The sequence below is a fragment of the Oryctolagus cuniculus genome, chromosome 8 (assembly GCF_964237555.1).
Source record: "Oryctolagus cuniculus chromosome 8, mOryCun1.1, whole genome shotgun sequence".
In the NCBI taxonomy this organism is placed as follows: Eukaryota; Metazoa; Chordata; class Mammalia; order Lagomorpha; family Leporidae; genus Oryctolagus; species Oryctolagus cuniculus.
The window spans coordinates 19422736-19566914 of NC_091439.1; the positions used below are offsets into that span (position 1 = coordinate 19422736).

A 144179-nucleotide genomic window follows, 5' to 3' on the forward strand; every position below is an offset into this window, starting at 1 on the left:
GAAATGAACCAGTAGAGGGGAGTCTCTCCTCCGCCTGCCTCTGAAATAAATGAGCAGAAATTTAACAAATAAATCTCATTTGATTTTTGAGGATTTGATTTTCTTTCCATGTGCAAAGATAAAGTGATATCTAAAATAGTGATAACATGCTAATTATGGTGATTCTAGATTGTAAGATTTTGAATGACTTTTTTGCTTCTTTGTTTTTATACATGGATATTTGTGTATGCCACTTATTTTTCAAAAATCTAAAAGACATCATGTGATTTTTTAAGGTAAATAAAAGGAAAAAATCAGGAAAATGTGGAAGCAATTTTTTTCTCAAGGATGCTGGAAACTTGGGGAAAAGTAACTTCAGAGGAGGAGGAATATCTTTTTTCTGAAAAAAGGAGGGGTGAGATAAAAAGATAATTGCAGAGATTTAAAAAATAAATTTCTCATACAGGATAGCTAGGGCTTCACACCAGATGTTCAGATGATCACCATCATTCTGAAAAGAAAGGGATGAAGTCACTTCTGGTGGAACCATCCTTTCCTATGAAACATGGAGTCCAGGTTTGGAGGCAATTGAACTTTCTGAGCCAAGCATTAACTGCGTGTGTCAGTTTTCTGACTGAATTATTCCCTGTCTAGATTAAAATACAGTTAATCAAAAAGTGGGGATGAAAATACAAGTGGCTGGGAACCTGGAGACAAGAAATGGGACGAATAACAAAAATTTTAGTAACAGTGGTGTCTGCTGCTCCTTACAGAACGCATGCAACGCACCAAGCACAAAGGCAAATATTTGCTATCTCGCATTCCTTCATTCGGTGCTCAGAATCAGTGACTTTTAGAGATGTTCAGAAATGCGCCTATAGTCACACAGCTACCCAACAGCAGAAGTGAGATCTGAACCCCGCCTACCTGACAAAGACAGATCAAACCTGTTTTCTAAATAAGAAATTTGATGTATCCATCCTTCATATGTTGAGCCCTTCAAATAGAAATCTACCTTTTATCAGTACTAGCCACCTTATTGAGAATCTGTTTTCTTCGCTATGTTAAAAGAACATATTCAAATGCCCTCCAAGTGTTCTTCACAGGATGAAAATTGAGTTTCCTCTATCTTGCTTCTTGCCTCTTATATTACTTTCATTTTCGCAAACTCAATTTCTTCCCAAATCATTGGAATGGCACCTTTGAGCCCAGCCTGGATAAAGTATCCATCTTTATCTCCTTCTGTTTGGTAATGGGACACCCAGATGCGGATCCAAAGACTTCAGTCTCAGTGCTGACACATTTCTCTCTTTGTCCTTGGCTAATCTTTTTGCTCCCATGTCTTTATATGTATAAAGACATCAGTGAGAATTACATTTTAGAACACTCAAGGCCCAGTAAATTTATTTCTAAATTTCCAATATTAAATAATATTTAAACTAGATATTAGGTCTGTGACAAAACAGTGAATAGAAGTGTCAAGTATTAGCATTTTTATTGCTTTGAGAAAAGGTAAATATATTTATACATATTGAAATAACCCAAATGCCTATGAATAACTCACTAGCCTCTAAAAATTCTCAAGGATTCCCCCAAAGGCAGGCATGCTCACTGTTCAGCCTGGAATATTGGCTAAAGGCATTGAAATTAAAGATCCAAAGAGTATTGGTCCTTATTAATATCCTTGTATTTTCTCAATTGCCATCTACATTTTTATTGGGTCTGATTTTTTTTTTTTTTTTTTTAGATACTGGACTGGAACCTATGGCTACAATCCCAACTCATCTACAATCCAGCAAATTCAAAAGGCTTTGGAAGCTCTAACTTTTCTTTAGATTCATGTTTATGGAAAAACAGCAGACAAACGTGCTCATTGGTACCCATCCTGTCGTCAAGGCCAATGGATCTGAAAGTTGGACACAGAGCAAGACCAATTCGGTTTCTTGAAAATAAAACACTAGTACTCTAATGTGATAATTTAGTTCTTTTGTAAGATCAGAGCTCTTCCCATACTTTGGCTTCTGATCTTCATCTTGTTTACTAAAGAATAATTGTAGGTTATTCTTAGGCAAATTTTCTTAAATGTGAAAGAGAAAAATTTAACTCTTCCAGGTCTTACTATAGTAAGTAGAGAGTGTGTCTGCCTATGGATATGGGATGAGAATAACACAGCTATTTCTTTTCTTCCATTCAGAGAATACATTGACCTATCCTCTCCTGTTCAGAGATTATACACTTTCCCCTCTCCTCTGACATTCTTGGGTTCATAGATGTGTCTGAAAAGCCTGACTTGAAGGTGAGTGAAGGGACAAGCGCTATGGCATAGCGGGTAAAGCTGACACCTGCAATGCTTGCATCTCATATGGGTGCCGGTTCGAGTCCAGCTATTCCACTTCAAATTCAGTTCCCTGCTAATGGCTTGAGAAAAGCAGCAAAGGATGGTCCAAGCACTTGGGCCCCTGACATCCATATGGGAGACCTAGAAGAAGCTCCTGGCTCCTGGCTTCAGCCCAGCCCAGCCCTGGCCATTGTGGCCATCTGGGGAGTAAACCAGAGGATTAGCATTATCTCTTTCTCTCTCTCTAACTTTCAAATAAACAAATAATTTTTATTTTTGACAGGCAGAGTGGATAGTGAGAGAGAGACAGAGAGAAAGGTCTTCCTTTTGCTGTTGGTTCACCCTCCAATGGCCGCCGCGGCAAGCGCGCTGCGGCCGGCGCACGGCGCTGATTTGAAGCCAGGAGCCAGGTGCTTCTCCTGGTCTCCCATGGGGTGCAGGGCCCAAGGACTTGGGCCATCCTCCACTGCACTCCCTGGCCACAGCAGAGAGCTGGCCTGGAAGAGGGGCAACCGGGACAGAATCCCGCACCCCAACTGGGACTAGAACCCGGTGTGCCGGCACCACTAGGCGGAGGATTAGCCTATTGAGCCGCGGCGCCGGCCAACAAATAATTTTTTAAGGTGAGTGAAAAAGCCCACTTGGGAAATTGGTGACATGTTGGCAAATTGAATCATGGGTAATTCTTCCTCCCCTGTTCAATAATCACAGTTCTCAGGGGAAAGGGTGTAATTACTTCTGATAAGAGTATGTGTTGAGGGGCTGGCACTGTGGCATTTCTGGTAAAGCCACCACCTGAAGTGCCGGCATTCCATATGGGTGCTGATTTGAGTCCTGGCTCCTCTACTTCTGATCATGCTCCCTGCTAATGACCTGGGAAAGCAGAAGATGCTCCAAGTGTTTGGGCCCCTGCACCCATGTGTGAGACCTGGAAGAAGCTCCTGGCTTCTGGCTTCAGAACAGCCCAGCTCCGGCCATTGCGGCCATGTGGGGAATAAATCAGCAACTGAAGATCTCTCTCTCCTTCTCTCTCTTTCTCTCTCTCTGACTTCACCTCCCTGTAATTCTACCTTGCAAATAAAAAATAAATCTTAAAAAAAAAAGGACTACATGTTTAAACATGCTCTTTTCTTCAAGATAAGTTGGACCGTGTGAGTTGGAACTTTGAGGGGTTTTTCTGCTCCCGATGATAGCCGGTGGGTTCTGTGTGCTGTCTGTGCTGTGAGCATGCTATTGACCCACACAGCAAAGGCAGCGAGAGTGAAGAGAATCCCTGTCTGAACTCAGGCAGCAGGAGCTAGCTGGTACTGGAAAAGAGCCCTTGGCTGGGTGTAAGAAATGATGGCCTACAGCATGAACCTAGGGTGACTGCTCTATCAATCCCTATCTGTTTGAAATGGAGTCAATTTGCATAACTCTTGAGTCTTCGTTTTTATATCTATAAAACATGGGGATTAAACTAAGTTCCTGTCACATAGGAATATAGAAGTTCTGTGAAGTATGAACGATTTCTGGGTTTTGCATTTTGTTTTGTTTTTCTCTCTTCAGAATCTGCCATCCTTCAAAGCCCAGGGGCAGCTGGCTGAAGCAGAACTGACAAATCTGCTGGCCTTTGCTTCCACCTTCAAACAAGGAGCAGTAGATTTCCTGAGCCCCATAGGAATCCAGGCTCTCCCAAATCGCATCAAACTAAAGAGCATGGAAAATAGATACTTGGCAAACAAGACAAACTTGATTGTATTCGATGGAGTTTATTCAAATGTAGTGTTTCTTGTGCATTTGGAAGTGGCATCTAAACTCCTTTTCATTTTCTTTGCTCCTGCAAAAGATTGAAGACTGTTAACATCTTGGAAAATGTTACAATGGTTGCTTTTAAAAATGGATTTTATCTTTATAACTTCTGTTAGAAATCTTGGCATCCTGGAATATTAGAATTCACATATTGCTTCCTTCTGCCTCCAAGATGCAAAATTTTTTCCTTGTAGCAAAAGGCTCTCACCTCCTGTTACTACGACTGGAGATTGGATCAGGTGATCTTTCATGTTTCAGTATGTGACATGGGTGTCCCAAGTGGCAGCTTAAGCCATTTGCCACAATTCCTACCCCAGAGTTCTATGATTTCTTATGATCTCAAAAGGTTTTTGTTTGTTGGATACCAGTCCCTTATCAAATATGATTTTTCTAGTTTTATAGTAAGTCTTAAAGTTTGGTAGTGTTAGTTCTCAGATATTCTTCCTCTCTTCCAATATTGCAAATGCTATAATGGTTTTTTTTTTTGCCTCTTCTTATAAAATTTCAGAATCAAGTAGTCAATATCTACAAAATAGTTTGCCAATGTTTGGGTTGGGATCGCATTGAATCGATGGATTGAGTTCAGAAGAAGTCTTAGCAATGAGTCTTTGTATTAATGAACACGAACTATTTCTGCATGTGTTTAGATATTCAATTTCTTAAATAAGAGTTTTGTAGTTTTCCTCAATAGATCGTGTATATATATATATATATATATATAGTTAGATTTATATCTGGGTATTTTGTTTTCTTGTTGTTAATGTAAGTGGTAATGCATTTCTATTTCAAATTCCAATTTTTTATTGCTTGTATGTAGGAAAGCAACTGACCTTTGACTTTTATATATTAACCTAATATTGTATAAATGTGGTACAATTGCTTATCTGCTCCAATTTGTTTTTTTTTTTTTTTAACCCAATCAGTTCTTGGAAATTTTCTACATAGCCAATCACATGATCTGCAAACACAGCAGTTTTTTTCCTGCTTTCTCAATCTGTGTACCTTTTGTTTCCTGCTCTTGTCTTACCATGCTTCCTGGGACTTCTGCTATGATCCTGAACAGGAGAGGGACATCTTTGTCTTGATCCAGTGTTAGGGAGAAATCGTCCACGTGTGATGACAACAGTGTTTTTTTTGGTAGATTTTCTTTATCATGTTGAGGAAGTGCCATGTATTCTTGGTTTGCTGAGAAGTTTTATCTTGAATGGGTGTTTATTTTGTCTTGTTTTTAATATCAATTGATACAATCATGATTTTTCTTCTTTAGCCTGTTGATTTGATCAGTTGCATGAATTGATTAGCAAATGTTGTACCAACTTTGCATACTAGGAATAAATCTCAGTTTCTTATAGAATATAATTCTTTTTATACATTGTTGGATATAGTTCACTAATATTTTGTTGATAATTTTTGCATCTATGTTCATAAGAGATATTAGCAGTCTTCCCTACTTAAATCCTTATCTGTTTTGGCATTAGGATAATACTGACTTCATAGAATGAGCTAAAAGTATTACTTTCACTTCCATTTTCTGCAAAAGACTATAGATATTGGTATAATTTCTTCCTTAAATATTTGGTAGAATTCACCAGTAAAGCTATCTAGGGCTGATTTTTTTTTCCAAAAATTTCTATAGTAGATGTAGACTGTGATGGTTAATTTTATCTGTCTACTTGGCTGGGCCAGGGGATGCCCAGATATTTGGTCAAACATTATTCTGGGTGTTTCTGGGAGGGTATGTTTTGATGAGACTGACATTTAAATTTGTGAACTATGAGTAAAGCAGATTGCCTGCCATAATGTAGGCAGGCCATATCCAATTAATTCGAGGCCTGAGGGAACAAGAAGTCTGGCTTCCTCTAACCAAGAGAGAATTCTCCAGCAGGCAGCTGTCAGATTTCCTCTGCAATATTGAATCATCCGGGTCCTGTAACAGACAGCCTTTAGACCAGAACTGCAGTATCAGCTCCCCTGGGTCCCCAGCCTGCCAGATCCCCTTGCAAGCTTTGGGCTTGTCAACCTCCATAACTGTGTAAGCCAATTCCTTGTAATAAATCTCTCTCTCTCCCCCTACACACACACACACACACACACACTTATTGGTTCAGTGTCTCTGAAGAACCTTAAGATATAGGCCTATTCAGAATATTTGTTTCTTCCTATATAAGTTTCAATAGTTGCTGTCTTTCATAGAATTGGTTAATTAGTTGTTAAGAGTATATCTTGGCCGGCGCCGTGGCTCACTAGGCTAATCCTCCACCTGCGGTGCTAGCACACTGGGTTCTAGTCCTGGTTGGGGTGCTGGATTCTGTCCCGGCCGCTCCTCTTCCAGTCCATCTCTCTGCTGTGGCCAGGGAGTGCAGTGGAGGATGGCCCAAGTCCTTGGGCCCTGCACCTGCATGGGAGACCAGGAGAAGCACCTGACTCCCAGCTTCGGATCAGCACGGTGCGCCGGCCGCAGCATGCTGGCTGAAGCAGCCATTGGAGGGTGAACCAACGGCAAAGGAAGACCTTTCTCTCTGTCTCTCTCTCTCTCTCTCTCTCTCACTGTCCACTCTGCCTGTCAAAAAAAAAAAAAAAAAGAGTATGTCTTAATTATCATTTTAATATCTGTGAGATTAGTAGCTATGACTACTTTCATGTTTTTATTTTAGTGATTTGTTCTTTTTCTCAGCTTGGCTAGAAGTTTATCAATTTCACTGATTTTTTAAAAGAAATAGTTTTTGTTTTCGTTGATTTCTCTACTGAATTCCTCAATTCCTGATTTAAATTTTATTATTTCTTTTCTTCTACTTGCTTTGCACTTCAGTGGCTCTTCTTTTTCTAGTTTCCTGAGGTAAAAGCTTAGAGTATGATGTTAGATTTTTTTTCCCTAATATATGCACTCAATACTATTAATTTCCCTCTAATTATTGCTTTTGCTGCATCCCACAATTTTTTATAAGATGTATTTTTATTTTCAAGTAATGCCAAATATTTTAAATTTTCTTCTTAGACTCCTTTGATCCACATGTTACTTAGAAGTGTATAATCTCTAAATGTTTGGAGGATAGTCCATCTCTCTTACTTATTTTTGGTTTGATTCCATTGTGGTCTAACAAGATGTTTTGTATGATTTCTATTCACTTAAATTTATTTAGATGTATTTTATGGTCCAGAAGGTGGTCTATGTTAGTGAATGCTTTCTGTAAGCCACCAGTTCAATTTCAATTAAAATAGATTCAGAGTGAATTACAGATTTAATGAGGTAAACGGAAGTTGAAACAGGATTCTGTAAAGATCAACAGCACAAAGGATGCTGTCATTTTAGGTAACCACAATGCATAAAATGACTTCTAAACTTGGCATACAACATACACTTGTCAACCCAATCATATGAATAGTCTTTTTAAACATATTTACTTATATGAAAGGCAGAGTTAGAGGGGATTGGAGAGAGAAAAAAGTAGGGAGAGAGAGAGAGAATGAATCTTCTATTGGCTTCTTCACTTTCCAAATGACTGCAATGGCTGGGGCTGGGCCAGACCAAAGCCACGAGCCAGGAACCCCATCCAGATCTCCCATGTGGATAGCAGTGGCCCAAGCACTGGGGCCATCTTTAATTGCTTTCCCAGGCCCATTAGCAGGGAACTGGATCATAAGTGAAGCAGTTGGGACTTGAATCGGTGCTCACATGGGATTGGATTGCCAGCATTGCAGGTGGTAGCTTATCCTGCTGTGTCTCAACACCATCCCCTTGAGCAGTCTGTTGAAATATTGCTCATTCAAATTTTTCTTAGCTGAATTGTTGTCTGACTCAGTGACCTTAAGAGAAGAAGAAACTGTGCCCTTTATCCTTTAAAATTTTTATTAATATGTAATAATTATACATATCTATAGGGTATAACGTAATATTTCAACACATGTATACAGTGTGTGTTGATCAAAGAAATACCATGTCGATCTCTTTCTCACTACTTTATGTTCTGAGCCTTCAAGCTCCTCTTTTCTATTTCTTCATAAAATATACAATGAGTTATTGTAAGCTAGTGTATAACACTAGACTTCTTCCTTCTATCTACCTGTATTTTGGTACCTGTTATCCAATCCCCTTCCCCAGCTTTCCCAGCCTCCAGTAAAGACTGTAATAAACTCTGTTTATGTCCTGAGGTAGCATCATCCAGCTATACCTAATACTACACAGTGCCGTTATTATGCCCTAAGCGATGAAAATTAAATGCCATGTTTCACCTTGAGCTCAACATGTACACACTACAAAAGCAAAACTAGGGGCTGGCGCCATTGCTCATTTGGTTAATCCTCCGCCTGCAGTGCCGGCATCCCATATGAGTGCTGGGTTCTAGTCCCGGTTGCTCCTCTTCCAGTCCAGCTCTCTGCTGTGGCCCTGGAAGGCAGTGGAGGATGGCCCAAGTGCTTGGGCGCCTGCACCCGTGTCGGAGACCAGGAGGAAGCACCTGGCTCCTGGCTTCGGATCAGCGTATCTCTGGCCATGGCGGCCATTTGGGGGGGGGGGGGTGAATCAACGGAAGGAAGACCTTTCTCTCTCTCTCTCTCTTTCACTGTCTAACTCTATCTGTCAAAATAAAAAAAAAAAAAAAGAAAGAAGAGCAAAACGAAACACAAGGGCTGACACTTCACTAAAGGAACAATCTTGTTTTTTGTTATTTTGTTTACTTTTTGATTGACAGCATCAACTAGTAATTGTCCAGTATATGAGCATTACCTCTAATCACACGTGCAATGATAGTTCTACCACAAGGATGATACAAGCGACGATCAATGTTCAGTGGAAGCATGGGTTACAGGTGGCCAGCCTTCTCTAGGACTTCTTACTCCTACTGCGTCTTGGTCTTTTAGGAAGAGAACATTCTTGCAGGAATAATCCAAGCTCTGGCCTCATTTGTGGCAGGGTCCACTTCCAGCAGGCTTGGCTGGCTGTCTTGGCTGGGCCTTTTTATCTCAAAGTCTCTGAGCAGACTGGCTTGGGTCCTCACCCACGCAGACTCTGTGCTGGGAAACAGAGTTTAATCCTTAGAATGGGTCCAGTCACAGATTCCAGAAAATGGACTCAATATCTATTTGCAAACTTTTTTAAAATGTGGATCCCATTCTGTAGGATTTTCAGCACTGCTTCTTGCAGCTGTTCCTGAGTGGAAGGGCACCAGACACACACAATTCTCTCCTTCATCTCTGCCAAACGCCCTCCTTTTCCCATCATCTTAAAGAAGAAACTCGAAGCTGCTCCTGGGATAGGAACGATAAACACGACACAGCTAATACTGCCCTGGGGATCTGCAGATTGGCAGGTGCCGATCTGCAGCTCGGCACCTGCAGTGGAAGTCTCTCAGCCCTGTGGCTGACTGACAAGGGACAGTCTGGCCAGGATGAGAGGCCATGGATCACCTTGACCCTGGCCCTCCTCCCAATTCCAGCATCGAGAAGGCTTAAAGTCTTTCCCAAAGGAATTTTTTTCCTTGAGAGCCAAGACATTAAGGACGTTCTTTGGGATGAGAAACTAAGTAAACTGAGGTAGGTCAACTGGGATGGAGGGAATATGTCATTTATGAAGTAAAGATCAAGATGGGGCAAACAGGTGGTACGCAAGCTAAGATGTTGCTTGAATACCCACATCCCTTGCCAGAGTCACTGGATGGAACCAGCAGATAGATCTCTCTCTCTCTCTCTCTCTCTGCCTTTCAAATAAATGGATACATCTTTTAAAAAAAATGTTGTGGGAGAACAGAGGTTGACCTGATTGGAGCAAGAGAAAAAAACACGAAAAGGGAGACTAAAGAGCAGTGGTGTTGGCAGCACGATGCTTTCCTGGGAAGCTTTCTGGGAGCTGCCCTACTTATTCCAGGAGCTCCACTGCATGGGAACTTCCTCTCATGGAACCTTCTGGAATACGGCCACAAGATACCCTGTCCCAGGTACGTTGCAGAGAATCCGTGAACGCAGCAGCAGCAGAAGGGTCTCTGGAGGCGAGTTTGCTCCATAGGCAGGTAGGAAACCCTACAACTTCCTTACACAGGTGCTGGGATTAGCCTGGCTCCTCTGGAATCGAACTGGGTCATTTCTCGGGTCAGCCTGGGGGACTTCTGCGGCTGAGGCCTGAAGGGGGCGCTGTTAGGCCCTGCGATGGTCCCCAGACTTCAGTGGTTTCCCATTGAGGCCACCACCTACTTTTACTTTGCCTGGCACCCAGCAGCCACGTGCAGCCTCCCCTGTAGCATGCCGCCTGGGGGAGCCCAACCTGTGGCCTCTGCTCTCGCAGGCACTGGGGCAAACTGGCACTGGTTCTGTGGCTCACCACCCTGTCGGGCTCCCTCCCCATTCTCTCTCACACAGGTGTTTTGCCTACAAAACAAGAACCCAATGGTATTAAGTAGAACAAAAAAAAAATACTAAAAGGAATAAGTAGTAAGTTGTTTCTCAACAGGACAAGGGCTGATCAAGTCACTGTTTCTCATAGTGTACATTTCACTTCAACAGGTTTCCTTTTAGGTGCTCAGTTAGTTGTCACCGATCAGGAGAACATATGATATTTGTCCCTTTGGGACTGGCTTATTTCACTCAGCATGATGTTTTCCAGATTCCTCCATTTTGTTGCAAATGACCGGATTTCATTTTTTTTTACTGCTGTACAGTATTCTTTTTTTTTTTTTTTTTTTTTTTTTTTACAGGCAGAGTGGACAGTGAGAGAGAGAGACAGAGAGAAAGGTCTTCCTTTTGCCGTTGGTTCACCCTCCAATGGCCGCCGTGGCCGGCGCGCTGCGGCCAGCGCACGGCGCTGATTCGATGGCAGGAGCCAGGAGCCAGGAGCCAGGTGCTTCCTCCTGATCTCCCATGCAGGTGCAGGACCCAAGCACTTGGGCCATCCTCCACTGCACTCCCTGGCCATAGCAGAGAGCTGGCCTGGAAGAGGGGCAACCGGGACAGAATCCGGCACCCCAACCGGGACTAGAATCCGGTGTGTCGGCGCCACTAGGCGGAGGATTAGCCTAGTGAGCCGCGGCGCCGTCCTGCTGTATAGTATTCTATAGAGTACATATCCCATAATTTCTTTATCCAGTCTACTGTTGACCTACTTTGTAATAAAGAAGCCTGAACAAAGTGTTAGTGTAAAAAATAACACAAATAGTAGAACCTCTGCTAAGGTAAGTGTTGGGAAAAGACTTCAGGTGGAAATCTGAGCTGTCTTTCCTGTCAGTGTACACCTGGGGACATGATCTGGTCACCACCTTGCAGTCCCATGACAACCAATGGAAGGAAGACCTTTCTCTCTGTCTCTCTCTCTCACTGTCCATAACTCCTGAAGGTGACACTCTTGAATGTGGCTGTGAGGCCGTGGGCTGCCCTTGTGTGTAAGGACAGGACAGTGTTTGGAGAGCTGGCATGGTGACAGTCCACGCTGGCGTCCTCCGATCTCAGGGACTAAGGGACACGACACACTGTCACTTGATTTGTAGACCGCAGTCTTGCTCGTGGTGGCCGGTGCGTCTTCATTACGAGTGACTGCTGGTGCGGTAGTGGTTGACTTCAGCCTTCAGTATGTTCCTTTCTAGATTTCTCAGGATTCAGTTAGACCCCCAGTCGTAAAGGCTTTACAAGCCGGATATACTCGCCAGTGCTGCTGACACAGGCAAAGTGCAGAAAAGCTTCTGCCAACAGAAGAAAGGCTGGCGTGGTGACGGGGCGGGCCCAAGGGCTGCAAGCAGTGTCCATACTACTCTCTTGTGGCTTCTTACTTCAGAATGCAGTAATCCTTCCAGCGGTCTTTGCAGAGTATTAGCTGTGTAGGAGGCACAGGAACTTGTGGTTGTCTCATTCCAGGAACGCACAGTGAATTCACTTAGAGATGATCATCTGGCCAAATCTACTAATTTCCATTGCTCCTGGCGAGAGTCTGCGGGCAAGGCGGGGGTAGTCCTTTCCACGCTGCCCTTAGCCCAGTAGACGCGCCTACAGCACGAGCCGGCCACCATCTCCTGGTCAGCTGTCCCTACTCGGAGGCCTTTGGTGTTCAGCGCATAGAGGCTGCTGTTCTGGGAAGCAGGTGGAGCTGCTGCTTCAGGGACTTTGCCTCCGACCTGAAATAAGGTGCATGCAGTAAAGATGGAATAATAACGTGAGAAGAATAAAGGGGGTCAGTGAATGGCTCTGTGTTTGAAGAATGCATCTCACCAGGTAACAGTGAATCTGGGGGCCGGCGCCGTGGCTCACTTGGTTAATCCTCCGCCTTGCGGTACCAGCATCCCATATGGGCGCCGGGTTCTAGTCCCGGTTGCTCCACTTCCAGGCCAGCTCTCTGCTGTGGCCAGGGAGGGCAGTGGAGGATGGCCCAAGTGCTTGGGCACCTGCACCCGCATGGGAGACCAGGAAGAAGCACCTGGCTCCTGGCTTTGGGTCAGCACAGGGCTGGCCGTAGCAGCCATTTGGGGGTTGAACCAATGGAAGGAAGACCTTTCTCTCTCTCTCTGTCTCTCTCACTGTCTATAACTCTACCTGTCAAAAAAAAAAAAAAAAAAAAAAAAAAAAAAAAAAAAAAAGCAGTGAATCTGTGGCCCATGATGCTAGGAAAGAAAAAAATGTAAGTCTCTTTTTGACAATACCGTGGTAATACAATGACTAATACATTCTTGAAGAGCTGCTGGCATTGTGGTACAGTGGGTTAAGCTACTGCCTGCATCCCATATCAAGCACCTGTTCGAGTCCCAGCTGCTCCACTTCCCATCCAGCTCCCTGCTCATGCACCTGGAAAAGCAGCAGAAGATGGCTGGAGTGCTTGGGTCCCTGACACACTTATGGAAGGCTCAGGTGGAGCTCTGGGCTCCTGGCTTTGGCCTGGCCCTGTCCTGGTAGTTGTGGTCACATGGAATGGGAGGGCTGGCTTATGAGGACTGGAGTTGGCTCTTCCCTTCGTCCAAATTGGTGGGACCCTGGCAAAACACTTTCCCTGGAAGGCAGGACTTGTTAAAAAGAACAGAATACTGGGCGTATTTTACAAATGGCTTCAGTCCTCCTCACACAGACAGCTGATAGAGCCCCTGAGGAGAACTTGATGGGGCTCCTGAAAATAAAACCCGTGGAAGCGTGGGCCCTTTGCCCACACCTAGCCTCCGACAACTGGTTTAAGGCTTTCCTGTCCCAGTGTTGCTTCCTACAGAGGCTTCCGCTGCTGAATTTCTGCTTTTTTTTTTTTTTTTTTTTTTTTTTTGACAGGCAGAGTGGACAGTGAGAGAGAGAGACAGAGAGAAAGGTCTTCCTTTGCCATTGGTCCACCCTCCAATGGCCGCCGCGGCCGGCGGGCTGGGGCTGGCACACCGTGCTGATCCTAAGGCAGGAGCCAGGTGTTTCTCCTGGTCTCCCATGGGGTGCAGGGCCCAAGCACTTGGGCCATCCTCCACTGCACTCCCTGGCCACAGCAGAGAGCTGGCCTGGAAGAGGGGCAACCGGGACAGAATCTGGTGCCCCGACCGGGACTAGAACCCGGTGTGCCAGCGCCGCAAGGCGGAGGATTAGCCTAGTGAGCCGCGGGCCGGCGAATTTCTGCTTCTGTACGTTGTGATGCTCCGTACCTGGCTGTCTTTCCAAGCTGGGGGGGGGGGGGGGGCAGCACTTTGCCCTAGGACCTCGATTCTTTGATGGATCTAAGAACAGTCATTGGTGTTTCACTTTGTTCAGGATTTTTGATTTTGTGAGAATGAGAGTGACGTTTGTAAGCTCTTGACATGCCTGACTAGAGACCACAAGCTGAGCTTAAGTTTGACGGTACTTGTTGATTGCATTTTCAATTCTGTTAATGTACAATCTTCAGAGCTCGTTCCTACGTTATCTTTTTATCATAATTTAAAATTAAAATGAGTCTGTTAGATCCGAAAATTTTAGCAAAATCTGGATGCAGCTTTATCAAATCCATAGACTTATACAGAGAAAGGTATTTTGGTGACATACGTCTAGATCACTTTATATTTGCAATGCTATTCTTCCACTTGCCAGACGAAAAAAATAAGACTCAGGTAAATATTCCAAATGAAAATTTCTTACACATTATTAAAGTAATGTGTTCCATTTACTTTGAGTCTCAATGTCATCTGTAACATTAAGCACAATAAATTACTGAAAGCCAGCTAATATAATTTTTGTGCTCATCATGCTTTTGTTTTCTTCATTTTCATATATACACAAACACACATGAATATACATATATATGAATCCTTACTCTCCAACTTCCATTCAGTTTTTCTCCTTACAAGTATTAGAATTTCCTTAATGACATTTGTGGGCATTTCTATATTTCATATAATTTATATTTATATTTTTGTATTAACACATTTGTTAATGCAGAAACTCAATGATCTTGGGGAAAAAAGAGGAGTTAGTGGTCTCTATCCTGACTTTGTACTCTCTAACAAGGTAAAGACAAACTGGTCTTTATCCATGTATCTTTTGAGCGAAGTGCCAGTTAGACCATAAATGCTAATGACCTAACGCATCCCCACCATCACGTCAGCAGCAGCAGTAACATCATGGTGATTTGTCCACACGTCAATATTCATTGCATTGTTTTGGTACAGGTTTTCAAACGACTCAATAATTCATCCTAAATTCCTTCACTATATTACTGCTGGGTATATGTTGCAAAACTAATGCAAAGCTGAGAGTTTTAAAAATGTTGTGGGGCCAGCACTGTGGCACAGCATGGGTTAAGCCACCGCTTGTAATGCCAGCACCCCATGTCTGAATGCCTGTTTGAGCCCCAGCTGCTCCACTTCCGATCCAGCTCCCGGCTACAGCGTCTGTGAAAGCAGCAGAGGGATTGTCCCTGTATCCAGCCCCTGTCATGCAAGTGAGTGACCAGGGTGGAACTGCAGTCTCGTGGCTTCTTCTGGCCCCAGCTCCAGCTGTTGCGGCCATTTGGGGAGTGAACCAGTGATGAAAGGTCCCTGTCTCTTCTTCTCACTCTTTCTCTGTCACTCTGCCTGGCAAATAAATAAAATAATTTATTCAATTTTTTTGATCACTTAGGTAAAGTAAATTTAAAAACATTCAGTTTAAAGTTGAACTTTTTCCTGTAAATTGGTTATAGCCAACTTGGATTTCTCTAATATTTCCAGAAGACAAGACCAATTACAATCTTATAAATAAACACAGTAAAATATCATAGTAAAATATGATGTTAAGAGCTAATCTGAATGACAAAATCACAGGTTTTCGGCCAGCGCTGCGGCTCACTAGGCTAATCCTCTGCCTTGTGGCGCCGGCACACCAGGTTCTAGTCTCGGTTGGGGCGCCGGATTCTGTCCCGGTTGCCCCTCTTCCAGACCAGCTCTCTGCTGTGGCCCGGGAGTGCAGTGGAGGATGGCCCAAGTACTTGGGCCCTGCACCCCATGGGAGACCAGGATAAGTACCTGGCTCCTGCCATCGGATCAGCGCGGTGTGCTGGCCGCAGCGCGCCGGCCGTGGCGGCCATTGGAGGGTGAACCAACGGCAAAAGGAAGACCTTTCTCTCTGTCTCTCTCTCTCTCACTGTCCACTCTGCCTGTCAAAAAAAAATCACATGTTTTCTCTTATTTGTGAAACTTAGTATAGGATATAAAAATTGGGTGAATGTCATATCATTTGGAACACAGTTATAAATATTGCTTTATTAAACCATACCTTGTAAATGACAATGTACCCTTCTTTACTCTTGTTATGATCATTGTCATGAATCCCTTACTTTGTGATATTAATATTTCTGTTTTCAAGGGAAAAAATTAGAGAGCTTCTGGGGCTAGTGTTGTGCACAATGAGTTAAGCCACTGCCTGTGAGGCCAGCATCCCATATTAGAGTGCTAGTTCGAGTCCTGGTTGCTCCACTTCTGATCCAGCTTCCTGTTAATGCACTTGGGAAAACTGAAGGCGATGGCCAAAATACTTGGGGCCCTGCCACCCATGAAGAGGACCCAGATGGAGTTCTGGGCTCCTGACTTTGCCTGGCCCTGCTTCACTGGACATCTGGGGAATGACCCAGTGGATGGAAGAAATCTCTCTCTGTATCCCTGTTTCTGACATTCTGTTTTCCAAATAAATAAAATAAAATTTTAAAAAAGAGTTAATCCAACATATGCAAATGTGGGCATGATTGGAGGTAAAGGACAGACACAAAGTATAATGTCAATGTTGGGTTATATATTTACATCTACAATGCTTTAAATCTGAAATTTGTAGATACTCTCTCCCCCACCAAATGAGATAAATATTTGGTAAATTAAGTCAAAGTAGGTAATAATAATGCAACTTTCAAAGTCAATTAGTTTACTTCCAGCAGGTAGCTGGTACACTGGGGAAATGTGGTTCTGTGTTTTAGATCAGATTCCTCTTTCGAAAGGCAGTCACTTTTGTGGGCTCCACATTCTTCCCTCTCATTGTGTGCTTGGCTCTGCTGATGTCCGTGTGTAAGAATTTGATTTTCTCACACAAAATGCCATTCCCTCACTTGCGATGCACCAGTGCAACCTCCCTGCCCTTCTTGCTTGGAAGCAGGCGTGTCCCCCATAGGCGTGCGTCTTCTCCACATTCCAACCTTAATGCCCACATTTCAATGTTTTACACAAATGTACTCTCTATTTTCCAGAACGTTCTTTGAGCACTATATTCCTTCTTTCTCTTTATCCCAGAACACTCATTGTCTACATCACTGGTTTTGACACTTAGTCACAAAACATCAGGATTGTTATTCAAGTATTCACTTGTCTTGTGCTTGTATGCAGGAAATAAATCCTAAATTTAAGAATAGTTCTGAACATGTATGCATAAAGTTATTTAGCAGAAGCTTATGAATTAAACATGTTTCAGAAGTAACTTTTCATGTTTACTCCAACTTTGAGACTAGAAGCACAATAAATTTTGTTCTAAATCAGTTTGTGTCCCATAGATTTTTATTATTTATTTCCTTCTCTTCTTTGTGCTTGGGATATAAAAGGGTCTCGAGGGCAAGGAATAAGAACTTCCTGTGACCTCTTTCTGGGGACATATTTCAGCTTTCTCTCGAAACACACAGTCTTTGTTAAGTAGCCACACTTTGGGGTAAGGTATGAGATATATGCAGCATTATTTAGTAGAAGGGAAAGATGCAAAATTTCCTGATCTGAGATGGAAAATGGATTTATCTTTGTGAATGCAAAGAGTTATGAGACCAGTAGTTCTCCCTCATTATTGTTATTGCCACAGCATCATCACTATCAGCGTTAGCCATTCTGATCCTTACGTAACACTGACGGAGCACTTACTATGTTCCAGATACTGTGCTGAATACTAGTGCTACAGGCATGAAACGAATTACATCACCTGATCCTCGCAACAATATTCTGTGCTAGGTATTAGTATCCCACTTTTGAATGTGGAAAAAGAGGTGTGGAGAGATTGAGCCATTGGCTGAATGTCACACAACGAATAACTGGCAAAACTTGGTCTATATAAGAGGCTGATATCTTAAATACTAGATCACCAGACTAAAAGAAATTTGTAGATTGTGGGGTAATTGAGGGGATAAATGCTGGCGTCCCGATCCTACTGTTTTTGGTACAAACTGTAGTGCTGGGGCACATCTTATTAGGTCAATAGAATTGCCCAGTGAAATGAACAGTTACAAAAAAAAAAAAAACAAAAAAAAACAAAAAAAAACAAAAAAACACATTTTGCCTATCACTAGAAAAAGAAAACCATACTCTCTAACACAATGTTTCACAGAGCATTGTCAACATTCCCTCCATGATGGGAGGTGGCTTATTGAGAATATAGATTTCTGGGAATTCCTTTCCCCCAGAAAAAGAATTTCTCAGCTGTCTGAGGTGGGGCACAGGAATTTCTGTCTTGATACACAGCAAGCTCTGCGAATCAGTGCTGGGAGTTAAGAAGCAGCAGGTACTATTTTCAAAAAGAATGGGGCCAATGTTTGGGCACAGCAGGTTGGGCCACCACTTGGGACATTGGTATTCCACTTCAGAGCACGGGTTCCAGTCTTGGCTGGTCCGCTGCTGATCCAGCATCCCGACGATGTGCGTGGAAAGGCAGCAGAAGATGGCCCAGGTACGTGGGTCCCTGTCACCCCTGTGGGAGACCCTGGCGGTGTTCCAGGCTCCTGGCTTCTGCCTGGCCCAGGCCTAACTGTCTGCAGCCATTTGAGGAATGAGACAGCGGCTGGAAGATCACTCTCTTTCTCTGTTACTCTGCCTTTCAAATAAATGAAAGACATCTTAAAGAGCAAAGAATGTTTCATTTTGCATTCAGATTTAAAGTTTGGTTGTACGCAGGTGGAACACTCACACCCATCACAGAGAGGGTGGGGGCATCAGGTCATGGACAGGCAGGCTCATACATCCCTAATGATGGGAGCCTCGTTCCTCCGAGGAGAGATGCGGAGCCCGGGCGAGGCCATGGCTGGGCCATTTGCTTGTTGTTTCTGTCTGCACATTAGTTAAACAAACGCCGTGCTACAAACATGCGCACTGTTCTTCACTGAACTACAAAGCTCCCCATCCCCATCAAAACTCAAAACTCGCGTCCTTATGACCCAGAGCCCGGCATGGGGGACAGTGAAGACTCAGTCACGTGGCTGCCAGATGGGGGGCAGCTGAGGGCTTAGGAAGAAAGGTGGGGACAGCGGTGTTCTGATACAAAGTTCTGAAGGAACGTCAGACAATGTACTTGCCCTTGCCGTCGTGGTTTCCACAGGGTAATCAAGGGCCTGGCTGAGCCTCGGGAGACGGAGCAAGGGGCACGCTGCTGCCTCACCCGTGTGTTCGTCGTTGAAGTCCTCAGTCAGGAGAAAACTGCTGACCACACGAGGACCGGAAGGAAGGGGCCCAGAAAGCTTTGTTTATTTTACTTTTTTTAAAAAACAATTCATTTATTTACTTAATAGGCAGAATTACAGACAGAAAGAGGGAGAGACAGAGAGAGAGGTCTTTCATCAGCGGGTTCACTCCCCAAATGGCCACAACGGCTGGATCTGGGTCAATCTGAAGCCAGGAGCTTCTTCTGGGTCCCCCACGTGGGTGCAGGGGCCCAAACACTTGGACCACCTTCTACTGCTTTCCCAGGCCATCAGCGGGGAGCTGGATCAGAAGAGGAGCAGCCGGTATTTGAACTGGCACCCACATGGAATGCCAGCGTGCAGGCATATGCTTAACCTACTATGCCACAGCACTGGCCCTTATTTTACTTATTTTTTAAGTTTTATTTTATTTATTTGAAAGTAGACAGAAAAAGAGAGGGGGAGAGAGAGAGAGAGAGAGATGTATCTTCCCTCTACTAGTTCACTCCTCAAATTGCTACAATAGCCAGGGCTGGGCCAAGTCAAAGCCAGGAGCCTGGAACTCCATCTGGGTCTCCCATGTAGGTAGCAGCAGCCCAAGTCTTGGGCCGATTTCCACTGCTTTCCCAGGCACATTAGTGGAAGCTGGATCAGAAGTGGAGCAGCTGGGACTCCAATCAGTGCTGCAATACAGAATGCCGGCATTGCAAATAGCAGCTTAACCCACTGCACCACAGCACCAGTCCCAGAAAGCGTTTTTAAATGAGTTTAATGAAAAGAGATACCAAATAGAAAAACAAAGATTACAAAAATGAGAGAGAGAACAAAGAAGAAAATCTCATTGCTTTGAAGTTGTGTTTTAGGTGAATCTCTACCAGAAGTTGTCCAGAGGATGCTGTTACCCTATACTTTAATTAAACATCTTTTTTTCCTTTGCATATAAGGAAAAAGAATACCAAGACATCTGATTGAATAGTGTCTCCTGCATCCTCTGTATGTGAGGGTTAAAGTTGAAAATCTAGGTCACAAAGGAAAGATTTTAGAAAGAGGGTCCCAAATGCAAATCGAAACCCTCTGAGATATCTCCTCACCCCTGTCAGAATGACTCAAATCCAAAACACAGAGTAACAAAGGCTGGTGAGGATGTGGACGGAGGGAACACTTAGACACTGCAGGTGTGAATGTAAATTAGCGCAGATGCTATGGAAAACAGTGTGGAGATTTCATAAAAACTACAAACAGACTTGCCATATGATCCAGCAATTTCACTACTGGGTATATACCCCAAAGACTTGAACACAATGCATCCAAGTGATACCCATACCACCATGTTTACAGCAGCACTGTTCACAAAAGCCAACACTTGGAGTCAACTGAGATGTCCAACATCAGATGACTTGATAAAGAAAATGTGGTGTATGTGGGAGACCTGGAAGAAGCTCCTGGCTCCTGGCTTTGGATTGACCCACCTCCAGCCATTGTAGTCATTTGAGGAGTAAACCAGCAGAGTGGATGCAAGACCTCTCTCTCTCTCTCTCTCTCTCTCTCTCTACCTCTCTACCTCTCTGTAACTCTGTCTTTCAAATAAACAAATCTTGGAGAAAAAAAAACAGAAAAAAAGAAAATGTGGAATATATATGTGGTGGAATATTATTCAGCTATAAAAAAAGAATAGAATTCTACCATTTGTAGCAAGATGGATGCAACTGGAGTAAGTATGTCATGCTGAGTGAAAGAAGCTGGACCCAGAAAGACAAATGTCACATGTTCTCCCTTATAAATGGGAGCTAAAATTAAGAAAGAAAGAAAGAGAGAGAGAGAGAAAGAAAGAAAGAAATGCCTGTGTGTATCAATATTGCTAAAATATAGTTTCGGGTTTTTTTAAAAGATTTACTTATTTATTTGAAAGTCAGAGTTACACAGAGAGAGGAGAGGCAGAGAGAGGTCTTCCATCCATTGGTTCACTCCCTAGCTGGCCTCAACGGTCAGAGCTGTGCGGATCCAAAACCAGGAGCCAAGAGCTTCTTCTGGGTCTCCCATGCAGGTGCAGGGGCCCAAGGACTTGAGCCATCTTCTAATGCTTTCCCAGGCCGCAGCAGAGAGCTGGATCGGAAGTGGAGCAGCTGGGACTCGAACCAGCACCCATATGGGATGCCAGCACTGCAGGTGGCAGCTTTACCCGCTACACCACAGCACTGGCCCCCACAAATATAGTTTTGTAAAACCTTGTTTTAACCTTTGTCAAACCAATCGTTATAAATGTTATACTACTATAGTTTTAATGATCTGTGTTTATTTTTTAAAATTCAATGTATAGGGATGAAATGATCATTTTTCTGTTCCATTTTTGCTTATGGCTGTTGTCTATATTCCCTCTAGATGTGGGTCTTTTTGCTTTTTACTTGTTAAACTTCTTATTCTGTGAAGTAGTAAACATTTTTACTGTAATGTAAATTTAAAATAGGTTATCTCAAAAACATAAAAAGGTGGGGGGAGAAAGAACAAGAAGTGGGGAGAGAGAAGGGAATATCATTATGTTCTTGGAATTGTATCTACAAGTCACATTGAATTAAAATTAATTAAATTTAAATTATTTTAAAATTAATTAATTAAAAATAATTAAAATTAAAATAAAATTAATTAATTAAAATTAAAATAAATAAGTAAATAAAGAAGTAAATATTAAAGAGGGTCCCAGATGTACTAAACATACCTCCACTGAGACGCTCCCCTTTCTAGGCCTTCTGAAGAGAGGTGACAACAAACATGGAATTTACAGCTGTGGCTGCAACCCTGAAGATAAAGATCTATGACTCCAGGGAACAGGGCAGCATTTAGCGGATGCCTCAAGGCTAAGTGGCACTGCCCTAGGGCCAGGGGAAGTGCCAGGAGAGGCTCTCGTCCCTAGACGTTACCTGGCTCCTGGGCGTTCATCGTGTCCCTTTAGAATCGGCTTAAAACTGTGTTGACAATGTGCATGGTACCAGCTACTTTTCCTGTGCTTTATCCGCTGAGGAGCGTGGTGAGAACCACTGCTCACAGGCCCAATGCTAAGAACACACTGGAGTGAAGCAGGCCGTGGCTAAGTGTTAGGAAACACTCCAAGGAAACACAGTGGAAAACTGGAGAACACGGGCTAAGGCTGAAAGCTGGACAGATCTACACCCGTGAATCAATTCTGTTTTCCTGTCTTCCCTATCAGATACCTAGGCGCAGGTATGATGGAGAAATAACAGGATTGATTGATTGGGTTATGAATCCCAAGCCATTCAGATCCTACAGACCAAATCCAGATTAGACCCGTTCCTAGATTTCCCTCCCTCTCTCTCCCCTCTGTCCCCCCACATTCTTATTTATCTTATAAACCAGTATGTCAAGACCTAGTTATAAACATCCACCATATGCAGGTAGACACCGTATGGAATCTCTGACCTCAGGGACGTTTAGCATGTAGTAGAGAAAGCAAGAAATCGGAGAGCAACGTGGAATTTATAACCTAAGAGACGCTTCCAGGTGGCTTGCAAATGTGTTATTGTGACTCCAGAGGAATCACAGATCAAAGCGGAATGAAGTGCCATGCTCTCAGATTTCAGGGGCATGATGTGACTTGAGAAATCTTGAAACGGCGGGAAGATTTAGCACTGTAGAGGCCACGGGACAGGAAAGCACAGTTTAAGCACAGGAGCAGAGCAGGCAAAGGAATACAAGGAGGTTAAGCTTTTAGCCTCCCTCCCTCCCTTCCTTTTATTCCAAACTGAAAGTTCCCAAAGATGGCTGGAAAATGTTGGCAGAGAGGTTGTCCTGACTCCATGGGTAAAAAACATTTCTTGTCCTTGTATTGTGGAAAGTACGTACGAGTCTGTGCCATTCACTCTAGATTATGAATCACTAAATGCTGTGCGGGTCTGGTCTGGTCCCATGCCAAGGAAAATACTAAGTCTAAGTGTCGGAGCAGGAATTAGATCTTGTACAGGATATCAAGTACTGTGGCCTTTGTGGGAAAGTAATGGAAAACACAACTCAAAATGTCTTCAGCAATAAAGAACGTGTATTATCTCATGTGATGAGAAGTGCAGAGGGTGCGACTATCTTCCAGGTTTGATTTGTGCGGTGATTTCACCATACCACCCAGACCTAGGGTCCCTCTAGTCTTCCCCTCTGCCATCCTGAGAACATTACCCTTGTCCTCACCTGGCTCTCTGGATGGTTGCCCCAGATGTACCATCAAAGCAAGAAGAGGTCCTGAGATGGAAGATACCATCTCCCACTATGCACTTCTTTTATCTTTTCAAGTTTCTATTTATTTATTTGAAAAAGAGGAAGACGGACAGATAGACATCTCCCACCAATGGGTTCTCTCTCCAAATGCCTGTAAAACCTGATTCTGGACTGGGCCAAAACCAGGAGCCAGGAACTCTTAACCACTAACTAAGCCTGCCTCCTGTGCCTCTTTTTAGGAATAAGGAAATCTTTCCCATAAGGCCTTGGATAGACCTTCTCTGATATATATTTTGCAAGACTGGGTCACATGCACATTCATAAACCATCACTGTTACAAGGAGTGTGTTTGCCATGGTTGGCTCAGACTAGTTGGAATTTACCTCTGAGACACATGGGGGGTGGGAAACCAAGCTCTGTCAGAACAGAACCAAAAGAAGAGGAGGAGGAGAAGGAGAGAAAAAGAAGGGGAAGGTGGGGGAGGAGGTAACTTGGTTCTCTTTCCCCTTCAAGAAGTTGAACCTAACTCCTGCCGCCTGGGTACCAGGCCACTGAAGCAGACAATGGGAGGCCCAGGTGGCAAACGCCCCCTACCAACAGGTGCGAGAGGAAACCAGCTTGGAGGTAGATCTTCCGGCCCCAGTCAAATGGCTGCGGTCCCACCAACAGCCTGACTGTGGCTAAAGGAAGCATTGTGAGCCAGGAAAACCCAGCAAGCCCACTTCCGAATTCCTCCTGAGATTGTGAGCAAACTCATGTTCATTGTTTGAAACCTGAGTTTTGTTGTTAACAGATTAATAGATTAAGCAACCAGTTGTGAGTTTGGTATTTCTTCAGGGAACTTGAGTATTCTTTTCATAGATAGAAATTACTCATATCTTAAGATGGTTTGACCAAATGAGAAGAACCTCTCTGGAGTCAACTGGATGAAGAGGAAAGAATTTGGATTTAGAAATTAATTGAATTCTGGCCTTGGCTCTGTTACTAAGAAACCCTTGTGAGAAACTCTGCTTCTCTTGATTTTATGATCATAAACTATACCGTCAAGGGGCTGAGCTAAATGTGTCTGATATCTCTTCCAGCTCTCAATTCCCACTGATATGTGAAATGCTTTGACTCTACTGTGTTTCAAGTGCAATAGTTCAACATTGAGGATGCCAGCTCTGGAATTAGACACCTGGGGTTTAAATCACAGTTCCGTCACTTACTAAATAATTGTACGCGGATGAGTTATGTTGCTGTTGTAAGCCTCAGATTTTCATAGGTTTTTGAGAGGGTCAAATAGATAATGCAACTAAATCTCCCAGTGTGTGGTAGCACTTAGTAAGATCTCAATAAACACAGGCAGCTGAGTTATCTATATTATAGCAGCACATTTTGAAAAATAAAACAATTCTTGAAATACCAGAGTTGTATTTTTTTAGTAATTTTTTACCTTGAAAAGTAGAGTTACAAAAAAGGAAGGAGAAACACATAGAGAGAGATAGTCCATCTTTAATTAACTCTTCAGATGGCCACAGGGGCCAGGCTTGGGCCAGGCCAAAAGCTTCTTCTGAGTCTCCCAGGTGGGTACAGAGGCCCAACCACTTGGGCCACCTTCTGCTGTTTTTCCCAGGCCATTAGTTGGGAGCTGGATGGGAAGTGAAGCAGCTGGGGCATGAACCGGCACCCATATGGGATGCTGGCATCATAGGAGGCAGCTTAACCTGCTATGTCACAACTCCTGCCCCCAGATCTGTATTCTGTGTGTGCTTTAGGAATAGTTTATGGCTTAGTTGGGTTTTATATCATCATGATGTAATGCATTTTTTAAGATTATTTTATTTATTTGAAAGAGTAACAGAGACAGGTAGAGTCAGAGAGAGAAAGAAAGAGAGAGAGAGAGAGAGAGAGAGAGAGAGAGGTCTTCCATCCTCCACTGGTTCATTCCCCAAATGGCCGCAATGGCCAGAGCTGAGCTGATCCGAAGCCAGGAGCCAGGAAATTCTTCCAGGTCTCCTACCCAGGTGCAGGGGCCCAAGGACTTGGGCCATCTGCTGCTGCTTTCCCAGACAATAGCTGAGAGCTGAATCAGAAGTGGAGTAGCCGGGACTTGAACCAGCACCCATATGGGATGACAGCACTGCAAGCCAAGGCTTTAACCTGTTGCACCACAGCGCCGGCCCTGTAATGAGTATTTCATAGATACCTGGAGCAATTATTATGTTTTAAATGACAGAAATGTGTATATCAAGTTTTGTCCTACAATTTATTACTGATCATACTCTGGATCAGAAAGTCAACCATAAATTAGAATCTCGTTCCTGTTAGAAAGAACAGTATGCTGTGTGATGGTGGCTATTTACATGTGTTTCTAAAAATGCCTCACAGTGCTGTTTGTGGCCCGTGCATTCTTGATTCTCACACTAGCCCAGTCTGTAGCAAGTACTCTATACATGCTTGAGCTGGTTTTGTTTTGTTTTGTTTTTTGGTAGTAGTACTGCATAACCAATAGAAATCTGTTTGCGGTTCTGCAGGTGCCTTGGGATCTGCTCACTGACAATGGACTCATTGTCCAGCAGACACTCAGGCCTGGTTCTCCCAGTTTGGACGCCTCCTGCTTTGGGTCTCCCAGACTTGAGCTGCTGGCTGGGCAGCCAGCAGTCCTCCGACAGCTTGCTGCCTTCCTCATTCATATCCGCAGTGTGCAGTTCCTTTTTGCTCGGGTCAGTTTCTGGGATACGTTTCCAAAATCAATATCTGATGTCTCTATTTGCTCTGGCACCTGCCAGTTGACTTAGGGAGGCGTCAATTGTGGCCACAGGGTTAGAATATTCGGAGCTTTCTATTTGCCTGTTGCACAGCCAGGGTCACCTGAGGCTCCAGACGAGGTGTCCAGCTGGAAGCCAGAGTCTTCTGGGTAGACTTCTTTGCCAAGGGTCATGTGCTATGCCTGGCAACTCAGAGTCAAGGCCTCCAATTCCCTATGCTCGTAGGTCCAGGAATTTTAAATAAAGCTTTGTTTCGTGTGCTACAATTTAAAAGTGTAATATTTTTGTTTTTCTATGACTTTTTCTGCCATGTTTTTCTTTGCAGCCACAAAGCAGCCACTCTGAAGCCTACTGTCCTATCAGCCTTAATGGGACTGTATTTCCTGCCTTACCATGTGATCGAGGTAGGTATGAATTACATGAGCAAATTAACATCTGGAATCCCTGGTATTGCTGCTGCTCTCTCGTCCTCATTCTTCATGGCTTTGTGTAAATTACTTCTTCTTGCCTTAGATTTCCAGGCTGGGATCCTGATTTTTGCACACGGAGTTTATATGGTTGGCTCTGCATTCCCTTCATTATCTGAGATACCCACCTGCCTCAGGATATGCACCTGCCTTTTTATCTTACATCTTTTGCATACCATTTTTTTTCTTTTATCAAGCAAAATCATGCTCTTTGTGGGGAAAAAGTCACCGTGCTTTATATAAGTTGAAAATTTCCAGATCCTGACATCTAGCCTCCTGAATTCAGTGCACCATAGTTTTAGGACTTACTTGCATGCAGAAAATCTATTTGCTGTAATGCTTATGAAACCTTAAATCCTAGACCATGGGATTCTCCTATTGTAATTGCTTCCAATGTAATATTTGATGCAATCTAGTGACAATTCTGCCTATGAAATGGGAGAAAATATTTGCAAATCATATATCCAATGAAGGATTAATATCCACAATATGTCAAGAAATCCTCCCACTCAACAACAGTAGCAAAATTAGCCAACTTAAAAATGGGCAAAGTGTTTAAATCAACCTGTCTCAGAGAAGATGTATGAATGGCCGCCAGGCATATGGAAATATGCTCAACATTGATCATTAGCAGATCATTAGGGAAACACAAGTCAATGCTACAATGAGATATCACCTTCATCAAGGTGGCTTCTGTTCTAAAAAACAAGAAAGTGTTATGTTGAGAAGGATATGGAGAAGTTGGAACTCTTATACCACTGATGTGAAAATACAATGGTACTATGGAAATACAATGGTGTATGGAAATACAGTGGCTACTATGGAAAACAGTATGACAGTCCCTCATAAAATTAAAAATAGAATTACCATATGATGCAGCAATTATACTTCTGAGTATATATTCAAAACAATTGAAAACAATATTTAAATAGATATTTGCACACCCATGTTTGTAGCAGCAGTATTCATAATAGTCGCAAGGTAAAAGCAAGCCATGTGTTCAATACAAATGGATAACGAAAGGTGGTCAGTCCACACACATACGATGGAATATTTTTCAGCTTTAAAATAAGAAGCAAGTTCTGACACATGCTACCATATGGATGAGGGTTTTAGGTTAATGGAATAAGCCAGTAACAAAAAAATAAATGCCAACTGAGATATGTAGAATAAATTCATAAAAACAGAAAGTGGAATGCTGATTGCCAGGAACTGAGGGAAGCAAATGGAAGGGAATGGAGAGTTATTGTTTGATGAGTATGGAGATCCAATTTTGTAAGACAACAAAGTTCTGTAAATTGCTTGTACAACATGTGAATATGGCTGCCTCACTGTATTTGGAGTTTCCACCTCTGTGGCAACCAATGGCAATTGGAAATATTCAGAAAAAAAATTGCTTGGCTTTTTTTTTTATCATCATTCCCTAAACAATACAGTATAGTAACTACTCATCAAACATTTACATTATATTAGGTGTTATATGTACTCTATAGATTATTTGATATATACAGGAAAATGCATGTAGGTTAAATGTAAATATTATTCTATTATATGTGGGACTTGGGCATCTATAGATTTCGGTGTCCTTGGGGGGGTCCTGATACCAATTCCCCATGAGTACCAAGGAATGACTGCACACTTAGCACCGGTTAGAAATGGTTAAGTGGCAAAGTTCATAATATGTTTTTTAACCACAATAAAAATTTTAGCCTTTACCTTTCATCTATCTGTGGCACATAGCGTGCATTATTTTTTTCTTAGGAATCTCACGTCCTAGTAAGGGACACACTTCTACCCCTGCAGTGTCAGAGCCTAATGGATTGGGCCCTCTGCTCCGAGCTAGCTTCAGCTTCTCAGCCAGTTCAGGCATAAGGCACCATCACCCAGGAGTAGCTCAGCTATTACTGGTGGTGGCGTTGAGGTACTAAGTATGTATTTTGACTGAACACCTCTTAGGCAGCCTGGACTACACTGAGGAAGGACTTATAATGGTAGATGCCCTCCTTTCCTTTAAGCAGGGTAAGTGGCTTTGGCTAAGCAAGACTAAAGTTGTGGGGAAGCGAAGGGACTCAGTGCTGTTGTGCTTGTGTAGTTTGAACAATGGGCTCTCACAAAGGTACAGCGATGGCAGTGAACTTGTGCCACACCTGTCAGCCCATACAAGGGCTGTGTGGCAAACCACCTGGGAAGGGGAGGAAGGCTGTTTCCTACAACAGAAAGCCTGGATCTAGAGGAACAGAGGGTCACCTGGTACATAGAGCAAGAAAAGTATTCTTAGCAGAAAGAAACCGCAGGAGCAGGACACAGAAGTGTGAAACCTTAGATGGTGTTTAGCTAACAAAGGAGGATAGGGCGTGAACTTCAAGGACTGAGTGATAGCAATGAATGCATCTTGGTTTTCTTGTGTCCCCAGTTTATTAAAAAAGATTTGTTTATTTGAAGATAGAGTGACAAAGAGAAAGGAGGTGGGGGTAGATTTAGTATCTGTTGACTCACTCCCCAAATGGCCGCAACAACTTGATCTGGGCCAGGCTGAAACCAGGAACTCCGTTCTGGTCTTCCACACGGATGGCAGGGGCCCAGGCACTTGGGCTGTCTTCCGCTGCCTTCGCATTCACATTATCAGGAAGCTGGACCAGATGCACAGCAGCTGGGGCTCAAAGTGGCATTCCCATGTGGAATGCCAGCAGGGAAAGCAGCAACTTAAACTACTGTGCCACAATGCTGGCCCTCTGTATCCCTAACTGTTGATATTGATAGGAATTCTGTTGAACTCAACTAGTGTCACGAACTTGGGAAACACTGAGCTCTGTGTGTCTTGGGCTGAAGAAGGAAGTGTTGGGAGCGTTTATGTATCCATACAAATGTCTATTTTCACACGCACACATATACATTTACATGTGGATCCACACGAAGATTACAAAAGCCAGACACTGTAGCCTGCAAATCTGACCTCTCTGGCAAGACGTCTATTGGGAATTACTTTTCCCAGTCACATTCAGGATTACTTTCTTCACTTCTTCTAAGACACTAATACTGATTTAAAAAAATTTTTAAAAAAAGACTTTCAGTACACTTGAAAGACCAAATTATGTATTTCAGCAAAAAACTAAAACAATGGCTGAAAGCATCTACCATATTAAGTTACAGCAGAAACCTACAGGGGCAAATGTTAGGGGCTGTGATGGGCTGAAAAGTTTCCAGAACAGCTGATAGAAATCATTGTCTCCATACCCTGATTGTCTGGGAAGCACAGAACACAGGCCAGGAAAAGGTCCAAAGGGCTGCCAATGAGGACCGAATTGAAAGGTCTGAAGGCGGTCACTGCCTACCTCCCCGACGCGTCTCCAGATGGCTGTCAGCTGAAAGCTGCCTGCTCCTGCCTTGGACAGGCAGAGGGCGGGAGTAGCCAATCCAAGGTGGCGGGGGACTCCTTATGAAGAACTCCTTCCCCTGTGTGTGCGTGTGTGTGTGTACCAGAGTAGAGGCTAGCCTAACTCGTAACATCGCTGTAGCCAGTGTTTCTCAAATTGCCAGATGTCACACACGAATGCACTGTTTTGGAGGAAGGGTTGCTCCAAAATTAGGGGGAATCAACGCCTCTGTGATCCCTGCAGAAGCCAAACCAAAGGCAGGGTTTCCACCTGTTTAGCCCCAACAGAGTTTAGTTCCCACGGAGTAACTTCTCAAGAAGTTTCTTTTATTGTAGCAAGAACACTTAACACAAAATCTACAGGCTGAACAGATTTAGAGCCTGCTCTGTTACTAGCTATAGACACAATGATGTACAGCCACTCCATGATTCCCTCATCTTGCATAGTCGACACTTTATGTGGATTGATTATCAAATCCCCCTTTCCCCCTCCCCCCACCCAGAGAGTAGAATAATGATTCCACTCTCTGCTTCTATGAATTTGACTATTTTAGGTACTTCACAGAAGTGAAATCATGCAATATTATTTGTCCCTCTTACTTGTGACTGGCTTAGTCCACTTAGCATGACGTCTTGCAGCTTCATCCATGTTGTTGTGTGTGAAAGACTCCCTTCTTTGTGAGGGCCGGATGATATTTCATTGTGTATACAGACCACGTATTCTTGATTCATTCATCCTTTGGCCCCTTAGGTGGTTTCTACCTCTTGGCTATTGTGAACAGTGCTTTGGGGAGCATGGCCGAGTAAGCATGTCTTTCAGATCCTGGTTTCAATTCTTTTGGATAAATACTCATTCATGGGCATGCTGACTCCCAGGGCAGTTCTATTTTTTAATCTGGGGGAAGTGCCATACTGTTTTCCATAGTAGCTGAACCATTTTGCACCACCAGCAGTGTGTAAGGGTTCCAATTTCTCTCCAGCCTCACCAATACTTGTTAAAAAAAAATAGCCAACCCAGAAGGATACATTGAAGTGACATCTCTTGATGTTGTAATTTGCATTCGTGTGATGACTAGTAATGTTGAATGTCTTTTCCTGTACCCTTTGACCATTTGCGTGTCTTCTTTGGAGAAATGTCTATCAAGTCCTTGGTCATTTTAAATGGGGTTACTTAATGTTTTGCTGCTACTGAGTTATAGGAGTTCTTCATATATTCTGGGTTTTAACCCTGTAGCAGATACGAGTATATGATTTGCAAATATTTTCTCCCAGGCTACAGTTGCCTTTTAACTCTGTGGACTCCTTTTCTGCACAGAAGAGTTTTACTTTAGTGTTCTCCTACTTGTCTATTTTTGTTATTGTTCTGATACCTTTAAAAAAAATAAAACAAATGGGGCTGATGCTGTGGCGTAGTGGGTTAAGCCTCTGCCTGCAGCTCCTGCATACCATATGGGCGCTAGTTCAAGTCCTGGCTGCTCCACTTCCAACCAGCACTCTGGCCTGGGAAAGCAGCAGAAGATGGTCCAAATGTTTGGGCCCCTGCACCCACATGGGAGACCCAGAAGAAGCTCCTGGCTCCTGGCTTTGGATCGGCCCAGCTCTGGCCATAGCAGACATTTGGGTAGTGAACCAGTGGATGGAAAACCTTTCTCTCTGTCTGTAACTCTCTACCTCTCAAATAAATAAGTAAATCTTAAAATAAACAAACAAAAAAAAACCTCTTACCTCCCCTACCATTGGCTCTCCTAGTTGATATTCTGATAAAAATGAGCACACTTGCTGTGTTTTCATTCCAAAAACCAGGAGATTAGTGGTGTATGTTGACTGAGAAGGCAGAAACAGAATCATTGTAGGGTTCCTAGTGATTTCACTAACACAGTAAGCATAGCCAGACAACAGGAGACGGACAGACTTGGTTTTGTCTCTATTGGCTACAAGTTCTTTAAAGGAATTGTCTGTTCCTGCTTTATTTTTTCCAGCTTGGAAGGGTAGTTCTAGGGCCCTAAAAATGGTAGATTCCCAAAAAGACTTTATAAAGTAAAGGATTAATATTAATAAGAACAACCCCAGGCACTCCAAGATTGACAGCCTTTAGCCATCAGTGCAAGAGACAGTGAGAGCTCCACAAGGCTGCTTTTCATGTTCTCGACCATCTACCACTCACCGCTGGAAGAGAAGGATCTGCTAACCAGGAGTTCCATCTTTAGCGGAAATAAGTTAAAGATTGTCCAACTGATTCTGTTAACTTCTATATTTAGCAAGGTGTTTTGAAGAGAAAGCTGTATTTCTAAATCTGGAAGGAAAATTGGGCCTTATGTGCTAGCCCTCGGCGGTGAAGGTCCTCTGACCCCTTGACCCGACAACAGTGGGTCTGGAATTTTGAGCTGCTTCAGTAAAAGCAGCAATGGCCTTGCACAGTCCTTCTCCATTCCCATACCCATCACTATTGCACCAAACAATGAAGCAGGAGCACTTCTGAGGCAATGGCTGGACTTCAGGGTACACTCTGGATACAGGAACAACATTGCTGGCCTATCTGAGGATTACATCTGTAATGACCTCATTAATATCATGTCCTAGCAAAGAAAGTTCTTTCTGTAAATATATGCCACATTCCTTACTTTTCCACGGGAAGACATATGAAAGGGTGCAAATGCACAGATGTGCATGTCAAGCAAAGATTTTAAGTGGGTGTGTGCCTGTGCCTGTAAGAGCGGTTTCTCTGGCTGGTTCTAAGGACTGGTAATTTGACTCATGCCAAGGCCCCTCTGGGTTCTCACTCATGTGTCTGTCCATGTTTCTCTCAAACAGAGATGTGCACCTTCAGAGGAAGCCAAAACAGCAACTCTGTCTCCCTTGGGTGCTCCGAGGCTGTCAGCTTCCTGCTGTGGGCTCCACTTCCTCTCCTTCTTTCCTTCCTTCCTTCCTCTTATCTCTCTCCTTTCTATTTGCCTTCCAGAGTGTTGGCCCAGGAATGCTGCTAGTCACTGGGACTGTGTTGATGATGCAGGCAGGCGGAAAGGATTCAATCGATTAGATTTGTGGGCTGGAGGCCACGCCTTCACGCTGTCCCCTACCTGACCTCACCTGTATGCCCACCTGCCCATCAGATGACGTAACCACTCCGCTTTGGAAGTGAATAAAAGGCCTAGAGCACTTGGGCTCCTTCCTTGCCTCTCTGCCTCTGCTTTCCTGCCCGTGCTACACTACCTGTGGCTTTGCTCCACGAGGCTCCCGGCCTCCTCTCTGCCTGGTATGGACCCAGCGTATGCTTCCAGACTTCTTTCTCCCCTAAATAAAGTCCTCACTTTCCTGTGCATTTCTTTCACTGAATAAGTGCTAAAAACTTACCATGTCGCCTGGTTTATTTGAACCGATATTCATCTGAATAGACAGCAAGGACCCTCAAAATATTAATATTAAAAATTATTATTTTTAAAGATTTATTTTTTATTTATTTATTTTTTGACAGGCAGAGTTAGACAGTGAGAGAGAGAGAGACAGAGAGAAAGGTCTTCCTTTTTCCGTTGGCTCATCCCCCAAGTGGCCGCTACGGCCGGTGCGTTGCGGCCGGCGGGCTGCGTCAATCCGAAGCCAGGAGCCAGGTGCTTCCTCCTGATCTCCCATGCAGGTTCAGGGCCCAAGCACCTGGGCCATCCTCCACTGCACTCCCTGGCCACAGCAGAGAGCTGGACTGGAAGAGGAGCAACCGGGACAGACTCCGGCACCCCGACCAGGACTAGAACCCGGGGTGCCAACGCCGCAGGTGGAGGATTAGCATAGTGAATCGCAGCGCTGGCTATTTATTTTATTTAAAAGTCAGAGTTACACAGAGAGAGAGGAGAGGCAGAGAGAGAGAGAAGTCTTCCATCTGATGGTTCACTTCCCAGTTGCCACAATGGCCAGAGCTGTGCCAATCCGAAGCCAGGAGCCAGGAGCTTCTTCCATGACTCCCACATGGGTGCTGGGGCCCAACAACTTGGGCCATCTTCTACTGCTTCCCCAGACCATAACAGAGAGCTGGATCGGAAGTAGAGCAGCCAGGTCTCGAACTGGTGCCCATATAAGATGCCGGTGCTTCAAGCCAGGGCGTTAACCCATTGCGCCACAGCACCAGCCCCAATATTGAAAATTATTAATAAACTAGCCAATAACAGTGGTAAACAAAAGAAGAAAAATCATCGTCTTCTCAGAAGTCACATCATCTCATGGAACAAGTGAGTAAACTACATTCCTGATGCACTGGGGGATGCTAAATCCTGTGAAGAAAATGGGGCAAAGGAGAGGAGTCGGGATCATTGGGAGAGAGGAGAGCATTAAGTAGTGTATTCCAGGAGGGCCCCACTGAGTGGCCAGCATTCCAGCAAAGCCCTGGAGAAGATGAAGGACCAAACCAAAGCCAAAAGAGCATGGCCCCTAGGAGTAAGTGGCGTGTGCTCTTTATTCGGCTTTGTGTTGATCAGTGAGTCAATGAGGCAATGACTCAAAAGAAGTATTCAAATAAAAAGGCAATTTCCACTCTGTCCTCCCTGACTTAATCCTCTAAGACAATGGTGAAGACTGTGCCACCTGCCTCTCCCTGGGAGGAGGACCTCTCAGACAATGAAGGGAGAGTCCCCTGTGGACAGAGCTCCAAAGTCTGAGTGCTCCTCCTTCCCAAGGGGGAAGTCAAATTCCTTCTCCTGATAAGTAGTCTGATTTAGCTCTCAGCACAAGTAGCTAAGCAAACGCTCAACATTTCAATCAACTGAAGAAAAAGGGAGGGAGAGAGAGAAAATTTGAATGGAAGCTCTGGAAGACACTCTGGGCACTGGCTGAGTAAGTCCAAGACAAACAAGGGAGACTCCCAGGATAATCCCGCAGGTCTATAGTGTCTGTTTACCTGCATTGCTGGGTGGGCAGAAGTTAGAGGGAACCTCACTAAGAGAAAGACAGCATCCTTACCATTGTTGCTGTCTATCAACATTGGTGAGTGCCTGCTATATTCTTGATCTCGTGATAAATTCTGGAAATTCAGACATAAATGAAGCACAGCTTTGGTCAGACTAGAAAGAGCTCACCGACCACAGGTTTCTATGATTCCCAGCCAAATGGCCCTGAATGCTACTGACTCTACTCTTAGTTCTATAGAATCACAAACTAAGATAACAGGGGGATGTATAATGTCTGTGTCAGCAGTATATATATTAAAAAACAACCCCAATACAACATGAATGGAAGATGAAATCCAGAAAGAGTGGGAACTTACATAGCCAAAGGTTTGATTATCTTATAAATAACAGATGACAAGACAACCTTTCCCACACTTTTGCTTTCTGTGAACATGAATTTTACACTGGACCTTTTAAGTGAACATGTGAAACGTAGTGCCCAGTTATCTACCTTGGACCTAGAAGAGAACTGAATAATCCTGTGCCCTGGGAAAATATTCTCCTGTATTCTGGACCTAACAGCCATCAGTGATTTATAAATAAATAAGTAAAGTTATTTCAGAGCACCTACTGCTCAACAAGAGTCAGACTCAAGTCTTATAACTAAAACAAAGCCCAAGGAAGAAATTAAAAGCCTTTTTCTACTTTAGCACACATGTCAAATGACAGTCATATCCATGACACATTCCTACAGTTATCATCAGAAACAGCTGGAAGATGGTTTGCCCCATTAAAACTGGAGTGAGTCTTGGTTCTTCAATGTAGCCATGTTGGAAGGTGGGGCCCAGAGCAAAGTGCCTGGATCATGGGGATGGAGCCCTCTTGAGTGGATTAATGCATTTCTTATGGGAATGGGTTAGCTATAATGAGAAGTTTGGCCCTTTTTCTCTATTTCACATTCACTTTCTTCCTTCTCTCTTTTTGCCATGAGTTGAACAGCCATACGGCCCTCACCAGAAGTCAAGCAGATGCCAGCATCACATCCTTGGACTTCCAGAACTATGAGCCCAAATAAGCATTTTTTTTTTTTTTTTTGACAGGCAGAGTGGACAGTGAGAGAGAGAGACAGAGAGAAAGGTCTTCCTTTGCCGTTGGTTCATCCTCCAATGGCTGCCGCGGCCAGCGCGCTGCGGCCGGCGTACCGCGCTGATCCGATGGCAGGAGCCAGGTGCTTATCCGCTTTTTTATTTTATAAATTACTCAGACTCTCATATTCTCTCATAGCAACAGAAAATGGACCAAGTGTGACATTATGGTTAACCAAGTATTTTTCCTGCCTCAACAACAACAAAATCTAATCTATTTTTAGATATTTACAGTGCTCCAGTTTTCTAATATTTGAAAGCCAACAAAGCAAAAATGCCACCTTTCTGGCATACAAGTGAATTATAAGGAGCTGTGCATATTAATCTAGTTACCATCAAGTCTTTATTATTGTACTAAATAGAGCAAACCCATGGAGAATATTAAATGGCATGTTAAAATTAATTCTTCTTGACTTCAAAATATGTTTCTGGAATAGCACTTGACAATAGGACTAGTCTGAATTCTGGAAACTTGTTTCAAAGGTACTGATGATTATTTACTACAAAGTCTTATTCTGTAACTTCTTAGTTTCCCAGACTCCTTTGATGAACTCTTCCCTCTTCTCCATTCCATGTTCTTTCACCAAAGCTTGAGTTGGTTTTCCCTGAAACTTTCTTGCAGTAAGGTGTTGGTGCTGGAATATCAGAGAGTGTCTGTGCTTGTAAAATAAATAGAAAGAGATTAAATATTGACCAACAGAACAACTACTGTCAGCAGTGAGAATGATTGTACAGTGACAACAAATAATTTTAATAGATTAACAGGAAAAAAGAAATCTTTAAAGAAGATTTGCTGTAGTCTAGGAATGTGCTATTCAACCAGAAAGCCCTAACTTTGCCTTCTATTAGCTGTCTGATCATGTCAAGTTATATGTGTTCTCTGACTGTCAGTTTTGTCCTTCCTTGAAATGGGAATAATAGTTCCAGCTTTTCAGTCTTGTTCTGAAAGTTAGACATAGCTGTAGAGTGCCTTGTTAAGTGATAACCAATAGGAGCTCCTAGAATAGTGCTAATGCATCTTAAGTATTTAATAAATACTCTTTGAATGGTTGCTATAACAGCTATAACTACAAAAAATAAAAATCTATAAAATAAAACCATGCCAAATAAAATTTTTATTAGCATCATTACATTTTTTTGCAATTTAGAATTAACCTGGAGCCTTGCTATTTGGAATAAAGGCCACTGAAAGACAAACAGTTTCATTTTAATACTAAAAGCATTAATTCCTTCCTCTGCAGGGTATATGTGTTATCCAGGATTGTGGTATTTAATAGCTACCACTGGAAGAATAGGAATTTTAAAGAATTCCAGGAAGCCAGAAGCTTCTAGGTAAAAATATGAATCATAGGGAAAGGAGTCACCATTTTCTGGCTAAAGGTTGGTTCTGTAATATTGAAATAAGGTCAACAGGTCATGGACGTTCCATTATGCTAACTTAGACTGACCTCTTCTAATGACAAAGTCACATATGACTCAGGAAAACCCTGAAGGCTTAGCTGATGGAAAGTGTTTTTCTGCTGTCCGCATAGATCCCTTGTAGAGACTTGAGCATTTGACTGCCCTGCTCTGCTCTCTGAAAGAAAGGATTCGCTGACCTTTTGTTTATTTCAATCCTCACTTAATTTGGGAATTTGATGATAACCTTCCTAAGATTTATGTAGCCAGAAGTAGTACAAGGGGTCTTCAAAAATTTCGGGGAAAATGCATATTATGAGAAAATTAGGCATGGATTTCAAAACTCTTTTGAACTGAAATAATCTTATCTTTTAATTTGGGGTTTCTATGAATTTTTGAAGTGTCTTCATGTATACATCAGTCCCTCTGCAGCCACAACCTTGCTTTCTGTGGTTTGAGTTCCCAGCAGTCAACTGCAGTCCAAATGTATTAAATGGAAAATTCCAGAAATAAACAATTCATGCATTTTAAATCGCATGTGGCTCCGAGCAGTGTGGTGCAATCTCACGCTGGGCTGAATGTCCTGCCCAGGTGTGAGTTATGCTTTTGGCCAGTGTTTCTCTGCTGTATGCACTACTCATTCAGTCATTACTTAGCAGCCATCTTGGTTATCAGATCAACTGTTGCAGAATGAAGGTGCTTGTTTTCAAGTAACTCAGAAATTACCTAATAATGACCTCCAAGCCAAAGAGTAATGGTATTGCTGGTTTGAACTGAATGTGCCAAAGAAAACTTTAATGTGCTTTCCTTTAGCTGTCACACTTCACACTGCAATAGATAACAGTAACAGTGCATGAGCATTTAGTTAAGATGGAAAAGGCACTAAATTTGTATGTGTATGTATATGCAAAAATATAGTATAGATAGTTTTTATTACAATACATGATTTCAGCCATTCACTGGGAGTTTTGGAAGTAACTCTTGCAGATGAAGGGAACTCCTTTGTATAAATACTACAGTGTGTGTGTGTGTGTGTGTGTGTGTAAGAGAGAGAGAGAGAGAGAGAGAATGTACCTCATTGTATTTAGTCTCTTGCTCTATTTAATCGCATGGAACCATGACCAACTCCCAGTGTGGAACTATGGGAACTCTCAGCCCAGCACAGGGTATAGTGACTCCAGCCTAGCCCATCCTCTGAATGTAACGCCTAGGCTTCCCCCTGGCCATGACTGCAAGCACTGAGATCCATCTTTCCTCTTCCAGAAAGCTTCTTCATTAGGTTGTCAAGGATCCAACAGTGCAAAGGAGTGAAGTTGAAGAGATGGTAATGGCTATGACACAGGGGCCTTGACTGCCAAGTTGGAAGCCATCTCTTCAGAGCCAGTCAAAGCCGAAAGCCTAGCTGGGGGTAGTCCAAAAGGTCTAATGGGGGTGACTCTGGGTTTCCTAGTGACCTGGGATTTCAGGACAGCGAAGGCAACTCCAGGAATTTCTTGCCCTGCTGAAAGATGTTCTCTCAATCCAACCTGAAAGCCTAGACCAGTGGAATATGTGCGCCCCTATAGTCTACCCCTGCTTCCAGTTGAGACTGCCTACTTGTTCCCCCCTGACCTTCACACTCACCTCCACAGTCCCAGCCAACTTCCCAGAACTTGAATTTGAGAATGGGAGTAGATGGAAGATAAGAGCTAATTAGATTATAATAAAATTTGCATTGTTCTGGGCTGTGTTATTATGAGTTTCACTCTACTATAGTCCCATATGCTTATCTCCTTACAACCCTATCCTAAGCCCCATCTAATGTGAAAGGCAAATAAATATTTTTAGATCATTCTAGAGCTTCTTTTATTTCACACCATAGGATAAGTAATACATATATCCCCACAATAAGCCACTAATAGCGGGGCCAAGAACATGCAAGTCCCATGAATAATAAATCACACCTTCTGATGACTGGGATGCCTAACTTTAAAAAGTGAGGCCCCACGTTCTTTAAGATCTCCTATAATCACACAACAGTAAGTAGATGGCTTTGTAGAAGCCAAAGAGAATCATCAGAAAAATCTTTCATAAACAAAATATTTGAGCTGTGACTGGCATAAGGGTTTTGTCTGGAGAGAGATTTCATTACATGATCACAGTAATAATTAGGCACAAAAATGTCGTTTCCGTGCCAGTAGTGAGACTAAAGTGTCTGGATGTCAATGTAAATAGACATCAGGATCCGATACAAGGGCTTGCAAATATCATTGAGGTTGTGGGTGTTTTGTTGGCATAATGAAGACACTGAGCAAGCCCATATGTTGTTCCAGTAAGCCACAGACTGCAAGAAATCGAAACTCAAGTACATAAGTGCGTGTTTCCGCTTGAATGAGGAAGCAAAAAAAAAAAAAAAAAAAGGTACTTTCTGAGCTGGCAAATCAAACAGAAGTTGAGAACACCTGATGTGTATCAGTGCAGGTGCACGACAGATGTCTTTCCAGGGACGAGGTGTGGGAAGGAAAACGTGTGGCGCAGGATGAGGAAGAAGCAAAACAATGGATGCTTGTCACAGACAGACCAAGTAACTAAAGAGACGTTACTGACCGTTCTAAGAGTAAGCTATACGTGAGTTAAGGAAGGAGATATAACAGCAAATAGATTACGACTTTGTAAATTTTTTTGAAAGAAACTCTAAATGAAGATAGGTTTTAAAAAATGCGTCAGTATTTTTTTTTCCATTACTCTGAACTGCAAGCTAGGTCCTGAGCATCACGAAGGAGACCTGGGGCGCTTTGCTTCACTGCTGCTGCGGAGAACTCTGTGTGACTGCGAGGGGCCAGCTGATGGCTGTGCTGGGAGGGGGAGGATGCCTCTTCCCAGCTCTTTTAACTGCTCAGAAAGGGGCGTGAGTGAGCCAAAAGCATAAGGCAGCATCACTGGCTTTATGGCTCCCACTTGATTCAGATTTGGGGGAGGACAGTAAGCAGGCATGGGTTCAGCCTGTTTCTCAGCAGTGTGTAGATACTACCCATAAAAGCCTTCTCCTCTGCAAGTAAACAGATTACCTACAAATATGCAAGAAATTCCCACTGATGTACAGTTGAAACCATCACTTCAAAGCAGTCGTTGGCAAAGTCTACAAATGGCCTTCCAAGTTCTCCTCCAAGGAGACATAACAAAACTTTATCAAATTTCCTGAAGTGATCACACACACACACACACACACATACATATGACTCTGTGTGTATAAATATATATATATATATAAATATGTATATATAAAACCACACAAAGTTAATCCACTGTGCATCTTTTACCAACAACCTTGAAAAGGTCAGTTACTCTGCTTTCTTCCATTGGGAATACACACCTTATAAAAATTCATGCATTTCTTCATTAACCAAGAAATAACTAACTCTTCTTTTGAAAGTTCCCAGGGTAGGGGGCTGCTATCATGGTGCCACTGCCTGCAACATTGGCATCCCATATCAGAGCCCTGGTTCTAGTTCCTACTGCTTTGCTTTGGATCCAGCTCCATGCTAATGTACCTGAAAGAACAGCAGAAAATGGCCTAAGTACTTGGCTCCTGCAACCCATGTGGGAGACCTGGAAGGAGTCCCAGGCTCCTGGCCTCAAGATGGCTCAACCCTGGTGATTGTGGTCATTTGGGGAATGAACCAGCAAATGGAAGATCTCTCTCTGTCTCTCTGTCACTCTGCCTTTCAAATAAATAAAATAAAATAAAATAAAATAAATCTTTAGAGATAAATAGGTGGGAAATCTGATGCCTTGTGTGGGCTCAATGTTCTAAGTGTCAGAAGAGATTTCTTAATATCAATCATAAACATCGTATTGACAGATAAATAATTTTGAATGACACGAGTAAAGACAGAATGTCTTGTGGCTCAGTGTTTAATTCTGGATTTTCTCTTCTCAGGAACTCTTGATCTTACATTGTGCTTTTTGTTTGTTCCCTGGCCCTGGCCCTCCAATTTTAGAGTTGGGCCGCTGCATTCCCATGACAGGGACTATGCCGACAGCTGTCTTTGGAGCACATGGCCTATTGGCATAAGTGTTCATAATGAAATACAAATCAAAACATGAGCTTCTTTATCAAACCAAAGATGCAACCTAACTTCACAAGGGTGAGTAACCACTTCCCCGCTGACTTGTCCTCTGGCTGAGACTGGCGAGGCACTGTGGGCCAGTCAGAGCTGTAATTTACAGGGCTGCAAACTTCACTTCCTTCCATTTCCTCCTGCCTTACCCATCCCAGCAGCCACACCGTTCTTAAATATAGAGCTGCCCTTTTTGCTCATAGTTCATGCTAGTTATAGCAAGACTCTTGACACTCAGCCAGACTTTGATGATTTTTTTAAAGGTGCCAGTTAAGAATACCATAAGTTAAGAATACATTTCTCCATGAGTTCAAAGTAAAATTCTCCTGTTCCCTTTCCCATAAGTACTAAAATAAAGTTAAGAAGTCCCTTTTTATCCCATCCCCACCTATTTTGCTTCAAATTACTCCTCTTCCAATATTCCTTTATCATGCATTTTTCTGACTCCATGGTAAGTGTTGCACTGAAATAAACTAAAAACAGATGGAGACATAGACAAGTACATACACACGCTCATAAGTCGGTTAGAGGAGGAAGTCTAGTGTACAAATAAGCCCCATCCCATGACACAATGTGATGAGTGATTATGGCAGGATGCAATGGAGCATCTCAAGACTTGGGACATCGAGGCTCCTCCCTGGAAAGCAACATAGCATGGTAAGTAAGGTCCCTTTAGAGACAGGTCATCTCTGTCATTTATTAGCCATGTTGTCCTGAGCATGTTAAATACTATCTCAGTCTCCTCATTTAGCAAATGGAGCTGTTAATACTTCCTCTTTCATAGTGAAGATAAAGCACATATGGTAGTGTTGGCACACAGTCAGCTCTCAATAAATGTCAGCTATTCATTATTCACCTTTCAAGGTCTAATTCTAATGTCACAAAGACCTTTTTATTCAAGTCACATATCTCCAATTTTATTTTTATCAGTTAAAAAATCAAATACATAATATGAATATGCACATAGAACACACACAATATTATATTATTCTTTTAAGATTGTTTTATTTATTTGAAAGACAGAGTTACAGACAGAAAGAGAGAAAGAAATCTTTAATCTGCTGGTTCTCTCCCCAAATGACCACAACAGCAAGGTCTGGCCCAGGTTGAAGCCAGGGCCACGGGCTTCTACCAGGTCTCCCATATGTGGTAGGGGCCCATGTATTGGGCCATCTTCTGCTGCTTTCCCAGGCACTTTAGCAGGGAGCTGTATTGGGAGCAGAGCAGCCAGGACATGAACCAACATCAATATAGGATGACAGTATCACAGGCTACAGCTTTAGCCACTGCACAAACCTGGTGCCCATATTATTTCTTAATTACAAATATGTCTGCCTTCTGAGTAGTATGAGTTTTAAGAATAAACCAGGGGGCCGGTGCTGTGTCTCACTTGGTTAATCCTCCGCCTGCTGTGCTGGCATCCCATATGGGCGCCAATTCTAGTCCTGGTTGCTCCTCTTCCAGGCCAGCTCTCTGCTGTGGCCCTGGAGGGCAGTGGAAGATAGCCCAGGTGCTTGGGCCCCTGCACCTGCGTAGGAGACCAGGAAGAAGCACCTGGCTCCTGGCTTCAGATCAGTGTAGCTCTGGCCATAGTGGCTATTTAGGTGTGAACCAATGGAAGAAAGACATTTCTCTCTGTCTCTCTCTCTCTCTCACTGCATACTCTATCTGTCAAAGAGAAAAAGAAAAAGAATAAAACCAGTGGACTAACACATGATAGTATAATGGAAATAATTAAATATAATAGAAATAATTGCTCTATATAAAGTGAAAAGTGGATTTTAAAGTTACAGAAAGTTGAGAATAAATGCTAGCAAAAACAGATTCCAAGAGGATATCTTGGAATCTTATTTATTGCAAATAAAAGAGTTAAATTTTAAAAGACATAGGTAAATCAAAGAATAGTTACTCACTTAAGTATAATCTAAAACACCTGCAAAATAGGTACTGGAATCAAAGCAGGCCAAAGCTTCAAAAGACTCAAAAAGACTTGAACGTATTTGATATTACAGAAGGTAGGGAAGATGAGCAGGACTAAAGAATGGGCTATGAGTTGCATGTTAGAAAGTAGAGCTGTTGGACTCCGATGCGCTCAGGCCACCAGTTCTTGGAACTTCCATTTGTTGAAAGGAGAATGAAGCCAGGCATCCAATGTGAGGGACACTCCAACTACCAAGTATGTCAATCCCAATTATATATTTGAGGACCAGAGAAATTGTCCACAGAGAAATGACCACCTGGTGGGTTTAAGAATCTTGGGGATGCACTGTAAGCCAGAATTTGGCCAGAACTCCATTTATTACCTAACATAAGTCCCTTCTGTCCTCTCTTTGACCTAAGGTATACATGATGACGCTTGGATCTCTGGATATTGATATCAACTTGGACCCTATGTCCAACAAGACATATGTGTGACTATTCAATTTCCTTCAACATAAGTGGTTGTAGGTCTCTTGGGGGAAAGACTAAGATAAGCAATAAAATGCCTGCTTACCATGGTGGTGTATGTATGCATGTGTGTGGAGGTGGTGATGGTAATAAAAAAGATAAGTAGTAACTACAAAAAATGATTTATGAAAGATCATTTTAATCAAACTACATTATTTGGCTCTATAGAACATAATACCTTCAGTCATAATGTGTGAAACAAAAAGTTATTATTTTAACCAAAGAGAGTGATATAATTATAATGATAGGGTAACGTTAAGGAGAAGTAGGGCCAGAGTATTGCCTGTGAGCTGGCACTCCTACTGTTCCTTTACAGATTGTCCTAATACAGTGATGTGTCCTGCCTTTCTGTAGTGTTACTTGCCCATAGTCAACTGTGATTCAAAGATATTAAATGGAAAATTCCATCAACAAACAATTCATAGGTTTTGAATTGCATGCCGTTCAGAGTAGCATGAAGAAGTCTCCTGCCATCACACCTGGGATGTGAGTCATCCCATGGTTGAGTACATCCATCCTGTATATGTTACCCACTTGTTAGCCACTTAGTATCCCTCTCAACTCTTCGATTGATTATGGGCGGGTCTCAATGTTTGTGTTCAAGTAGCCCTTGTTTTACCCAGTAACGACCCAAAGCATACAAGTAGTGATATTGGCAAATCATATTTGCCAAAAAGAAGCCATTAAGTGTTTCCTTTGGGTGAAAATTCTCCACTTACTAGGGACAGGAAGAAAAATATTATGCTGAGGTTGCTAAGATCTACAGTAAGAATGAGTCTTCTACTCATGGAATTGTGAAGAAGGAAAAATAAATTGTTGCTGGTTTTGTTCTTGCACTCAAACAGCAAAAGTTATGGCCAGTGTGTGGTAAATGCATAGTTAGGATAGAAAGTTTATTAAATGGAAGGGTTTGGTCCCACTTGTGGTTTCAGGCATCCACCAGAGTCTTGGAATGTATCATGCATGAACAAAGGGGGTCTACTGTACTCAGCCAACACTGTCATTGCTGACTGTTAATGAGGAGAGCAAACCACTTATGCACACTCATAAGATTCAGAATAGCCTGGGGAGTCACAGTTTGTAGAGGAATCTGGCCAGGTGTCCTCTGCTCATGTGTCAGGAGCTCAGGTGTCCCCACGCAGTCAGGACAACCTTGGTTCAATCTTCTTATCCCCCTACACATTTCAAACGTCTGAATTATCTCATTGGCCAGTACATTTCTTCCATCAGCACATTCCAGCTCACTCCCTGTGATAGTTTTGCCATGTGGAGCTTTAGCTTGGTCCAGGAGCTGTCTGTATATCAACTACCACTGGGAATTGGCTCCTAATTACAAGCCAGGAAAGAATGAACCAACTCCTGTACCCCAGCTTTCTAGACCAACTTCTGGCTCCAATATTCACAGGTGGGATTCTCCTCGGGCATGGAAAAGTTGGAGGAAGAACATTCGTGAAAGAAAAGGGATTGCCACAGGGTTTGGCAGGGTAAGCATCTGACCACAGTGCGGATGTGATAAATCTCTGCCTGTCCAATGGGACCTCTGGAGTGGAGATTACCTATTAGAGGCGTCCTGAACCAAGTGAAAGTGGCCAGGCCCTTGTATGTCTTCTATTGGTGGTCATAAGCTAAGAGCCACCTCAGAAGTTTATGAGCTCAGCCATCATGCTTTGCTCAGTCAGTGACTGGAAGCTGTCTCAAGAAAATGATGATCCTGACTTAAATGTAGCACTGGATGGTGAAGGAGCCGAGGAAATGAGTCCTTTCTTGATGAGGGATTTGACCCATGCACAGTGATGCATCACTTAACAGGGATGTGTTCTGAGAAATGCCTTGCTAGGTAATTGTGTTATTGTGCACCCATCACAGAATGTACTTACAGAAACCCAGGTGGTGTATCCTGCTATACACGTCTAGGCCTATATGATATTGCCACTGTTGTGTATGTGGTCTCCTGTTATGGCTGCATTTGCCTGCAGCCACTCCAAGTTCTTATCCTGAACTTATATTCTGATGAGGGAAACAGACACAGCATATGGTTCCTGTTCGATACAGTATGCACAATGTGCAGAGGCAACTCAGCATAGCTGGGAGGAGGAGTGAATGGGCAGGAGCGAGTGGGAGTGAAGACACATTTTGAAGAGACTCTCGCTTGCTCTGAATACCAATCCCTAGGGACATGACCATCTTCTTCCCCTTAGTTAGCATGTCAACTTGAAAGATTGAAGAAAGACCATACTGTATATAAAATGTGTATTCACAGAAGGCCAATTTATCTTTTGATTTCTAACTGAAATGATGTTTGGCATCTTCCAACCACAAATGGTGAAGTATTTAGCCAAAGTGGAAACTAATTTGATTTTTCATGGAATTATCAAAGAAAGCCAAGAAAATGTCTTATTGCAGAATGCTTTGTGCTTACTCAGTTTTAAAGGTTTAGTGGATTTTCTAACAATCATCAAAAAGTATTTATCAAGTGACTGCACTTAGCATGGTCGTTACGACAAGAAGACATTTTACTGTAGACTGTCTTTTGAGTTTGGGATACTCCGTAAATCATTCTGATTTTTAGATAATTCATCCCTTAGAAAAACTCTTGATTTGTTACATGATCTTTTTTCCTTCACTGGAGTTTTTAGAGTACAGAAGTAATCTTCAGTTAAAGAAAAAAAATGAGAATAATACGTCGTCTTTCCTTTAGAGAAAGAATACCAATTTTGTGATTTAGCAGATGCTTCTCTGGATATCTTCATTTCAATCTGGGCAACTTGCCCCACTGTACATATGTGGATGGATTCCCCAGGCTTAAGTATTCAAATCTATCTACTCAATAGATCATAACTCCCTATATAGCTTGTTTTGTCATTGAATAATTACAAGATAGCACACCTAGAAGATGATAAATAAGCCCCACTGTTAGCCCAATGTAATTAGCCATTATCAATTAAACCACCAAGTCAGCTCAAAGGATTCCCTTGGGAATATGTTATGAAGAACTCATTCTCCTCTTGGTTCCTCAAATTCATTTTCCTACCTGATTTATTACACAAAATCTACTTGTATATGAAATAGTATTTTGAAAAATTCTGGAAAATGGAACAAAAAGATAAGCTAGTTTTGGTGTAAAGCAATGATCTGAGCCGTGTATGATTTTTTTCCCACAACAGATATTTTTCAAGAACTTTTTGAAGACCCTTTTAGTGTATGGGTGTTAATAATTTTTGCACCTAGCTTATCCTTTAATTCCATTTTTCATGAACTTTTTGAGTACTCTCATATTCTGTGCAAATATATTGGGCTATTAATACATATTTTTAGGGATTGTAAACAAGTCTATCAAATCATAATAGTGGATTGATGGATTCTGGAGTCTGAAAAGGTTTCAAATGTTTGATCTTGCATGAACTCTCACAAATGAAAAATTTGCCCCATTGCATGGCATCAATATTTTCCTTAAGTGAGTCAGTAAGGCCCAGTACTCAGAGAAAAGATCTCTAGGAGTCCTGAATCAATGTCATGGAAGTCGTCTATTATTTTGTTCATCATCTGTTTAACAATGGGAATTCTTTGGCCTTGAATACTCTATCTTAAAGGTGTGGCCTTTGTCAAAAGGCATGCAAAAAGATTACAGGGATTCTCTAGGGCCACAAGTCCATCTGGGTTTGATTTAGTTAATCAATCAAATGCTTGAATGTAATTTTTCAGACACATGGTTTTGCTTCTTTACTCTTCAAGTAAGTTCTGTTTACTTAGGCAGATGTTGCAAACCAGCTCTTAAAATATTTTAAATGAAGTAAAGAAATCCTTTATAGATTTAACTCTAATGTGAATTTCATTACTGACACAAAGATAGAACAACTCCAGAATTCTAAGTCCTCAGGAAAAGGGGTTTTGTTGTTGTTGTTAATTTGCAAATTTGCAGACCTATCTCCATTCCTTTTCTTGTCTGGCTGTGTTATTGCTGCTGCCCCTATGGACATCCTAGAAATCTGGAAGGTTTTGAGCTCAGATTCATTCTTGGCCATAGAAATTATGAAGACCTTTTGTCAGTAAAATCGCGCGGTCCCAACACCATCCTAGGCTCTAGCACCTGCTGCCATTGCTGGAAGCCAGGTGACCACATGGCCCAAACCACCAGTGTCAGCTCCACCCCATCCTAATGGGATTCGATGCTCCTACTTCCCCGCCCAGCCCCCAAAGTTTTAAAAGGACCTAAAAGACCTGTTCCTGAACACGTGGCTCTCTTTCTCTCCATCTCCTGATCTATCTCTCTCTCTTTGTCTCTCTCTCTGTCTCTTGATCTCTTTCTTACACTCTCCTCTTTTTCCTTCCTCGCCCCTTCCCTCCAGTCTGTCACATTTCCCCCAACAAACTCCTTCCCTTACTCCCGTGTTTAGTGTGTTTTGCGGCGGCCTTACACCTTTAATCTTTTTCTGGTGTCTATAGTTGCTCTGTTAAACAAAAAGTCTGTCCTAAAGGAAGTGCTCTTAAAGCGGCCCCTGTAACATCTAGTTGTAAGAATTTAATTGATCAGGCATGTGGGTCAGTTCACTGAATTCACTGCGAGTTGATATTCATTTGTGGGACATAAACCAATCCTGTGAAGACATTTTAAAATGTTGCCTTGAGAATATACATTATGAATAGAAAGCACTTTAAATCATCAAGTAAAGAATACCCAGGTTTGATTTCTTTTTTAATCAGCCCCATCAAAAAGTAATGGGATTTGAAAATTTTTAAATAGAACATATCAGTAAGCTTATCCATTCCAAGGTTTTCAACCGTTTCCTTTTTGCTGATGATTCCAAAAACCATGCCTCCAACTCTCATTTCCCCAAAATTGTCCTGTCCCATACTTTCAACCACTTTCATTATGACTCTGCAAGGATATGGCTAGAATAATTACTCCAGAAGGAGTCACATTTCCAGCTAGCCCATGCCAAGGAAGGCAGGACACTTAGCTCCTCACCACTCACAGAGGCGTCTGAGCAACAGCGTGGGCATTACCTGGGAACTTGTTAGAAGAGCTGACTCTTGGGCCCAACCCAAGACCTACCAAACCGTGATATACTTTTTAGCAAGATCCTTAGGTAATTTGCATAGAGATTCGAGTTTTAGAAGCACTGAATTAGACATGCAGAGTTTAGGGTCTGACAACATTGCGTTTGTTTTCTAGCTCAGTGACTTATTGGCTGTAGGTTGTTGCATGGGTTCAAAATTAGTCAATAGGTGGACTAAGTCCTGGTGCTCAATCGCCCATTTGGGTGACTGGAGCTAACAATATTGTACTGCGTAATTCCAAACAGCCAGAAGAGAGGCTTTCCGGTGTTCTCACTAGAAAACAAATGATAAATACCTTGGTTTGATTATTCCTTGATACATGGACAAGTCAAATATTGATAATTTCCAAGCAAGCTTCCCTAACAGAATAAGCTCTTAATAAAACTACTAGCAATGCATACCAGTATTAGTCTTCAATGGCAGTTGTCACAAACTTAGTGGCTTTTAAAACCACAAAAAAAAATTATTCTCTGACTGTTCTGGAGGCCAGAAGTCCTAAATCCAGGTGCTGGCAGCATCGGCTGCTTGCAGAGGTTCTGAGAGAGAGTTTGTTCATCTCTCCTTCCTAAGCCCCGCGGTAGCTGGCAGTCCTTAGCATTCTCTGCTTGCAGGTGCACCTCTCCAGCCTCCGCCTCCATGTTCACATGGCCTTCCCTGTGTCTCTGTGTGTCTGTTCCTCTTCATAGAAGGACGTCTGTCAGGGCAGGCATTTGGTGCAGTAGTGAAGACGCTGCCTGGGACACCTGCATCCCTTGGTAGAAGGCATGGGTTCAAGTCCCACTCTGTTCTCAACTCCAGTTTCTGGCCAGTGTACACTCCAGGAGGCAGAAGGGCTAGCAACAGTTGTCGGGTCCCTGTCACCCCCATGGGAGACCTGGGTTGAGTTCCTAGCTCCTGGTTTCAGTCTGTTGCAGGCATTTGGGGAGTGAATCAGTACATTCTCCCTCTCCCTCTCCCTCTCCCTCTCCCTCTCCCTCTCCCTCTCCCTCTCCCTCTCCCTCTCTCCCCCTCGCTCTCTCGCTTACACATCAGTAAACAAATTTTTTTAAAGCACATCTATCAATGGATTTCAAAGCCACTTCAAGACCAGTATGATCTCACCTTGAGACCCTATTTCTAAACAAGATCACGTTTTGAGATCCTGGGCGAGTATAAATTTTAGGATAACCTTATAAAATATACTTCCTCCCTCCTCCTCCCTTTCAATGATACATGTAGCACCAATCTTAAAACCTCAGAGTCACTCTTGCTCTTCACTCTCCTATATTTCTCATATTCAGTTGCTCCCAAGTCTAGTGGTTTCCTGCCTTAAAGGATTTCTTGGTTTTTAGTAACATGGGGGGCAAAGTTGTGTTTTAAAGTTCAGCAGAAATAGGAACAGCATGGAGCCTAGAGATTCAGCGCTGGTGAAGATGTCTGGGTCTCACACTGGGGTACCTGTCCAATTCCTGGCTCTGCTTGCCATCCCCCCAACTTGCTGCCCATGCAGACCCTGGGGGCGGCACGTGACGACTCAGGAGCTGAGTACCTGTCACCCCCATGGGAGTTCCTGGCTCCCATCTTTGGCTCAGTCGGGGCCCAGCCGTTTCAGACATCTGAGGAGTGGACCAGCAGATGGGAGCCTGCCCTCTCTCTCATATAAATAAATTAATTCAAAACTAAAGTTGAGCAAAAGGGAACGTGCCATTCGTAACACAGCCAAGGCTGACAAAGGCTCCAACACTAGGTGGAGATGGCCCTGACAAGCTTGTGGCATCTTTGTAACAGCAAGGCACCCCTACTTCCGGGCTAGTGGGGCCCTGTTTCCGCTACCCACTCACTTCCTCAACAGGGCATTTTCTACAGTGAATAAGCTCTTCAAGGTATTTAGCACACCTGAGTTATAAAATGGGTTACGTTGGATAAAAGCATTCAAATAAAAATACATACAGAAAATTGGAAGGAAATGCATCAGATTGGTAACACTGATTTTCCTTGCAGGGAAAGGAAAATTTTCCTAGGACAGAGACATAATAACTTTTTTTAAACGATTTATTTATGGGGCTAGTGCTTGGCATAGCAGGTAGGGCTGCCACCTGCAGAGCCCACATCTCATATGGGTGCCGTTTCAAGTCCCAGCTGCTCCACTTCCGATCCAGCTCCCTGCTATGGCCTGGGAAAGCAGTGGAAGGGCAGTAGAAGCAGTAGAAGTAGCAGTAGAAGCCTCTGTACCCAAGTGGGAAACCCAGAAGAAGCTGCTGGCTTCAGATCAGAGCAGCTCCGGCTGTTGCAGCGATTTGGGGAGTGAATGAGTGGATGGAAGACCTCTCTTTCTATCTCTACCTCTGCCTCTGCCTCCCTGTAACTCTGCCTCTCAAAAGTCAGAGCTACACAGAGAGAAGGAGAGACATAGAAAAAGAGAGACATCTTCCATCCATTGGTTCACTCCCCAATGACCACAATGGCTGGAGCTGCACCGATCCAAAGCCAGGAGCCGGGAGCTTCTTCCAGGTCTCCCACATGGGGTGCAGGGGCCCAAGGACTTGGGCCATCTTCCACTGCTTTCCTGTGAGCATTAGCAGGGAGCTGGATTGGAAGTGGAGTAGCTGGGACTCGAACCGGTGTCCATAAGGGATGCCGGCACTGTAGGCAGTGGGTTTACCTTCTAGGTCACAGCGCCAGCTCCTACTTTTTTCAATTTCTTAAGGGAAAAGGAATTACAAACAAATACATGAATAAAGTACGAGAAGGAGGTAAATCAACTGAATGAAAGAAATATGTTTAAGATAAAATTTTACATGCCACTTTAAAAATGAAGAGACAATACAGCAAAATAGTTCATCGGTATCCGGGTTCTCTGTTTCAAAGCAACAGAAATATTTCAGTCACAGATTACTATTGAACAAATCCCATCAAAAGTGGTACACTAGAAATAATCGCAGCCATCTTCCATGAGTCTCTGAGTTGGTTTGCATCAGCTGGGTAGTTCTGTTCCACCAGGTGCTAAACGGGCTGCAGAAATCTAGAGGCTTCTTCATGCCTGGACATCCAAAATGCCTTTCCTGCGGCCAGTGGTTGGAGATGGTGGGCACTGGGAGATCACCAGAGGCCACCAGCTGGGGGCCTCAGGTCACTTCTGGGAGCATCTCCACATGGCTTGGGCTTCCTGCTGTGCACCAATTGGACTCCAAAGAAGCAATGGAGGTGAGAATTGCAGATCTTCTCAGGTCCAGCTGTGAAAGTCATACAATACCATTTCCTATCGTCTATGTGCTCTATGCGAAAATAAGTCAGACAAGACCACCCCAGATTTCAGGCAAGAGGAAAGAGAAATAGACAGATGAAGAGTGATGTCTTGAATCACAGAAATAAGAAAGGGAAAGATCAAGTTCTACATGACCTTCAAATACTTCATAATTACGAATTTCAAATACTTCTTAAAATAGTAAATAAAGATCAAAATTAGAAAAAAATTGTCTTCAATAAAAATGAGCAACAGAAGTTGACTTCAGGGGCAGGCATTTGGTGTGGCAGTTAAGACCCGGCTCAGGACACCTGCAGACTACATGGGAGTACCTGGGTTCAAGTCCTGGCTTCGCTTCTGATTCCAGCTTCCTGCTAATGTGCTCCCTGGGTGGCAGCTGGGGATGAGCCGAGTACTTGGGTTCCTGCCACTCATGTCAGGACCCCACTCAGTTCCCAGCTCCTGACTTAGACCTGGCCTAGCCCAAGCTGTTGGTGCATCTGGGGAGTGAACCAGTGGGTGGGAGATCTCTCTGTCTGTCTGTGTCTGTATTTCTCTGTCTCTATGCTTTTTCAAATAAATAAATAAAATTTTGAAAAATTAAATTCCTGGGGCCGGCACTGTGGTGCAGTGGGTTAATCTTCTGGCCTGAGGCGCCTTCAAACCGTATGGGCGCCCACTTCTAGACCCAGCTGCCCCTCTTCTGATCTAGCTTTCTGCTGTGGCCTAGGAAAGCAGTGGAAGATGAGCTGGGTCCTTGGGCCCCTGCACCTGCATAGGAGACCCAGAAGAAGCTCCTGACTCCTGACTCCTGGCTTCGGATCAGCACAGCTCCAGCTGTTGTGGCCATCTGGGGAGTGAACCAGCGGATGGAAGACCTCTCTCTCTGTCTCTACTTCTCTCAGTAACTCTGTCTTTCAAATAAATAAAATAAATTTAAAAAAAGAGAAAGATTTGAGTTATACACTTTAGTTGATAGCACAATGTCCTCTTTCTCTTATTTTATTTATTTGCTCGGTTTTCTTTTAAATTCCCACTTCCATTTCTCTTCCTAGCATAGGGCACCAACAGGGCTTCTCTGTTGTGTGATCCCAGGGCCTGTGCTATATATAGCCACCCCTTCTTCCATAATATCTCCCTCTGAAAATCCTTGAGCAACCTCTTGCTGTATGTAGTCTTGTTTTGTGCATCACTCCAAATAGTCATAAATAATGCTCCACTCTGAGACTTACAATTTCCTGTCTCACGTAAAAAGCTTCCAAGTCAACGCTCCATCTACCAGCCAGTGCAAGGATAAACAGACTGAAGAAACCAACAGCTCTTCTTGATTACAGGGCTAACTGCTGCCTCCCCTCCCCCTGAACTGGAGAGACCAATAGATGAACACGGAAAATCACGATGTACCAGAGCAGAATCCTCTAGGGACGTTTGTGCCCAAGCAGGGAAATGGAGCTGGCGTTGATGAATTGCCGGAAGCGCAATGCAGAGGAAGTCTGAGACAAAAACGCCAAGGTCCCCCTGCCTCAACTTGGGAATTTTACCTGCAGCAGCTCTGTCACTGAAAAATTCCCCAAGACTCCCAGCAGAGAGGGAAAGGAAAAGGAGCCATTTTGAGACCTGCTGGAGTGCGCTGTCCTTGCCTCCGGGAGAAGTGATTTAGCCAGATCCCAGGCTGCTGGCATTTGTCAGAGCCGACCTAGTCCAGGAGAAGGCAAACAGCAAGCTCCGGCCCCCGACCCTCCTGTCCCATCCAGTGGGAGAGAGGGAGACGATCTGGAAAGCACGTGTGAAGTTCAGTCTGGAGGCACAGGCTCCAAAAGACTGCAACCTGACCTAGACCCAGAGAACACTTCCTCTCCCCACACCTCATCGTCGCAGCACTAATGTTTGAGACACCTGAAGGGGCGACACGAAGGGGCTTGAAGAGATGGAGCATGCACCCAAACCAAGCTCAAACATGACGGGGTGTTGGAATTACTATTCATTTCATTTTATTTTTTTTGACAGGCAGAGTGGACAGTGAGAGAGAGAGACAGAGAGAAAGGTCTTCCTTTTGCTGTTGGTTCACCCTCCAATGGCTGCCATGGCCGACACGCTGCAGCCGGCACACCGCGCTGATCCGATGGCAGGAGCCAGGTGCTTCTCCTGGTCTCCCATGGGGTGCAGGGCCCAAGCACCTGGGCCATCCTCCACTGCACTCCCTGGCCACAGCAGAGAGCTGGCCTGGAAGAGGGGCAACTGGGACAGAATCCGGCGCCCCAACCGGGACTAGAACCCGGTGTGCCGGCGCTGCAAGGCGGAGGATTAGCCTAGTGAGCCGCGGAGCCAGCTTATTCATTTTATTTTAATATTTATTTATTTATTTGAAAGTAGGACTCATGGAGAGAGAAGGAAAGACAGAGATCCTCCACATGTAGGTTCACTCTCCAGATGACTGCCATGGCTGGGGCTGGGCCAGACCGAAACCAGGAGCCAGGAGCTTCATCCAGGTCTCCCACGTGGGTGGCAGGAGCCCAAATGTTTTGTCATTAGCAGGAGCTGGATGAGAAGTGGAGCAGCCAGGATGTGAACTGGTGCTCACATGGGCATCACAGTCAGCAGTTTTATCCAGTATGCCAGAATGCTGGCCCCTGAAATTACTATTCATTTTAAAGGCAGAGGGACAGACAGACACACACACACATGTACACACACACACACACACAGAGGAGTAGGGGCTGGGGAGATCTCTCATCTGCTGGTTCACTCCTCAAAATACCGACAACAGCCTGTGCTAGGTCAGGCTGAAGCCAGGAGCCTGAAATTCAATCCAGGTCTCTCACATGAGTGACAGTGACCCAAACACTTGAGCCATCATATGCTGTCTATTCAGGTACACATTAGCAGGAAGCTGGACTTGGGAGCAAGACTTAAGTGCAGGCACTCTGACATGGGATGCAGTCTGTGCCAAATGCTGACCCTGGACCAGGAACTTAAAACAACTTTTTTACTATGTTGAGGGGTCTATTGGACAAAGTAGACAGTAGGCAGAAGCAGATGGGCGATGCAAGTAGAGAGATGGGAATTCTAAGAAAGAGTGAAAGCTAAAACAGGAAACATGCAACAGATATGAAGAGTGTCTATGATACGCTTTTTACTGGACTGGGTATGGCTGGGGAAAGAATTTTTTTTATTTTTTTTATTTGACAGGTAGCGTTAGTGAGAGAGAGAGACAGGGAGAAAGGTCTTCCTTCCGTTGGTTCACTCCCCAAATGGCTGCTACGGATGGTGCTGCGCCAATCCAAAGCCAGGAGCCAGGTGCCTCTTCCTGATCTCCCATGCGGGTGCAGGGGCCCCAGCACTTGGGCCATCCTCCATTGCACTCCCGGGCCACAGCAGAAAGCTGGACTGGAAGAGGGGCAGCCAGGACTAGAACTGGCGCTGCAGGCAGAGGATTAACCAAGTGAGCCACAGTGCTAGCCCCAGGAAGGAATTTTTGAACTTAGAATATCTCAGTAGAAATCTCCACAACTGAAAAGCAAAGAAAGAAAAGACAGGAAAAAAAAAAAAGAAAGAAAAAGAAAAAAGCCCAGAACACTGAAGGACTGTGAGACAGCTACAAAGGTATAATACACACAATGGGAATGTCAGGAGAGGAAAGACAAAAGGGAACGGAAGAAATATTTGAAACAGCAACACGGAGTATTTCCCCCAGTGTTCTGTCAGACGCCAAACCGCAGATCCAGGAAGCTCAAGAACACCAGACAGGGCAAATGCCAGAAAATGACACCTGGGCATATCACTTTCAAACTATAGAAAGACAATGGTAAAGAAAATATTCTGAAAGAAGGCAGAGGAAAAAATACTACAGAAGAGCAAAAATAAGAAATCCCAGGAAGAACAAGAAAGTAGAGTAAAAGATCAAGAAATGTTGAGAGAGTAAAAGCCATCAACCTGGAAGGTTGTACCCTGGAGAATTATCCTGATTCAAGAGTGAAGGAAAAAAGAAAAACTCTCAGGCAAAAGTTGAGAGAATTTGTTTCCATTGCGCTTGCCTTGCATGAAATGTGAAGTCACTTGGAAGAAAAATGATAAAGGTCAGAAACTCAGATCTATATAAAGAAAGGAGATCATTTGAGAAGAAATACTGAAAGCAAAATTCTCATTCTTAATTGGTCTAAAGGTCACAGTGTGTTAAAATAATAATGGCAGCAATGCATTTGATTATATATAAATGGAATGGGTGACAGCAGTGATACAAGGAAGGTAGGAAGGGTTAGTATTATTTTGTTGTAAGGCGTTCACACTATGCATGAAGAGCTATTGTATTACTTGAAAGTGGATTTGGATTCATTGCAAATGTAGATTATGAACTCTAAGACAATGATTAAAATTAGTGCAAAAAGAAGTACAACTGATAATGATAAGGGGGAGGAAAAGGGAGCTATAAAACGCTCAGCTAAAACTACAAAAGGTGGGCCGGCGCCGCGGCTCACTAGGCTAATCCTCCGCCTAGCGGCGCCGGCACACCGGGTTCTAGTCCCGGTCGGGGCGCCGGATTCTGTCCCAGTTGCCCCTCTTCCAGGCCAGCCCTCTGCTGTGGCCAGGGAGTGCAGGGGAGGATGGCCCAGGTGCTTGGGCCCTGCACCCCATGGGAGACCAGGAAAAAGCACCTGGCTCCTGGCTCCTGGCTCCTGCCATCGGATCAGCGCAGTGCGCCGGCCTCAGCGCACTGGCCGCGGCGGCCATTGGAGGGTGAACCAACGGCAAAAGGAAGACCTTTCTCTCTGTCTCTCTCTCTCACTGTCCACTCTGCCTGTCAAAAAAAAAAAAAACTACAAAAGGTAAATAAAAATGGAAAACAAAAATCGGAAGAGCAAGGTAATAAGTAGAAACAACAACAAACACATCAATAATTACCTTGAACAGTGGTGGTCTAAATGCAATGCAACAATTAAAAGACAAAGATTGCCAGGGTAGATCAAAAAATAAGACCTTACTCTATGTTATCTGAAAGAGACCCATTTTTAAGTACAAAGACACCTGCAGATTAAAAGGAAATGAATGGAATCTCTTACATGAGTTTAAAAAAATCAAAAATATCGTTTCATTATTCATCACTAGTATAACAATTCATCAAAGACCTACTATAAATTCTGATAGTTTAAGAAAATATTCTTAGTTATTCTATACTTCATGAATGTACAAAACATCATACTATATTACATAAAAATGTACTATTTAAAAACAAAGCAAATTGTTGAATAAAGATATACCATGCTAACAAGAATCAAAAGAAAGTGGGAGTAGTTAACTAAGCATAAAGTTTGGGGCAGAGCAGACTTCAGAGAAGGAAAGGCAAGGGTAAAGAGAGGCCTTACATACGAGAGAGGGATCAAATCTCCAGAAAGACCAAACAATCGTTAATGCGTATGTACCGCACGTTAAATCCGTGAGAAGAAACTTGGTAGAGGGGCAAAAAGAAATAGAGGAATCCACTATCCCAGTTGGAAACCAAATCTTATGCCTTGTCTCAATTTGTTCTCTCAGTGTTTTTTGAGGTTTATCCATGTTGTTTACCAACATTTAATTGTTTCTCACGGGGCACAGTATTCCTTAACTGTGCATCAACAAAAGCTTATATATTGTTCTCCTAGCAATGGACACCTAGTTTGACCACAGTCTCCTCCTACCGCCAGCAATACTGGGATGTAAACCTTACATTGATTGCCTCTCAGGCCCCAGCCAACCCTTCTGAAAGTTGTGTTATGAAAATTCCATTTCCCAGACTCCTTTGCCAACTGCTTCTAGCTACTTTCTTCCAATAGAAAGCAGTGATCGCAGACACTGAGGCACAAGGTGGGTGAAAGGGACTCTTCTCTTGTTAACAGCTTCTACTGGCATTGTTCCAGCAGCAGCAGGCCTCTGGGGCTTCAACCAGGGCTTGACTTCCAGCAGTGCCACACCTTCTCAAAGGTGGTGGCGTCCCCTCAGTAGTCTGGGTGCCAGCTGTGTACTCCTACAGGGCTCCATGCACCACCAGCCTTGTGGCACCTGCCCCTCAGAGGTCTGGGCATCAACCCAAAGGATCCCTGCTCAAAGCCCCTACATGTCATCACACCAGGCTTTGCCTTTTGTTCCCCCAGTTTCAAAGGCAGTGGCCGTTACTCCGTTACTACTCTCTGAGTTACGCCAGTGTTTCCTTGGATCTCTTGTGTCCTTGCAGTACCTGGTATTCTGTTCCTGGCTTTAAACACCACCTTAGAAATAAATAGTATGATTCTTATTTGCTTATCAAACTCTGATTGATTCATCTCCTTGCATCCCTGGGGATTCATTTGAGAGAGAGAGAATTATGCCCCAGAGTGAGACCATTGGATTATAGGAAATATGCATACAAAATTTTCCAAAAATACCTGTTGCCAGTGTGGCTCTCACTCTTAAACTACCTCATCAGTGGATGAGAGGCCCCATCCTCTCATATTACCATTAATATTTTATACGATCTTAATTTTTCATATTTTGGCATAAAGTACTGTCTCACTTTTATTTTAATTTGTTTTTCCCTAAATTATTACAGAATTAGTTTTTCTTCATAAAGTTGTTATTCATTCAGCCTTCATGTTCTTTTTTCTTAAATTAAAAAAGCTTTTTTTAAAAAGAGAGAGAGACTGGGGCTGGCGCTGTGGCTCACTTGGTTGATCCTCCACCTGCGGCGCAGGCATCCTATATGGGCGCTGGTTCTAGTCCCGGCTGCTCCTCTTCCAGTCCAGCTCTCTGCTGTGGCCCGGGAGTGCAGTGGAGGATGGCCCAAGTGCTTGGGCCCCTGCACCCGCATGGGAGATCAGGAAGAAGCACCTGGCTCCTGGCTTCAGATCGGCGCAGCACCATCCGTAGCAGCCATTTGGGGAGTGAACCAACGGAAGGAAGACATATCTCTCTCTCTCTCTCTCTCTCTCTCTAACTGTCTATAACTCTACCTGTCAAATTTTAAAAAGAGAGAGAGAGAGAGAGACTGGCAGATAGAGATGTCCCATCCACTGGTTCATTCTTTGAATGCCCATAAATGGCTGGGGTTAGGCCAGGCCAAAGCCAGGAGTCCCAGAACTCAATCCAGGCCTCCCGCATGGTGGCTGGAACCTGACTACTTAAGCCATCACCTGCTGCCTCTCGGGGTGCCCATCAACAGAAAGCTGGAGTCAGGGTTGAAGCCAGGACTTGAGCTCAGGCACTATGAGTCCTTAGGATAATGACCTGTCCCAGACTTCATATTTGTGGGGAGCAATCCGGACTAGACTGAGTTACTGGAATTAAGACTTATTCTATGCATCTGCTCTCCCACAATATGGCGCTGGGAGAGAAGTAAACAGCTTCTGCACAGCTGCCTCCAGTTCAACCAATAAACTGTAGGACTTGCTCCTGATTGGAGGAGAGCAGCGTACTCGGCGTATGGGCAGCCGAGTTAGGATTGGCAGAGGAGGACTATAAAGGAGGAGAGAGACGGCATGCACCGGGAACATCTAAGGGGAACATCTAAGGGAACACCTGTGCAGCCCCCGAGAAGAGCCGGTCGGCGGTGTGCCGCTCCCCCGCGGAAGTGGGGAATGTGGCAGGGGGAACTGCCCTTCCACGGAGGTGGAAGGGATAGTAGCCAACCCGGGAAGAACCAGCAGCAAACCCGGGGAGGGCCGAGCAGACGAAAGAACAGCGCAGGGTCCTGTGTCGTTCCTCCACGAAGAGGGGGAGCGACATAATGGTGCCGTGACTCGGATATGAAGCCTAGGCAGGGCTTAGTGTCGTTCCTCCACGAAGAGGGGGAGCGACAATATTCTTGCCAGCATAGCTCCTTTGTTTATATTTTATCATATTTCTTATCTTTTTACCACTGCTTTACAGAAATTTGCTGTAAACCTTTGTCAGCTTTAGACTTCACAAATAATTTCATCTTGTCTATTCTATGCTAATGTTGTCACATTTACTTCCTTGAACAGAAATCCTAAATTTCACATGCCAAAGTCAATGATTTTTGTTGGATTGTTTTTGCTTTTAAAATCAGATTCATTTTAATCTAGTTTTTATGTTCTTTAATAAGGTTCTACATTTTTCCTATAAATTCTTTCTGCATGTGAGTCAGATTCCTAGTTTCTTGATAGTTTTAATTGCTATTCTAAGTATCTTATTTTACATTATATTTTCTGGTTAGTTGTTGCTGATAAAGGAACATTTGATATTTGTCAGTTTTACCTTTGTTCTAATATTACTGTAAAATAAGCTTGCCAAAAACTTACTGGTCTAAGATAGTCATTTTTATTTTGCTTGTGGATTTTATGGATCAAGGATTTAGGTAGAGAACAATGGGAATGGTTTTTTCTCTGCTTCATGACGTCTGGGGCCCCATCTGAGAAGACTTAGTGTCTGCAGGTGCCTGGACAGCTGGGGACTGGGGCCGTCTGGAGGTGGCTTTACTCACATGCCTAGCAGTTGATACTCGTTGCTGCCTGGCATCTCAGCTCTCCATTTGATCTCTCCTCTTGAGAGGGTGTATTTGTCAGCTTTTCATCACTATAACAGGACACATGAGGCAAGCCCCTTGATAAGGAAAAGAGGTTTATTTTGGCTCAAGTTCTGGAGGTTCACAGTCCGAGGTTGGGCAGGTCCCGGTGGTTTGGCCTTTGCTATGATGTTCTTGTTGGCAGAGCCCCGAGGTGGTGCAGAGTATCACACGGGAAGAGACAGGCAGTGTGAGTGTCTTACTTTGTGTATCTCTGTTGCTTCTTATAAAGACACCAAGATTCAATCACAGGGCTCTCACCCTGACGAGCGAATCTGTTCCAATCACTTCCCAGTTCGCCACCTCTAAACACTGTGATTGGGTTTACTGGAGGCTAAACCCTAGCATGAGTTCAAGGGCAAAGAGAAATTCAAACCATTAGTTAGTTTGCACTTCCTTCCAATATAGTGCCTGAAATGCTGCCAGGTCAGTGGGGAAGTGGCTAAGCTTTTTATGACCACCCCTAGGATGTCACAACCAGGAAGGCGCTGATAAGAAAGACCCCAGCATCATTAGGAGACTCTATCCTGGCTCACTCGCTCTCACTCTCTCTCTCTTTCTTAATTTAATGAATGCATTTTTTCATAGATACAACTTTAGGAATATAGTGGTTCTTTCCCTCCTACCCACCCCCAACTCCCATCCCACCTCCCTCTCCCTTTCCCATCTTTTTCTTCATTATGGTTCATTTTTAGTTTGACTTTATATACAGAGGACCAACTCCATGCTAAGCATAGACTTCAACAGTTTGCACCCACGCACACACACACAACAAATAGAGTACAGTTTGGGAACAAAATTTGCAGTCAATTCTCATAGTACAACTCATCAGGGACAGAGATCCTATATGGGGAGTAAGTGCACAGTGACTTCTGTTGTTCCTTTGACAATTAACACTCTTATTTATGATGTCAGTGATCACCCGAGGCTTTTGCCATGGGCTGCCAAGGCTATAGAAGCTTTCTGTGACCATAGACTTCATCGGTATTTGGACACGGCCATAGGCAAAGTGGATGTTCTCTCTTCCCTTCAGAGAAGAGTGTCTCCTTCTTTGATAACCCTTTCTTTCCACTGAGGTCTCACAGAGATCCTCCATGTAGGATATTTCTTGCCACAGAGTCTTGGCTTTCCATGCCTGGCTCCCTTCTGAAGGTCAGGGCTGATGATTTGGGAGGTGGACACAGAGCTGGTTATTTCATAGTGTGGTGGCCACATGGTGGTACTTAGTCACTAACCAGGTCTTAGGGGAAGTCAAGGGCTTTTGAGTTTAGGTAATTGTGTGTATCTCTTGGGGTAATCTAAGGAGCTCTTAAAGGGCTCTGCTTAACAAGTTTAGTATGACTAAGGCAAGAATGGAGAATTAAGAAGTTAGGAACATTATCCAAATAGAAATTCATAAACCTTTAATCAGTTCCTATGCTTGAGCCCATTTTCAGGTTCAGAACCCATTGAAAAATGCAGTGTCTGGGTTCCCAGAATAAAGGACCTTATAATACCATAGACGCATATACTGCATATTTCCCCAGTTCTTCCCCAAAGCAACCTACAACCGTATACTCAAGAGGCCATACATTGTAGAAAGGCAAATATCCAGACTTTGTGAGGCCTGGTGGACACGGGTTGACACTGATCTCCAGAGACCTAAAACATCATCAGGGTCTACCTGTTAGAATCAGCACACTTGGGGGCCAGCGCCGTGGCTCACTTAGCTAATCCTCCGCTTGCGGCGCCAGCACCCGGGGTTCTAGCCCCGTTCGGGGCGCCAGATTCTGTCCTGGTTGCCCCTCTTCCAGGCCAGCTCTCTGCTGTGGCCCGGGAGGGCAGTGGAGGATGGCCCAGGTGCTTGGGCCCTGCACCCACATGGGAGACCAGGAGGAAGCACCTGGCTCCTGGCTTCGGATTGGCATAGCGGCCGTTTGGGGAGTGAACCAACGGAAGGAAGACCTTTCTCTCTGTCTCTCTCTCTCTGTCTATACCTCTATCTGTCAAATTAATTAATTAATTAATTAAAAAAAAGAATCAGCACACGTGGGCATACTTAGTAAGTGGAGTCCTGGCCAAAGTCTGACTTACTTCTCTTTCTGAATCTATCATTGGGATTGACTCACTCAGCAGTTGGAGTCCTGGCTCCCCTGGGTCCCTGGGCTGTGAAGTAAAACCGTCATGCGGGGAAGGCCAAGTGGAAGCCTCTGAGACGCCTCACCCAGCTCCTTCCAGCAGAAGAGATGGAAGCTCTAAGAGCTAAGAGATTCAAGATGAACCCTTCCACTTCTCCGTTTAAGTTGCCGATCTGACTCCTTCAAAAGCTGAGTGGACCGTGAGAAACGACCACAGACGACTGTAAGGCCCACTAACAGTTCCGACTGCAGCTGCTGTGCCAACTACAGTGCATCTTTTCTCAAGGAGATTAATATGGCCTTGCATTTGATTGGCGAACTCATGTTTCCCATTCAGGAAAGTGGGTCAGAAATGTGTCACATTGAAGTGGAAAGGACAAGGATATATGGTTTCGCTGCAAGACTATGTGGACTCTCCCATCAGACTGAAGTCATGAGGACCATTTGGACATCTTGTAGAATAGCGTATGTATTCATTACCTCAATGACCTCATTCTGATAGAGCAGGAGGAACAAGAGATGACTAATACACAGGAGGCCCTGCCAAGACACATACGCTCCAGAGGATGAACGTAAATCCTGTGAAGATTTAGGGGCCTGCTACATCAGTAAAGTAGCCATGGATGTCCAGTGGTTGGGGAGATGCTGTGGTCTCCCTGCAGTTGCTGTATCTAATTTCTTCTACTAAAAAGAAGAGAGTGTAGCATTTAGCGTCCTAGGATTCCAGAAGCACCAGAGTCTACACTTAGGAGTCCTGGTGTCGTCTGTAAACAGGTGACAATAGTGCTGTCAGATTTGAATGGGATCAGGGCAAGAAAGGGTTCTTCAGCTGCTCTATGACACAGTGTTCTTCCACTCGGCCCGTATGAAATGGCAGCTACCATGGTGATGAAGAGATCCATGATGGAAAATAAACAGATGATCAAGTTTATGACAAGTCCCAATGGGAGGATCTCAGTGAGGGGTTCTGAGGCAAGAGAGAAGTATACAGCTTTTGAAAAACAGCTCGTAGAGTGCTGCTGATCCACGGTGGAGAGCTGGAATGTTTGGGCCCGGAACACCAAAATGATCGTGTATTCAGAACTGCACAACATGAGCTGCATTCTATTACACCTACGAGAGAGCGAAGTCCTGAGAGTCCATCAGCAACCCATCAGTGGACATGGTTCATCCAAGCCTGAGCATCAGCCAGGCCAGAGAGTACAGCATGCTGAATAGCAGGCAATCCAGGCTCCCTGCCTTTCAGCAGAGTTTCACCCGCATCCTGCTCTGAGCTCATACCTATGATTGTATGAGCAGATGGAGAGGGAGTCTTGTATGACCAAATGGAAGAGTCTCAAGCTTGGTTTTGAGATGGATTGATTCATCACATGGAAGGCAAAAATTATGTGGCAGGTGCATGGTATGCCCACTCAAGAGTGGCTGTAAAAGGCACTCGCAGAGCCAGCACTGTGGCACAGCGAGTAAAGCTCCTGCTTGTCATGCCAGCATCCCTTAAGGATGGCAGTTCGTGTCCTGGCTGCTTCCCTCTGACCCAGCTCCCTGCTAATGGCCTGGGGAAAGCATTGGAAGATGCCCTGAGTACTTGGGTCCCTACCACCCATGTGGGAGACCAGGATAAAGCTCCTGTCTCCTGCATTCCCTGGCTATGTGCTCAGTGATGGCCAAGTTAATGGCAGATGCAAGCAAACTTCCTTTTTCCCTTTATCATCTCATTCAAAAACTTTTAGGGATTTGAACACAGCAAGGGTGATGGTATTTTGTTGGCTCCTTATTCATTAAAAGGAGACACAATCTCATTCTTCCAAGTCCTTTTGTAGTTTTCTGAAGTGGAACATTTTCCAAGCTGGGAAAAGAAAACAATGTTTTATTTACATCATAAGGAATTGTCACTAAATATTTTTCTGAAATGCCTGAAGATGTGTTCATCACAGTCACATCCGAGATGCTACCCATGAGGAAGAGGCAGTTGAAACAGCCCATCAGCCAAAAAAAAAAAACCACATAAAAGCCTTCAGTGCAAGGCTGAAGCCACCCGTGCCGCTGCCTGAGCCCTCGTCAAGGCACTGAAGCAGGCGCTCAGCTCCTGCGGTGGCTGAGAGACTATTTAAAGAGCTTGGCAAGAGCTGGTGAATTTTCTAACGGGGTCTTTAACATGAGAAACAGAAAATGATGGAGATCAGCTGCCCCTGCTGTGAACCACAGCTCCTGGAGTGCTTTCTAGAGTGCTCTGCAGCTCTGTATAAGGTTTTACTCCAGAAAACTCATATAAATAGCACCATCCAAGTGCTCTCCTCAGAATGAGAGCAATTATGATAGAAAGACACAAGGAAATCGGCCCTCTCCTAGTCAAATTATTTCAAAGGGAAGACCTTGAGCCAATAGTTTTTATCTCAGCAATGAAAAGAAAGGCCCCCAGAAATTTCCTGACAGAGAGTGACAGACTGGCTTCTCTTCTAAAAATCTGACCCATTGTCTGCAGCAATGGTACCTGAGGGCCTTGGCTTTGTTATTCTCCCATGTATAATCAAAATTTGAGGGACCTCAAAGAAACGCCCACTCTACCCTTTTTATTCTTCCTAAAAGTCCCCCAGTCTTTTTTGAGTATGAATTTTGGAGTGATCTGTAGCAGTCAAACACTGTGCAAAAATGTTTGTAGTCAGCTAATAGGCACAAGAGTACTTTGAAATTTCATGGAAAGTGGAGTCAACAGGCAAGAGCACTTTGGTGTAAAAAGGTTTTGAAATCTATGCATAGTTTTTCCACAACACATACTTTTTTCATGAGCTTCTCAAGTGTCCCTCCTATATGTGGATTTCAAATTTTTTTTTTGTACTAAAATAAACTTATATTTTTATCCTGTTTCCCACAAACTGTTTGAAGTACTGTTGTATCCCTGGTTTTTGGTTTAGCCAGTGTGCCAATCTTGAACTTCCTCTTGGACAGAGGTTGCCCATTATTAAAGGTTATGCCTAAGCATGCAGCCATTTTGTGATTGCAAATAAAGACAGTTAGAAATCAAGGCTACAGAGAAATTACATCTTTCTAATGAAATGATTTGACATTTTTGTAGCACTCAATCTATGTTCAAATTAAACTACAATACTTTTCTTTCAGTGAAATTTCTTCACCCATTTGTTTTGTAAAGGCATAAGAAATTAATTTCATAAAAGGGACCCTTGAACACATAAAGAGCCATCGACTTCCTCTAAAGAGAATTTTTTCACATGTTCTTGTGTTTGTAATTTGTTTATACTAAAGACAAACACTCTAGTTTGTTGGCACATTAAACAAGTGTTACCATATGTTTGACATAATTCTGGGGATGTAGAGAGTGAATTTTTAAAAACAATTCAATTCCATGTGCTAAATACATCTTTAAAAGGAAAATGAATTGACTTCCACTGAAGCTTCTACTTAAAGCCCTCTAAATGCAAACTGCTGGAGGTACCTTGCAAATCCCTTACCTATAATACCCCATAGCATTAATTTCCCCTTAACAGATAGCCACAAAAACACTTGCTTTTTGTAAGATCACATTGCAAATGATTAAAATATATGTGTGCAACAGACCGTCATTGTAACCGGAATTTGGTTTTTAAATGTCTGAATGTTTAATAGCACAAAAGGAAAAGAAAAGAAAGGAAAGATGGTGAGAAATAGCATTTATGGAGAATTTAATATGTGCCAAACAATTGCAAAGCACATTATATAATTTGTGGTAGCCACACAAAATAGGCAGCGAGTCCAGTTACTAATCATAGTTATCAAAACACATTTTGTACTTCTTGGAAGCCAATGGCAGTAGTTTTAACATTCTGCTTCTAGAGACACTGGCTCAACTACTGGTGCTAACAAGACGCCTACCTTTTCATAACAGTAATTAAAGCAAATCTCCACAAGCAGAGACACACAGATTCTTTATTTTTTTAAAAGATTTATTTATTTATTTGAAAGTCAGAGTTACACACAGGGAGAAGGAGAGTCAGAGAGGTCTTTCATCCGTTGGTTCACTCCCCAACTGGCCACAGTGGCCGGAGCTGTGCCGATCCAAAGCCAGGAGCCAGGAGCTTCTTCCGGGTCTCCCATGCGGTTGCAGGGACCCAAGGACTTGGGCCATCTTCTACTGCTTTCCCAGGCCGCAGCAGAGAGCTGGATCGAAAGTGGAGCTGCTGGGACTCGAACCAGGGCCCATATGGGATGCCGGCACTGCAGATAGCAGCTTTATCTGCTACATCACAGCGCCAGCCCCTCTTTATTTTAAACAATTTAATGAACCATTGCCAAGAGGAAAAAAAGTTCATAAAACAGTATTTTAACAACATTTGCTTCAAGTAAATGGATCCAATGGTTTAAACAGATGATTATTAAGCAACAAAAAACTAATCAATACACACTTGGGAACTTCAAAAAGTTTGTGGAAAATGCAATTAAAGGATAAATTTATTTTGATTCAAAATTGTTTTAAATCTATGCATAGGTTTTTCACAATATACACTTTCCAAGAACTCTGAAGATCTCTCCTACTAGCCTGAGAAGCATCATCACCAAAAAAAAAAAAAAAATTCCAATTCTGTAGCCTGGAGGTCTTATGAGGTGTCACACAGAGCATCTAGAAAGTTATAAAGCAGGCTGCGCTGTGGCGTAGTGGGTAAAGCCACTGCCTATGGTTCCAGCATCCCATATGGGCGCCAGTTCGAGTCCTGGCTGCTCCACTTCCAATTCAGCTCTCTGCTACGGCCTGGGAGAGCAGTGGAAGAGGGCCCAAGACCTTGGGCCCCTGAACCCTTGTGGGGGACCCGGAAGAAGCTTCTGGCTCCTGGCTTTGGATAGGCCCTGCTCTGGCCATTATGGCCATTTGGGCAGTGAACCAGCAGATGGAAGACCTCTCTCTCTCTCTCTCTCTCTCTCTCTCTGACTCTGACTCTCTGTAACTCTGCCTTTCAAATAATAAATAAATAAATCTTAAAAAAAAAAAGAAAGAAAGTTATAAGGCATAGTCTGGAACTATCTATACAAGAAATATGATGCTCTGGGGCCTGTGCTGTGGCTCAGCAGGTTAAAGCTATGGCGTGCAGTGCTGGCCTCCCATATGGGCACTGGTTATAGTCCCAGCTGCTCCTCTTCCGATCCAGCTCTCTGCTATGGCCTGGGAAAGCAGTGGAAGATGGTCCAAGTCCTTGGGCCCCTGCACCCACATGGGAGGCCTGGAAGAAGCTCCTGGCTTTGGCCTGGCCCACCCTGGCTGTTGCAGCCATTTGGGGAGTAAATCAACAGATGGAAGATCTCTCCCCTCTTGCTCTCTCCATCTCTCCATGTCTTACTGTAACTCTGCCTTTCAAATAAATAAAATAAATCTTAGAAAAAAAGACATGATGCAAGACAAATACCCCAAGCATCAGTGGCTTAAAGCAGCAATTTGGTAATCTCACCATTCTGTGGATCAGAGTTTGGACAGAGAATAACACAGTGGAGACCGCTTATCTCACCTCTGCTCACATTGTCTGGGATGAGCCAAGTGGCTCGGCAGCTGGAAAGAATGAAGGGTGACTTGGTCATCTTTCTTTCTCCCTCTCTCTCTCTTTGTGGTTACCTGGAGTCTACCTACCATAGGATAGTCTCACCACTGTCAAACTTCTTATATGATCATAGAGCGTCCAAGAGGACCAGACAGAAGCTTCAGGCCCCCCGACCTCTATGCTGGGAGCTGGGATGGCATAGGGACTCTTCAGCACACTTTATTGGTCAAAGCAGTCATTGGTCAGCCCAAGGTCAGGAGGACAGCAAGAAGGCATTTGTGGCCCTTGTTAGTCAATTTCAAAAGGCTAAAAGAGACGTTTAAAAATTCCAGACATACATAAAGATCACAACTTCATGTTTCAAATATTACACACAAAAAGTAATATTTACAGACCATTATATCTATTCTGAACTCACATGAACAGGCATATTCCAAAAATATTACATTTTCAATTATGTTGATCCTATAAGTTTGTCACTACTGTTTTAAGGTTTTCTGTGTCTTTGGTATTTAACATCAATGACATTTAAAACATGATATTTTGTCCACAACAATAGCATTATTTTCTCCTTTGATGTAAAATAAACAGCCAAGACAATGTATTGGGAATAACTACAATGGCTTCCAAATTATTTTTTTTGAAGAATGGTTTTGTACTTGTACTTGTCAGCCTTGAGGAAGATGATGTTTTTAGAAGTACAGCATGGTAATTTAACAACAGAATTAGCTACTGAGTTGGAAGGAACTTGAATCACCTGTTTAAACATGAAACAAATTTGTACCTACCAATGGCCATACAAATTCATCTTACAGGCCACATAGCATAAATGTAAATAAAGCAGAAGCTTGGTGTTCTCTCAGTAAGCAGACTGCTGGCAATGTAGATTTGGGACAATTGGTTAAGCATAGTGAGTGGATCAGAAAGCACCAGCCCACTCAAGGTTTCCTGTCTAAGACCACTTGCTTAACATGGAGTTACCTATCCCACCTGATAATGCAACATGCCTCAGCAAATGCATATGGAGAAACAGGTTTTGTGCTAGGAACTGAGTATTAAGTGACATGGTAGTTAAATGTTTATTCTGCTCATTGCTTTTAATTTTTAAAATATATTTATTTGAGACAGAGATCACATGAAGACAGAGAGAGAGCAAGTAAGTTCCTATTTTCTGGTACACTCTTCAAATGCCTGCAATATCCTGGCCAGGGCCAGGGTTGAAGCTGGAAGTAAGGAAAACCATCCAAGTCTCCCACATGAGTGTTAGGTATCCAATTACTTGAGCCATCACTACTGCTTATCAGGGTCTTCATTAGCAGGAAACTGGAGTCAGGAGCCAGGAATTGAACACAGATACTCCAATATGGGAGGTGGGAGTCTTAACCAGCATCTTAATCATTAGGCTAAATTATGTCCCCTTGCGCCCATTATGGAAACCACTTGTAAGCAAAAACAGAAAGATGCCATGGTCCCATGAGTACTATATTAGTTTCCTAGAGTTACCATAACAAAGTACCATAGCCGTGGTGCCTTAAACAACAGAAATGTGCTAACAGTCCTGAAAGCTAGAAGCCCAAGATCAAGGTGTCAGCAGGATTGGTTCCTTCTGACGGCTGTGAAGGAAACACTCTCTCATGCTTCTTTGGCTCCTGGTGGTTTTCTGGCAATCACTGAAACTCTTGAGTTTGTAGATCTCTGTCTTCACACGGCATTCACTCTATGTGCATGTCTGTTCTAGAATTTCCCCTTTGTAGAAAGATGCCAGTCATTCAGGATTAGGAGCCTAGCCTACTACATTGTGACCTTCTCTTGACTAGTTCCATCTGCAACAAGCCTATTTCCAATTAAGGTCACATTCTGAAGTGTTGAGGGTTAGGACTTCACCATGTGGATTCCGAGGGGGTTCAGTTCAACCAGAACACGTCCTTAGTGGTCAGATTTCCAGACCAATGGCCTCCTTTGCCCAATAAGTAAAGCAAATTTACTTCTATCTCTGGAATGAAAAGGAACATGGACAGAGAGATAACAAGAGTCAGCCTGCTCCCAAGTACCATATGTTTTGTTTTGTATGTTTTCTAGGCAGGGAAAATTTAGGAGAAATGCTTTCTGCAAAAAAAAAAAAAAAAAAAAAAAAAGTAGAAAGGTTACCTTGAGTGCCTGAAGCTTATTCACTTGGCAAATGTCTACTGAGTGTAGGAGGAGATGTTTAAACAAGTAAGTTGAAGGAGATGAGAGACAGCCACGAACACATCTGGGGAAAGAGGGCTGCGGGTGGAGTAAACAGCCAGTGTGATAGGAAGAAGACTGGAAAGCTTAAAAAAGCAAGCAGAACTGTGTGGTTGGAGAATGAGAGAGGGCGATGGGGAATTATGGGTAAGAGCAGAGACATAGGAACAGAACCGAAAGAGACGTGTGGGTCATGGTAAGGATTTCACTTTTCTTACCCGGAAGCCATTGGAAGGTTCTGAGCAGAGGAGTGGCGTGATCTGACGTGGACTTTATTAGGCTCACTATGGTTCTAGAAGGGCAAAGAGTGAAGCAAGGAGAAGCACAAAGAGGTTACTGCCAGAGTCCAAGTGAAAGACGCCGGTGGCAGTGGCCAGGGTGGCAGAAGAGGGAGTAGTGAGAAGTATTTGTACTGTGAAGGTTTTTTCTTAAAAAACATCTAATCATTTATTTGAAAGTCAGAATTATAGAGAGAGAGAGGGAAAGGGAGAGACAGTGAGAGAGAGAGAGAGATCTTCCATCTGCTACTTTACTCCCAAGATGGCAGCAACAGCTAAGGTTGGGCCAGGCCAAAGCCAGGAGCCAGTAGCCAGGAACTTCATCCAGGTGTCCACATGATAAGCAGGGTTCCAAACACTTGGGCCATCTTCCACTGCTTTTTCCTGACCATTTGCAGGGAGCAGGATCAGAAGTGGAGCAGCCAAGACGCAAACTGGCACCCATGTGGGATGCTGGTGTCGCAGGTGGCGGTTTTACCCACTATGCCACCATGCTGGTCCCTGGTTTCTGGAAATATTTTCAAAGGAAGGCCAATGGGTTTTGATATGGACTGATGCAGAATATAAAAGGAAGGAATCAAGAAGTGTCAGCAGGAAGAAATGCTAATCCAAATTTTTTTGCCCTGTGTCAAATGGTAAATTATCTTCACCTTTCATTGATTGCAATTAATAACTCTTATCTGGATGAGGTGAAAAATATTGAGTACTCAATCCACAAGTGAAAGAGTCAGGTAATAAATTTCTTTAAATTTGAAATTTCCAAAAATCCTTAGAAAGATACGGTCAACTATATTCAGAATCTGAGAAATTCTATAGGATGAGTAATCCAGTTTATTCAGTTAACAAATTGCAAGAAAAAAAAAACAACAGGGAAAGTGAGCTTGACAAATTAAGACACTTAAGAAATGGATCAACCAAATGCAATGTGTAGATCCTTCTGGACCTTAACTTGAGCAATCCAATCATGAAAAAATTATGAGACAATCAGGGAAATGTAAACGTAGATTGGCTTATTATATAATCAGCCATTTGATAATAAGGAACTATTATTAATTTGAGGGTTATGATATTGTCACCACAGTTGCCTTTTTAAAACAGATTCCCAATTATTGATAGATCTGGACTAAAATATTTATCAACAAAACATGATGTCTAACATTTGTTTTATCATAATTCAGTGGTGGAATGAGAGATGACCATAAATTAGTGATAATTGTTCATTTTACTATTCTCTGTTCTTTAATGTATGTTATGAAATTTACATAATAAGGGATAAATAAATAAAATACATTTTATGATAACACATTAAACATTCACAATGGGGCAGGCACTTGCAGCTAGGATGCCTCTGGGGCTGCCTACATCCTGTGTTGGAGTGCCTAGATATGAGTCCTCAGCTCCACTTCTGATTCCAGCTTCCTGGTAGTGCTCAGGTGATGGTTCAAGTGGTTGAGTCCCTGCCACCCACATAGGAGACCAAGACTGAGATAAAGTCTCCTGGCTACTGCTACAGCCCAGCCCCAACCACTGGGGGCATTTAGAGAGTGTACTAGCCCATGTCAGCTCTCTCTGCCTTTAAAATACATAAATAAAGTAAGTAAATGATTTTAAAAAAAATGGATAGCATTGGCTACCATAGGAAAGGGGTGGCTGGCATGGGGAACAAGGAGATCCTTCCCTGCCTTCCCTATTGTGTCTTTCAAACATCAAACTATTGAAATACGTTGTCTCTGTCTCTCTCTCTCACTATCCACTCTGCCTGTCCCAAAAAAAAAAAAAAAAAAAAAAACATTGTTGGCCCCTGGCAGCTGTGGAAGGAGCCACTTGCACAGGAGGTGAGCCTTAGGACAGGCTGCCCCCCACTTTCTCTGTGGTTCTTCCTGTCCTGATCTCTCGTTGGCTGTCTCCTGACTCATCATTCTGAGGCGATGTTTCATTCAGCAATGTGTAAGCCAAAGTTGGAATGACTCAGAGAACAGTAGCTCTGGGATTACAGTATATATCATTATGTGGCAAATTTTCCCCTGCAAGTTTCATTGGATTGGTTCAAAACAGTGCCTGCATTTCAAGGCACTGTGAACTACTAACGTCTGATTTAGAATGGTGGTCCATTTTCCAACCTAATTGATAGGTTTATAGCCTGGTCCTTTTGGTGAGTGGCTTAGATTTCATTATATGACTGCTGTGTATATTGTGGGAGCAATTTTTATTAATGAAATGAGCACATCAAATTTTTACCCAAGTGATAAATTGACTTTATGTAACACTTAACGCCATTTAGCCTAGCTCCATTAACTTTGCAGTGCAATTTTTACATGAAAATCATAAAACCACCTGAACATTCAACACTCAGAGACCAATTCCACCCCAAATGTCTTCCTTGAAACTTTCCAAACTTTAAGATTTTAACACAAACCTTTTTTTGGTGGGGAAAGGTTTGAGTATACTACTTTCCTCAAATCTGAGGGGGAGATGAGTCTAAGATCAGCTGAATTTTTTATTTCCTTCTTAGTCCAATCATCTACTTGTGAAATAAACAAGCAGAGAGATTCACAAAAAGATGATCAATTTATTACTCAAATGAAGGTCTTCTAGGTTGCTGCCCCTTTGTTTTGGGGATGAAAACTTAATTTTCTACTTTAAGCTCACAAATAAGATATAAAGAGTGAAGTGAGTAGATGCTACTCTTAGATATCTAGGTAAGCAAGTGGGTTTTGTACCTGGTAGAATTTTAGCCCTTGTTACAGAAATCAGTAGGGCACCGCCTTCTAAAGATGAACTGCATGACTGGGGCAAATTCAACAACAAAAACTCATAGGTGAGGCTCATGGGCTGTGTTACAGACTAGCTTTGCAAACTCCAGCTACACAGCTTACATACCTCGGAGAATTAGTCTCATTTTTACAAAGTGGGACAGTTTGACTAGATGACATTCAATTGCACTTTTAGCTTTTGGATGCCATAACTTTTTAATTTTTAGAAAAAAATACAGATTATATTTATTTAAGATCTATTCTTTTTAAACATTTTATTTGAAAATATTTTTAGATTTATAAAACAAAAATTGTGAGGTAGTAACACAGAGTTCCCATATACTCTCCCTCCATTTCCTCTACTATTAACATGTCTTATAGTATATTTATCACAACTAATGAAACAAACCAAGTTCCCCCCATTTAACTACCAAAACTAATTTGAGATCTATTCCTAGAGATTCCCTTAATTTAAGATCTCTTAGTGTTACCTATCACAAAATTATTTATGAACCTCTAAGCAAAGGGGTTTCTGTGGCAGACATCATTAGTACTCTCATGTTACAATCCAAATGTTTGTGTCTTCCTCAAATTCACATGTTGCTATCAATGTGATGCTTTTAGGAGGTGGAGCATTTGAGATGTGATGAAGCCTTAAAGGTGGAACCTTTATGATTGGTACTAGTATTTTATTTATTTTTAAATATTTATTTTATTTATTTGAAAGAGTTACAGAGAGAGGTAAAGACAGAGAGAGGTCTTCTATCCGCTGGTTCACTCCCCAGATGGCCACAACAGCCGGAGCTGTGCCAATTCGAAGCCAGGAGCCAGGAGCTTCTTCCGGGTTTCCGACATGGGTGCAGGGGCCCAAGGACTTGGGCCATCTTCCACTGCTTTCCCAGGCCATAGCAGAGAGCTGGATCAGAAGTGGAGCAGCCAGGACTAGAACTGGCATCCATATGGGATGCTGGCACTGCCGGCCAGGGCTTTAACCTGCGGCGTCACAGTGCCGGCGGTACTAGTATTTTATAAAGGAGACCCACAAAAGGAAACTTGCCCTTCCCACCATGTAAGGACGTAAGTAGAAGTCAGCACGTATAAACCACAGCGGGCCCACAAGAGACACCAGATCTGCTGGCATCTTGATCTCACGCTGCCCAGCCTCCAGAACCATGAGAAATAGATCTCTGTTGTTTACACAAGCTACTCAGTTGGTGGCATTTTGCTATACCATCTCAAATGGAATAAGACACCCCTCAATACTGATTTTCCCCTTCTTCCTTGCTAAGAGAACCTTGATTTAATGTGCACTGAGTCTGCCCAGATAAAATAATGCATTTCCAGGCACCCTTGATAGTGGGGTGACCATGACAAGCAGAAGTCTCAATACGAAGCCTCTAGTAAGGCTTTTCCAAAAAAAGAGTAGGCTCCTAAGAGAGTACAATGATAAACTACAGATATGAAATAGTTGAAAAAGATATATAAGATGAAAGACTACTGGCAAAGAGCTCTTTAAAACTTTATTTATTTATTTGAAAGTCAGAGTTACACAGAGAGAAGGAGTAGCAGAGAGAGAGAGAGGGCTTATATCCTCTGGTTCACTCCCCAGATGGCCACAACAGCCAGAACTGAGCTGATCTGAAGCCAGGAGCCAGGAGCTTCTTCCAGGTCTCCCCCGCAGGTGCAGATGCCCAAGGACTTGGACCATCTTATACTGCTTTCCCAGGCCACAACAGAGAGCTGAATTGGAAGTGGAGTAGCTGGGTCTTGAACCAGCACCCATATGGGATGCGGGCACTGTAGGCGGCAGCTTTACCTACTATGCCACAGCACCGGCCCCCAAAGAGCTCTTAACACTCAACAATAAGAAAGTCAACAACCTGATTTTAAAAAAAAAAAAGACTTTTTAATGTATTTGAAAGGCAGTTACAGAGAGGCAGAGAGGCAGAGAGAGAGAGAGAGAGAGAGAGAGAGAGAGAGGTCTTCTATCTGTTGGTTCACTCCCCAAATGGCCCCAACAGCCAGAGCTGAACCAATCCAAAGCTGGGAGCCAGGAGCTTGCCCCCTCAACCTGGATCTCCTACACTGATGCAAGGGCCCAAGGACTTGGACCATCTTCCACTGCTTTTCCCATAGCAGAGAGCTGTGTTGAAGTGGAGCAGCCAGGACTCAAAATGGTGCCCATATAGCATGTCGGCACTGCAGGCAGCGGCTTTACATGCTATGCTACAGTGCCAGTCATACAACCTGATTTTAAAATAGGTCAGATTCAGGTCTGGCACTGTGGTGCTGTCGGTTAAAGTGCTGGCCTGCATGGCCGCCATCCCATATGGGCACCAGTTCTAGTCCCGGCTGTTCCACTTCCAAACCAGCTCTCTTCTATGGCCTGGAAAAGCGGTAGAAGATGGCCCAAGTTCTTGGGCCCCTGCACCTGTGTGGGAGACCTGGAAGAAGCTCCTGGTTCCCAGCTTTGGATTGACCCAGTTCTGGCTGTTGGAGCAAACAGGAGTGAACTAGCAGATGGAAGACCTCTCCCTCTCTCTGTAACTCCTTCAAATAAATAAAATAAATCTTAAAAAAAATTAGGTCAAATGAACAAAAGTTTTGAATAGACAACTCACCAAAGAAGATGGCAAATAAGCATATGAAGAGATGTTTGACCTCATATATCATTAGTGAATTACAAGTTAAAACAATGAAATACCACTACACAGCCTCTAGCATTGCCAACATACAAAACATTGACAATATCAAATTTTGGCAGAGATGGAGCCATAGGAACATTCTTATTGCTGCTGGTAATGCAAAGTGAGAGAGCCACTTTGAAAGGCAGTATGACCATTTCTTCATAACTAAACAGTAAGTTGGACGTTTGGCCTGGTGGTTAAGACGCCCATGTCCTATATTGGAGTATCTGGGTTTGATAATGCACTCCACTCCTGACTACGGCTGTCGCTCCCCCTCTTCGTGGAGGAACGACACAGGACCCTGCGCTGTTCTTTCGTCTGCTCGGCCCTCCCCGGGTTTGCTGCTGGTTCTTCCCGGGTTGGCTACTATCCCTTCCACCTCTGTGGAAGGGCAGTTCCCCCTGGCCGCATTCCCCACTTCCGCAGGGGAGCGGCACACCGCCGGCCGGTTCTCTCGGGGGCTGCACGGGTTCCCTTAGATGTTCCCCATAGATGTTCCTGGTGCATGCCGTCTCTCTCCTCCTTTATAGTCCTCCTCCGCCAATCCTAACTCGGCTGCCCACACGCCGAGTACGCTGCTCTCCTCCAATCAGGAGCAAGTCCTACAGTTTATTAGTTGAACTGGAGGCAGCTGTGCGGAAGCTGTTTACTCCTCTCCCAGCGCCATATTGTGGGAGAGCAGATGCATAGAATAAGTCTTAATTCCAGTAACTCAGTCCAGTCCGGATTGCTCCCCACAACGGCTTTCTGCTAACGCAAACCCCGGGAGGCAGCAGTTAATGGCTCAAGTGACTGTGTTTCTGTGGAAGACTTGCAATGAGTTTCCAGGTAGATTTGGATTGTGTTCTCGCCTTCCAGATCAATTCTGGCCACTGTGGGCATTGGAGAATGAAGCAGCAAAAGGGAGTACTCTCTCTCTCTCTCTCTCTCTGTGTGTGTGTGTGTGTGTGTGTGTGTGTGTAGCTATTTCTCCTTCTGTCTCTCAAATAAACATATTTTTAAAAAGCTAAAATATGGTCTTACCATATGATTCAGCAATCACACTCAATGGTATTTACCCAAATGATCAGAAAGCTCACACAGAGATTTATAGAAGCTTTTCCTCATAATTGTCCGAAATTGGAAACAACTGAAATGCCCCTCAGTCCATATCTGGATAAATCAACTCTGATGTATTTATCCAATGTAACAGTTCTCAGTGCTATAAAGACATGAGTGTTAGGCGTAGAGCTTAAAGCACCACGTGAAGCACTCCGATGCTACGGAGTGCCTTGATTCTAGTCCTGGTTCCACGCCTGATTCCAGTCTCCACTATTGCACACTGTGGGAAACAGTAAGTTACAATTTAATACGTGAGTCCCTCCCATTCACTTGGGAGACCTGGACTGAGTTCCCCATTCCTGACTCCAGCCCCAGTCATTGAGGGCTTTGAGGGAATGAACCAGCAGATGGGAAACATCTCCCATTTCTCTTCTCTCTCTCTCTCTCTCCCCTCCCCCTTCAAACTAAATAAATAAATTTTCGTAGTAAAATAAAATAATAAATCTTTTCTTAAAAAAGAAATGAGTTACCAAGCCATGGACAGATATGGAGGAACTTTAAGTGTGCATTATTAAGTAGAAGTCAATCTGAGAAGACTACATCAGGTATGATCCCAACTATACGACATTCCGGAAAAAGCAAAATTGTAGAAACAATAAAAAAAAAAAAACAGTGGTGGCCAAGAGATGGGGTAGAGATGAGAGGGAGTGATGAGTAAGTGGCATATAGAGGGTTTTTAGGGCCAGGTAACTGTCGGGATGATCCTATAAGGCTTGGTATGTGTCATCACACATTTGTCAAAGCTTACGGAACGTACAACACCAAGCATGAACTGTAATGTAAACCATGGACTTCGGGTGATAATGGTGTGCCAACGTGGGTTCATCAATGAACAAATGTGCCACTCGGGGGTGGGGTGGACATTGACAGCAAGAAGGACCCTGTCACTCTGCCTTTCAAATATATAAAATAGATCTTTTTTAAAAAATAAAAATAAATTTCATTTTCTCATAAGGACATCAACACTCTCTATCCCCCCACATGACCTCATCCTATTTTCTAAAAAGGTCACATTCCCAGGTACCAGAGATTAGTACTTCCCTATATCTTGGGGGATAGGGGCGAGGGGAGGACACGATTCAACCCAAAACAGGTCCTAATGGCGTCAGAGCTGCTGAACCAGATCTGGATGTCCTACATGAGAAAGCTAAATCCCCCATGTATTGAAGCCTCTGTGTCTTCAAAGGGTTTCCTCTTCTTAACAGAACTCCATTGCTTATTGCCACAATAGCTTCTAAGGGATAGAGGGCTCTGAAATTTCAAAAATTCTCTGCCTCGCGGAGTGCACCAATTCCAAGGCGCGTCTGTAAGTTTTTAGAGACAGAAACCATTATTCTTTTATTCGGGAATGAGAGGGGGCTGGCTGGGGACCTTGCTCAGCCAAGATTTTTCTAGTCATAATTTAAAGATCAAACCTGTTTTCAAAATAAAGTCTGCCAGATACTGAAAAGGTCAGTGGACATGTATTCAGCAGCCAAATTTAGGTCCTAACCCTGCTCTGGACTCACACCCGTCTCAGATATGTCTTCATTAGTCACCACAGCATCCCTCCGAGAATGAGAATATAAATGCAGCTTTTGTGCTTCGATTACCAGAAGCACAGTTTACTTGTCCAATGCAATCATGTTCAGTTTTATGATGCTATCTCTCTGCCAGCTATGGAACTTAGAAATCCATGTGCCAGAAAACACTTGCAGAAGCCAACCCTGAAATTTGTCTTCCTCTTGAGAGAGTTGCTAGGAGTTCTTAGACCACTTTCATGACACCCATACCAGGAACACAACCATGATTCACTCAACTTATTTATGGGCTCCAGGAGTGAGGACAAGCAGTTATTTCCATCATCTCTGTTAGTCAGAGAGCCTGGATGGTTCGCCGCACACTCTCCAGGTTCCATAGAGGCTGACATCAGAAAGAACAGGTACTCCCATGACATCTTCCTCAGAGAGAGGAAAATTAGATAAGCCAGGACTTCGAACTTTCCTTCTTTTCTCCAAAAATATTTATAGAATGCCTATTTTGTGCCAGACAGAGGCAGGCACTGGAAGTTAAACAAGTAAGATAATATTCCTACCTTCAAGAGGCCTACAGTTTGGCTACAGAGACAAATCAGCAGAGTTGTGCAACACAGTAGTTAGTGCTGAGATAGTTTTAAAAACAGAGTATGGGGGGCGGCGCCAGCATCCCATATGGGTGCCGGGTTCTAGTCCCGGTTGCTCCCCTTCCAGTCCAGCTCTCTGCTATGGGCTGGGAAGGCAGTGGAGGATGGCCCAAGTGCTTGGGCCCTGTACTCACATGGGAGACCAGGAGAAGCACCTGGCTCCTGGCTTCGGATCAGCGCAGCACCGGCCGTTATGGTCATTTAGGGGGTGAGCCAACGGAAGGAAGACCTTTCTCTCTGTCTCTCTCACTGTCTATAACTCTACCTTTCAAATAATAATAATAAAAAAAGAACAGAGTATTAGGGAAGCACACAGACAAGGCAACTACCTCTCTTACACGAAGTCAGGTTGAAGTTCCTGTTCACATGGGTGTTGAAACTGGGACCTGTAGAGCCATGTACTATGAGACTGCCAGGTGAGAGGCAGCAGCATATGCAAAGGCCCAGAAGTAAAGGAGAACATTGTAGGCCAGTGTAGTGGAACAACGGGTTAAACCACTGCCTGCAATGCCAGCATCCCATACAGGAGCGCTGGTTCAAGTCCTGGCTGCTCCATTTCCAATCCAGTTCCTTGTTGATGCTCCTGCGAAGACAGTGAATGATGGTCCAAATATTTTGGTCCCTGCCACCCACATGGGAAACCCAGATGGAGTTCCTGGCTCCCGGCTTTGGCCTAGCCCAGCCCTGGCTGTTGCAGTCATTTGGAGAGTGAACCAGCAGATGAAATATCTCTTGCTCTGTTTCTTCCTGTCTGTCACTCTCTCTGCCTTTATAGGCACTCAAAGATGACAATAAGATTTATGGTTTAGTTAACTTAAGTATATATATGCATGTGTGTGTAAAGGGAGGATATTCTTGCAGTCTTACAGGTTATAAATTAGGATATATGATAAAATTGTTAATTCTTTAATATCAATATTAAAATCTTTATTCAGCAAAGCAAATGAATTCTGATCATAATAAAATTTCTGATAAAATAACTTACTATGCTTTTAAAAATATGGTAAGCAAATTTACCTTAGAAGCTAGGTATTGATGGGGACGAATGACAAAACAAAAATACATAGAGTATGAAACCCAAAATCCATTCATCAATAGCTCTCAATTATTTTCTTCTCACAATTTCCTTGAGAGCCCCATTCCATTCCATAGCTCAATTCCAGTCAATGGTCTGTTTAACCCTGCTTTCTATTTTGTAGGAAATGAAAAATTAATATCTGGGAACCAAAGGAGCTTCTGAAATAATGAAATGTGGATTTTTTAAGGGGGGGGGGGGTTCTGTGTAAAAGCTTCAAAACCTTTTAAGATAAGAAATACTCAGAATAGCATGGCGCTAAAAGACAGTAGATGCAATGCAAGAATCACAGGCATAGTAACTTACAAGCAAGAGGTCTTGGACCCGGAGTTGTGTGGGTAACACGGGGCAGTATTTATAAGTCATCATCCCAGTTCCCAGTGGAAGACAGCTATAGTAGCAGACACTATCAGCCAAAGTCCATTCTCTATTTAGTCCTGGGCACGATCTGGCCCAGACAGATTGCACTTCCCAGCATTCTTTGCATGTGACTGACTACAGAAATAATGAAAGCCAGTTCCCAGCCTGAACCCCACGATGCACAAACTCCTCAACCCCCACCTCCATCCCTCCCCACCCCCGCCACAGCACCCTTTCTTTGAGCTGAACACAGGCATGACTGAAACCCTGTGGATGAAGACATGAGAAACAGCATGGGAATAAGACGAAAGGAGCCTGGGTCCCTGGGTTGCCACATGGAGCAGAGTCACCTTCTTCCTTGCCCTGGATTGACTTGGAGGGAAACAAATGTTCTTGCTTTAAGTCACTGTATTGTCAGATGTCTCTGTCACAGCAGGTTCTCCCTTGCCCAGAATAATACAGCTTCTTCCCTTCTCCTGTTCCTCTCCAACACAACTGTTGCATTTTTTTTTTTTTGCAAAACTATCTTCCATGTCTAACTATTTTAGATGGTTGCAATTGTAGTATATAAATACATTATTTTGTACTCTGCTATTTTCATTTTTCATATCAAAACCATGCTCTAGGATCCAAAATTATCTACAATAATTTATTTTAAAACAAAATAAAATGCAATTTCTCAGGGAAGGCTGGTACAATGGAAAAAAGTCCGGGTTTGTTTTGAGATTCTCCCTTTATGTAATGATGGCTACATCCGCAGGAACAAGTAGTGATTACAGAAGCTTGCAATTGGGCATTGTTTGTCAAACAGAAAACTCTAAAGTATCAATTTCTCAATAGTTGACCTTTTGGGCTAGACCACTAGAAAACCTGACTCACCCTCACCTAACAATTACTCTCTTCCTAAAACAGCCAGCTTCCTAAGTGGAAGTTGAGATCATCCTAAAAGCATCAGAAACTTTCCTGAAGAGCAAAGGCCTCGTTTGGTTCTTCCCTTTCTGGGAGAACAATGCGTGCTTCTGGTTTTCTAACACCTGAACTATTTGTGTTTGTTATGTCTTTGAGAAGCTTAGTAGGAATTATTTCAATTTAGTGTCATTTCAAAATGGTTAATGTTATTAAAATATTCAGATAATATGGCCATTTCAAGGAGAAAATGGACTACGGACAAGATCAGCTTAGAAGTTAGCTCTCACCAAAAAAGAATTAACTAAATAAACCATTTTCTTTTAAAGACTTATTTATTTGAAAGTCAGAGTTACAGAGACAGAGATCTTCCCTCCGCTGGTCACTCCCTAAATGGAATGGCTGCAGCGCCCAGAGCTGTGCTGATCTAAAGCCAGGAGCCAGGAGATTTTCTGAGTCTCCCACATGGGTGCAGGGGCCCAAGGACTCGGGCCATCTTCCACTGCTATCCCACGTCATAGCAGAGAGCTAGATCGGAAGTGGAGCAGTCAGGACTCAAACTGGTGCCCACATGGGATGCCGGCACTGCAGGCAGCAGTTTTAACCCCTATGCCACAGTGCCAGCCCCTAAATAAACCATTTTCAAATCAGATACCACCCCTCTCCTGTCTTTGCAATCTAGTGGAGATGACAGATATGACTGGTTTATAACATTTCATGGCAGAAATAAATGAGCTCTGTTATACTTGTATAAGCAAAATACATTTGGACTATTTTATAAGAAAAACATTAAATGAATAAGTTTTGAGGAAGAGAAAAAAAAAGAGAAGAGAAAGAATCTAACTGCTCAGACTAAAATCACTGCTTACCTTTCTCCCATTTCTCCACCCCTGCAAGTCACCTTCCCCCGGGATACTGAGAAGGATGTTTGCCTCCCGTTTGCTCCTGAGTCACCTCGCTGCAGCTGCCTCTGAGTCACTGGCTCCTCTCCATTGCCTTCAGCTGGGCCCTGTCTGCATCCTGGTGCCACCTGGATTATCCGGGACTCCCTCTCTCGTGACCAGATGCTGGTCGTCATGGCAGCATAGATCGAACTTCCTTGAATTCTTCTCTTTATGTCCCAGCGTCAACACTGAATGTGTTACATAGCTAACAGACTATGAAAAGGGCTGGTGAAAATGAGGTATTTAGAATAGGAAGGGAGAAACTGGATGACAAATATGACAACCCTCACGGCTCAAGGGGGAACCACGGTAATCTTTGATTATCTTCTCATTCTGAACTTTGCTCCCTTGTTTGAAATCCAACCTCCTTTTGGCCCTTTTGCAAATGGTTAAGGTACTGGTTGGGACACCCATATTCCGAATCAAGCTTGTGACTCCAGCTTCTTGCTGACACAGACCCCGGGAGGCAACAGTGATGATTCAAGTTGGGTCCCTACCACCCACCTAGGAGAACTGTCTCTTACTTCTCAAATCAAAAAAATTAAAAATCTTTACTTTTTTAGTTCTCCAAATGCAAATCCTTATTGCTCTTATGTAAACCCCACCACTGGCCCTGGGCATCAAGAGTAGCCCAGTAGTGCATTTTTTTTTTTAATGGAAAGACTCACTGAACAGCTAAGGTGGGCTTTGCACTCCAAGTCTAATCTCTCTTTCGAAATTTCCATGCCAGCCCAACATGAACCAATGCATCCTCATTGTTTTTGCAATTTTTCTCAGTGGGTAATTGTTGGACCAAACATACCTCATGTTTCCTATTAGAAACACAATTAAAAGATGCTACATCTTTGGGGCTGGTGTTGTGTTACAGCAGATTAAGTTGCTGACTGTGATGCCAGCATCCCAAGCCAGCTCCCTACTAATGTGCCTGGGAAGACGGCAGAGAATGGACCAAGTGCTTGGGCTCCTGCCAACTATTTAGGAGACCAAGTAGAGTTCCAGATCCCTGGCTTTGACTTGGCCCAGCCCTGGCCATGACAGCCTTTTGGTGAGTAAAGCAGTAGATGAAAGATCGATGTTTCTCTCTCTCAACCCCCTCTTTAACACTGATTTTCAAATAAATAAATAAATAAATAAATCGTTAAGAATGGTGAATAAGATTTATTTCTCTGGGCCAGGTTAAAATCATGGTCAGGTCTCCTTCACTCAATGATCTCCATCAGGGGAAGGCAGGTGGTGGAGGGATGCCAGTAGGTGTACCATACACACTAGTCCCAATACCTGGCACACAATGATACCATATGCCTCCTTACAGTAATGCAGTACTCTTCAGCTCTTAGAAATGGACATGGGACCAGCCTGAACAATCAAGGCACTTCATATTCTTACCCATGGAAATTCATCCAAACATTAGAGTCATGATTTAAGCCCAGCCAATCAGAGGTCTGCTACAGGATCATTTTTTTAACTTTTATTTAACAAATATAAATTTCCAAAGTACAACTCTTGGATTATGGCACCTTTTTCCCCCTATAACCACCCTCCCACCTGCAACCATCCCATCTCCCACTCCCTCTCCCATCCCATTCTTCATCAAGATTCATTTTCAATTATCTTTATATACAGAAGATCAATTTAGTATATACTACATAAAGATTTCAACAGTTTGCACCTACACAGAAACACAAAGTATAAATTACTGTTTAAGTACTAGTTATACCGTTAATTTGCATAGTACAACACATTAAGGACAGAGATCCTACATGGGGAGTAAGTGCACAGTGACTCCTGTTGTTGATTTAACAATTGACACTCTTGTTGTTGGCGTCAGTAATCACCCTAGGCTCTTGTCATGAGCTTCCAAGGCTATGGAAGCCTCTTGAGTTCGCCAACTCTGATCTTATTTAGACAAGGCCATAGTCAATGTGGAAGTTCTCTCCTCCCTTCAGAGAAAGATACCTCCTTCTTTGATGGCCCGTTCTTTCTGCTGGGATCTCTCTCACAGAGCTCTTTCATTTCGGTTTTGTTTTGTTTTGTTTTGCGCCACAGTGTCTTGGCTTTCCATGCCTGAAATACTCTCATGGGCTTTTTAGCCAGATCTGAATGCCTTAAGGGCTGATTCTGAGGCCAGAGTGCTGTTTAGGACATCTGCCATTCTATGAGTCTTCTGTGTATCCTGCTTCTCATGTTGGATTTTTCTCTCCTTTTTAATTCAATCAATTAGTATTAGCAGACACTAGTCTTGTTTATGTGATCACTTTAAATCTAAAATTAGATGAGAGATGCCTCTCCTCTGAGGGACGAAGAGAGTCTAGAGTTAGAAAAACTCTGTTTTCTACCATGAAGAAAGAGCTTCTACTCACAGTGAACTAGAGTAAAATCAGAGGAAATCAGAAAGGAAATTTGGAAGAGTATGCTGCTAGTTTCTGAGCATCTGGTTCCAGTCATGGAAGTCTTCAATATTGTCATTTGGGGGCTGGCATTGCGACACAGCAGGTTATATGGCCACCTGTGACAGTGGCATCCCATATGAGCACTGGTTGAAGACCCAGACACAGTTCCAGGCCACTTGCAAAGTGAATCGGTAGACAGAAGATCTCTCTCTCTCTCTCTCTCTCTCTCTCTCTCTCCTTTCTCTCTCTCTGCCTTTCAAATTAATACAATAAATCTTTTAAAAAGTTGTTGTAGTTCCTGAAACCATCTTTCAACTCTCTGTGTTATTCCAGTATACTTTCAAGTGCGCTCAACTTTTACTTAAACTGGACCCAAGTGCAGTTTATCTTTTTGCAATAAATAAATAAATAGCCCCAGGCTTACTCCCTGTTCAGATCAAATCACCCTCCCTGGATGAAAACAGGAAAAGTTACTCTTCCAGTAAACAAGAAAATCCTATATGAGAAATAAGGAGGTCATTTTCTGACTCATGGCATTTTATTTTTCGTTCTTTTTAAAGATTTTATTTATTGATTTTAGAGATAGAGTTACAGACAAGAGAAGGAGAGTCAAAGAGAAATGTCTTCCACCTGCTGGTTCACTCCCCAAATGACCACAACAGCCAGAGCTGGGCCCATCTTAAGCTAGGAGCCAGGAGCCAGGAACCAGGAGCTCCTTCCAGGTCTCCCACACGGGTGTAGGGACCCAAGGACTTGGGCCATCTTCCACTGCTTTCCCAGTCCATAAGCAGAGAATGGGATTGGAAGAGGGGCAGCTGAGATGCAAAATGGGGCCCACATGGGAAGCCGGCGCCATAGGCAGAGGCTTAGCCTACTACACCACAGCGCTGGTCTTGGCATTGTTTTATATGTAGTCAAATGAGACTCTCAGGAAAGCAATTCTCTAACTTGTTAGCATAGTATCACAAATGCTGTAGGTCCTTAGTCAATCAGTTGTTAAACAGAGCTCTATGGGAGGCCTTGGCCAGTCTCACTGGTCCCCCTTCTCAGAACATAATTGCAATATACCTAGGCATGTGCTATCTAGTAATTGTAGCATAGCTCCTGGTCAATGAAGCAAAATGGTGTACAAGTACAAGAAATTGTAGTTGGAATCGGATCTTACACAAATGACAAAACTGTTAAAGGCTTTTTTTTTCTTCTTTCAACTTTTTAAAAAAATTATAATTGAGTTCTGGGGAAGTGTGGTTGATATTAGAAGTTTTTAAGGCTTTAATTGGGGCTTTCACTGGTCTGAGAGAACTAACCATGGTCATGCCACTAACCCAGGCCTCTCTCCCTTAAAGAACTGGGGAGACTCAAGGAACAACATTCAACCCAGCCTGAAACTTTCCTGCGCGTGTTTTCTTTGGAAATATCACTTTAGGCTATAACTTCTGTAACATTTGTCCATCAGCTCACAAGCTCTGATCCTGTGCTGTGATGAACTACTTCAGGACTGAAGAAATCAGGAAATGTTGCAATGTTCATAATCTGATGAAGACTTTATCATTGTTGGGGCCGGCGCCGCGGCTCACTTGGTTAATCCTCTGCCTGCGGTGCCGGCATCCCATATGGGCGCCGAATTCTAGTCCCGGTTGCTCCTCTTCCAGGCCAGCTCTCTGCTGTGGCCCAAGTGCTTGGGCCCTGCACCCACATGGGAGACCGGGAGGAAGCACCTGGCTCCTGGCTTCGGATCGGCACAGGGCGCGGGCCGTAGTGGCCATTTGGGGGTGAACCAACGAAAGGAAGACCTTTCTCTCTGTCTCTCTACCTGTCAAATATAAAAAGAAGACTTTATTATTGTTTAGATGAGCTGTGTGACCTCTAGACATTCAGTTCAGAATGTTAGTCGTTACAAGAAGAGAAACTTCAGTGTCTACATTTTAAACTTCAATTACAATCGTGCACTTCAAAAGCAATAGGAGAAATATAAAAGGACTCACTCATTTCGTTTTCAAATGTTTACTAATGCATAACCCAGATACACAAGACTCTCCTTGCCTCTTAAGGTGGTTCAAACTCTCATTCCATGTTTTCTCCAATACCAGTACAGTGCCCATCCCCAAATATCTGGGAATTCCTAGGGGTGTTTAATTTCCCTTGTCATTTCTGGCTTAATGCTCCTGTACCGATTAGTTTAACAGACATCTTGCTGTCCCTACTCTGTAGGACATTAACCCAAGCATGGAACTCACGCTCTCAGCTCCCACGGGACAAGTTTCCATGGGCACAGCACTCACACAATGCATCCGTGTATGCAGAAGAATTCACTGAGAATTTGGGACACCGAAGGTGGAGTTTACATCACAGAAATAAAAATCATGAAACTAAACACTGCATCTCCTACATCTTGGATGATTTGCAGGTATGCCACCATAGTTCCCCAGCCCTCGCTCTCCAGTCTTCTCTCAGCTGCACTTTCTCCGTGGGTTTGTAGGAGTTTAGCTATGATGGTTTTTGTTCTCAGCTACTTGATGCTCCCAGGAAGCAGCTTCTACTCCCAGAAGCTTAGAGAGTATTTCCCTAGCACGGGTTCTGGTTCCAGCTCTTAAGAATACCTTCTTCCTACTAATATATGAATGAATTTAATGAATTTAAATGAATTTAATCCTGAAACCAGAAGCTTTTCTTGTGCTGTATTTTATGAGTTCTTACGATGGGACAATAAAAACTTTCAGCATAGTTCACATCGCTTCTCTCTGAAGGACATTGTATGACCCAGTTCCTTTGCTACAGCTAACTCTCACCAAGCAATGATATTATTACCTTAGGCATAAGCTTCAAAGGTACATGCATGGAAAAGGGGGCTAAAAGATCATTTGGGTGGACATTTTTTAAAATCCATGCAGTGTTTTCATAATGTGCTTTTCCATGAACTTTTTAAAGGCCCTCTTATTCTCACAGATTGGCCTGGAAGAACAGTTATGTTCTTAATAATATGTAATAAACCAATTTGTTCCCAAATTGAATTTAGGAAGACACATTTGCAACAATGGAAAGGAAGCTGGATTCCTTCCTGTAGGAACACGTGGATTGAAGAATTTAAATGACATCAGGAAACAGCTGCTCTCCAGCTACATGTGTTTGTCCTCTAAAGTGATTAATAACTGCATCGTTTTGGAGTTTGAGCTGAACTATTTTTTCCAATTCTGCAAGATAATTCCAGTCAAATAAATTGTTGACTTTTTATTTTGCTATTCTATTTCCCAGTGATACAGGGAGCAGGCGAGGCTCCTCCTCCAGAGAGGCTGAGTGATGGATACGATCCAATGATTCATGGGCTAGAATTCGCCTTCAGCTCAGAAATGCATTCAAGGGGCTCTTCCTAGCCGCAGAGGGCTAGAGCTCTGAAGCTGTGGCCTAGGCTCCAGCCGCCTGCAGCTGAGGGGAAAACAGGAGAATCAGGTGGCAAGCGGTTACCACCTTTCCTCCTCAGAAGCTTACGGGTGACATCGTCTCCACTGTGTTCCTGGCCAGTCGGCTGCTCAGTGATCTCTAACTTCTATGCCCTCCAGAATCTGCTTGGGCTGATGCATCAACTCAGTGTGAATCTCGCTGTGCTCCAGCCTAAGTGACTTATTCCTTGTTCCCCAAACACTTGCATCCGGCCCTGATGTTACAGACTTTGTGCTGCTGCTCCCCTGCCTGGACAGCTTGTCCTCCACATATTCTCAACAACAGCCTCACTCACTTCACTCACTCAAAAACATCTGTGTCTTGGGCCGGCACTGTGGCATAGTAGGCTAAGCCTCCACCTGTAGCATTTAATATGGGCAAGTCTCAGCCACTCCACTTTTCATCCAGCTCCCTGCCATTAGCCTGGGAAAGCAGCAGAAGATGACCCAACTACTTAAGCCCCTGCACCCACGTGGGAGACCCAGAGGAGCTCCTGGCTCCTGGCTTCAGACTGGCCCAGCTCTGGCCGTTACAGCCATTTTGGAAGTGAACCAGTGGATGGAAAACCTTTCTGTCTCTCCCTCTCTCTGTCTCTCAAGATAAATAAAATCTTTTAAAAAATAGATTTGTATCTCAAACAGCATCCTGTCATGTTTTGTATCCCTCTTCCCTGCTTCATGATCCTGAATAGAACGCTTGCTATCTGACACTATGTTACAAACTTATTGTCTGTCTCTTTACTAGAAAGTACCTGAGGTCAAAGACTTGGTTTAGGTCATTACTGAGTCCCCTGTGCCAAGAAAAGCAACACTCACATGATGTGTAGAAGCAAGGAATAAGTGACAGGTAGCCCTGGAAGAAACTGTAGGTTGTTGGATTAGAGCAGACACAGGTTCAAGTTCTGGCTTCTGTATCTACAGGCTATCTGAACTTCACTAAGCCGCTTCACTTGTCTCAAAGGATTATTGTACAAATTAAATGTGGTAATACATGAAAGTTATTTAGTAAGATAGACATCATCATTTTCTCACTGATACAGCCTTTTGCTTTTTTTTTCTAAGCAACCAGAGGTAGACTGAGGCAGACAGATGCAGTAATGACTCTAACTGTAAGGATACCAACAGGGAAACGAATCCACCATTCTCCCATGAAGTCATCCTCAACAGATATCAAAACCCCCCACAAACACACAGTCCCTTGACTTAGCAACTTTATTTCTGCAGATTTATCCTAAGGAAATCATTTCCTATGCATGCAAAGATTAAGCTACACAGATCTTTATCATAACCTTGGTTATAGCAGCAAGAAATTAGAAGCACACTAAGTGTCCAATAGGGAATCAATTTGATAAATTATAGTGCAGTCACATGATGTAGCCTTGTGTGGCCATTCCGAATGGAGTCCTAGAACAGTTAATTACACAAGAAAATTCTTACTATACTCAAATAACAAAGACTAACCTATGCCAAAATGTCCTCAGATGAGTCGCAGTTTCTCTGTGCCTCTTTGAAATTCGTGAATCCTCTTCCAGTAAATAGCCACTCTTTTTATAATCAGTCCTTAAAATAAAAAAATAAGAATATCTTGTTAACATCTTCATAATAAGCATTGCTACTTTTTAAGAGAAAAATCATGATAGGAGCCTAAGCTTGAGGGCGTGTCCCTGGTCCTGTTGAAATGACATTCCTACCTCCTTTTCTATATATCATGGTTGTTAGTTTTAAGAGCAAGCCCCCTAAAGGCTATGGCACAGAGCACATTCCAGGGTGTTCTGACTTGGTGAGTGTTAGGACTGACTGCACATCTGCATGACTCTGTATTAGCACATGTAACTGATGACCTGAGCTCAGCTGCATTTTTTAAAACCAAATTGACTTAGAGCATTACTCATTAGATTTAAGTACTAGGATGATTCATCATTTACAGTAAATCTATTAGATAGATTACACTGCAAAATCCACCATTGTCAGCATGGCAGGCCTGCCTGGAAATTAAGAATGGGAAGGGAAATTGAAGGAGAGAGATTCCTAGCCGTGATTTGAAATTTAAACTTGGGTAGCCAGGGCAGGCACAGAGCCTCAGCCCAAAGAGGCATCCATCCCACGTCTAAGAGACTGTACTCAATAATAGCTTGGGATCACTTTGGGAATAGGTTAAAACCTTGCTTCCTAAGGAAAAAGCTTGCATGTTAAAGTACTTTAAGGAGTATTTCCTTACCCCTTAAAAAGATACTCACAATTTCACAATGTAACTTGGCTGCAAATGTGACCCATATTAACAACCACTGAGTCCCTGCTGGTTAAATATAGCCCCAAACCCATAGCAGATTCAGCTGGGGACCCTGGCGCACCAGATGTGATTCCACTAATAAGAGAGTGAGCTCATCGTTGGTGTGGAAGGTTATTCTTTTGGGAGAGAATAATGAACGTGAGACCATCATTACATCACCTTTTCCTGTAGCTTAGCCTCCCTGCTGCTAACAAGGAGAACATGCTGCCGCACGCGCAGGCGTGGGGAGATCTACAGACAGTGAGTTGCCGGCGAATTCTAGTCCACATGCGCATACGCTATGTCACCTTTTGATCACTTAGTTTGGAGGGTTAGACCTCCCAATGGCTGCTATCTCAGACTCCAGCGCTGGGGCTCTTTGAGGTGTGATTGCCAGCACCCACAGTCCCACAGGCACAGCCCTCTCTTGGAGCCCTGGCAGGAGTTATCTCATTGTCCTCTGTTGGCCATCTGGAAGGCAGAGGCCGCTGTTTCTAGCAACATGAAGACTTCTGAATAATAGAGTAAACTTTAAAATAATGCTCATGAGATCATGTCTGTTTTTGTTGGAATGATTCATTTGGACTACTTATCAAACCACAGTTCAAGTTCACAATAAAATCAATTCAGAGATAAAACAGTAAAAAGGGACTACGGTATACGTGCACACACACACATAACACATACGCATATGTGTGTTATATATGTTATCGAAACAAAAACAATCTTTCGGTGAGAAACTGTTTTTTAGAAAGCATAAATTTATCGGTTAAGAACTTTAACTCACTGCTCAATTTCATTGCAGACTTTCTCTATGCACAGTAACAACTCCATGACAATTTTACTCACTGTCTTAAACTGACTGTTTTCATGCTTTATTTTCATACTCTATCTCTCTAGTATGCCCTCCTCCCCTACTGTAAGCCCTGGTTCTGCCTTTTTTTAAAATTATTTATTTATTTATGTGATAGGTAGAGTGGCAGAGGGGGAGCGAAAGAAATAGAGAGAGAAAGAGAGAAATCTATTCACTGGTTCACTCCTCCAAATGGCCACAACCACCAGGTCTGGGCAAAGCTGAAACAAGGAGCCAAGAACTCCATCTGGGTTTCCCATGGGGGTATCTGTGCCAGAACACTTGGGCCATCCCCTGCGGCCTTCCCAGGCTTATTAGCAAGAGGCTGGATCAGAAGCAGGGCAGCTGGTACTGGAAGCAGCACTCCCATACGGGAGCATCACAAAGCAGCAGCTTAACTCCCTGTAGCACAGCACTGGCCTGGCCTTACTCATCTTGATAGAACAGATCACGAAGGAAAATGAGATACGTATCTAGTAATGGTGGGTTTGAATCCACCTGTAGTTAAGCATCAGCTCATTCTCCGCACTTGCCCCTATGCCCTCTTGACCTGTGTAAAATTATTCATTCTGCTGTCTAACTGTCATGTTACTTTGGTGTCTGGGGAAATATTTGGCCAATGGTAAAGCCTTCATATTTCTAAGTTCTGTTCTGTTCTTTTCCCTATTCGTCTCTACCCCATATCTGCTGTCTCCCATAGCACGCTTTGTGCAAACAACACAGAAATGAAAATCATGGGATGAGCATTAGGCATGGTAATTATGTCACTGCTTGGACCAATTGTATCCCCTACTGGAGTGCCCGGTTCAAGTCCCTGTTACTTTGCTTCTGATCAAACTTCCTGCTAATGTGCACCCTGGGGTGCAGCAGGTGATGGTTCAAGTGCTTGGGTCCCTGACACACATATGGCAGAGCAGGATGGCATTTGGACCCCTGGATTTGGCCTGGCCCTGTCCTGTTACAGGCATTTGGGGAGTGAACCAATGGATGGAAGGTCTCTGTCTCTCTTTCATACATAAGCAAACAAACAAATATTAAAAAGAATGCCACCCCTGTGATGCCAGCATTGCATATGAGTGCTGGTTTGGGCCCCGACTCCACTTTCAATCCAGCTCCCTGCTAATGTGCCCAGGAAAGCAATGGAAGATAATAAGTACTTAGGCCCCTGCCACCCACATGAGAGACTTGGATGGAGCTGCAGGCTCCTGGATTTGGCCTGGTCCAGCCTCAGACATTGAAGCATTGAGACAGTGAACTAGTGAGTGGAAGATTTCTCTCTGTCTCTATCTCTCCCTCTCTGTCTCTGAAATAAATTAATTAAACCTTTTTGTTTTTTTAAGAATGATTTCATTAGGTAATGGGCCTTGGGTGACTTTTCTCTTTCTTCTTGGTAATCTCTACATTTCTTGCATTTTAAAAATGAGAATAATTTTAATAACAAAAAATATTAAAATTATATTTTTAGTTAATAAGGACCAATTACTGCATTTTCCAGAATAGGTGCAGGCTGAAATCCCATTTATCCACTCCAGAGTGGCTCCCATGGTCAAGAAATCACACCTCACTATGTCCACGCCCTTGGGGGGCACCATACCAGGCTTGCCCTGGGCGGGGCGGTCTCACCTACTTTGGCCAATGACCTAACAGCAAATCTGCTGCAAGCAGAGGTCTGAGGTTGCCTTCCTGAGATCAAGTGTTGGACTGGACATTTAGACACATGTTCCAGAAGATTTCATGTTTCTCTTAGTCAACAAGCACAAGAAAAGGGGGAAAAAGAAAGGATAGGGAAGAGACGTTGTATTTTTTTAGCATCTTTTAAATTTGATGTCATCAGAAAGTGCAAAAGAACCTCTTCAAGTAGCTTGGTAATGAAAAGGGAGGAGTTAATATGCTGAGGCCCATGAACTTGGACATTTTTCTCAGTGGGTGGCCTTGCAAGTGCACACACACACACACACACACAGAGTGGCTCTGACCTCGCCTACCATATGGTCCTCATTTTCTGTATCTATTTCTATTTGTGCTAGCCCAAGAATTCTGCAACCAAAGAACGGCTGACTAACCTTTTGCCCCATGTTTCCCTCCTGTATTAAATAGAGGCTTAGTCCAAAATGCCCTGGCTGCTGTCTTCTTCAGTTTTCCTCTCGTGGAAGAAAAGAATTCAAGGCTCGATTGTTTAAATAAAAAATTATGCTGATGTCAATATTTTCTTTTAAGGTATTCTCCTGTCTCTGCATTGCCTAACCATTTTCCTTCTGTGTTTTACTTCTTTAAGGCCTTAGTCCTACCCTTTCCTTTGCCAACAATGGAGGAAGCAAAGGATCCAGAAAGATTTCAGCATGTGGGGAGTCAGAATCAGGAAACAACCAAGCAGTGACTGAGGCCACCGTGAGCTCTGCCTTGTGCTTGGCCCTACAGAAGCTTCTAAGCGATTCCTGGCAAAACCAAGAAGTCGACGGCTGGGCGTTCACTGAGCTCCAGTCTCAGGGTGGGGTGGGGCAGGGTGGGGACCGAGGAGAACTGGAAAGCCCTAGCTCTGGCTAAAAAGGCAGCTGGTGCTCCGCCCCAGCCAACTGCTGCCATGTGGGAATGCAGGCTTAGTCTTGTCCATCTACAGATTTGTCCAAAAAAGATAGAAATCAAGGGGTTTTCATCTCTCCCTTGAAAAAGTTGTCAACTGATCTGAATTTCTAAAAAACATTGTATGGGCCAAGAATCGTGCAGGCCAAATTAAATAAGAGTACAGGCCTGATTTGGCCTGTCAGTTTGTGCTCTGTGCTTTACATTACAAATTCCCTTAGAATCTAAAAATGCTTGCCACTCAAAATGACTTCATGACGTTTATGATGGCCTATGGCTATTTCATGGAGAAAAAAATTTGAGCAAGGGGCTGGTGTTGCGGTGCAGTGGGTTAGGCTGCCTCTTGCCACGCCTGCATCCCATTTTGGAGTGCTGATTCAGGTCCCAGCTGCTCCTGGTGGCTCCACATCCACCCAGCTCCCTGCTAGAGTACTTGGGAGAGCAGCAAGTGATGGCAAGTGCTTGAGCCCCTGCCACCCATGTGGGAGACCAAGATGGTGTTCCTGGCTCTGGTCTTTGGCCTGGCAGACTAGTCAATTTCTCTCTTCTCCCACCCCTCAACCATTGTGCCTTTCAAATAAGTCAATAAATCTTGAAAACTGGCAGCTGTTCCAGTCATTAACATAACAGGGCAAAATAACTTCCTGACAGAATTTTTCACTTCTATGTGACATATCACTCCTTGATATCACATAGATTCAGCCTAAAGGATGTAGATGTTAAGTCTTAATATCACATTTTCTGGCCAGTGCCGCGGCTCACTAGGCTAATCCTCCGCCTTGCGGCACTGGCACCCCGGGTTCTAGTCCTGGTCAGGGTGCCGGATTCTGTCCTGGTTGCCCCTCTTCCAGGCCAGCTCTCTGCTGTGGCCAGGGAGTGCAGTGGAGGATGGCCCAAGTGCTTGGGCCCTGCACCCCATGGGAGACCAGGAGGAGCACCTGGCTCCTGGCTTCAGATCAGCGCGGTGCGCCGGCCGCAGCACGCCAGCCGTGGCGGCCATTGGAGGGTGAACCAACGGCAAAGGAAGACCTTTCTCTCTGTCTCTCTCTCTCACTGCCTGTCAAAAAAAAAAAAAAAATCATGTTTTCTAGGATAGAGTCTCTGTGAGAATTTCTCCCTGGGCACACACTAACAATACTATCTCATAACAAAAAGAACCCCTGTAGAAGATTATTTAGGGCTCCTGCAGGATTATTAATGCTAGACATATCATTTTTCATTCTGACAGTCCTTACTAGTAAAATGCATTAATCCTTTCTATCATTATAAATTTATATTAACCAATTGTAAATATCATCTAACTCTGGGAATTTTGTTTATTTCTTATTTATTTGAGAGGCAGAGAAACAGAGACAGAAATCTCCCATCTCATGGTTCATTCCCTTCATGGCCACAGTAGTTAGGACTGAACCAGCTGAAGTTAGGAGCCAGGAACTCAATCAGGTCTCCAGGGTGGGTGGCAGGGACCCAACTTCTTGAGCACAATTAACGTGGCAACTCTGTGAAGCTGATTGCGCTTTTAAGACAGGCACTTCTCAAACGGGGGGAGGTCATCTCCTCCAGGATGTAGGGATCAGGAAAATCTTTCAAATAAAAATATATTGGCATGTAGCACTGGCTTTGTAATTCACTCTATTATAGTGAATTAATGCTGAATTTTTTTCCCTATCACCCAAAGTAGGAATTAAATGGTAAGAAGCAAGTGTAAAGCCTATTTTCAAAAATTATCTCATTCAAAGACTGACTAGAATAGCCTTCTCCTTCCTTAAAAACACAATTCTGGGGCCAGCATTGTGGTGCGGCAGATTAAGCCATGGCCCGTGACTCCGTCATCCCATATGGGTGTCAATTCAAGGCCCGCTGCTCCACTTCTGATCCAGCTCCCTGCTATGTGCCTGGGAAAGCAGCGGAAGAGGGCTCAAGTACTTGAGTCCTGCACCCACGTGGGAAACCCAGACGAAGCTCTTGGCTCCAGGCTTTGGCCCAACCCAGCCCTGGCCATTGCAGCCATTTGGGGAGTGAATCAGTGGATGGAAGATTCTCTCTCTCTCTTTCACTCTCTTCTCTCTCTCTCTTTCTCTCTCTCTCTCCTCTCTCTTTGTAACTGCCTTTCAGAAAAATAAACAAACATTTTTAAAAGCGCTGATTTACTCCTTACAGCTAATGTAGCGAAGTCCTCATGCCAGAGGCTCTGAGTCACAATGACAAATATTCCAGGGGCTTCAGAACATTCATGAAATTCACATGTCTTATCATTTCATTTTCCGAGAACTTTTTGAAGCCCCCACATATTCATAAATCACTGTAATATCTAGATGTAAATGGAATAATTACAAAAGTATTAAGTTCCTGATGACTTAAAAAGTGAAACTTTTGATTAAAAAGTTTAAAAGGCAGTAAAAGACAGAAGTTAAAATATCAACAATACACTCAGGGGCAGGTGTTGTGGCACATACAGATAGTTAAACTGGTGCTTGGGGCCCATACCTCCTGTTAGAGTGCCTGGGATTACGTCCCGCCTCCGTTTCACACCCAGCTTCCCGCTCATCTGTCTGGGAGGCAGCAGATTATGGCCATGTACTTGAGTTCTTGCCACCCACATGGGAGATAGAGTTCTGGGCTCCTGGCTTTGGCCTGGCTCATCCTTATCTGTGGTGGGCATTTGAGGAGTTAACCAGAGAACAGAAGAACTTTCTCTCCATCTGTTTCTCTTTCTTTTCAAATAAAATGAAATAAATAAGTAAATAATATTTAATAGCCAGTTGTTTCTATACAGCTAACAATGAGCAATCCAAAATGAAATTAAGAAAGCAATGCCATTGACAATACTGTAACTTTCATGAATTGACCAGGACTTGGTTCTTGAAATTCATGCAGACTTTTACATCCAAAAGTCTCACAAGAACACAGTTAATGGATTAATACCAATGGCACTTGGATGAAGGTGGAGACTTGATCTAATTATGGCAGCCAGGAATTCAGGTAGCTTTAGGTCACTGGAGGCTGCCGTTGGGAGATAGTTCTCATGCTGGTTATTTAAGTTGAGTTTGGCTTAACTTCTCTCTCTGCTTCCTGGCTCAGCAGAGGTTAGTTCTTCCTCACCTCCTCAGCTACTGCTCCCTTACTGCCTCCACCGAATGCCAGATTAATGAAGCTGCCTGATCCGAAACTGTGAATTATGAAACTGTAAGCCAAAATTGAACTCCTTCCTTCCCAAGAAGCTCCTCTCAGGTATCTTAGTTAAAAATATGAAAACCTGACTAAGACACTTAACCAAGGAGGCAAAGCACTTGGACACTGAAAAAAACATGGTTGAAAAAAAATAAAGAAGGCATATAAAAATGGGAAGAACTCTGGATTCATGAATTGGAAGATAATATTGTGAGATGTCCATACAACTCAGTGACCTACAGAGTGAATACAATTCCTATCAAAATTCTGTGCCATTTTTTTTTCAGAAATAGAAAAATCCATACAAAAACTCACATGACTCTCAAAGAACCCTCCTGACTAGCCAAAACAATCCTGATTAGCAACAGACTTGGAGGTTTCACCCTTTCTGATTTCAGACCTTATTACAAAGCTAGCCTAAAAGAAACAGCATAATACTGTTATAAGAGTAGACATAGAGATCAATAGACTAGAACACAGAGCCCAGAAATAAACCCTAGCACATATGGCCAAATGATTCTGAACAAGGGTGCCAAGACAGTTCAATGGGGGAAAGGACAATCTTTTCAACAAATGGTGTTGAGGAGCCATGTGAAAGAAGGAAGTTGGCCGCTTACTGTATTCAGCTGCTGAGACTGGCATAACAAAATACCACACACAAGATGGCTGAAACAGCAAAAATGTGTTTTCTCACAGTTTGGGATGCTGTAGGTCCAAGATCAAGGTGCCAGCAACATTGATTTCTAGGAAGGCCTCTCTTTCTGGCTTGCAGATGGCCACCTTCTCACAGTGTCATTACATCATATCTTAGTTTGTTTTGTGTTGCTACAACAGAATACCATGGATTGCATAATTTATGGAGAATAGAAATGTATTTGGCTCATGGATCTGGAAGCTGGGAAGTCCCAGGTTGAGGGACTGTTGGAGTAAGGGCCTTCCTGCTGTCTCTCCCACGGTGCAACCTGAAATGAGCACTTGAGACAGACAGGAAGTGGCCAAGCTTAACGTTTTTTCAGAAGCACCATTTGTAATAACTAATTCATCATCCCATGATGATGGTATTTGCCTCCATGAACTAATTGCTTTAGAAATCTCACCTCAATCACGGTTGCACTGGGGATTAAATTTCTAGCACATTCAAACCATAGCATTCCATCTGGCCCACCCCCATTCATTGTCCTTTACACATGTAAAATATATTCATTGCATTCTCATAGTCCCCCAGATCTGAACTTTTCCAGCATCAATTCAAAAGTCCTGAGTCTTATTTAAATCACATATGGATGAGACTCGATGCACCATTCATCCTGAAGCCAGCTCCCCTCCAACAGTGATCCTGTGAAATGAACGAATCATCTACTTCCAAAATACAGCTGTGGGGCAGGCATGGGATAGTCATTCCCATTCCCAAAGGGAAAAATAGGCAAGAAGAAAGGACAGACTCCATGGAAGTCCAAAATCAGATAAGAAAAACAACATTAAATCTTAAACTGGAGGATGATGTCCTTTGGTTTGATGTTCTGTGTTCTGGGAATTCTGGAGTGGGGGATTGGTCCCCCATAGCATCAGATAACCCCGTGGTTATGGTTCTGCTGGGCTCAGTCCAACTCAGCAGCCCTCACAGGTTGGAGTCTAACACTGCAGCTTTCCCAGGCTGAAGTTGCATGTTGGCTGCCCAACAGTTCTTTGGTTACCAGAACAGGCATATCCCTGTGGCTCCACTAAGCACTGCCCTGGTGGGGACACTTTGCAGTGGGTTCACTCCTGCAACAAGTCCCTGTCTGGGCCCACCAGCTTACTGTGACACACTTGGAAATGAAGGTAAAGGTAGACATGCCCCCAGCAATTTTTGTCTCCCACGTACCTGCAAAGTCAGCACCATGCAGAGGTTACAAGGTATACTGCTTGTACCCCACAACACAGTGAGTCAAGTCACCCCTGGGTCCACTTGAGCCATGACCAGAATGGCTAAGGAGTGTGGCACCAGAATGTAGGGAGCAGAGCCCAAAAGAGGCCCAAGGAGTGTGCCCAGGCTCGTCCCTGAAAGCTCTGGGCCTGAGACAGGAGGGGCAGCCGGGAAGATCTCTACAATGCCTCTGGAGCCCTTTTTCCCATGACCTCTATGATCCCTCTATCTGTAATTCATCTCCTTAGCCAACAGTTGTTTGGCCATGCCCTTGATCGGCTTTTCTAAACACGCCTTTTCACTCCAAACATTTCCAAGCTGCAAATTTCCAAATCTTCCCACTCTGCTTCTCTTTTAATTATAAACTCCATCTTTAAGTCATGTCTTTCTCCTTGCGTGTCACTGTGTGTGGTTAAAAGTAGCCACGCAGCAGCCTGAGAGCTTTGCTGCTTAGATATTTCTTCTGCCAGATATCTTTGTTCATCAAGCTTTTTTATTTTTAAGATTTATTGACATTGATTTGAAAGGCAGAGCATCACAGAGAGAGGGAGAGATGTCCCACCCACTGCTTCACTCCCCAAATGCTCTCAACAGCCAGAGCTGTGCCAGTTGAAGCTAGGAGCCAGGAACCCTACCTGGGTCTCCCATACAGGTGGCAGGGGTCTGCTGCTCTCTCAGGGGCATTGGCAGGAAGCTGGATTGCAAGTGGAGCACCAGGACTAGAACCAGCACTCCTACATGTTGCACTGGAGATTGAGTTTCCAACATACGAACCTCAGGGAACATATTCACACTGCAGAACGTAACCTTTCTTCTGTAAGCACATGGAGATGGGATGAGATCTATGGTGGCTCCTCCTCTTCTTTTAAGGACCATGTTTCCATGAGATTAGGGCATTGCCGTTAGGACCTTATTTAAGCTAATTTATCACCTGAAAGCCCGATCTCCAAACATAGTCACATTTGGATTAAAGGCTTCATCAGGTGAATGTGGAAGTGGGAGGACACAGATCAAAAATCAACTCAAGGAGCCTGCACTGTGGCCCAGCAGGTTAAAGCCCCAGCCTGCAGCACCAGCATCCCATATGGGCACAAGTTCGAGTTCCAGCTGCTTCACTTCCTATCCAGCTCCCTGCTAGTGCACCTGGGAAAGCAGCGGAGGACAGCCCAAGTGCTTGGGCCCCTGCACCCACGTGGGAGACCAGAGGAGGCTGCTGGCTCCTGGCTTTGGCATGGCCCAGCCCTGGTCATTGCAGTCATTTGGGGAGCAAACCAGAGAATGGAAGACCTCTATCTCTGTCTCTACCTCTCTCTGTAACTCTGCCTTTCAAATAAATAAAAAATTTTTAAAAGTTAACTCAAAACTGATCAAATATCTAAACATAAAACCTAAAACTATGAAACTCATAGAAGAAAACTTGATGACATTGGATTGGGCAATAATTTTTTAGGATATGCAAAGCACAAGTAAAAAGAAAAAATAAATAATAAACTGATCAACATCAATATGAAAGCTTTCTATGTATCAAAGGACATTATCAGTAGAGTGAAAAATCAACCTATAAACTGGAGAAAATATTTACAAAGCATATATCTGGTAAGGAGTGAACATCCAGAATATATAAGCAACTCCTACAGTTCAACAACTACAAAACCTGAAACACTTCAAACGAAAATGGACAAGGGACTTGAATAGACTTTGCTCCAGAGAAAATAAACAAATGGCCAGCAAACATCACTAGTCATTAGGAAAACGTAAATCAAAACCATGGTGAGTTATCCCTTCACATGCACCAGGATGGTTACCATGCAAAAACAAGGAAAAGCAAGTGATTCTGAGAAATCAGAATCACTTGTGCTCTGTTGTTGAGCGTGTAAAAAGGTGCGACTGCTTATGGAAAACAGCATGGAAGTTCTTCAACAAATTAAATATAGAATTACTGTGTGATCCAGCAATCTCACTTCTGGGTATATATTCCAAAAAATGAAAAGTCTTGACTGGCATTGTGGTGTAGCAAGTTAAGCTGTCTGTGTGGGCTCCTATTTGGGTCTCTGCTAACACACCTGGGAAAGCAGCAGAAGATGGCCCAAGTGCTTGGGCCTCTACATCCATGTGGGAGACCCGGAAGAAGCTCCTTGCTCCTGCCTTCAGCACGGCACAGCTCCTGTTGTGGCCATTTGGGGAGTGAACCAACAGATGGACGACCTCTCTCAGTCTCTCCCTCTTTCTCTGTAACTCTGCCTTTCACGTAAATAAAATATATATTAGAAAAAAAATGAAAAATCTTAAAGAGGTTTGTACATTCATGTTTGTAGCATCACAATAGCCAAATGTGCAAACAAGCAGGGACACTTACATCCTGTGTCGGAGTGCCTGGTTAGAGCCCCAGCTTACTCTGTTTCTGTTTCCTAATAATGTGCACCCTATATGGTGGCAGGTGATGGCGAAGTAGTTGGATCCCTTCTACCCAAGTGGGAGACCCAAACTGAGTTTGGAGCTTCTGATCCAGTACAGGTTGTTGTGAGCACTGGGGAGTGGATCAGCTGAAGGAAGATCTCTTCCTCTCTGTCTCTGCTTCTTCCTCTTTCTCTTTCTCTCTGCCTTTCAAATAAAATGGAAATCAGCTTTTAAAAAGAAAAAGAAGAAAAATTCTGAAACATATTACAACATGGATGAAACTTGAGATTATGCTAAGTGAAATAAGTCAGTAAGAGAAAAACAAAAGTACTGATGATTTCATTTATATCAGGTATTCTAAGAGTAGCCAAACTACTTGAAACAGAAAATTAGAATGGTGGCTCCCATGGGCTGGTGGGTGCCAAGGGATGGATGGTGAAATGAAGGAGTTGCTTAAGGTATATATAAAGCAGATTTCTCTAGAGAAACAGAACTACTAGGATGTAAGGGTGTGTGTGTGTGCGTGTGTGATGAAAAAAATGGAAATCCATACATCTGAGAGATATTCAAAAAGTTATTAAGAAATATTTAAGGACTGGTGCTGTGGCATAGTGGGTAAAGCCACTGCCTGCAATGCCAGCATCTCATGGGTGCTGGTTCAAGACCCAGCTGCTCCACTTCCCATCCAGCTTCCTGCTAATGCACCTGGGAAAGCAGAGGAAGATGCCCCAAATCCTTGGGCCCCTCCACCTATATGCAACACCCAGAAGAAGCTCCAAGCTCCTGGCTTCAGATCAGCTCAGCTCCAGCCATTGGGGCCATTTGGGGACTGAACCAGAGGATGGAAGACCTCTCTCTCTCTCTGTACCTCTGCCTCTTTGTAACTCTGCCTTTCAAACAAATAAATAAATCTTTAAAACAAAAAAGAAAATATTATTTAAAAAATCATGCATGGATTATAAGATATTTTGCAGCAGAATTAACTTATCTTTTAACTCAATTTTCCACAGCTTTTTGAAGTACCCTTGTACATACATACATATGGAGGAAGGGAGGGAGGGAGCAAGGTGTTTAAGTTAACAAACTAGTTCAGGCAATTACGGCAGCTGCTAAGTTCAAAATCTCCAGGGTAAGCCGACAGGTTGGAGACAGGTGAGAGTCAGGATTCAGTTCCAGTCCAGAGGCCATCAGAGTGAAGGCTGAAAGAGCCAATAGGATCACCCAAGTTCATAGGCTGTTTGCTCACTGAATTCCATATTGCTTGGTGGGGTGGGGGGCAGAGTCATCTTTGGTTTTATTCAGGTCTTCAGCTGATTGGCTCGAGCTCACCTACATTAAGGAAGGCAATGGGTTTTATTCAAAGTCCACATTTCACCAAGAATTTCAGCATGGACATGTGGTGCAGCAGTTAAGATGCCATTTTGGAGGCCCATGTTCCTTGTTGGCATGCCTGGTTTGAGTCCTGGCTTACTTCTCTTTCCAGGTTCTAGCTAATGCGCACCCTAGGAGATAGCAGGTGGTCAACTTCTAGGATCTCTGTGCCCAAGTGGAAGACACAAACTCCCTTACACCTGGCTTCAACCTGGCCCAACCCTAGCTGTTGCAGGCATGTGAGGAGTGACCCAGCAGATGGAAGAGCTCTCCATGTCTCTGTCTCTCTGACTTTCAAATAAAATGAAAATAAATAATTATTAAGAAAAAAATGTAAATCTCACTTAAAAGCACCCTCACAGAAGTATGTTTGGCCAAAAATCTGAGTACTGTGACCAGCCAAGGTAACATATAAAAAAACCTTCATGTGGAAATAGAATTTCAATTTTGTAAGTTGAAAAGTTCTGGAGATTGTACAACAATGTAAATGTCCTTAACACTACTGAATTGTACATGCAATAAGATGGCCAAGATGGCAAATTTTATGGCAGATGTATTTTACCACAGTTTTTAAGCAAAATTATATTAGAAGTTTCATTTGAACCTGTGGTATCAGCAGGAAGGGCAAGTGTCATTGTCTTCATACTGCTGAGAAATTCTATAGCCATCAAGGAGAATGGAAGTGCATGATAATTGTAAAAGAAAGCCCATTTGAGTATAGCCCTGCAGGTCACTTTGAGGGCATTTCACTTGCAAAAGGAATTGTTCTAGAAAAAAATGTGGGTTGAAGTCAAAGAGCTGGATTTGCCATCCAGAAGTTTGTCAAAGCCAAATGATCAAGAAAATCACAACGTTTACAACCAAAGATGGTTGCTTGAGCTTTACTAAGGAAAATGGTGACATTCTGGTTGCTGTAGTCACAGTATGGGTGACATTCCTGGAGTTTGCTTTAAGGTTGTCAAAGTAACCAAATCTCTTTCTGGGCTTAACACAGAAACAAGAAGGAAAGGTTAAGGTCATATGTTTTGATGATGCACATATCATCATACTAAGTTTTTGTATTCTAAAAAATATATTAGAGAAATTTTCACTAAAGACAAAAAGAATCTGTTGCTAAGGGACATTATCTTACACACAAGATATCTTTATCAAAGGATTCTGCAATGACCAAAAAAATTCTTCCCATAGCAAATTTCTATAAAAGTTGAGAGGGCAAATTATTACATTATGTAACATAGAAAAGATGCAATTGCTAAGAGGAGTTAAGATTATAAAATCCAAATAAACTAGTTCTTCAGGGTATAATTTTTCTCAGGGATAGGACATGGAGAGCAGGAGAAATAACAGCTAATATGTCCCTTTGATTGTTACTCTCAAAGTTTTCACTAAATTGTTGGTAAGCGCTAGGTAGCTGTCAATCTATGGTTAATCATACACCAAATGACTATAATATTAGTCCTCTGGTGAACATGGCTATGTGTGCAAAAAACAGAATTTGGTCCATGGGATAACTGAATTCATGCCTCCAAAGCATTTCAAATAGATTTTCTGTAATTTTATGTTCGTACTTGGGGATTCTTTACTAAGTAAGAGGGATATCCTTAAGTCACTGTTAGATAATTTTTAACTTGGAAAGTATCAGAGTCATCCGAGTTTCTGTATTCTAAAGGAAGCCTTCTGAATACAAGTGTCTAAAACTCAAACTTAGGTAAGACTAGAAATATCCTTTCTTCAACCCCATGGTTTTCAGCCGCTAGTTTATTCTATTATCAAGAATATGTGTGGGATAACAGTTCTCATCCTAATGCTGCCAGTCAAGGAGTGACTATGGGAGTAAAACAATGACCAATTCTACCTCTCAAATAAATAAATCTTTTTTAAAAAGAAATTTTGATAGTGAGTAATCTATAATTACTTCCCTAAAGTTCATAAGCTTTAATTTTGCATAAAACTGATCTCAGTCCATTTCTTTTTGCTATAACAGAATGATTGAGACTGGGTAATTCATAAGGAATAGAGATTTATTTTTGCTCATGGTTCTAGAAGCTGAGAAATCAAAGAATATGGCGCTGGCTTCTGGTGAGGGCTTGATGCTTCTTATCTCATGGTGGAAAAGCAGAAAGGCAAGTTGGCACTTGTGGAAGAGAAAAAACATGAGGAATGTCCTTACTTTCAGGAAGTCCCCTCTCTCAGAATAAACCCACTTTTGAGATAAAGACATGAATCCTCTTAATAACACTACAATGGTGCCAATCAAACTTTGTGAGATTTTTTTTTAAGATTTATTTATTTATTTGAAAGGCAGAGTTACAGAGAGGCAGAGGCAGAGAGAGAGAGAGTATAGAGAAGTCTTCCAACCTCTGGTTCACTCCCCAGATGGCAGCAACGGCCAGAGCTGCACTGATCCAAGGCCAGGAGCCAGGAGCGTTCTCTGGGTCTCCCACACCAGTGCAGGGGCCCAAGGACTTGGACCATCTCCTTTTGCTTTCCCAGGCCACAGCTGGGAGAGAGCTGGAGTAGAAGAGGAGCAGCCAGGACCTTAACCAGCACCCATATGGGATGCTGGCACTGCAGGCGGTGGCTTTACCCACTATGCCACAACGCCAGCCCCATAACTTCGTGATGGGATAAACCATGTTAAAGTCATATTTGGAATGTCTTCCCTAATAATAAATCTTTTTCTGCTATAATTATGATAATTAAAACCATCTATTTTTCTAATCTGTTAAAATTGAGGTAATAGCCTCTTTTCAAGGTTGTTGTGAGAATGAATGAGATAATTCACCTAAACTGCCTGGCATACAATAGACACTGGGGAAACGTAGATGAAAGAACCCAACTGTAGAAATAAGACAATCGGGGCCAGCACTGTGGTATAACAGGTTAAGCCTCCAGTTGGAGTCCCAGCTTCTCCACTTCCAATCCAGCTCTCTGCTAATGCATCTGAGAAAGCAGTGGGAAGTGGCCCAAATCTTCGGGCCCCCGGCCTGATGAAGACACAGATGAAGCCCCTGGCTGCTGGCTCCAGCCTGGCCCAGCCCTTGAGGTAGTGGCCCTCTGGGGAGTGGACCAGTAAACGCTTGTTTGAACCCAGAAGCCAAGAACCCAGACATCTTGAAAGCAATATTTGCAGCCTCCTGTCCATAAGGGGCACTGCTGCACATGAAACTGGACTTCGCCGTTTTCCTCTTTTTAACCTCCTGCCTGATCGCTCTAGGCTGTCTATGGCTTTGTTTTTCCCTCTTCTCCCCTGTCATTCATACCCCCACCCTTGCTTTTGAATGCTCAGTCTGTGTGCCATGTTCCCAAGCCCCGGGCCGGGCCGTTAACAGATATCTCACCAGTGAAAGAGCTGGAATTGCCAAACTCATCGGGAAGGAAGGAACACTTTTTATTTCTCCCTGATTCCCTCCAGCCCCCACGTCCACTAAGCTCTGCTACCTAAAGCTTTCGTGTCATCATCTCCCACATAAACTGCTCCAACAGCCTCACTGCCTCCCACCCTGGCCCTGCTCCTCTCCAGCTTACCTCCCACACACGGTACTCTGTTCTGCCGCCTTAATGAGATTCCTAAAGCACGCCCTGATCATGCCGTGCCATCACCAGCTGTGTGGCGCAAGGGGAACAGTCACCTTCATTGGGTTACTTTCCCCGTTTGCTAACTAGGCCCACCAATGGTGAACGATGGCTTTTAGTCGCAGTTTTAAATGACTTGGCCTAACGTAGAAATCCCCATGAGATCTCAGCTTCCTCTCTGGCATTCCCCTCCCTTCATGTCCTTGTCCAGCCATCCTAATTCTTGTTCTATTTCTGGAGCACAACACATCCTCTCTTACTCTGTAGTTTTGCACTTGCTATTTCTTCCCTTTGGAAGAATTCTCTCCCCCTGCTCACAAAGCCCGTCTTTCTATGCTCACTAATTCTTGCTTGTTTGTCAATGTTTAGTTTCTTCCTGAACTATGTTTCTGACATACAGAAGGCTCTGAATAAGAATTTGTCCAATTAATAACTAGTGAACCTTGAGCATCTGCTATATGCTAATCATTTTGTATGTATTATTTTTTAATGCTCACAAAATTTCTATGACGTACATATCACTATTCCAATCATTGTGGATGTTGAAACCAAGGCTTAGAAAGTTGAGTAATGGGGCCAGTGCTGTAGCGTAGTAGGTTAAGCCTCCGCCTGCAGAGCCGGCATCCCATATGGGCGCTGGTTCATGTCCCAGCTGGTTTACTTCTGATCCAGCTCCCTGCTAATAGCCTGGGAAAGCAGAAGAAAATGGTCCAAGTGCTTGGGTCCCTGCACTCACGTGGGAGACCAGGAAGAAGCTCCTGGCTCCTGGCTTTGGCCTGACACAGCCCCAGCCATCACAGCCATTTTGGGAGTGAACTAGCAGATGGAGGAACTTTCTCTCTGTCTCTCCCTTTCTCTGTCTGTAACTCTACCTCTCAAATAAATAACTGAATCTTGAAAATTCTTTTTAAAAAAAAGAAAAAACAAAAGTTGAGTACCATATGCAAGTTTCTGTAGTTAGAGGTGGCAGGACTGGCATTCAAATCCAGGTCTCTCAGACTCGAATGGCCAAGGAGTGAAATGGAGCAGCAAGTAGGACATGAAAGAAGCAATAATAAAATCAGATCTTAAAATTCTCAAGCACAAGGCCTTCTCATTTGGAATCTGATAGATTTGCAGAGGCAGGACAAAGTCCTTTTATCTTTTCACCAATCCTTAGAGAAAGATGTCGAGAACCCATAGAGCACTGGGCTCCCGTGGCCAGCAAAGAGAGTGGCAACTGCTTCAGACAACCCTCCCCAGAGGACCAAAGGCAGGACCTAGAGAGTCCTTTTTGGATCACTCAGTCTCCTTCATTCTGTGCCATAAACATAGTGCATTTCTTAAAAAGTAACCTCTCTTTTTAAAAGGGTCTTCTGCTATGATTGGGGTATGATTGAGCTCCTGAGCTCATAGAAGATGTTAATTTCCAGTCATAAAGAGGGTGACAATGACCCAGTTCTGGCTATTGCAGATGGGGTCTAGTGGCAAGGCACTGGGGGGCACTGTCAGAGGCAATGCTTGCGGGAGGATTGTTATAAAAGCCTGAGCTTAGGTCCACTTTCTTTCTCTGCTTTCTGGCTCATCATGTGATCTGCACACAGCCCATCATTGCCATCTGCCAGCCTTACCAGCCAGCCAACCAACGGGGCTGCCCAATCTTGCATTTGAACCTCCAAACTTGTGAACTAAGTAAACCTCTTCTCTTCATAAACTGAGTATCTCAAGTATTTGGATGTAGTAACAAAAAAATGACTAGTGCAATGTCCATCCTGATATAAAATTCTACTAGAAAATTCATACTATTAGAGTAGGAATGAATTAGAGATAAAGGACTGATTACTGAGATGTCCATTTCTAGAACCTGTCTAATCTGTAGTCATGGCAGATAAAAATACACTATTTTAGTGTACTGCATATGGTCATAGATTATACAGACAGAAATAAAAATATGACACAATTACAGGTCTTTACCTTTTCCAAAAAATTAGTTCCTTTATTTTCTGTTCATGATGAGAAAATGATTTACAAAGAGTCACATGTGTGTGGTACTGTTAGGTTGGCTAGAAGTTTTTTCGAGTTGCCTGTTAATGGCATATGTCTCATATTTCTATAATGGTTTATCCTCAGACATTCAGACTTCAAACAAGAAAGAAGCTAACTTCCTCTGAGGTGAGTATAATAATGAATAGAGGACTAAAGAGAAAGTAAGGAACAACAGGTGTGTAATAGTGGTGGATATGATCAAAACACAAGGACCGGAAGTGAGGCACTCAAAACATAATGGAAGCCAGCGCCACGGCTCAACAGGCTAATCCTCCACCTAGTGGTGCCAGCACACCGGGTTCTAGTCCCAGTTGGGGCGCCGGATTCTGTCCTGGTTGCCCCTCTTCCAGGCCAACTCTCTGCTATGGCCCGGGAGGGCAGTGGAGGATGGCCCAAGTGCTTGGGCCCTGCACCCCATGGGAGACCAGGAGAAGCACCTGGCTCCTGCCTTTGGATCAGCGTGGTACGCTGGCCGCAGCGCGCCGGCTGCGGTGGCCATTGGAGGGTGAACCAACAGCAAAGGAAGACCTTTCTCTCTGTCTCTCTCTTTCTCTCACTGTCCGCTCTGTCAAAAAAAAAAAAAACAAAAAACAAAAAACAAAAAAAAACACCATAATGGAAAGAGCAAAAGTCAGAAGTCAGAATATATTACAATTTCTGTCTGTGTGTCTGTGCGCATGTGCCTGTGTGTGTGTGATATGTCTCTGGAAAAACCCATGAGAAACTAGGAAGAATGGTTATCTCTGAGAAATAGGATTGAAAGTACTGAGTTGACAATCTTACCAAGGAGGCAGGTACCAATGCCAGCGTACTTGGTAAAGTGATAAGTATAAATACGCAACTGATCAAAAAGATAGGGTATGTGTCGATGAGATTTCACAAATAAGACCAGTGTAAGCAACTAATGAAGGATAGAATTAAAAGGGAGAGAATGATCCTGCGGGGGAAACAGGACACACAGCAGACTCATAGAATGGCAGCACTCCTGCCTCAGAATCAACCCTTGGGACATTCGGATCTGGCTAAAAGGTCCATGAGAGTCTCACAGGCATGGAGAGCCATGACACGGTGGCAAAAAACAATCTAAATGAAAGATCCTGGTGAACAAGACCCCAGCAGAAGGAACAGGCCATCAAGGAGAGAGGTGCCTTTCTCTGAAGGGAGGAAGGAACCTCCACTGTGATACGGCCTTGACTAAACAAGTCCAGAGTCGGTGAACTCAAGGGGCTTCCATAGCCTAGACAGCTCATAGCAAGAGTCTCGGGTGATTGCTGACATCATAAATAAGAGTGCCAATTGTTAAATCAACAACGGGAGTCACTGGGTACATGCTCCCCACGTAGGATCTCTGTCCTTAATGTGTTCTACTATGAAACTTAAAAAACAACACTACTAGTCGAACAATACCCTATACCTTGTGTGGTTGTGTGAGTGCAGCCTGTTGAAATCCTTGCTTAGTATATACTAAGTTGATCTTCAGTATATGAAGGTAATTGAAAATGAAATTCAATGAAGGGCGGGATGGGAGAGGGAGTAGGAGAGGGGAGGGGCACGGGAGGGAGGGAGGTTGTGGGGGGGAGCCACAACAATACAAAAGTTGCACTTTGTAAATTCACATTTATTAAATAAAAAAAACCTATATAACAAAAAAAAGAAAAAGAAAAAGAACTTAATACTTTACCCTTTTAGTATTTTTTATGTTCTACTTAAAACTATTGGTTGAACTCTGTAATTAATACACAATTACTCTTAGGTGTTTAATTAATGCTATAACTAGTACTCAAATAGTATTTTACACTTTGTGTTTCTGTGTGGGTGCAAACTGTTGAAATCTTTACTTAATATATGCTAAATTGATCTTCTGTATATAAAGATAATTGAAAATTAATCTTGATGTGAATGGAAGGGGAGAGGGAGTGGGAGAGGGGAGTATTGTGGGTGGGAGGGAAGTTATTGGGGGGGGAGCTATTGTAATCCATAAGCTGTACTTTGGAAATTTATGTTCATTAAATAAAATAAAATATAAATATATAAAAAAAGAAAGTACTGAGTTGAGCAAGGAGGTCAAGAGTGAGGAAGAGATGTTTTTGCAGCGTGCTATGTTCTGCAGGCCCGGATTTTTGGGATTGTGTTGTTTTGGTGTGATCATGTACATGTATTGTCATTTCAAAGTAAGATAGGAATGTATGAAGTTGCCTCGAAATGCAAGGCTCAGGTGTTTGGGGAACACGGTCAAGCTCAGCCAGGCTACACTGGGTGTAGTCTTTCAGGACCGGGCCTGACATGTATCCGCAATTGCTGTGTCTTATGGTGTCTCCCAAAGTTCATGTGTTGGAAACTTAATCCTCCATGCAATGGTGTTGGGAGCTGGGGGTTAATAGGAGGTGATCAGGTGATGAGGGCTCTGCCCTCATGAATGGATTGTCATTATCACATTTTTTGTTATACAAACAAGTTTAGGGGTAAGCATTTGGCCTAGTGGTTAAGATGCTTGTGTGTGACTGGGTTCAACTCCTGGCTCTGGCTTCTGATTCCAGCTTCCTTGTAATTCAGACTCTGGAGATAGTGGCGATTAAAATAATTGGGTTTCTGTCACCCACATGGGCGAAATGGATTGAGTTCCTGGCTCTTGGCTTCAGCTTGGCCATTATGGGCATTTAAAGAGTGAACTAAGTGGCTAAGTTGCTGCTTGGGACATCCATATCCCACACTGGAGTGTCTAGTTCAAGTCCCATCTCTTCCACTTCTGATCCAGTTTCCTGCTAACACACTGGGAGGCAGCATATAATGGACCAAGTACTTGGGTTCCTGCCACCCATTGGGAGATCTCGATGGAATTTCTGGCTCCAGCCTTTGGCCAGGCCTGGCCCTAGCAGTTACAGGAACTTGGGGAGTAAATCAGTGGATGGAAGATCTATCATTTATCTACCTATCTTTCCTTCTCTCTCTGTCACTCTGTGTTTCAAATAAATAAAATAAATAAATATTTCAAAAAAAGAAAAGAAAGAAAGCTTATGGACAACCTGAAAGCCACACAAAGAGTGATGGGAAAAAAACAAAAGGACAGGTGGGCATTCAGGGGCCAAGGATAGTGGGAGTTTGAAATCAAGAATTTCTCTCCATTCAGTTGTCTGGTCCCCAAGTCCTTGTAACTCTCAGTCTCTGTCAGATCTCCCCTGCGTGTAGCAGCAGGCATTTCAACCACCAGAATGAGATGGCACCATCCACCTGCCTCTGCTTGCTCTGACAGGAGTTGCTCATGAGTATTTGGCTTCCCACGTTTCTTGTCTGTGGAGAAAATACGTCCCAATCAGCCGAGGAGGATGAGAGGTAGTTCTAGCCCACCCTGAAGTCTTATCTTAATATAAAGAAAGAACTAAAATCTCTTAGACACAGACAACATAGTATTTCTGAAAGAATTATCATTTATTATTATCATTTATCATTATCCATTATTTTCTAGCATTCCCTTCTCCATGAGGAGAGCTATTCATTGGCTCAAGAGAGATGCGTGAGAGCAGAAAACAGGAAGAAAATGGAAACTTTCTTTTTTTATTTTTAAAAGGAAGGGGTTTATTGGGGGAAACCCAACAGACCGGCGGGAAGGGGCAAAGAGGGAGAAAGAGAGTGTAAGAGAGAGATCAAGAGAGAGAGCAAGCAAGAGAGAGAGAGAAAGAGACAGAGAGAGAGATCGAGAGAGACAGAGAGAGGGAGAGAGATCAGGAACAAGCCCTCTTAGAACTTTGTTGGGGGGGGGGTGGTATTGGGGGGGGGCAGGGAAGTAGGAGCAGTGAATCGAAAATGGAAAGGTTCTTTAACCTTGCATTTCAAAATGCTAGCTCCTTAGAGGAACTAGAGGTGCTGTCAAGGAGCCAGCACCGGGGCACAGCAAGTTCAGCTGCAGCTTTTGATGCCAGCATTCCCTGCTGGAGCACTGGTGGGAGTTCCAGTGGCTCTGCCTTGGATCCAGCTCCCTGCGACCGCGCCTGGGTAAGCAGTGGAAGATGGCCCAAATGGTTAGGCCTCTGCCACCCACGTGGGAGACCCAGAAGAGGCTAAGAGCTAAGGGCCAGAGACAAGAACCTCAGATGGGATTATGGAATCCAGGAGCAGACGAGAATTGTGCCTCAGCAGCTAGGTAGAATCCTGGATACAGAGCAGAACATCAGAGAAGAAAGAGCTCTGTGGGGCCAGCACTGTGGTGTGGCGGTTGGGCAGCCACCTAAAATGCCAGCATCTCACATGGACTCAGTTGCTTCACTTCCTCTCTGGCTCCCAGCTAGTTGGCCTAGAAAGCAGTAGAAGATGGTCCAAGTGCTTGGGCCCCTGCAGCCACGTGAGAGACCTGGAAAAAACTCCTGGCTCTTGGCTTTGGACTGGCCCAGGCCTGGCCATTGTGGTTATCTGGGGAGTGAACTGTGAACTAATGTATGAAAACACTCTCTCTCTCTCTCTCTCTCTTTCTCTCTCTCTCTGTAAATGCACCTTTCAAATAAATAAGATAAAATTTTTTTTTTTGACAGGCAGAGTGGATAGTGAGAGTGAGACAGAGAGAAAGGTCTTCCTTTGCCGTTGGTTCACCCTCCAATGGCCACCACGGCCAGTGCGCTGCGGCCGGCGCACCGCGCTGATCCGAAGGCAGGAGCCAGGTGCTTCTCCTGGTCTCCCATGGGGTGCAGGGCCCAAGCACTTGGGCCATCCTCCACTGCCTTCCTGGGCCACAGCAGAGAGCTGGCCTGGAAGAGGGGCAACCGGGACAGAATCTGGTACCCCGACCGGGACTAGAACCCGGTGTGCCAGAGCCGCAAGGTGGAGGATTAGCCTAGTGAGCCACGGCGCCGGCCCTAAATCTTAAAAAAAAAAAAAAAAACGCATACCAGCTGCCCCTAACACAAGGGTGCTTCAAAGACTTAGAGTTAGGACTGGTCTACTGCCCTCTCAGGATGCCCCTGGCAACACATTCTGAGTTCCTGTTTCTTACTTAAAAAAAAAAAATCTTTGTGGTCTTTCCAGGCCGATAGTCTGAGTGCCTAGCCTTCAAGCCATCGTAGTGGGGCAGCAATAGATTGATGCTTATGCATCTAAGGGAGGCACAGAAGTAGTTGAGAATCTGCATAGATTGCAAGGGTTGTGCAGATGGGAACCAAAGATGTCTCCCTGACCATCTGCATAGACCAACGAGAGAGGGATAAATTTCCCCTTGACCCCTTCACAAAGATCAAATTGCTTTCAACCCTGTGCCTCCAGCACCAATGCTTTGGAACCATATAACCCACACAGTCATGTAAACTCACACAAATCTCGCAAAGTTGAAATTCAGATACAGCCTTATGCAAGAGACAGGGCAGGAAATCAAATTGAGAGAGGTTGATTTTCTGCAATCCTGATGCCCTAGTGGCACAGAATATAGATTTAACTGAGTTACATTAGAATAAAGCCAGTCTATCTCTTGTGCATCGAACTCTGTGGCCTTGGATTGCTACCTGCTATATGTATCAGCTTCCTGTGAGTTTCAGAGGTTCATCCAGAGCTGTGTACCATTGGAGTCTCAATTTCTCCATCACTCAAATGAAGACTTTTATTTTTATTTACTTTTCCTTGAAAGGAGAGAGAGAGATGGAAAAAATCTTCCATCATCTGGTTCACTTCCCAAATGGCCATAATGGCCAGAGCTGGGCCAATCCGAAACTAGGAACTTCTTTTGGGTCTGCCACATGGGTACAGGGGCCCAAGTGCTTGGGCCACCTACCACTGCCTTCCCAGGGGCACTAGCAGGGAGCTGGATCAGAAGTGGAACAGCCAGGACTCCAACCGGCACCCATGCGGCATGCCAGAGCTACAGGCAGTGGCTCTACCTGCTCTGCCACAGTGCCAGCCCCCAAATGAAGACTTTTAATACTAATTACATGAGGTTATTATGAGAACTTGGTGTGAAAATATATACCAGCTATCAGGCCCAATGTAAATGCTTTATAAAAATGATTCCCTTATCCCAATATCATCATGTCAATCAACATCCATAGAATGTTGCCATTTCCAAGTTTATAGCTGGTTAGACATTAATTACACTTTAGGTTGGCTACTTCATGATGGCATTTTAGCATCTTAATCTCATCAGTAAAATGTCCTCAGATCACATGGATTACTGCCGGGAAGGATTTCTGTGGCCAGTTAGTCCCACCCACAGCCTGTCGTTTCCAGTAAGCTTCGGTCAAAGACGGTGTCCCCTCCCTGACCTGAGCATGCTGTCATTTCCCAGTGCACTTGCCACAGTCAACTCAGAGCCTATCTCCTGGCATCCTAGCCTCTGTCCCTTGCTCCTAAGCCAAGCCATGGTCTGTCTGTTCCAGTTCCAGGCAGTGTGCTGCACCATCACAAGACATCTCTTCCGGGTACTAGGTAAGGAATAGGACACCAGAGCAGGCCCTTGACATTCAGTCACTCTTGGCAATTACCACCATCTCATTGACAAAAACAGAGGCTAAGAGAGTTAATATGATTTCCCCAGAATCTAAAAAATACTAAGTGACAGAGCAAGACTTGGTGCTAAATCGGGAGGGCTCCAAAGCCCATGTTCTTTCCGCCATGTCACTGCTGCTGCATGCAAGGACTAGAGGAGCAAGCGTGATATGATGGCTGACTGCGGTATATGGCTTGTGAGTAGAGGTGTTTACAGTGGTCACCAGACATGCACTGTGTTGAGATGGTAGCATGAAAATCTAGAGACAGAGCAAGAATTCAAATATCTTTGTTGTGCCACAGTGAAAACTTGGGCTGATGTTCAGTTCTACTATAATAATAATGAAAACAATGGTTTTTAAAAAAATATTTATTTTATTTATTTGAAAGAGTTATACAGAGAGAGGTGGCGACAGAGAGAGAGAGAGAGGGAGAGAGAGAGAGAGAGAGAGATCTTCCATCTGCTGGTTCACTTCCCAAATGGCTACAATGGCTGAAGCTGAGCCAATCTGAAGCCAGGAGCCAAGAGCTTCTTCTGGGTCTCCCATGTGGGTGCAGGGGCCCAAGGGCTTGGACCACCTTCTACTGCTATCACACGCACATTAGCAGGGAGCTGGATTGGAAGTGGAGAAGCTGGGGCTCAAACCAGCGCCATTATGGGATTCCAGCGCTGCAGGCCGGGCCTTGAACCTACTGCACCACAGCGCCGGCCCTGATAGTAATGTTTTGTGTGTGACTAGCATTTGACTTTTTTTTTTTTTTTTTTTTTTTTTTTTGACAGGCAGAGTGGACAGTGAGAGAGAGAGAGACAGAGAGAAAGGTATTCCTTTGCCGTTGGTTCACCCTCCAATGGCCTCTGTGGCCGGCGCACCGCACTGGTCCAAAGCCAGGAGCCAGGTGCTTCTCCTGGTCTCCCATGGGGTGCAGGGCCCAAGCACTTGGGCCATCCTCCACTGCATTCCCTAGCCACAGCAGAGAGCTGGCCTGGGAGAGGGGCAACTGGGACAGAATCCGGCGCCCCAACCGGGACTAGAACCCAGTGTGCCGGCGCCACAGGCGGAGGATTAGCCTAGTGAGCCACTGCACCGGCCTGACTTTTTAAAGCTTTTTCCTATCCATTCTACAATTGAATTCTTATTAAATTCCTGGCAAGGATGCAGGAGAAGCGTCATCATTCTGCCCCTTCTGAAGAGGAAGAGAGGCACAGACCTGCTCTATATCTCCTGGCAATCTCAGAACTTAGCCTCAAACAGTGTTCAGAGTATACGTGGGTGCTTTGAGTGCTGGCTGAGGATACGTGTGACCTCCTTCTCCCTGGGGGAGGCAGAGGGGAGTATACCAATTAGAGTCACAGCAGCAAACAGCCGACATGACCTGTCTGAATTTGATACTTTGATGGGATTTTAACAAAGGAATGTTTACAGCAGTGGGCTCGGGGTGTAGGAGAACTACAAGACCTAGTGAGGTTCCCTAGTACATATCAGTGAGGAATCATTACTGCGCATGGGATGGACAGGGGGAAGGGAGGATGTAGTTATCAGAACAGGGAGAGAAAAGTCTGTGCAGAGAGACTGCTGGACAGGAGCTCTGGTCTTTGTTCAAGGTTCACTGTGGTCTACTATGATCCAACAGGAGAATCAGTGGAAAGAAACACCTCGATCTTGTTGCCCTCCCCCCTTTCGTCTGATGAACTACACCAGCGTGTCCTTCTGCCCATACCCAGCTAGAAATCAGAGACAAAGACGGCTCTTGATTGTGGTCAGTACAGCTGAGGCTCATGAGGCCCAGAACAGGGACCAAAGTGGGAACGTGGACCTAAAGGAGCAAGCTTGAAGTTTCCTGCTGAGAGTTGGAGGCCACACAAGGACTTTGTACAGGTAGGATTTCACCATGCTTGAAATGATTAAACAATAAAAAAGAAGTAATGAGGCAGGCTCCAGGTACAATCAGATCAGAAAGCTGTCCTTCTGCAATGCTGTGAGATCTGTTCTCCTTGTGTACCCACTGTGCAGTCAGGCTCCCTTACCACATAGTAGCTGCAGCTGTTCCTGACATTGCACCTAATATCACACTGACTGTATAAAGAGGATCATTTCTCAGAGTTCCTAGCAATTTGTGATGTTTATTTATTTAATTTTCATCTAATTGAGAGGAAGGGAGACAGAAAGAGAGACAGAACAGACAATATTAAAGTGCTGAGATTCAATCTGGTTGGATTTGCTTGGGTCATATACTCAATCATGGCCAGACAGGAAATGCACTGATTGGCTCACCCTAACTAAACGACTGACTTCGTTCCTGGATATGGGAATGGGTGCCTTTCCACAAACCACACAGATTCTGGAGCAGAAGTTGGAGCTTTACTGGATAGCTGCAGAGGCCACAGGCAGCAACCACTCATGTGGAATAGCAGGCGTGCCGCTGTGAGTAAAGGGAGCAATCTGGAGCTGAGAAATGTGTCAGTCCAAGTGTAATCCAATACCAGCAGCCTAGTACGGGTTACACGGCAGAGGTACATTTATCCGACCCGGAGAAGGAACAGTGGGCAGCCAATGAAAGGCTGGGGTGGTGTTCACTGGTGCCCCTGGCAACACAGCTTCCTTTCTCAGAATTGTTAGCTCAGGTCAAAAGAGCCTGCTGCACTTCCAGTGCCTCATCCAAGTTCAAGGTAGAAAAAAAAAAAAAAAAAAAAAAAGCCGCACAATCTCCAAGAAGACAGTGTTCGAGAGAGGTATCGCCATTCTATTTGCCAAGGGAAATCTTTTGCCTCATTGGCCAGAAGCGTGTCGTGAGGCCATCTCGGAGTTCCAAAGGAGGCTGGGATGCAGGGACTTCGAGTTTTCTGGCCCAGGTTACAGAGGAAGACAAAGGCGTGGAGATAAATGCAGCCTTCAAGGGGAGTTCCTTGGTCTCCGCTACGGGAAGAATTGCCCTGCAGCCCTGAATACTCAGCTGGGTCTGGAAATCACAAATTGTAAGTGGAGCCAATCAGTGAAGAATCACTCACTGGATAATAAAATTGGTTACCTGGAAAAAATGACAGCTTTATACTCAATTTCACTGGTTCTGCTAACTTGGGAGAACTGAGGGCCAAACTTCCCTAGGAAAGAGTGAGATAAAAGCAGCCACACGGACAACGTAGGAAAATTGCTGAACAACGCTGCGATCACATGTCCAGAAGACTTAAGAGCCTTTCTGAATAAATTCATGTACTAAAGCGCAAAAGCCTTAGCATGCACGAACTTTATGGGCCATTTGTTTTCAGAGAGGCTCATGCACTTAGCAGGGCCCTTCCGTCTAGTTGTTAAGACTACTAACAAAGCTTTGATGCCTTCTAAATCAATCTTTTAAAATTACTTCACTCTTTTTAAAAACAATTACTTATTTGATTTATTTGAAAGGTAGCGAGATGGAGAGAGAGAGAGAGAGACAGAGAGAGAGAGAGAGATGAACAGATGGAGATCTGCCTTCTGCTAGCTCACTCACCAAATGCCCACAACATCCAGGTGTGGGCCAGGCCAAAGACAGGAGACCGGAAGTCAGTCTGGTTCCGCACATGTGTGGAGGGACCTGACTACCTGCTGCTTCCCTAGGAGCCCACTAGCCAGAAATTGGTATTGGGAGCAAAACCAGGACTTGAACCCCGGCACCCTGATATGGGATGACAGTGTCCTGAGTGGTGCATTAACCACTGTGGCAAACGCCTGCCCCTAGTCCACTCTCTCTTATGACATAATTTCCAAAGGGATCCCTTTGTGGGCAGCTTCTCTCAAACTCTTTGCATTATCATCAGAAACACAACATTTTTTTCTTACCTAGGCATCTAGAACAGGGCTATATATAAATGTGTCTTTAAATGTAACTGAATTAAAATAATTTTGTGTGTAGGATTGTACAAACCAAATGCACCATTCTTTGATCTTAGAATCCATAGTGACACATGCATTCAACTCCAAGGCCTCAAAGAGTAATATAGGTCTTCACCAATTTTTCTCAAGGAGTAGCAAAGAGACTTGACCTCAAACAGCACACCACAAGGTTTCTCCCCAGCTCCACATCACATGGCACCTGGTGTCCCCACAATATTGCTCCTGTCTCTCTTGCTTATTCCAGAAGCGTCACTCCATACCCTGATTTATGTGACATCATCCACTCCTTTTCTAGCTCCTGTGGGTCCACAGCTCTGCATAGCTCTCTGTCCGCCCATCAGAAATCCCAATCGAGGGGCAGACATTGGGGCACAGTGGGTCAAGCCGCCACCTGGGCCTCTGCGTTCTATATGGAAGTGCTGGTTCAAGTCCCTACTTCTCTGCTTCTCATCCAGCTTCCTACTAATGCATGCTGGGAAGCAGCAGGTGATGGTTCCGGTGCTTGGGCTCCTGAGACCCAGATGGAGAGCCGGGCTCCTGGCTTCAGCCTGGCCCAGCTGTGACTGTTGCAGGCACTTGGAGAGTTAACCGCAGAGCAACACAGACATCTATCTTGCTATCTCTCTCTCTGTCCCTGCCTTTTAAGTAGATGAAGAAAATGCATAAATAAATAAATAAACACCCCAGCCCATCTTCCAATCTATAAAAGGGCTTCCTTCTTAAACAAAAGAGTATGGAGAAAGACTTAGGAACTCTAATATAGCTTCATAGAGAGTGCCAGCAACTTCCCACCTTGAGTTAGTGATAAAACTATTGGAAAAAAACATATTCACAATTTATTTTCACATGGGACAATATTAACAATTTATTTCCACAAGGAGCCATAGCATAGAAATAATAAAAGTCACAGATTTCACTCATCTTCAGTGTGAAACAGAAGAGGGAAAGACAAAGACCATGACCAAACACATAGGAAAGCGAGAGTAATAGCTACATTTTCTTCATAGACCATGTAGATCTGGAAGGCGGCTGCGGAAAATACGAATCTTACACTATAGGATAAGAAAAGTATGTGTCCTATGGAACTATTAAAGTCTCTGTAGTAAATGTACAGGAAGAATTATGTTTCATGCAGCGCGTGAACTAACGATGTTATCTGGTGGCTACTGGCTGACCTTAGGTATGTTCATCACATGCAAGTAAAATCAGATGATTTTTTTACCAAAACAGAATACATCAGGACAGTTATGAAATTAACCAAGAATTCCATTAGTGACTGCTCTCCATGCCAATGTGCTCACTAACAGCCACGAGTAATAACCCATATTCTTGGTTGGGGTTTCCCTCTGACAAGTCACATGATTTTGGTTAATTCACTTAGCTTCTCGCCAAGTCTCTGCTTCTTCATCTCTTAAACTGAGATGCAAGTCACCCTTTCCCAGGTGCAGTGAAGATCGTTTTAGCTAATGCTGGGCCACTGTTGTAAAATATCAAACCCAAAGTACCATTATTGTTAATAATTGTAATGGCGCTTTACAGACTGTACACAAAGGACCTAGAAAGATTGTGCTACATGCACTGGATACATAATTAAATGGATGCATTATGCCCATTCTGAAATATTTAACTTTGGTATCGCTGCCTAGAACATTATACTATGCTCCCCGGAATTTTAATTAGATACTATCAGCTACCATTCAGGAGGCATTTGCAAGGCATGAGTCTACTTACTTTAAATATCTTATTTAAACATCTTATAATCTGATGAGAGAGGGTATTGTTATTATAGTCTCTCTTATATAGTAAAGGAAACTGAAATTTGAAGAGTTTAAATAAGTCTCTAGGGACCAGCTCTGTGGTATGTCTGTGGCACTGGCATTCCATATGGGCACTGGTTCAAGTCCCAGCTGCTCCTCTTCCAATCCAGCTCCCTGCTAATGGCCTGGGAAAGCAGGGGAAGATGGCCCTAGTGCTTGGGCCCCTGCACCTACATGGGAGACCTGAAAGAAGCTCCTGGCTCCTGGCTTCAGATTGGCCCAGCTCTGGCTGTTGAAGCCATTTGGGGAGTGAACCAGCACATGAAAGACCTCTCTCTCTGTCTCCCTCTCTCTGTCTGTAACTCTGCCTCTCAAATAAATAAGTTCTTTAATAATAATAATAATAATAATAATAGCTCTTTAAATCCCAGTTCACGGTGGTATTAAGTAGGGAAGTTGGAATGGAATCCAGGGTTGGAACTGACCTGCCCTGATAGTTCCTTGTATTTAAAGAAGCAATGTGTCCAGGTACAGAGGCAATAAGTTCATGCTGACTGACTGAATGACTGAACGGATATATGTGGATGCCTATGTTTCAAGTAGTCAGAATGAGGGATCTTTGAAAGATTCATAGAAATGTATATTACAAAAAAAAAGTATGGATGGGATTTCAATTTGTTTATTTATTTTTATTTGAAAGGCCACATGAGGGGAGGAAGGGGGAGCAAGAGAGATCATCCATTTTCTCATTTCTTCCCCAAATGCCTGCAACAGCTGCAGCTGGGAGAGGCCGACACCAGGATCCAGGAACTCATCTAGGACTCCCACACGAGTAGCAAGGATCCAAGCACGAAGCCATTGCCTGCTGCCTTCCAGGGCACACACTGCAGGAAGCTGGGATCAGAAGCAGAGCCAGGACCCAAACCCAGGCATGCCAGTATGGAATGGGGCATCAAAGCAGCCTCCTAGCCAAATGCCAAATGCCTACTCCTTAAAATTTTTCTGCACCAAAATAAATTTATCTTTTAATTCTATTTTTACATGAATCTTTTGAAGTATCTTCATATTAGCAATTTCCCAATAGCATATATTATTATTTCTAATCAAGGAAAAGAAAATGAAACTTTATCTTACCTTTGATAACTATTGTCATTTAGAAATGAGCTTTTAAGAGGAAAATTTTTCAGATAAACCCGTAACTCTTAGAAGATTAGATTAAAAATTTTTAGTTTATTTTGATGGAATTTTGTAAGATATACTACAAAGAAACTTACGAGGTTCCAAGGGGTGTGGGTGGCTACTTGATCCTCCAAGAACTCAGCTGATCTGTCTTCTAAATCATCCTTTTCTCTTTCTATTTGCAGCATATTGCCGCTGCATCTGTCAAATATGTGCTATTGCGGCATCCATGCTGTCTCTTCTTCATTCTTCTTTCCTCATGGACCATTTTTCTTCTCTTTTCTCTATACTTTCATTTGACAATCTGGTTTTTAAAGACAGAATCTCAATCAGAGGATACGATCACAGTGAATTGAAAGTGTTTCAGATACTTTATTTTTGTCTTTCTAACTCAATTTCCTTATTACTCTTTGCCTGCAATGTGTCTATTTGGGAACCAAGACTTTTTTAGCGGGTCTAAATCCGGGTGAAGCTAAAGTGGGCCACCGGTACTACCTGCAATCCATCTATTTCCTTAATTCACTGTTCTGATCTCTAAACAGACAACTTATCTGTTAACCTCAGAGATGTAACACTCCCTCTTCCAGTTCAGCCGATACTCTCACCTCTAATTTTACTGAGCAAACAGAAGCAACAGAAGGAGAACTACCTAATTTCCCCCACCAAATACACCAGCTCCCCTGTGTTCGTGCTCATATGATATTCTCCTTCCTCTCTATGCTGTGTTGTTTCTCGTTTTTATAATCTTGCAAATTACTCATTTTCTCTTCAACTATGCCACAATTCAAATCTTCCAATGCACGTGCACTCCAATGACTGTTTATCATTTAGAAGTTTCCAACCACTTCTTCTGTGTTTCCTTTTTATATGTATCACATAACTTCTTCTGTTTACTTCTTTTATCTGTTTGAACCCCTCTATCATGTTTATATTAAATCTTATCAACTGCTCCAGAGGTAAAGTTAATTTGCCCACAGTCGATGCACATTCTAATGACTGATTTTCTCGGTTTTCTTCCTAAGCATTAGCCCTATGCATGCGTTTTAGAATTTGAGTTTGCAGAGGCCGGCGCTGCGGCTCACTAGGCTAATCCGGCGCCGGCACACCGGGTTCTAGTCCCGGTTGGGGCGCCGGATTCTGTCCCGGCTGCCCCTCTTCCAGGCCAGCTCTCTGCTGTGGCCAGGGAGTGCAGTGGAGGATGGCCCGAGTACTTGGGCCCTGCACCCCATGGGAGACCAGGATAAGTACCTGGCTCCTGCCATCGGATCAGCACGGTGCGCTGGCCGCAGCGCGCTTGCCGCGGCGGCCATTGGAGGGTGAACCAACGGCAAAAGGAAGACCTTTCTCTCTGTCTCTCTCTCTCACTGTCCACTCTGCCTGTCAAAAAAAAAAAAAAAAAAAAAAAAGAATTTGAGTTTGCAGGCTCATAATGGAGCATTTGGAAGCTTTTAACAGTTTTCTTTCTCTCTCTCCCCCATGTCTTCAACCATGAGCTCACTCCTTTCCGTCAGCAGATCCTTGATCAAAAGCCAAGTCTTAGAGAAGCAGCTTAGAGTGTCCGCATGAAGGTGATATTGAGGATTTCAATCATAGAGCAGTTAGGCAGCTCAGCTCAATTTTTGCACGCGAGATGATATCCACGTACTCCCCTCTCCCTGGCCCACAAGTGTCTAAAAGCCATAGGATGGCCTTCCAAGAAGTCCCCAGCGTTTTGATGTGTTTTTCAGCTTCACTCGTGGGAAGGGAGGAGTCTTCCAGCTGTAAAGGGAGGTTCAGTTTTGCAGGCAGTGACTTCAGTGTCTTCTGCCCCTCAGGAGCTGAACCCCTGGCCAGTCCGTGATGCTTTCTGGATTTTTCATAAACTGTATGACTTCAGCCTCCTTACTTTTTTGTTCTATTTCCGTCTAGGAAATGGTTGTCTTATTTTAAAACCTGATTTATCTTTATTGCTTTCTCCTTTCACATTTGAGCTATCAGTGCCACGTGTTTGGAGCAGAGTAGGTTAACAAAGCTTGACCTCAGTGAGCCGTCCTGCCTCAGTTGTACCAGTGTGCACTGCCATCTTTCTCGTTTCTGTGTGATGCCCCTCTCCTCATTTGCGCACTACGTCACTTCCCCTTGTCTTGAGGACTTTTGTTCTGCAGTCATTCTTTCTCTTACCTGAATCACCGGTTTCTTCCTTTCTTCAGGAACATCCACATTATTTTCTTTCTTTCTTTTTTTTAAATTTATTTGACAGGTAGAGATATATATAGTGAGAGAGAGAGAGACAGAAAGAGAGGGCTTCCCTCCATTGGTTCACCCCCCAAATGGTTACTATGGGCGTGCTGCGCCAATCCGAAGCCAGGAGCCAGGTGCTTCCTCCTGGTCTCCCATGCGGGTGCAGGGCCCAAGCACCTGGGCCATCCTCCACTGCCCCCCCCCCCCCCCCCGGCCACAGCAGAGAACTGGACTGGAAGAGGAGCAACCGGGACTAGAACCGGCGCTCACTGCGCCACTGCGCGGGCCCCAAACATTCCCATTATTACACAAACAGGATGGAAGAGCACTCATTTTATAAAACAAACAAAACTCCTTCGACTTCACCTTCTCCAGCTACTTCTGATTTTTCTGTTCCTCTAGTCCGCTTGATACAACTCCTCGATTCACGGTCTTCACCTTCTCCCTCCTCATTCTTCCCTCAACTCACTCTAATTAATGGGTCATTCATGCCTGAGGCTTCGTTTTAAGGGCTCTGTTCTGGCCATGTTCAGTTTGAGTGGCCGGTGGGCATGCAAGCAGAGTGTAAGTAGCCTTGAGAAGCAGAGAAGAGTTCAGGACTGAAGGTACCAGTACGGGGCCCTTCAATACCTTGAAGTCATGGCTGAGACTACTAGGTGCTAATTGAACAGTCTTTAGAACTTCAAGTTTAACTGAGTGTGTTGCTACCTGAAATTAAGGCCACGCCTAGTAGTCTGTTACAATGAGATGTAAGTACACGAAGTAGGCAGGCATACAGGTTAAAAATGATTAGGTTTGTATGCTGGAAGACCACGCCTTCACCACGCCCCTGTGTGACCTCAGGCCCCTACCTGGCCACACCTGAGCACCCACCAGCCAATCAGGTTAATTAACCACTCCCCTTTGGAAGTGGGTTAATAGCCTGGGACAGGCTGTGTCCGGCCCTTTCCTCCTTCTTCCTCGCCCTGGCCTCTTGCCGGTAGGGGGCTGGCTGCAGCCCTGCGCCTCCACGGTGTGTGGCCTTCCAGCCAACCCGCCCCAGGCTTCCTGGCCTAGATGCTCCTCCACGTGGCTGGTTCCTGGTACACAGTATGAACCCAGTTCTACCTGTCTCTTATAGATAAAGCCCTCACTCTCCTATGATTTCTCTCACTAAATAAAAGCTTAAAATGTACCATGCTGCCTTGTTTATTTGTGACGATATTTAGAATTCTCAAAATATTAAGCAGGAATCCACTCGGGATTATTAATATTGGGGATTTATTAATAAGCATATGGTGATATCATATGGCACCCCAAATTCCGATAACATGTGGCAGCCCAGATGGGACTTCTGGGGAACTTTAAAGGGCCGCATTCATATATATTTTTAAGGGGTCAAATTCCGATAACATGACTGCCTCTAGCTATTGAATCCGTGAAATACACATGCAAGTGTGTGTGTGTTAGGGGTCAGAGGAGTGTTGCATTTCCCCAAAGGCCCTTTAAAGAAACTCATCTGCTGCAAGGTGCCTCTTTGTAACTTCCTCTCACCTGGAATGTGTATGTGGTGCCTAAGGCTACATCAATCATGTCAGACAAAAGGTAGATCTGAGCATGTAAGCCACATGCTAAGATGATGGAATACAAGATCAGCATAGACGAGCCCGCCCTGGCTCTGTGGATCTGGGTATCAGCTACGGACTGCCCCTTTCTGACTCTTACCTTGTAAGAGAATGAGCTCTTTTGTGGATCTCTGCTACCAGCAGGTGAGCATACTTTGCCAGAGAACAGATAGTACTTAAAGCCCTGGAATTGGATAGGATCACCTGGGAAATGAATGGAGCAAGAGGAGGGAGAGGACACTGCCAGAACCTATGGAACATCAACACCAGAAAGAGGACAAGGGTATAAGGAAAAGAGATCAACAATGAACAACAATGAATCAACCAGGCTTGTGTGGTGTCCTGGAAACAAACGAAGAGAAGAAGTGTTTAAAGTAAGAAGCAGTAATTAATTATCAAGTGCTGTTCATGGGCCAAGTTAAGAGAATAATGGACCGTTGGATTTGGAATTTACAGCTGACTTTGACAAAAGCAAGATCAGGGGTTAGTGGCAAAAAGCCTGAATTTGGGTATAAGAGAATGGGAGAACCTGAAGGCAGAAAAGATAAGCACTCTTTCAAGTACCAGTTTTGCTTTGGATGAGAACAGAGAATTGGGGCAGTAGCCGAGGAGTAGCCTCAGAAGAGATTGTGTTTGTTTATTTAAGATGAGAAGAACAATAGCATTTGATGCTGGTGGGAATGATCTAATCTAGTGCTGGAGGAATGAGAAAGTACACAGTTGGCAAGGTAGCCTTGTTTAAATCAGGTTGTTCCCTGAGCATAACTGTAATTATTTATTTATTTATTGAAGATTTATTTTTATTTATTTGAAAGAGTTACAGAGAGAGGCAGAGACAGAGAGAGAGAGAAAAGTCTTCCATCCGCCAGTTCACTCCCCAAATAGTCGCAACGAACCGAGCCAATCCAAAGCCAGGAGCCAGAAGCCTCTTCCCACGAGGGTACTGGAGCTCAAGGACTTGAGGCATCCTCCGCTGCTTTCCCAGGCTCTTAGCAGGGAGCTGGATCAGAAGTGGAGCAACCAGGACCCAAACCAGTGCCCACATGGAATGACAGTGCTGCAAGCTGTGGCTTTAACCCACTGCCACAGCGCTGGCCCCTGTAATAATGACTTTAATGAATACTTTTTTTACAATTTCCTACGATATACATAACTTTTCCTGGTTCGTTTTCATTTAGTATTATAAAAAAATAATAAATTCAACAGATTGAAAATAGCATGATTAAGACACCTCTTGGGACACCTGCCTCCTGTATCAGAATGTCCCAAATCTGCTTCCAATTCTAGCTTCCTGCCAGTGCAGACTCTGAGAGGCAATGGGGCCAGCGCTGTGGCACAGCCAGTGAAGCCGCCACCTGCAATGCTGGCATCTCATAGGGGCGCTGGTTTGAGTCCCGCTGCTCCACTTTCTATCCAGCTGCCCTGCTGATGTGCCTGGGAAAGCAGCAGGGGATAGCCCAAGTGCTTGGGCCCCTGCACCTGCATGGGAGACCTGGAAGAGGCTCCTGGCTCCTGGCTTTGGAAGGGCACAGTTCTAGCTATTGTGGCCATTTGGGGAGTGAACCAGCAGATGGAAGATCTCTGCTCTGTCTGTCCCTCTCTCTGTAACTGCCTTTTGAATAAAATAAACAAATCTCAAAAAAAAAAGTGTTACCCAGTGTTAGACAAGGATGGACATGAGCAGGATGTTGAGCCTTAAGTATTTATAATGTTCCTTGGAAACTAGAACCTTGGGAAGATCAAAAGGAGCATTCTCTGTGATGAGGACTTAACCGAGGTAGTTACCCGGGAAGGAACTACGGTGACCCCTGCTGGGAGGATAATGTACAGGAGTCTCTGTAGACAGCCAGGCCTATAGTAAACAAAGTAAGAAAAGAATACAGGCCGGCACTGCAGCTCACTAGGCTAATCCTCCGCCTGTGGCACTGGCACCCTGGGTTCTAGTCCCGGTCGGGGCGCCGGATTCTGTCCCAGTTGCCCCTCTTCCAGTCCAGCTCTCTGCTGTGGCCCGGGAGTGCAGTGGAGGATGGTCCAAGTCCTTGGGCCCTGCACCCTCATGGGAGACCAGAAGAAGCACCTGGCTCCTGGCTTCGGATCAGCGTGATACACCGGGTGAACCAACGGAAATGGAAGACCTTTTTCTCCATCTCTCTCTCACCCTGTCCACTCTGCCTGTTAAAAAAAAAATACAAAATAAACTGACCATGTGTGGACAGGCTGAAGAAAAGTTAGTAGGTGAATCTCAGGTTAATCCTCCGCCTGTGGCACCAGCATCCCATATGGGCTCCAGTTTGAGTCCCGGTTGCTCCACTTCCCATCCAGCTCTCTGCTACGGCCTGGGAAAGCAGTGGAAGATGGCCCAAGTGCTTGGGCCCCTGCACCCACATGGGAGACGTCGAAGAAGCTCCTGGCTCCTGGCTTTGGATTAGCACAGCTCCTGCAGTTGCGGCCATCTGGGGAGTGAACCAGCAGATGGAAGACCTCTTTCCCTCTCTCTCTCTCTCTTTCACTCTCTTCCTGCCTCTCTTTTAAATAAATTATGAAAAATGTGTATTAGGGCAGGTGTTATAGCAGGTTAAAGCCACTGCCTGTGAAGCCAGCATCCCATATGGACACTGGCTCACTTCCTGGCTGCTCCACTTCAGATCCCTGCTAAGAAAGCAGAGAAGATAGTCCAAAATGTTTGGGCCCCATGCCACCCACAAGCTCCTGGCTCTTGGCTTCAACTTGGGCCAGTCTTGGCCATTGCCAGGTTCTGGGAAGTAAATCAGCAGGATGGAAGATCTCTCCCTCTCTCTCTGTAACTCTGACTTTCAAATAAATAAAGAAATCATTTTTTAATTATGAAAAAAATTATACCTAGATTTCAATTTTTGCACCAAATTTATTTTTAATCTCATTTCCCATGAACTTTTTGAAATAGCCTTGCATTTAATAAAACAAAAGGGAAACTAGGGGAAAGAGAGATTAGTAGCATCACCTGAAAGACTTAATAGCTGAAGTTGTAGATTTGGGATGTTTGAGCCAGAGCACTTGTGGATGGTTTCTGGAGAATCCACAAGTGTGAAGAAAAATATTTTTTTCCTTTTATGTCTTTCCAAATATTTAAAATTACCACTGGGGGAGAAAAATTTTGTGTATAGCTTATTTTCATTAAAATATTTTATACTAAACAAGTTAAAAAGCAGCATTCAAAGCAATATACAGTTTGGAAATCTATAGCTGTCATCATTGACCTGTTATAGTATCTACCAGGCCATTCATTGCTACAAATTGAAAATGCAACGTGTCATTATGATCATCTTTCTGTCCATACCTTAATAACAGCTTAGTGGGGCTGGCATCATGGCACAGTTGGTTAAACCATCACCTTTAATGTTAGCATCCCATCTGAGCACCAGTTCAAGTCCTAGCTACTCCATTTCTGATCCAGATCCTTGCTTATGTGCCTGGAAAAGCAGCAGAAGATGGCCCATGCACTTGGCCTCCAGATTAAGTTCCAGACTCCCGGCTTCAGCCTGGCCCAGCCCCAGCATTTGTGTCTATTTGGGGAATGAACCAACAGATGGAAGATATCTCTCTCTGTTTCTCCATCTCTCTCTCTCTCTCTCTCTCTCTCTCTCTCTCTCTCTCTAAGTCTGCCTTTTAAAACATAGAGAGAGGAGCCAGCGCTGTGGTGCATTGGGCTAAAGCCTTGGTCTGCAGAACCAGCATGTCTTATGGGTGCTGGTTAGAGTCCCAGATGCTCCACTTTTGATCCAGCTCCCTGCTAAGTGCCTGGAAAGCAGTGGAGGATGGCCCAAGTCCTTGGGCTCCTACATCCACATGGGAGACCCAGAAGAAACTCTTGGCTCCTGGTTTCAGATTGGCTCAGCTCTAGCCATTGTGGCCTGTCTCTCTTTCTCTCTCTCTCTCTCTCTCTCTCTCTCTCTGTCTTTCAAATACATAAAATAAATCTTAAAAAAATAGAAGAAGTGACAGGAAAGAGAGATCTTCTGTCTGTTAGCTCACTCAATAGATGGCTGCAATGGTCAGGGCTAAGCCAGGAGCTTCATCCAGGTGGGTGCAGGGGTCCAAGCACTTGGGCCATTTTCCACTGCTTTTCCTAGGCTATTAGCAGGGAACCAGATTAGAAGTGGAGCAGCCCAGACACGAATCGGCGGCCATATGGGATGCTGGCATTGTGGGCTACAGCTTTACTCGCTACACCATAATGTCATCCCCTAAATAAATCCTTTTAAAAGTAACAGGTTAGGCTATGACATATCCAAAAAAATCTAGATGATAGATAGATAGATAGATAGACAGATAGATAGATATCCTTAGATTTTACTTGTGTCATTCAACATGTTACCTAGGGAATTAGGAGGCCAACAGAGCTGAATCTGGAAATATATTGCATAGTCTGCCTCTTTTGCTTCAGTAAAAGACTCAGTTGGAAAACATTAAAAACATTAACAAAATTGGATTTGGCCCAACACAAAGATGTATTGCTTTGAGTTATCCTGCAAGATGGCTTGCTCCATTACTCGATAAAAGACCGTGGTGAAGTGGTATGCCTGGGAAATGGTTAAGTGGATTTGCAATCTGAAGGAACATTTAAAAACTCAAACAACACTTCTAGCAAATGCTTTTGTCCATTTCAGAATCACCAAAATTTTTTCCAGCATTTTGAAACAGATTGCCGTTTCCCTTGCTGGTGAAAGTATTAACTTCTCAGAGCAGAGCCAAGTCTTGGTTCCCATGTCATTTGCACCAGGACAGCACAAAATGAGGATTTCTATTTTGGGAGCCCTGGTGTAAAGTTCAAAGGTCCCCTGGGGTTTTCAAATTGGAAAAACTTTATTTGCCAAACAAATACTGGTACTGTGCATGGTTGGAGAATCAGCCATGCTTGGCAGCCCATCTAGGTGTTCCGCTTCAGTGAAGAAACTTCCCATGTCACCAGGATTCATTCCAGTCTAGGTTGTCCTGCATTACTGAGAAAGACAAATCCTGAATAAAATTTCATTTACTACCACAAGAGCCATCAACCTGTTCGGTGTCAGGGCTTTCAATTTCTGTTCTTTCAAGAAGGTGCGTTAGGAAAGCGGATTATGAAATTGTCCTCTGCTATACAAAAATCCGCCAGCTGTCTGGAAGTTAAGTGTCCCTTAATTGAACTTAGTTAAATGACTCCTGGATACCTCCTACTTAGCTCTATGATCTCAGATCAAACAACACTTCAAACGAGTCCTGTCCTTCTGCTACTGGTTCTCATGGTGCCAGGCACCTTTCTCCTCATAGCAATTTTACGTGTGTGTTTGTGGTCATGTGATTAACATCTTTTTTTCCCCATCAGACTGTAGGCTCAGTATGGGCGGGCAGTAATTCTACTTTCGTTGATCATTGTTTCTCTAATAAGGGCCTGTGTACCTTAACTTTTAATCCAGGCCCTTGGTTCCCAACCCCAGAGATCAGAATCCTAATGCGGGCACGATACAGTGCACAAGTGTGGACAGGAGTTAATTTAAAAGTGAGAGAGTAAACATACATTCATGGGAGACTGTGGGCCATGCCACAGGGAGAAATACCTATCGTTGCCCACGGGAGAGAGAGGTCCTCCAAGTGTGGTCCATGGGGAAAAGAGGCCTTTCCCTCATCCTCAGTCTCTTTTATGAGGTAGAGGTGGTGCCTTAATTGAATAAATAAACAGGGTGGGGTCTTAGCTTTCATGAAGCTATCTGGGATTTTTTATGGCACCTCCACGTGGAATTTAAATTCCAGGTGGTCATCAAAATTCCATGTGATCATCATGGTATTTCCTCCTTTTGGTTCCAAATGAGACAGGTGCATCCTGGGAAGGTGCGTGTGTCAAGCTGACAGTTAAAGGGTCAACATTACATTACAAGGCTGACAAGAATCCGGCTCACCTAGACCTAACTAACTGCCTGGGTACCCCAAATCATCTGTAGCCCACAGAACAGTGCTGAGTTCAAAGTGGGAGTTCCTTAAATATTCAGAAATACACGAATGAGATTGTGGTGGCCAGAGCAGGGCAGAGAAGGGCAGAGAAGACCAGCATCCAAGGCTGGAAACAACCTCACCCTGCCTACAGGAAAGCTCTTCCAAGAGATGGGATGATGGCCCACATGGCCGGAAGTCCCACCTCCTCAAGCACCCCAGAAGCTTCTCTGCCACCTGTGCTGCCCTCTGTTAAGGAGTCTACCCCCTCCCCAGCTCCACTGAACAGGTTGGATAGCTCACTCCCCAAACCAAGGTTCTTTCCCCTGCGCCCCCATGTGGCTGGGAAGTGGGATCTGGGGGTGGCTGACCCTCCAGGGTCCTGAAGAAGGGGAGGAGAGGCCACAGAACTCCACTTCTCCTACTCCCACGATGCAGCCCCCCAGCCTCTTCCTTCCTGCTGCCGTGAGCCTGCAGCCTTCCCACTTCCCAGTGGGAAGTTGTGGCCCATGTGCTATGGGGAGTGGCCCCAGCCAGAGGCTCATTCTAGCATCTCAGATCACAATGTCGGTGCAGGCATTGCAAACATCCCAGCTCCATTTGGGGCTACCCTGAGCCCAGTGGGATTCCAGGGGTTCCTTATGAAGACTCACCCAGACAACACCTACGACCTCGATGTCCCTCCACAGGAGTCCTGGTCAGCAAGGGTCATGAATGCTCAGGTTAGGGATGGTGCAGCTGTGCCACACAATGTGAATTCCAGCTCTGAATGTGGTGTGAAACAGCAAGGAAATCCAGCAACAGATGTGGAGTCCCTCTGTGCTTATTAGAGAGGGGAGCTCTGAGGATGTGTGTGCCCGCTTTGTAAAGGAGAAGGGGTTTGGGGTGCCTCGCCTTGGGTTATCACCTCATTCCTTTCACTGGGGTTGTAAGACTGCCAATCTTGGCCACGGGAGCAGTAATGATAGCCTGTCGTATCCACCGCTAGAAATGGCTCCAGCAGCTTTGACTTACCAAAGAGCAACTGAAACAGATGGACACCGGTGACTGTCAGGAGGGAGGTCTGAACGACGCCTGTGATGGGGACAGGCTGCAGCAGTCCCCTGCACTCATGCCTGTCCAGCCACCGTGTGGACCCCTGACCCATTCAGACACTGCAGACCTGCCCCGTCTGCCAGCGGCCTGTTCATCAGGGTCCTGGGGTGACGAGCGAGAAGAAGAAATTCAGTAATGGGGAAGGGAAACCAAGAAAGCACCCTGCCTCAGGACAGACTTCGCCTGGGCTCCAGCCCAGCTCTTTCTCTTGCAGGCAAGGAGAACTATGTCACCGTTACTACACCACCAGCCCCTCCTGTACACACAGGTTTCCTCTGAAAACTCCCTGCATGGCCAGGATCTGGAAATCACTAGGATAACAAAGGCGTTGTCCAGAACTGAACGGGCCAAAATGATCCAGTGTGGCTACTGACTGTATCCCTGTGATGCCCTATAACCTACCATAATATATCATTATCATTATAATACAATTGCCACGGCTGACACTCCCACTCCCATTATGTACCTGATGCCATGACACTTCTGAGCCTTCCTAAAAAGGCCAGAAATTGAGCAGTCACCAAATTCCTGGAAATCCCTCCCTTTCCTGGAAAACTCTGCCCAAACACTACTCCTTATACCTCAAGATACAGGAATGACCCTGAACCTCATGGGTTGCAGCTCTCCAGAGAGTGTCTACACTCCCTCTTAAGGGTGTACTTTGCTTTGCAAATGAATCTCATTCCTCTGCTAAGCTTTATCTGGGTCTCATCCTCTTACTCTTTCTTTTTTTTTTTATTTTTATTTTTTATTTTTTGACAGGCAGAGTTAGACAGTGAGAGAGAGAGACAGAGAGAAAGGTCTTCCTTTTTCTGTTGGTTCACACCCCCCCCCCCCCCCCCGCCAAGTGGCCTCTACGGCCGGCGCGCTGCACTGATCCAAAGCCAGGAGCCACGTGCTTCCTCCTGGTCTCCCATGCGGGTGCAGGGGCCCAAGCACTCGGGCCATCCTCCACTGCCTTCCTGGGCCACAGCAGAGAGCTGGACTGGAAGAGGAACAAGGGGGACAGAATCCGGCACCCCAACCGGGACTAGAACTGGGGGTGCTGGCGCCGCAGGCAGAGTATTAGCTTACTGAGCCGCAGCGCCGGCCTCACCCTCTTACTCTTTCATACATCAGAGACAAGAACCTGAGATGCACTTCCAGGGCCCAGACATGATACGTAGCTTCTTTAGGTCCACTGCGGATCAGGTACAGACCTTGGAGCCAGCAGAAGCAGGCTCCATAACTCTGTGGGCCAGTGCTCAGTCTGGTGGGGGTAGCGTTCTGAGGAATCCTGTGTATTGCTGCTACCTCCTCCTCGCACTTCTCTGGAGCTGCAGAGTCAGACCCTGTAGAGGGATAAGGGATGTGGCTGAGATTGATTCCTGTGGGTGAGAAGTAAACATTGAAAAGCACTTGTTTCTGCCCCCACGCCTTCCCACCCCCACAGTTCTGTATGCTTTACCTGGGTGGAAAAGCCCTAGACCATGATTGGACCCTACAGAAGTAAGTGTTCCTTAAACTTAATGAAGTTGATGGAGGATCTGGATCTACCCTTTAAAGAGTCTAATTTAAAAGCTGGCTCTTTCTCTTGCAGTCACTTGGGCAGCCTGTCCCAGAGTCATTTTCGATAAGCCTAAGGCTCTGTTTTTCTTGATTTAGAATCATATTTGAACAAATCTGTAATAAGGGAATGAAAATTTGGAATTCATCAAAAAGAAAAAGAGAGACAAGAACCTGAACCCCTTGACAGCCCAACATTCCCACCTCCTTCTGTTTCCTATCCCCAACCCCTCTTGTTTTTCCTGGTCCCTCCTCTTCCACTTGACCTGCCATCCTGGTCTAAAACTATCCCCATTAGCCACCTCTGATGACCCTCAGCATGGGCCCCTTCTCCCACAAGTCTCCTAAATTGAAGGACAAAAGACATTTCCACCCCAGCTTTCTCCCTTACCTAACCCCACTCTTTTAGGGGGTGGAAGTAAAGGGCAAAGAGACTGGGTCTTCTTGGGTTAATAAAACAGGTTCAGTGAGCAAATAAGAATAAGAATAAATGAACAGAAGAAGGAATGGAAGGGAAGATACTTTTCGCTATATATGGTCATTTGAATAACAACAAAATGCCACTCATCCCTCTAATAACTAATTCTCACAACAATCTCATCAGATAGAAACTATATCACTCCATTGCTAAGGAATCAAGGCATACAGAGGCACATCCCTTGCTTATGTTGTCAAGGGAATGGAAAGAAACTTTTTTCTTAATTTTGAATTTTTTGACCTGGGCAGTTGACATTTGGAGCTCACATACCTAACTCAAGGTTCCTTACTTAGCGTCTTGGGAGTTTCTGAGAAATTCCTAATTTTTGGATGAAGCCCCCTGTCTGGGAGTGAAAAAGCCTGGATGGAAATGTCCCCAAGTCTGGGGAAGTTCCAGCCACTTGATTTCAGGGCGGCCATCCCATTACAGGAAGGCACTGTGGCACTTGGAAACATGGAAAAATCCTTTGCAGGTTTCTACTGCTCAGAATGCTACCTAGACAGTGCCGGTGGCAAAATGTTCTCCATGACCTGGGGCCAGAGAAATGCTACAAATGGAATTCAACTCAAACAGCCTTTGAGAATTTGGTATACTTTCATACAAGCCAACCCTCACTTGCAAATGCATGCTATGAGAATTTTGACTCCATCTGTAGCTACCTGCCCTTGTAAGTCAAAAGTCTCATCACTTAACTGTCTTTGATGTTAAAGTTGATGTCTGTGGACTGTCAAAGTTGGCAAGTGCTATCATGTCAGTTAAAAGTCAAGTTCTTTATTGAAGTGCAAAGGAAATCTTTTGTCATTTGGAAATTTCCTTTTAAGCAAAAATTCCTCACTGAATTTTTAATTTTATATTAAGTGCACAATTTGGGTTTATTTCAAAAATATTTTTAATATTAGCCAATTTTTAGAAGAATTTAAGTAGGTATATCAAATTCATTATTTAAAAAAAGTTCTGTTTCTCTAAGGAGGCAATTACTGGATGAAATTTATGTAAATGCTTGGGGCCAAGGTTGTGGCATAGTGGGTAAAGCCACCACCTGGGATGTTGGCATCCCATATAGGCATTGGTTCGTGTCTGGCTGCTCCACTTTCAATCCAGCTTCCTGCTAATGTGCCTAGGAAAACAGCAGAAGGGGCCTCTACCACCCTCGTGGGAAACCCAGATCAACCTCCTGGCTACTGGCTTACGTCTGGCCATGCCTTAGTCTGTTGCGGACATCTGAAGAGTGAAACATTGGATGGAAGATTTTCTTTTCCTCTGATTTTCTCTCTCTCTTTGTAACTCTGACTTTCAAAAGAAATAAGAAAATATAAAAAATGTGTTTGTAGGTGCTTATACAAAGCTACTTCAAAAAGTTCACAGAACACTAGAATTAAAAGATAAGCTTATTTTCTCGGTCGGCGCTGCAGCTCAATAGGCTAACCCTCCGCCTGCGGCACCAGCACACCGGGTTCTAGTCCCGGTCGCTCCTCTTCCTGTCCAGCTCTCTGCTGTGGCCCAGGAGTGCAGTGGAGGATGGCCCAAGTGCTTGGGCCCTGCACCCGCATGGGAGACCAGGAGAAGCACCTGGCTCCTGGCTTCGAATCAGCGAAGTGCGCCAGCTGCAGCGTGCCAGCTGCAGCAGCCATTGGGGGGTGAACCAACAGTAAAGAAAGACCTTTCTCTCTGTCTCTCTCTCTCTCACTGTCCACTCTGCTTGTCAAAAAAAAAAAAAAAAAAAAAAAAAAAAAAAAAAAAAGATAAGCGTATTTTCTCCCAAAAAAATTTGCAATCTATGTGCAGTTTTTTCATAATGTGCATCTTAATGAACTTTTTGAAAGATTTCTTTTATTTATTTGAAAGCATGACAGAGAATGAGAGACAGAGAGAAAGAGATCTTCCATCCACTGATTTACTCCCCAAATGGCCACAATGGCCAGGGCTGGTCTAGACTGAAACCAGCAACCAGGAACTCCATTCAGGTCTCCTGCATGGGTAGTAGGGGTCCAAGTACCTGGGCTGTCTTCTGCTGTTTTCCCAGGCACGTTAGCAGGGAGCTGGGCTGGAAGTGGAGCCGCTGGGACTCAAACCAGCACTCTGATATGGGATCCGTCATCACAGGTGGTGGCTGAACCTGCTTCGCCACAACACCGGCCTTCCGTGAACTTTTTAAAAGTCTAAGATGCACATTTTGAAGTCTGTGACCACAATGAAATTAAAAACTTGGTTGAAAATGTCTCATAATTGTCTGGCTTAGAAATGGGTAGTTGTGGCCAGCGCCGTGGCTCAATAGGCTAATCCTCCGCCTGCAGCGCCGGCACACCAGGTTCTAGTCCCTGTCAGGGGGCTGGATTCTGTCCCGGTTGCCCCTCTTCCAGGCCAGCTCTCTGCTGTGGCCAGGGAGTGCAGTGGAGGATGGCCCAAGTACCTGGGCCCTGCACCCGAATGGGAGACCAGGAGGAAGCACCTGGCTCCTGGCTTCGGATCAGCGCGGTGCACCAGCTGCAGCATGCCGGCCGCAGCGGCCATTGGAGGGTAAACCAGCGGTTTAAAGGAAAATCTTTCTCTCTTTCTCTCTCTGTCTCTCACTGTCCACTCTGCCTGTCCAAAAAAAAAAAAAAAAAAAAAAAGAAAGAAAGAAAAGGGTAGTTGAAATGCCTGCTATACGGGGAGCATAGGGCTTTGGAAGTCAGTGTGGAGATGCCCTCCACATGCCCCTCCAGACTCATTAACTATCCTTTCCAGCTCTTCTTTGAATCTCTGACCACTGAGCTACACAGACAAACTCATGGCTCCCCTGCCATCTGTCTTCCAGTTGGTTCCAGAAATCAGGGGGCAGGAAGAGAAGCTTATTTTACTGCCTACAGGGCTACAGGATAACAACAGTTGCGAGCCTGCCCAAGGCCACCCTCCTGGCTGGCAAGCCCTCTCCTGTGGCTTTGTCCCTGGCCAGCTCCCAGTAACTCTTGCCTCCCATTACCACTTTAGTCCTAGCACTGGCGGTGATTTCCTGTGGCGTCACCAACATCCATTTCCCTTAACCTTGACTGCTTCTCAGTACACAACTCTTCACCTGTCTCTCCACAAGCTTGACTCAGATTCCTCTCTGCCTCCCCAACCATGCCTGCAAAGCAAAACCCAGTCGAGCAGAACCCTGATCCCATACGACCTCTCCCTCCAGCAAAGTCCCCAGACGTTCTGGTGCTGTCAACCATCCTTACGATGCTGTCTGAGAGGGGAGCAGTTACCGTATACAATTCCATTTCCCCAAATTCCAGAAGGATGCTCTCAGCACTCTTCACCAAATCTATCAGCATTATCTTGAATGCACATTTTGCAAAACAAGAATGACAAATCCCTTTTTCTGATAAGCAAAGTAATTTATGTTCATTACCCAAAAATTCAAGCATTTCAGGAATGCATAACTTATAAATTTAAATTCCTCTTTGGTTTTACTTTCCATAGATGTCTACTTTATTGGTTTGGGAACCATTTCTCCAAATCTTTTCTCTTTATATATACCCTATATTATTTTACTCCTTTTTATTTTTGTAAAAGTAAAGACAGCATTTTTTTAAAGATTTATTTATTTATTTAAAATCAGAGTTACACAGAGAGAGAAGGAGAGGCAGAGAGAGATAGAGAGAGGTCTTCCATCCGCTGGTTCACTCCCCAGTTGGCCACAATGGCCAGAGCTGCGCCAATCCAAAGCCAGGAACCAGGAGCTTCCCCCTTGTCTCCCACGTGGGTACAGGGGCTCAAGGACTTGGGCTATCTTCTACTTCTTTCTCAGGTTACAGCAGAGAGCTGGATTGGAAGTGGAGCAGCTGGGACTTTAACTAGCAGCCATATGGGATGCCGGCACTACAGGCAACAGCTTTACCCACTATACCACAGTGCCAGCCCTGACAACTTTTCTTAACACACAAAAGATTTGAACTGATATAGGTGGAAAATAAGTATATTTGAATAGATGTCCAACAGTACTTGTCATTGGGGAAATGAAAATTGAGACCACAATGAGATAGTCTGCCACAGCTACTAGAATGATTAAAGCTATAAAGACTGAATTGACCAAGCATCAGCCAGGACCAGAAGACCATAACTCTCCTTAAATTACTCCTGGGAATGGGATATTGTAGTCTGCTTTAGAAAACACTTCGACAGTTTCTTTAAAAGCTAAGTACGGCCGGCGCCACAGCTCACTAGGCTAATCCTCCACCTTGCGGCACCAGCACACCGGGTTCTAGTCCCGATCAGGGTGCCGGATTCTGTCCCGATTGCCCCTCTTCCAGTACAGCTCTCTGCTGTGGCCCGGGAGTGCAGTGGAGGATGGCCCAAGTGCTTGGGCCCTGCACCCTCATGGGAGACCAGGAAGAAGCACCTGGCTCCTGGCTTCGGATCAGCGCGGTGCACCAGCTGCAGCACACCGGCCGCGGCGGCCGTTGGAGGGTGAACCAACGGCAAAGGAAGACCTTTCTCTCTGTCTCTCTCTCTCTCACTGTCCACTCTGCCTGTCAAAAAAAAAAAAAAGGCTAAGTACGTATCTACTATATGATCCAACCAGTGTGCTCCTGGTTATTTACCCAAAAGAAATGAAAGCATATGTCCATGTAAAGACTTGCACACAGATGTTCCCTAGGAGTTTAGAAAACAACTGGATTCAATCCAAACATCCCTCAGTCAATGAAAAGATAAACTTGTTGTATGATGTCTATACTAGGAGGTGCTGCTCACAATACGAAGGGATGAATCGCAACTGCATGGATGAATAGTTACGCTGAGTGCAAGAAGCCCGACAAAAAGGGTATACGCATAATGCGTCCATTTACGTACAGCTCTAGAGACTGCAAACTAACGGATGGGAACAGAAAGCAGATGGGTGATTGCATGCGAAGAGTAGGTGAAGGGAATTATCCAGAGAGGCGCAGGAGGGGAGGGTGCTGGGCCCCGTGGTTGACGCCCATTAGGAGGCCTGTCGGAGTACCTAGACTGGAGTCCTGGCGTTCTCACTCCAGCTTCCTGCTCATGCAGGCCCTGGGAGGCAGTGGTGATGGCTCAGGTAATTGGGTCCCTGCCACCCACATGAGGGATCTGAGTTGAATTCCAGGCTCCCAGTTCCACCCCAGCTGGGGTCGCTACAAGTGACTAGGGAGTGAATCAGCAGACTCTGAGACTGCTGGCTCACTCTCTTTCTCAAGTAAATAAATAATAAATAATGCACACACAGGGCTGGCACTGTGACACAGTGGGTTAAGTCATGGCCTAAAGCACGAGCATCCCATTTGATCGACGGTTCATGTCTCAGCTGCTCCACTTCCGATCCAGCTCCCTGCTGAAGTGCCTGGGAAAGCAGTGGAAGACGGTCCAAGTCCTTAGGCCCCTGCACCCACATAGCAGACCCAGAGGAGGCTCCTGGCTCCTGGCTTCAGCCTGGCCCATTCCCGGCTTTTATGGCCATTTGGAGAGTGAACCAGTAGATGGAAGACCTCTCTGTCTCTGTCTCTCCTCTTTCTCTGTAACTCTGCCTTTCAAATAAATAAATCCTTTTTTGAAAGTGTCATTTATTGGTAACTATATTAATAAATAATACACACACACACACATAAAGGCAGCCAAGAAATCTTTAGAGGGTGACGGCTATCTTCACTAATTTGATTGTGGCGATGATTTTGTGGACACAGATATATGTTAAAATTTATCAAAGTGTGCACTTTATTATTATTTATTTTACAAGTAGAGTTATAGACAGACAGAGAGAGAGAGAGAGAGAGAGAGAGAGAGAAAGGTCTTCCTTCCATTGGTTCACTCCCCAAATGGCCACTACGGCCGGCACTGTGCTGATCCAAAGCCAGGAGCCAGGTACTTCTCCTGGTCTCCCATGAGGGTGCAGGGCCCAAGCACTTGGGCCATCCTCCACTGCCCTCCCGGGCCACAGCAGAGAGCTGGACTAGAAGAGGAGCAACTGGGACTAGAACCCGGCGCCCATAGGGGATACCGGCACCGCAGGCAGAGGATTAACCAAGTGAGCCACGGCGCCGGCCTCAAAGTGTGCACTTTAAAAATATGCAGTTTGTTATACTAATTCCATATGTCAATTATACCTATAAAGGAGTTTAAAAATTGAGATAAGACATGCAACTTTGCAATTAAATGGTTTTAAGCTAACATATGTATTTGGCATCTTTAAACATTTTACTTATTTATTTGAAAGGCAGAAAGAGAAAGACAGAGACAGACAGACAAATAGAGATCTCCCATTAACTGATTCACACAAATTCCTGAAAGAGCTGGGGCTGGACCAGGCTCAAGTCAGGAGCCCAGAATTCAACCTAGGTCTCCTACATGGGTGGCAGGGGCCCAACTTCTTAAGTCATTACCACCTTCTGCCTCCTGGGGTACCCATTAACAGGAAGCTGGAATTGGAGCAGAGAGAGGTGGGACTCAAAACAAGGCATTTCAACATGGGATGGAGGTGTCCCAGATAGCATCTTAACTATCAAACACCTGCCCCCTGCTTATAACATTTTTGTGTAAAGAAGCTAAAGGGCACAATTAAGATCAGTTGTTCAAGGGGCTTCCATAGCCTAGACAGCTCATAGCAAGAGTCTTGGGTGATTGCTGACATCATAAATAAGAGTGTCAATTGTTAAATCAACAACGGGAGTCACTGGGTACATGCTCCCCACGTAGGATCTCTGTCCTTAATGTGTTTTACTATGAAACTTAAAAACAACACTACTAGTTGAACAATGCCCTATACCTTGTGCGGTTGTGTGAGTGCAGCCTGTTGAAATCCTTGCTTAGTGTATACTAAGTTGATCTTCAGTATATGAAGGTAATTGAAAATGAAACTTGATGAAGGGCAGGATGGGAGAGGGAGTGGGAGAGGGGAGGGCCGCGGGAGGGAGGGAGGTTGTGGGGGGGAGCCACAACAATACAAAAGTTGCACTTTGTAAATTCACATTTATTAAATAAAAAAAACTATATAACAAACAAAAAAAGAAAAAAAAGAACTTAATACTTTACCCTTTTAGTATTTTTTATGTTCCACTTAAAACTATTGGTTGAACTCTGTAATTAATACACAATTACTCTTAGGTGTTTAATTAATGCTATAACTAGTACTCAAATAGTATTTTACACTTTGTGTTTCTGTGTGGGTGCAAATTGTTGAAATCTTTACTTAATATATGCTAAATTGATCTTCTGTATATAAAGATAATTGAAAATTAATCTTGATGTGAATGGAAGAGGAGAGGGAGTGGGAGAGGGGAGTGTTGTGGGTGGGAGGGAAGTTATGGGGGGGAGCTATTGTAATCCATAAGCTGTACTTTGGAAATTTATGTTCATTAAATAAAATAAAATAAAAATTAAAAAAAAAAAAAAGATCAGTTGTACTAGGCCGGCGCCATGGCTCACTAGGCTAATCCTCCGCCTTGCGGCACCAGCACACCGGGTTCTAGTCCTGCTTGGGGCACCGGATTGGATTCTGTCCCGGTTGCCCCTCTTCCAGGCCAGCTCTCTGCTGTGGCCAGGGAGTGCAGTGGAGGATGGCCCAAGTGCTTGGGCCCTGCACCCCATGGGAGACCAGGAGAAGCACCTGGCTCCTGGCTTTGGATCAGCACTGTGCACCGGCCGCAGCGCGCTGGCCGTGGTGGCCATTGGAGGGTGAACCAACGGCAAAGGAAGACCTTTCTCTCTGTCTCTCTCTCTCACTGTCCACTCTGCCTGTCAAAAAAAAAAAAAAAATCAGTTGTACTAGAGGCTGATGCTGTAGCCTAGCAGGTAAAGCCGTCGCTTGCAGTGCCGGCATCCCATATGGGCACTAGTTCCAGTTCTGGCTGCTCCACTTCCGATGCAGCTCTTTGTTATGGCCTGGGAAAGCAGTAGGGGATGGCCCAAGTCCTTGTGCCCCTGCACCACATGGGAGACCTGGAAGAAGCTCCTGCCTCCTGGCTTCAGATGTCCGCAGCTCTGGCTCTTGCGGCCATCTGGGGAGTGAGCCAGCAGTTGGAAGATCCCTCTCTGCCTCTACCTCTCTGTAACTCTGCCTTCAAATAAATTAATAAATCGTTAAAAAAAATCAGTTGTACTATACAAAATAGTCACCAATAAAAATAAACTGCCTATGTGTTCAACAAATTAATGTATAAAAAGATCTTCTTTTGTATATTTTAATTATGTAATATATCTACAGAATTTCTCAAAAATAACCATTCACTTAAAAATGATAAAAATCAAAAAGTGGAAAAGTAAATTATTCTGTAAGTTTTAAAATAGTTCTTGACATTTTGAGATTCAATGATTATTTACAGCCCTTGTCTACTATTGAGGAACAGTGTCTTTGTCTTCTTACTATTTGTTGAACTCTTTACTTAGTGAAGGATTAATCTTGTGAGTATAAAGTATACTGAAAGTAGATCATTGTAAAAATTAAGAGAGGGAATAAGAGAGGAAGGAGGAGAAAGGGTGTGAGTGTGGGGGGATGGAGGGTAGGGTGGGAAGTATCACTAGTTCCTAAATCTTTATATATGAAATAGATGAAATTTGTATACCTTAAATAAAAATGTAAAACAATTTCTTGGTCTCTAACTGGTTTAATTTCATTTACATCAGAATTATTTGGAAATGGAATGATTACTGACATTTTTAGAAACTCTAATAATTTTCATGTGCATTTCAAAATCTGATCTGAATCATCACTTTGATCATTTGAATCATCACTTTGATCATAAGTAGAGTCCCCTGGCTTTGGTGTACTCGTTAATTTTGGAAAGAACAATTCCTAATTTTTATAATTTTCATGAAGAGCATGTGGGATCATTCATATGATGTACTATGACATAGTGCATTCTCAGCAGATATTTAGTTCCCTTCCCCTTGTTCTTCCTAAGTGGATTTTTCTCTTCCAGGAGATCATCTTTTGTGTAAATTATGGTGTAACAGATGGGATGTTTCTGATCATTTTTTAGTGTCAGTTACAGCCTCAAAGTTGAGGTTGGTGGGACAAAGTTTCACCCACTCAAAGAGAGAAACTAGGCATAGCACCTTGGAGGTACCCAAGCTGGTCCAAAAAGCAGAACATGCCAAAAGCCTTGAGATTTGATTTGAAGAGAACAGATTTGAGAACAGATTTCCTTCATGGAATTATGGAGAGCAGAGAACCAAAAAATTCTGATGCACATACCCAGGGCTACAATAAGACCACAAGGCAGTGTGTAGTGACTAATGTCTGCATTCGTCAGGGTTTTGTCACTGTAACAAAGTCTCTAAGACAAACTCTTCACTAGGGAAGGAGGTTTACTTTGACTCATGGGTTTAGAGGGTCACAATGGGGTGGACCCCATTGGTTTGATCGTCTAGTGAGAATGGAGGATGGCAATGATGGAGAGTGTGCAGAGGAAGGGTCACATGCTGAGCTGATTCCGAGAAAACAACTGAGCCCCACTCAGAT

General features: G+C 43.9%; 1 long non-coding RNA gene and 1 pseudogene across 1 annotated transcript; one reads left to right on the forward strand and one right to left on the reverse strand.

Annotated features, from left to right (window-relative positions):
- Window positions 1-13942: 13942 nt before the first annotated feature.
- LOC138843377 (uncharacterized) lies at window positions 13943-90271 on the reverse strand. The gene is made up of 3 exons (XR_011378036.1): window positions 90135-90271; window positions 89905-90003; window positions 13943-15090 (listed from the first exon to the last, which is right to left on the reverse strand). It is a non-coding gene; the product is annotated as an uncharacterized lncRNA (long non-coding RNA).
- Window positions 90272-120068: 29797 nt separating this feature from the next.
- On the forward strand, window positions 120069-133037 carry LOC138843462 (E3 ubiquitin-protein ligase RNF167-like; annotated as a pseudogene).
- The last annotated feature ends 11142 nt before the right edge of the window (window positions 133038-144179 follow it).